Source organism: Xyrauchen texanus, chromosome 32, assembly GCF_025860055.1.
Source record: "Xyrauchen texanus isolate HMW12.3.18 chromosome 32, RBS_HiC_50CHRs, whole genome shotgun sequence".
Taxonomy (NCBI): Eukaryota; Metazoa; Chordata; class Actinopteri; order Cypriniformes; family Catostomidae; genus Xyrauchen; species Xyrauchen texanus.
Genome location: NC_068307.1, coordinates 23,099,630 through 23,243,808, shown reverse-complemented (window position 1 = coordinate 23,243,808; position 144,179 = coordinate 23,099,630). Strand labels below are relative to the sequence as shown.

At 38.8% G+C, this 144,179-nt stretch overlaps 3 protein-coding genes and 1 pseudogene across 3 annotated transcripts; 1 reads left to right on the top strand and 3 right to left on the bottom strand.

Annotated features, from left to right (window-relative positions):
• The first annotated feature begins 2,483 nt into the window (after positions 1-2,483).
• On the top strand, positions 2,484-19,432 carry LOC127626388 (ribosome production factor 1). Its single transcript, XM_052102136.1, has 9 exons — positions 2,484-3,479; positions 3,753-3,809; positions 7,135-7,215; positions 7,291-7,386; positions 7,481-7,634; positions 7,777-7,859; positions 8,549-8,730; positions 17,150-17,276; positions 17,387-19,432. The coding sequence occupies exons 1-9, from the start codon at positions 3,249-3,251 to the stop codon at positions 17,426-17,428; spliced, it is 1,053 nt and encodes a 350-aa protein (XP_051958096.1). The 5' UTR covers positions 2,484-3,248; the 3' UTR covers positions 17,429-19,432.
• A 17,782-nt stretch (positions 19,433-37,214) lies between these two features.
• Positions 37,215-57,744, bottom strand: LOC127626030 (type-1 angiotensin II receptor-associated protein-like). Its single transcript, XM_052101539.1, has 5 exons — positions 57,600-57,744; positions 56,488-56,522; positions 55,526-55,637; positions 54,670-54,883; positions 37,215-40,447 (listed from the first exon to the last, which is right to left on the bottom strand). Exons 1-5 carry the CDS (start codon positions 57,624-57,626, stop codon positions 40,320-40,322), a joined length of 516 nt encoding a protein of 171 aa, XP_051957499.1. The 5' UTR covers positions 57,627-57,744; the 3' UTR covers positions 37,215-40,319.
• A 19,760-nt stretch (positions 57,745-77,504) lies between these two features.
• On the bottom strand, positions 77,505-106,457 carry LOC127626023 (draxin-like). Its single transcript, XM_052101529.1, has 7 exons — positions 106,391-106,457; positions 91,826-92,300; positions 89,310-89,509; positions 82,121-82,241; positions 81,759-81,851; positions 81,562-81,651; positions 77,505-77,821 (listed from the first exon to the last, which is right to left on the bottom strand). The coding sequence occupies exons 2-7, from the start codon at positions 92,280-92,282 to the stop codon at positions 77,709-77,711; spliced, it is 1,074 nt and encodes a 357-aa protein (XP_051957489.1). The 5' UTR covers positions 92,283-92,300; positions 106,391-106,457; the 3' UTR covers positions 77,505-77,708.
• An 8,236-nt stretch (positions 106,458-114,693) lies between these two features.
• On the bottom strand, positions 114,694-119,016 carry LOC127625977 (4'-phosphopantetheine phosphatase-like; annotated as a pseudogene).
• Positions 119,017-144,179: the final 25,163 nt, after the last annotated feature.

Genomic DNA, 144,179 nt, shown 5'->3' with positions numbered 1-144,179 from the left:
AACATTAAGAGAGAATATTAAACATGGCACTAATTCTGGATGTTTTCATTGCTTTCTTGTTAACAGAAGTTGAAATTGTATTTAAATACATCTTCAGTTCTTCTTTGAAAAAGCTACAGTGGGGTTTACTTTTTATATATTTACATTTATGGATATGAAACTTTCCAATATATAAAAGAAGGTTTATACAAAAACATGCATTAATTAGATTCTTGTCTTTAACATAAAATCCAAAAAGAATGTGTCTATATGATAAAGGACAATCAGAGCATCAATATTGTTCCAGAAAGACCGAGTAAAAAGACATTCCCAAAACAAATGATCAACAGTTTCAGAGGAGGCTTCACAAAAAGAGCAGGAAGTATCATTTCTAAATTTCTTTAAAAAGTATTTAACTGGATAAAATCTATGAATAATTTTATAGGATATTTCTTTAACTTTATTAGTTAGAAAGAATTTCTGAGGAAGTGACCAAACATATGACCATTTAATATCATCAAAAAGGTTATTCCAATAAGAAATGGAGGAAGGAATTGAAGTAACAGGGTCCAAAAATAATGACCTAATTTTATAATTGGATTTATGTATTGAAAAACAAATAGAACCAACCACAGTAGATTCAGGGCTAGGGGGAGAAACAGAAGTCACTGTAGCACTATTATTGTTTCTAAACAGCATACAGATTTCCAAAGAGATGGCCTTGAAAACTATATTAAATTCTTTACTAGATACTGGGAATTGGTATCCTGAAACAAAATCGGAATAATTAAATAAATTACCTTCACTATGAAATAGCTGGTTTACTAATATCACCCCATTATTGAACCAGTTTTCAAGAAATAAAGATTTCCTCTTATGAAGAATATTACAGTTGTTCCAAATTAAAAAATTGTGTGGCGAGAAATTATGCTTGTAAATAAGTTTCCAAGCCATAAGCATCTGCTGATGATAATTGGAAAGTTTGACAGGAAGTTTACTAATTGAATAATTGCACATTAAAAGCAAATGTATACCTCCTAATTGAGAAAAAATATATCTTGGAATTATACTCCAAATAGAAGATTGATTGTGAAGGAAACGTTTAAGCCAATTAATTTTTAAGGTATTGTTAAGAGAATCAAAATCAATGAAATTTAAGCCACCTTTATTATAAGAATTCAAAATAACTGATTTTCTAATACTCAAATGGAATACTAATTCCCTTAGTATTTCCATTTCCAATGCCTTACACAGAAACCTGTCAATCAGGGTCAAGGGTGGGATTATGCTATGGGGCGTGTTTGTCTTGGGAAGTGACGTCACTCACAGTCGACGGTCAAGAGGTGATGCCCTGAACAGATGCCGGTTTATCAAATCAAATCAAATCAAATCACTTTATTGTCACACTACTATGTACACAAGTGCAACAGTAGGTGAAATTCTTGTGTGCAGTTCCGAGCAACATAGCAGTCATGACAGTGACGAGACATATACCAATTACAGTAAACAACATACTTACACAAAACAATTTACAAGTCAAATGTACACATACTTACACAATATACAATACAATAAGTAGGAGTATATGAAATATATATCTATGAAGTAGTATATTGAGGAGAATATGTGAGATTATAGATGAATAAAGTGCAGTGCTAATTATTGATCCTGATAGACTGTGAGTGATGTCACTTCCCAAGACAAACATGCCCCATAGCATAATTCCACCCTTGACCCTGATTGACAGGTTTCTGTGTAAGGCATCGGAAATGGAAATACTAAGGGAATTAGTATTCCATTTGAGTGTTGGCTGGCTACATACGCGACGCTGAGAAAGTGAAAAAGCAGACGTGGTAATTGAAATTGCTATTTAAATATGACAGGGCCAAAACTCGTAAGATATGGGAAACACAGTTGCAAACGGACTTTGCTTTTCCATTTGAAATCTGGCAGTCACTGTGCGTTCGCTTAAACGAAAATGCAAACCGTAATGCGCGATTTGCAATTGCGTTTGGAATATGTCACATTTTATGCGTCCACAAATTGAAAACGCAATTGCAAATACAATTTGCAATTCCTTTTGAATAATGTCCGGAATATCATTCCATAGCTGGCTGAAGCAATGACTCTTATTGGGCTGGAGGATGGGGGAGGGGAGGGGAGGTAGTGGTTAGAGCAGTGGTTCTCAACCTTTTTTGAACAAACGCCCCCCTGACCTCTTCATGATCCTCTTAATGCCCCCCAAAAAAAAACAAAAAAAAAACAAAAACACTTCAGAAATACTATTACAGCCAAACAATTGCAACACTGATACCTGAAGCCTGAGTTTTTGTTAAAAAAAAAAACTGAAACAGAAGTTTCTTATTGTATTTAAACTATTTATTGTAAAAGCCTCAAGTTGAGTAATATTGTGTTTGGAAAAAAATGCAAAAACACATGGATTGTTTGAAAGGTATTGCAAATGTATTTAGAAATTCAAACAAATTCAGGCTCACACACACATTTTTTTAAGATGAACCAATCACGTGAACAATAACGTAACTAACCTAAATGGCCAATGAAAAAGCAGCGGTCGTTCGCGCACTCAATTGGGCAATATGTACTAGGCTTCAAATTTGAATAGCCTACAAACGGTCATTTGATTTCAAATGACGAACAAAGACGACAACAGCTCGGCCACCTGAACTGAACCGAAGAAAAAACGACGTCAAAAACAGCCACTTTTTTTAAATTAATTACGGTCATTAGTGTGAGCCCTGAACACTAATTATGCGCCTAATTATGTATTCCGCGTTATGTACAGAAAAAGCCGGTGAAAGCGCGCCTCTATTTTGCGCAGAAAATTCTCCGCCTCTTAAAAGCATGTGTAACTTAGGAAGCGGCTCTCCTGGCATATCCTCCTGGTGAAGTGGCAGCAGTAATCCGAGCAAGACGAAGACATAGGCTAAGGAGAAGAGCTGAAAAGATTTTTGCGCAGGCCGCCTGTTGAGTACCTCTGAGTAACGCCCCCCATTTGTGCCTGAGCGCCCCCCTCTCTGCTGCCTCGTTCACACCGCCCCCCAACACTGTCCAAACGCCCCCTAGGGGGTGGTACCACCCCCGTTGAGAAACGCTGGGTTAGAGTCTCTGGCTCATGATCACAGAGGGTGGCAGTAATGCACGAGTTTTGTTGCGATCTGCCATAAAAAAACGAGGAAGAAGAAGAAGAAGCAGAAGCTGAACCGGAAGTAGATATTTTCACACACGTGAATGAGACAGGAGCAACAGAAATGGATTCTACGGAGCAATCAATTTCAAAAAAAGGAAAGACGAAAAAGCCAAAGCGAAAAGTCAAATCTGACGAAAATCCAGTGGAAGAGATGAATCCAGCAGAGGGTGAAGTAAAAGAGGAGAAGTCCGAACCAGGAGCGTTTTTTCCTCCCACATTCAGCGTGTCTGAGATCAAAAACAAGCAGCGCAGACATGCGATGTTTCTCAAACTGAAGCAGGAGAAAAGAAAGGTGATCGGTTACTTACTGCAGCGCTTTATCTCATATATTTACAAACTTTGTGAAGTGCTACTCTTGGCCGTTTGTTGGGGCACGAGGCGCATGCGCGTTGAAATCGAATTAAATAAGTAGGATCGAATCGACACGCCACGATATACACGGAAAAACGTATTTTAGGCAGATCAAGACCTTTATTAAAGATCTGCAGCACTCTACCAGATTTTATGGATTTTCCCATGGTAACCTATTATATGTTAATAAACAGTCTGTAATATCTCTCCTCAGCAAAAGCTGGAATTGAAAAAGAAAAGGAAGAAGGAGAGAGAAGCTCTTGGCGACAAGGTATGTTTGATGCACTGTATTTCAAATGCTGTGTTTACACCTGGTACCAACATCTGTCTATGGGTCAAGACACATTATTATTTACACTTGGAATTTGCATGCTTTTCCTGTGACCACTTATTTGTTTATTTGAGGAGGATCTGATTTAATGACTGCATACATCACTTACTACATAATTATATTGCTGCATGTTGATAAACTACAGAGTAACAATACACCTAAAGTCGATATGCTTTTCCTCTTAAATGTACCTGAATTTGAAACTTAATTAGATTAATTTGACAGTTGTTCTGGATGCATCAGCATTTACATTACAAATCGTATACGTTTCTAATTCTCAAAAATGTGGTTTTAGTAATCGTATCACAAAGTGTTTTGGACCCCATTTCCACCTGTGTTTACCACTGGGCACTTGTGATCAGATTACATAAACTCACTGATTACTTTGAGGAACTATACTAATATTGGGTAGGGCCTCCTTTTGCTCTCAAACAGCCTAAATTCTTTGTGGCCTGGATTCCACAAGATGTTGAAAATGAGATTCTTGTTCATGTTATTTTATGGCAATTATTGCCATAATTGCATCAGGCAATTTCTACAGATTTGTCAGCTGCACATTCATGCTGTGAATATCCCATTCTACCACATCCCGATGGTGTTCTATTGGATTCAGATCCGGTGACTGGGAAGACCACTGAGGAATGAACACATTGTCATGTTCATGAAACCAGTTTGAGACAACTTTTGCTTTGTGATATTGTGCATTATCATGCTGGAAGTAGCCATTAGAAGATGGGTAATAATTTGTGGTCATGAAGGGATGCACATTGTCAGCAACTATTCTCAAATAGGCTGTTGCATTCAAGCAATGATTTATTGGTATTAACTGGCCTGAAGTGGGCCAAGAAAACATGCCTCATCATATCCTTGCACTACCACAACCAGCCTGGACTGTTGACACAAGGCAGGTTGAATCCATGGATCCAAATACTGACCCTACCATACAGGTGAAACTCGAAAAATTAGAATATCGTGCAAAAGTTCATTAATTTCAGTAATTCAACTTAAACGGTGAAACTAATATATTATATAGACTCATTACAAGCAAAGTAAGATATTTCAATCCTTTATTTGATATAATTTTTATGATTATGGCTTACAGCTTATGAAAACCCCAAATTCAGAATCTCAGAAAATTAGAATATTACATGAAATCAATAAAAAAAAAGGATTTTAAATACAGAAATGTCGGCCCTCTGAAAAGTATAATCATGCATATGTACTCAGTACTTGGTTTGGGCCCCTTTTGCATTAATTACTGCCTCAATGCGGCGTGGCATGGATGCTATCAGCCTGTGGCACTGCTGAGGTATTATGGAAGACCAAGATGCTTCAATAGCGGCCTTCAGCTCTTCTGCATTGTTTGGTCTCATGTCTCTCATCTTTCTCTTGGCAATGCCCCATAGATTCTCTATGGGGTTCAGGTCAGGCAAGTTTGCTGGCCAATCAAGCACAGTAATACCATGGTCATTGAACCAGGTTTTGGTACTTTTGGCAGTGTGGGCAGGTGCCAAGTCCTGCTGGAAAATGAAGTCAGCATCTCCATAAAGCTTGTCTGCTGAAGGAAGCATGAAGTGCTCTAAAATGTCCCGGTAGACAGCTGCGTTGACTCTGGACTTAATAAAGCACAGTGGACCAACACCAGCCGATGACATGGCTCCCCAAACCAACACAGACTGTGGAAACTTCACACTGGACTTCAAGCATCTTGGATTGTGTGCCTCTCCATTCTTCCTCCAGACTCTGGGACCTTGGTTTCCAAATGAGATGCAAAATTTGCTCTCATCAGAAAAGAGGACTTTGGACCACTGAGCAACAGACCAGTTCTTTTTTTCTTTAGCCCAGGTAAGACGCTTCTGACGTTGTTTGTTGTTCAGGAGCGGCTTGACAAGAGGAATACGACATTTGAAGCCTCAGTCCACTCCTTGTGAAGCTCCCCCATACATTTGAATGGCCTTTTCCTGACAATCCTCTCCAGGCTACAGTCATCCCTGCTGCTTGTGCACCTTTTTCTTCCACACTTTTCCCTTCCACTTAACTTTCTATTAATGTGCTTTGATACAGCACTTTGAGAACATCCAACTTCTTTTGCAATTACCTTTTGAGGCTTTCCCTCCTTGTGGAGGGTGTCAATGATGGTTTTCTGCACAACTGTCAGGTCAGCAGTCTTCCCCATGATTGTGAATTCAACTGAACCAGACTGAGAGACCATTTAAAGGCTCAGGAACCCTTTGCAGGTGTTTTGGATTAATTAGCTGATTAGAGTGTGACACTTTGAGCCTACAATACTGAACCTTTTCACAATATTCTAATTTTCTGAGATTCTGAATTTGGGGTTTTCATAAGCTGTAAGCCATAATCATAAAAATTATATCAAATAAAGGCTTGAAATATCTTACTTTGCTTGTAATGAGTCTATATAATATATTAGTTTCACCTTTTAAGTTGAATTACTGAAATTAATGAACTTTTGCACGATATTCCAATTTTTCGAGTTTCACCTATATGTGTACCTCAACAGAGAGATCAGATCAGGCTACATGTTTCAAGACATAGAAAAACCTCAGCTTTCTGCTCTTAGCTGACAAAACTGGAACCTGACTTCCAGTCTTATGCTTTTGTGGTCCATCTGACTCCAGGTTTCACGTGTTGTGAATTCTGAGATTATATTCTGCTCACTACAATTGTACAGAGGGCTTATCTGAGTTACCCTAGCCTTTCTGTCAGCTCAAACCAGTCCAGCCATTCTCTGTTGACCACTCTCATCAATGAGGCATTTCTGTCCACAGAACTGCCACTCACTGGATGTTTTTTGCACCATTCTAAGTAATCTAGTGGATGTTGTATGTGAAAATCCCAAGAGACCAGCAGCTACAGAAATATTCAAGTTAGCCCGTCTGGCACCAGCAATCATGCCACGGTCAAAATGACTGAGATCACATTTTATTTCCCCATTCTGATGGTTGATGTGCACATTAGCTGAAGCTCCTGACCCATATCTGCTTGATTTGTTTGTATTGCACTGCTGCCACATGATTGGTAGATTAGATAATCGCATGAATAATAAGGTGTACAGGAGTTCCTAATAAAGTGTTCTGTGAGTGTAGGGTGATATGTTATGTAAACCAGGTTAAAATGTGTGTTAAAATCTTAACATCTGGCTGACCGTCTGGCTGTTTAAATCAGTGACATTCATTTAGCGTTAGTCTTTTTCTGTTTGTTTTTGCATTGATTAATTGGTGTTTCCATTATGTTTTTTTTTTAGGCTCCACCTAAAGAAGTTCCCAAGACTATAGAAAACCAGAGAATATATGATGAAACTACAGTCAACCCAGAGGATGAGGAGGTGATTAATGAACCCTCTTCCACCCTTTTTCTGTGAACGCTTAAAACTAATCTAGAACTAATTTGTTTTATCCAGGTGGCTTTTGATGAAGGAACTGATGAATTCTCTGCTTACTTTAATCGTTTGACAAATCCCAAAGTACTAATTACCACTTCAGACAGGCCAAGAGGAGTGAGTTTACTGAGATTTTGCTTTATATCAATCGAGCAATGCATGTATACTTCAAGTATCATGTGTTTATTGTATTGTATTGTGTGTGTTTCAGAGAACTGTGAGGTTTTGTGAGCAGCTGGCGACAGTAATCCCACATGCGCATGTGTACTATAGAAGAGGTCTGGCATTGAAGAGAGTCATTCCTCAGTGTATATCACGAGGCTTTACTTACTTAATGGTGATCAATGAGGATAGAAAGGTGCCAAGTATCCTTTACTCAGACTTAACTATGTAATCTAGTACTATATTTATATAATATCTATGAGATTTTATTGTCCTATCACCTGCTTAACGAGTTGAAATGTTCACAGAATCTTGTAGGATTTTCTTTCACTTAAAGTGTCACAGATGGTTTGGTTCTCTGTCACCTTCCTGATGGACCAACTGCACATTTTAAAGTCAGTAGTGTTCGGCTTCGCAAAGAGATGAAGGTTAGTGAAATGTTCCTACAGAAAAGTTAAATATAATTTTTCCTCTGTCCTTAAGCAAGGTTGGGCAATACTTAATATAAGTATTGGCTCCATTCCAATTCATTTGTTGGACTTTGAATTGTAATGACAGGAAGATAAATTAATTCAAAGAAATTCAATGAAGTTGCAGCAGTGGAATTTCATTAGTCCCAACACAGGGTGTTTGAACAATATAAATGATTGCATTTTTCAGTTTGAAAAATAATATTTTTTTATTCAATGATATAGTTTACCTGTGTCCAACACATTGTTTTCAGATACGTTTTATGGCTTGGAGCGTGGTCTTCCGACATGTTCCGTAATGAAAGTTAATTTATTGAATACAATGAAATATATCTGAGTTAAACACAAATTTCTGTAGGTGGCATTTTAAATATTATTAATATCATCTAAGGCTTCTAAAAATGCCCCATATGTTGCGTGTATGATAACATGCTTATTAGTAATTCATACTGAAAAATACAATGACATGTTTTAAATACAGTTACTTTTGTGTACTGTCAATTAATCTATTTAATTGTGGAATTAAAATTTTACATCCTTAAATTCGAATTAAACTTATGCATCCTGTTTGCTACCTTGATTCTTAAGAAAGCACAACCCTTAACTTTGTAATTTTTTTATTTATTTTTATTTTTTGTATTATTTAGAGAAGAGGTAAGGACCCTACAGAACACGTTCCAGAAGTCATCCTCAATAATTTCACTACTAGACTCGGTCACACCATCGGCCGGCTGTTTGCTGCTCTGTTTCCTCATGATCCACAATTTGTTGGCCGTCAGGTCGCCACGTTTCACAATCAGAGAGACTTCATCTTTTTCAGATTTCACAGGTAATCCTTAATTTAATTGTATGCACCCTGTCGCGAAAGTCTGCTGAATCATGAAATCTTATTTGCCAACTGTCAAGTATTGATAAAAAATACTCGCACTGAACTCGCACATTGTTGTCGCAATATGCATTTTTTTATATTGACAGGCTTGTCTCCACTTTTTTTTTTTTGCACTTTCAATTCTAATCCCATATTGCCATTGATATACTGGAATTTTAAGTGAATGTAGAAATGTCATACACATGTAATTTCTTGATTTCCAATGCAGTAGTGTATTATTTGAGTGCTCCAAACAAACTTATTCTTAGGTCTGCAGTGTGGTGCGCTTTTAATGTGTATTGTGAATGCAATACAAAACTCTAGTTTCAATTTTTACTTTTGCATAACCATACAACATTTCGTCATGTTTGGAAATGGTTATTAAAAAGAAAGTATATCAAAAAACTATCTTCCACTACACAAAGAAACTCTGAGGTTTCTTAATCAAAGGTTTAACAGGACTGCCTTAAAATGACTTGAATTCGGGATATTATTATCTAAATATTTGATTATTGCATTAATATGTAATACCATGCCTAATAAGTATTGTATGGAAATATTGTAATATGCATTATTATTATTATTTAGGTTGATTGGGTTCAAAAGAACACTTTGAATGTAAATAAAGAGTTTCCAAAAAGGTAATCCAAGTTCATTCTGAATAAATAACTTTTTAGTGTGCGTCTATATATATATATATATATATTATATATATACACTCACCTAAAGGATTATTAGGAACACCTGTTCAATTTCTCATTAATGCAATTATCTAATCAACCAATCACATGGCAGTTGCTTCAATGAATTTAGGGGTGTGGTCCTGGTCAAGACAATCTCCTGAACTCCAAACTGAATGTCAGAATGGGAAAGAAAGGTGATTTAAGCAATTTTGAGCGTGGCATGGTTGTTGGTGCCAGACGGGCCGGTCTGAGTATTTCACAATCTGCTCAGTTACTGGGATTTTCACGCACAACCATTTCTAGGGTTTACAAAGAATGGTGTGAAAAGGAAAAACATCCAGTATGCGGCAGTCCTGTTGGCGAAAATGCCTTGTTGATGCTAGAGGTCAGAGGAGAATGGGCCGACTGATTCAAGCTGATAGAAGAGCAACTTTGCCTGAAATAACCACTCGTTACAACCGAGGTATGCAGCAAAGCATTTGTGAAGCCACAACACGCACAACCTTGAGGCGGATGGGCTACAACAGCAGAAGACCCCACCGGGTACCACTCATCTCCACTACAAATAGGAAAAAGAGGCTACAATTTGCAAGAGCTCACCAAAATTGGACAGTTGAAGACTGGAAAAATGTTGCCTGGTCTGATGAGTCTCGATTTCTGTTGAGACATTCAGATGGTAGAGTCAGAATTTGGCATAAACAGAATGAGAACATGGATCCATCATGCCTTGTTACCACTGTGCAGGCTGGTGGTGGTGGTGTAATGGTGTGGGGGATGTTTTCTTGGCACACTTTAGGCCCCTTAGTGCCAATTGGGCATCGTTTAAATGCCACGGCCTACCTGAGCATTGTTTCTGACCATGTCCATCCCTTTATGGCTACTTCCAGCAGGAAAATGCACCATGTCACAAAGCTTGAATCATTTCAAATTGGTTTCTTGAACATGACAATGAGTTCACTGTACTAAAATGGCCCCCACAGTCACCAGATCTCAACCCAATAGAGCATCTTTGGGATGTGGTGGAACGGGAGCTTCGTGCCCTGGATGTGCATCCCACAAATCTCCATCAACTGCAAGATGGTATCCTATCAATATGGGCCAACATTTCTAAAGAATGCTTTCAGCACCTTGTTGAATCAATGCCACGTAGAATTAAGGCAGTTCTGAAGGCGAAAGGGGGTCAAACACAGTATTAGTATGGTGTTCCTAATAATCCTTTAGGTGAGTGTGTGTGTGTGTGTATATATATAGATACAGTTGAAGTTTTCCTACACCTTGGCCAAATACATTTAAACTACATTTTTCACAATTCCTGACATTTAATCGTAGAATACATTCCCTGTCTCAGGTCAGTTAGGATTGCTACTTTCTTTTAAGAATGTGAAATGTCAGAATATTAGTAGAGAGAATTATTTCTTTCAGCTTTTATTTCTTTCATCACATTCCCAGTGGGCCAGACGTTTACATACAGTTTGTTAGAATTTGGTAGCATTGCCTTTAAATAGTTTAACTTGGGTCAAACATTTTGGGTAGCCTTCCACGAGCTTCTCACAAAATGTTGCTGGAATTTTGGCCCATTCATCCAGACAGAACTGGTGTAACGGCTTTAGGTTTGAAGGCCTCCTTGCTCGCATACGCCACTCTGCCCACACATTTTCTATCAGATTGATGTCAGGGCTTTGTGTTGGCCACTCAAATACCTTGTCTTTGTTGTCCTTAAGCCTTTGGAGGTATGCTTAGGGTCATTGTCCATTTAGAAGACCCATTTGAGATGTGGTTTAACTTTCTGGCTGAATTCTTAAGATGTTGCTTCAATATATCCTCTTGATACCATCGATTTTGTGAAGTGCACCAGTCCCTTATGCAGCAAAGCACCCCACAACATGATGCTGCCACCCCCATGCTTCACAGTTGGGATGGTGTTCTTCTCACCCTTTTTCCACCAAACATAAAGTTTTTGTTTCATCAGACCAAAGGACATTTCTGTAGAAAGTAAGATCTTTGTCCCATTGTGCACTTGCAAACTGTAGTTTGGCTTTTTATGGAGCCATACTACAGTTTGAGCAGCCTTTCAGATTTATGTTGTCGTTTTACTGTGGATATAGATACTTGTCTACCTGTTTCCTCCAGCATCTTCACAAGGTCCTTTGCTGTTGTTCTGGGATTGATTTGCACTTTTCGCAACAAACGACATTCATCTCTAGGAAACAGAGTCTATATTTAGTATTTATTTAATATATAATAAAATATTGTCGACAAAAATTCAATTGTTGAATAGTCTTTTGGTCTCATTTAACGTAACATGAGATCACATTAAACTCTAATGATTATGCAGGAGAGCAGCACTGCAGTTTGCACCTGACTGAGGAGAGGAAGAATTACACAGCTCACATTTCATATACACTCTAAACTTTCCAACAGCTTCAGGTTATGTAGATCGCAAAGTATGAGGGCATTATAATGCAAAAATACTAAATAAGTAAATACAGAAGCACTCTTCTTTTGGAATATGTGGAGCTGGAGCTGCTGCTCTGTTGAAGCAAAACTTATGTGTCGAGCAACTTTAAAGGAAACACCCCGGTGTTACATCTTTAATGCAGTTATATTTAATGTGTTATAGCTTTATTAAAGTTAAAATAATACGGAAGCAGATAATGTAAATAACTACAAACTCCGACACTGCCATTACTCTGTGCAGTTAGTACCTCTTCTATGAGTTGCATGAATGTCCCAATCTAAGGGGAAGAGATTAAAAAACTGCAGGGATGCTCATCCCTCGAGTGTGCACGCTTAATGCTGCTAGATTATAACGTGATGGCTCACAACTTAATTAATCATAATATATGTCACTGTGCATTTGTTGTCTTGACGAAAATTGGCAATACTCAGCTTTATTAAGAAGAGTTATACAATTATACATTTAAAACTGAAGTATTACTTGCTTTGATGATAAAGAAACACTTATTTAAATATTTAGAATGAATTAATTTTGGACTTATAGTGCTTTTCTGGCACTACACTCAAAGCACTTTAAAATGGAGAACTCAATTCCCTCAACCAGCAGTTACATTTTACAGTTATATTTTAATAGGATTATCAAGTGTTTTATCTACTATTAATGTTTGTATTGTACTACACTTTAAAATGTAAGAGGTGAAACTCGTGATATGGCTGATACGAGTTCAATGGAAGACTTTATTTTTGGTATATTATATTGTACAGCCTCAGTTAATAATGCAAGTGAGCAGTAATACTACAATAGGATGTTTATATGCACACAATAACACCGTAAACTAAAAACATAATGCAAGGATTCAATAATGATGGGGATAAAATGTACTTTATTAAACATGAAAATAATATGCATAAAAATGCAATATAACAGTTACAATTCAAGTCATGAAGGCATAAATATTAGTAAACATGTCACATTAACTTTCGCCCGACAATGTAGATGCATCATGATTGGGTTAACACACGAGTAATGTTCGATTCATACAAGCATGACATGCAATATATGCTTCAACAACTCTACCAGACAACATTTCCAAGCATTATAGCTTGTAAATAACTTCGCCAAACAGATAAACATCCATCCAGATTGTTGCGATGCTGTTCTGAAACCAAAACACGTGACTGCTGGTGGTACTTTCTTATGTTCACGGACCTGACGTAATGACGCGAGGATGTATGACATAAGCCAGGGATTTTGTGCCAAATACAACCTGACAGCTCAAAATACAAATGATTGTTATGGGTTTACTGTATCGGGGTAAAGTAAGAACTTAACTCAAAGACATGAAACTCAAAAACGTCATCACTAGTAACACAGGCTGTCCAATGTTCAAAACATTGCATTGTGCATTCATATCTTTTAAGAAACATTGCATTTGCAGAATCATTGGTTCAAATAACAAATTTATCATGAAATACCATAGGAACTTCAATTTAGATCACCAACACACAAGATACCGGTAGTTTCACTATGTAGTTGTTCGTGCAATCATTACATATTGTAGTACAAAATGTTTTGTTACGGTACTACACGTAAATACATCACTGTAAAAGGACAAGTAGAGAGAATACAACAGACACAGTGAGATCATTAAACAAAATCAAAAATGTATTGAAGAAATACAATCAAATCACAACATAGGTATCATGAAATCAAAGCAAAAAGAATTAACAACAAAAAATAATTTTTGGTGAATTTTTCGCAACGGGCAGCTTGAAACTGAACATACTCCGTCCTTAGTTGCTTCACTCTGTCTGCATTTTTTTTCAAAGAGCACACTGTATAGCTGTTTTAGAGACACCTGGTGCCTTTTCAGCATGTGTTCAATAGTCTGAACTTATGCCTTCCACATTGTTGGACATGTCTTCATTGCGCCTTGCATGGCAGCTCTGCCGCCATTGGTGCACGAATGTGTGTGTGAATGGGTGATTGGGACACAGTGTAAAGCGCTTTGGTAACCTCTGAGGTTAGAAAAAAGCGCTATATAAGTGCAGACCATTTACCATTTACCAATATGTGCTGCCAAATGTCTGTAAGGCGAATATCATTTCTGACCCAAACCAAATTGACAACAGCTCACTCTTTTTGGTCAGTCAGAATTTTGCCTCTGCCTCCCCTATTTGACCTAGTCTGTATTCTGCAGGGGAAATTACAGTAACAACACATTTAGTCACATCACCTACTCTGTGGTACACATTGGCATGCAGTATACAATCATTTGACAATTGAAAGTAGCCTAATGTTTAGTACATGCTTTAGACTTAACAGTTCTCATTGTGGAAATTTCTGATGATTGAGGCCACGGTTGATCTTCTGAGGTTTGGTTGAATCATTGTAGCTGCCTCTGTCATTGTATTGCCATGATTTACGACATGGTCTACAACTATTGCTCTGATTTCAATGGACACTCTTTGCTGTTGCTGCTGCTGTCTTGGTCTGTGGCCTTGTCCTCTACCACATTCCCCAAACAAAGCCCATGGCCACCTCTCTGGTGAGGCCTAAGCCCTCATGTATTACGAGGCCCACGACCACCTCTCAGTAGGGGTACTTGTCCCCTGCCATTCCTTTGACCACCACATCTTCCTTGTCTTCCTCCCACTGCTTGACCTCTAGTGTGACCTGGATCACCTGCCAGCTCCATGTTACAGTATCACTATGTTGTTGTAGGTGGATACCACTCAGTTCACTATATACTCGTACCACAATGTGAAATCAATCATCAGTAATGAGTTGGTAGTATTGGAAAAGCAATTACAAGGGCCTGCGTACATACAGTAATGTCAAATCTGAAAACCTGGTCTGGGAAAGTGGTGCATGGGACCATAGAAACAGTGTCTGATAAAGAATGATGATGAAATATTACATCCATTGATAATGTAGTCCAATTGGTTCATGTTCCACGGTAATTGGTGTCACTGGATCTCATTATCCTGAAACTTTCATGATCTAAACATGGAATATTGTTCATCAGTTTCCATAAAACTATGCTTTGAGTAATACAACAGTTACTTGTCTTTTTGAACATTTGTATCTATTGATAGTTAGATCATTGTAAAGAAATGAATAGACTGTCATCTCAGATGCAATGTATGAATTGCTTTTTGAAATGGTAATACTTTGATGTTACGTTGTCATTTTGAACAGTTGATTTTAGTTCAGTGAACAAATTATCTTCGGTTTGTGTATTGTATCAATTGGAAAAAGTGTTAGTTTTGAGAAATGTGCATTTTGATAATCGGTTGCGAGTTTTGTGTCAAGTTTTGAAAAATTACATCAGAGGTTCTGAAATTAGTGCTAAAGTGATAAAAAAAAAAAATTGTAACAAATGTTTTAAATAGTGCAGCTTTAATAAAATACAAATATTGTAAGTTTTATTTAATTTTGTTAAACATTACACAATTCTGTTATGAATTTGAAATGCATAACTCTTAATAATAGGCTAAAATATTTTTTCAAAGGTACAACCCCAATTCTGAAAAGGTTGTGACAGTATGAAAAACGCTAATAAAAACTAAACAAAAAGATTCATAAATTATAATCACCCTTTGCTATATTGAAAGACTACAATTACACATTATATGATGTTTTTCCTTTTGAATATCATAGTTTTTTTTATATGTACAGTAATTTCAAATCAGATGATTGCAGTATGCTCCAAAAAAGTTGAGACGGGCAATTTAAGACTAATAACAATTTGACAAATTGAAATAAGTCGATGTGTAACAGGGCATGTTAAACAGGTAAAGCAATTGTGTCATAATACTCTATACTGTTGAAGGAGAATCCAAAAACAGCCTAGTCCTTCAAGAACAAGGATCGTTCAAGTCTTATCAATTTGCCAACAGATGCTTTAGCAAATAATCCAGCACCTTTGAGAACAATGATCCACCCCCCCCACCAAAAAAAAAAAAAACTAATTGGAAGGATTTGGGGCATTTCACCCTCTCCAGTGCACAATATAGTTTAAAAGATTCAAGGAATCTGGTCAAATCTTGGTGCGTAAAGGGCAAGATGAAAACAGTTTCTGAATGCGCGTGATCTCTGATCCCTCAGACATCACTGTCTTAAAAAACATTAATCTGTAATGGATATCATGAACATGAGCTCGGGATAACTTTAGTTAACCTTTGTTAGTCAACACCACTCGCCACTGCATCCACAGATGGCAGATAAGACTTTACTATGTAAAGCAGAAGCCATACATCAACACTGTCCAGAAGTGCTACCAGCTTTTCTGAGCTTGGTCTCATTTTAGATGGAAAGTAGAACAGTGGAAAGTTTGTTTTTTGGTCTGAAGAGTCCACATTTCAAAAAGTTTTTGAAAAACAAAGCTGTCGTGTTAGATGGGCCAAAGAGGAAAAGGGCCATACAAGCTGTTATCAGCATCAGGCCCAAAAGCCAATGTCTGTATGTTCCAGGAGTGTGTCAGTGCCAATGGTATGGGTAACTCACACATCTGTGAGGGCACCATTAATGCCGACAGATATTTAAAAATACTGCAATCCAGCAGTCTTTTCTAGGGACATTCCTGCATTTTCCACCAGGAAACCACATACTGCCCGTATTTCTAGTGCATGGCTGTGTGAGAGTGCAGGTGCAAGGTTGGCCTGCTTGAAGTCCTGACCATCTCCAATTGAGAATGTGTGGCGCATTATGAAGAACACCACACGGAAACAAAGACCCTGTACAATTGTGCATCTAATGACCTACTAAACTTGTGTCTTCAGTGCCCAAATGCTTAAGTGTTATTAGAAGAAAATATGTTTCACAGTGGTAAGCACTTGACTGTCCCAACTTTTTTGGAGCGTGTTGCGATCATCTGATTTGAAATAGCATATAAATAAATAATACAATTCACAGGGTAAAACATCATATAAAGTTTAGTTGTAGTGCTTTCAATAAAGCAAAGGGTGAATATAATTTACAAATCACTCATTTTTGTTTTTATTAGCATTTTTCATACTGTCCCAACTTTTTCAGAATTGGGTTTGTAGAACTGGGGCTACTTACATTTTGTACTACAGTGAATAAAATATTTTTGTTATTGTCCTGCTTGAAGAAAAGTAACTTACTTTCAAGCAAGCAACTCTTAATTTGATCAATATGGTTTAACACTGAAATGTACAGATGAAGAACTGCTATTTCTACAGGACACAATCAACTAATTTTGTGCATCACACAGGTATATCTTCAAGAATGAAAAGAGAGTAGGAATACAGGAGCTAGGACCCCGCTTCAGTCTTAAACTTCGCTCCTTACAGAATGGAACCTTTGACTCCAAATTTGGGGAATATGAATGGGTTCACAAGGTTAGTCCTAACTCTAAAATCTGCCTTATGGATATCATTGACCGTTTCAGTGTGTCAGTAATTTAAATGTGTCAGTCACACTTTATCAACTGTTGCTTGATATCTTTCAGCGCCATGAGATGGACTCCAGCAGAAGAAAATTCCATCTTTAAGAGACGAACTGGAAAAATAGGATAACCGCTCTTTAACGTCTCATAAACATCTAATAATAACTTTGCCATTTAATGGAATGAGTGTTAAAGTGTTACAAACTTTGAATTTGCTGTTTTTCTTTGAATTTTCTTTTAATACCTCTGTAAAATATGACTGGAGATAGAAATATTTTCCCTCTTTGCTTAAATACATCTTGTAAGCCTTCATTCACATTTTGGGGAAAAGAAACATTTTGAGAGCAGGGCCAGTATGCATAAAATGCTCTTAGTACTATGATTTGACTAATTCTTAGCAAAAGGTGAAACTTGAGCAATACTAGGAGCTTTTTAAAGAAAGAAGTAATGGCACATGTGACACTTAAAGGGATAGTTCACCAAAAAATTGAAATTCTCATCTACATGCACTCATTCCATCCCAGATGTGTATGACTTCCTGCTGCTGAACACAAAGATTTTTAGAAGAATTCTTCAGCTCTGTAGGTCCTCAGAGTGCAAGTGAATGAGTACTAAAATGTTGACACTCCAAAATCACATAAAGGCAGCATAAAAGTAATCCATACAACTCCAGTGGATAAATCTATGGGTGCTTCTCATTTCTTAAATTGTGCATCCTCATTTCCTTTCCTTGCTTCCTTCCTCGCTACCTAGCTCCACCCTCTTAGGAAAGAAAGGAGGACAGAGGAATCAAAGCAAGATGGATTTGTGAAATAGAATGTCCTGCTCGTTCACGTGTCACTTCATAGTGCTGTCTATGTGCAGCTGCATTTCCTCAGAGCGCTTGCCGTTATGTTATTTAAACTTTATTCATAATAAAACCTAATAATTCAAGATGCACTGTTAAAGTATTTGACAATTATGGTTTATTTAAACCGCAAAGGTGAAATATGAATTAAAGCTGTTGTGTCAGATGTGAAGGGGGAGGAGAATGTGTGTGCGTCAGGCGATTTGTCCAAAAAGTCTTCCACATAGGATGCTCGGTGCTTCCTCACTCAAGCATTCTCCAGAAGCTTCCTCACCGTGCATTTAGAGAATTGGTCCGTCCTTAATGATGGAGGACTTTGAACTGTTTCCGTGTCACAGGCTCGAGGACAGAGGAGCGAGGAAACGAGGATGCACAATTTAAGAAATGAGAAGCACCCTATATCTTCAGAAGCAATATGATAGGTGTGGGTTAGAAAGAGATCAATATTTAAGTCCTTTTGGCTATTTGCATCCTTTGTGCATATTGTCACCTACTGGGCAGGGATGATAATTTATAGTAGAGAAGGACTTAAAGCTGAAGGATGTCATTTCTGTGACGCTATGACCACAGAATGGAATTGCAAAAAAAAAAAAAAAACATGTTTATCAAACCTTTTTGAGAAAATGTATCTATTAATGGCTTACTTATAGTTTTCTCTGCATATTAAGCTGGGACTGAAGTATTGTAACAAAGAAAAAGTTACATCAGCTTTAAATATTGATCTGTTTCTCACCCACACCTATCATATCGCTTCTGAAGATATAGGTTTAACTACTGGAGTCATATGGATTACTATTATGTGGCCTTTATGTGCTTTTTGGAGCTTCCAAATTTTGGAACCCAGTCACTTGCATTGTATATAGTCCATGAACTAAAATGTGGTACCAAACTAAAATATTCTACTAAAATTCTTTGTGTTCAGCAGAAGAAAGTCATACACATCGAGGACGGCATGAGGGTGAGTAAATGATGAGCTACTTGATGAGCTGTCCCTTTAAGTGTCCCTAAGGAATACAGTCATGCCACCCAGCAACCACTGTATCGTCCAATAGTGGGCCTGTGATAACCAATTATAATTGGTTAATCAATAATTTCTTTGTTCATATTTCTTGCATTTTATTGGAGGAAAAAAACGTTATTTCACACATTTTACCCAGTGCCCAAATTAAAAGTTACAAAAATAGAAATGTATGCTAAACATTGGTACAAAATAAATAAATGTTACACTGTACAATGTTGCATGTAATTTTTTCACATTATAAAATAAAGAATTCTCAATTTTAATGTTCTTAAAATATTACTTGTGTTACATGTACAATTTCAATTATACAGTTAAAAGTATGAAGTATGTAATTTCTGCTACACTAGCCCCACCAAATTTGAATTGTTAAACAGCTTTCTGAATTGGACCCTCATCAATGAACAAATAGCCCTGCCACTAACTAGCACTTTTTGTTGATTAATGTTGTTGGGGCAGGTCAAAAAGTGTCATTTAAAACAAACACAGGAATTTGTAAAGTGCCACAGAGACCCTGTATTCAGCAAATATTTGACCAAAGCCAAGATCTTTGTCAAAATGTTTGCAATCCTTTTCTCCTTTGCAATGCCTTTTGCGCTTCATTTGGTTGACATGCATGTGTGCACTCTCTCCATAGAGTAGGCCTATTTTAAGTATAAAAACTCACTTGCTGTTAGTTAAGTTGTTTTAAGAAATGGAAATGCAGTGGGCCTGGGTAGCTCAGGGAGTAAATTCGCTGACTACCATCCCTGGAGTCGGAGTTCGAATCCAGGGAGTGCTGAGTGACTCCAGCCAGGTCTCCTAAGCAACCAAATGGTCCTGGTTGCTAGGTAGGGTAGTCACATGGGGTAACCTCCTTGTGGTCACTATAATGTGGTTCTCGCTCTCAATGGGGAGCATGGTGAGGATGCCGCAGAGAATAGCCTGAAGCCTCCATATGCACTACATCTCCGAGGTACTGCGCTCAACAAGCCACGTGATAAGATGCTCGGATTGACTCTCTCAGATGTCGAGGCAACTAAGATTTTTCCTCCGCCACCCGGGTTGAAGCGAGTCACTATGCCACCAGGAGGACTTAGAGCGCTTTGGGCATTCCAAATTGGGGATAAAAAAAAAAAAAATGTCTTTGAGTTAATTATATTTACAGATAAGAATTAATAAGTACAATATAACTTATGGGCTAAGGATAAACAGCTCTAAAGCAAATAAATAGCGGAAGCACCTAACACCCAAGGCCAGATTTACGATTGGGCCGGGGGCCTCCGACCTGTAGGGGGCCTCCAAGACCCCACTAACTGTGTGGCCTCATAATTGTATTTTTTTTTAATAAAATTAATGATTTTGTGTGTATGTGTGTTAACAATAATTTATTTGCACACAAAAAGTATCATGATCAGTTTTTTGCCTTTTTCGGCTGTGTCTGATGATGACAATGAGTCAGCTTACCGCGGAAACTGTTGATAGCGGCAAGACCGGCGGTAGAAGATAGCGTGAAAAAAATAATTGAGGTAATTGAAAAAACAAATAACATGGATAAAAAATGGTGGATCAGTGGAGCCACAAAACGGAAAGGGAGAAGGATATCAGAGAGGATTTAATTGGAGAAATATTCCAACTATCTCCACTTTTTCAAAAGTCGGCTCCTGTTCAAGTGCCGCTTGAGACTAAACCGAAGCAGGCGCTTTGGAAGCCGCTGAAGGCGGCAGAGACCCGGCGGTGAAGGGTAGGTTAACGTACATTACCAGTTTGACAGCCTCAAAATGTAGGTCTATCTATTACTTTCCCCTTATTAAAAACCCTGATTATTATAGATGCCCGGATCGGCGCCGAAGCCTTCCGAATCTGCGTGCACCGACCCACCCAAATAAATATTTGTTCTGATTTAGTCCAGCACCCGCATTTCACCACCCCTCTGTCCCCATATGATAAGTTGCTTTTTTTAATCATGTAACGTTGTTGTAGTAATGTTGACTTCATTTTTATGACCAGATATGCGGTCTAGGCTTAGCAAAGCATGTGGGAGTCATTCTCTAGTTCAGGGTACTTTCACGTAATATTTCAAATAATATTTTAAAAGTAGCCTATATCTTTCGTCTTTTTCCGTCAGTTCACTGCAGAGAAGATCGTTGATCATCTGTTTCTCCGTGAAGGGGAGAGACAGTGAGACAGAGAAAAAGAGGTGCTCAACAATCAGCTGTTTTCTACGGAAGACCTGTACCGCAATGTAAAAAAAAATAAATAATTGTAAAAAAAAAAAAAATGCTATTATTTCGAGATTAAAGTCGAAGCTTTTCGAGATTAAAGTCGAAGCTTTTCGAGATTAAAGTCGAAATGTTTCGAGAATAAAGTCGTAACATATATTCTGAATATTCTCTTTCCGAAGTATGCTCAAAGCTTTCGATTCTTTGATTATGATTGCTTGAACCGTATAAGAAACTCCGGTTAAAAGCAAATTCATCAGTAGCATTTCTTCGAAGAAAGATTTGCATCTGCTCCATAGCAACGTTTTCAGTCCCACGGATTCTTCTAGGACAACCATCTCTATTTTTTACTGTCTCAATGAAATATGTTGCAATGACTTTCGGGTCATTATTGGTGAAATACACTTTCAACCACATCACATTACGTGAGAATCCATCAACACATCCATTAATGCAGAGGCCGTACGGTTTAAGCTTGTCATACGAGTCAACGTGCCACATAAAGTAAAAAGCTACTATTATGTTTAGATCCATGTCAGAAGCAGTTTGACTTCACTAAGAATATATGTTACGACTTTATTCTCGAAACATTTCGACTTTAATCTCGAAAAGCTTCGACTTTAATCTCGAAACATTTCGACTTTAATCTCGAAATAATAGCATTTTTTTTTTTTTTTTACAATGTTTTTTTTTTTTACATTGCGGTACAGGTCTTCCGTAGTTTTCCGAAGTCAGCTCTTTAGATAAAATTGTGGTCACTGTGGGAAGCTAATTCGATTTTGACAGGCTGTACAGACATGACTATAGTTATTCTTAGTTATGTTATTATGCTGTATTTTCATAGATTTTAATCTGATTATTGCAATAAATTCTATTGATTTTGTTCTGTGATATTTTCAATTTTGTCTTTTTTTTTTTTTTATAGATATTTATAGATCTCATTTGCTGTCACAGTTAACATCACAAGAAATGGAGTTGGAGAAAGTGGTTTTGTTTTAAACTAAAGAAAAACCCACAGCTTCCTTTTACTGTTTCTAAAAATTAAGATGCTGTGTGAGTTTTGGCCACGAGTTCTGGGAGGGGGGCCCTCTAAGATTTTGTGCCCAGGGGCCTCTGCTTTCTAAATACGTGCCTGCTAACACCCACATTAAAAATAAAGTACTTGTATGCTTTGGACATCTTTGCTCGTATTTCTTTCTGCTGAAGCTCTGTACCATTTTTCAAATGTGTTTTTTTTTTATTTTTCTTCTTCATAGAAATGTTTTTTACTACTTTACTTCACTGACTGAGTGTAGATATCCTACGAATCGTTATGAAATTTGCAACACATCTTGGTCCATTATTCACAAAGATTTTTATATTATCACCAGGAGTTATCCAAAGATTTCCTAGCTAAGAGTTTCTGCTTTAAAACCTATTTACAAAAAGTATCTAGGAGTAAAGGCGGAGGTCGTTGCTATGGAACGCACTTTCTTAAAGGGATAGTTCACACAAAAATAAAAATTCTCTAATTTACTCACCCTCATGTCACTCCAGATGTGTATGATTTTCTTTCTTCTGTTCTGCACAAACAAAGATATTTAGAAGATAGTATTCTGTAGGTTGTAAAAGAATGGTGGCCAGACCTTTGAAGCTCCAAAAATCACACAAAGGGAGCATTTAATTTATCCATATGACTCAAGTGGTTTAATCTGTGGGGGTGGATTGAATCCCCTTTGTTTTGCCTATATTCATTTATCATCCTCATTTACAATAAACTATGTATTTAATGATTCTGTGTCTTATTGTAATCAATTAACTTTATCCTTACTGTGCATGTAATTTGTATGTTGTCTGAGAAGTGACTGAGGGTCTGGTTAATACCAGGAATGCCTTAACACTGATTTTTCATTTAGCCTGGCTCCCAGATTATATGCATTTTTATTGTACTGCATTTTTTAAGATTTAGTTACAGTTCTGTTTCACTATGTTTTCCAAGTTTCCTTGCAGGCACTGCATTTCAGATAGGTCTGGGTGTCATGTAGTCTTGTTGAAATAAGATATGACCTGTTTGTTTTCACTAAATCATCTTTTCATTCATGAGAATGTGATTATGTATTTGTTAATAAAGTGCTTCATAGCCCTTCAACATTCACAGATATGGACAACACAAGAGGCCCCACAACTTATCAAGTATTAGAATTAGTTATGGTTATGAGAAATGTTATGTCTTAAATTTCTGTTGTCAGGCAGTTGGGTGAGTACCATGATTTTGAAATAGTTTATGTAATCTTCCTGTTTGAACCAAACAGAATGTTAGAAAATCTGTGATTTAAACTGATTTTGCAAATGCCTAAATCTTAGCATTTCTGTGTTTAGGTGAGTTCGCTCACTGAACTCATATGTAACCTGTATTTCTGATTGTTGCATTGGCATTGAGGATAATGAAAAACACTTTGTCTTCAGTAAACTCAATTGATTGAAATCCATGTCTTCAGAAGAGAAATAATAGGTGTCAAATGGTAGACTACAACAGGTGGGTAAAATGTATTATATTATATATAATTACATGTAAATATGTAGTTATTTGTAAAATAGTTTTTGCATGAGAAGTTGTCTATATGTGTATTTTATTTACTTGAATAAGTCAATTTTAAATATGCCCCATTATTTTCCGTACAGGAACATGGGAGGAGTGGATCTTTCCGATGCCATAATTGGGGATTATTCAATTCTCCACAAGACCAGCAAGTGGCACAGGTCTCTGTTCTACCATTTCTTGGACATTGCAGTGGTGAATGCCTTCATACTGCACCAACAGATGGCCACACTATACAACCAGAAGCCACTGAGTCTGAGGGAATTCCAGGAGACTCTGGTTCAGGAGCTTGCAGATTGGATGCCTCGAAATCAGATTCCGGCTTCTGCTCCTTCAAATGCATGTGGACACTCATATCAAGCCTGTCTAAAGCCACAGCACATCACACAAGACAAAAATGCAGAGCGTTTCACCAAAAAACATCCTTAACCTGCCGGGTTGACATGCTTTTATGCTTTCAGGTAAAGTGGGATTGTTTCAATGCCTGGCGTGATGAGAGCGATTTGTAGTTTTGGGCACTTAACAGTTGTAATTAGTTGTATAAATAGATTGTGGTCTGTTTTTTTTTTGTACTGTTCTTATTTTTTTTATTTTATTTCATATGTTTATGTTCAAACAAGTTCAGCTGGTAGAGCATTTGTTGAAAGTGTTTGCCTAATGCATAAATGCAATGTAAAAGTGTTAATACAATGTTTTAAAATGAACACATTTCATAGTAAATATGTTTTTGGAGATATCAATCTCACATTTTATACACAACTTTAAATTGTTGTTGTTGTTGTTTTTTTTTGGGTGACCAGGCACAGGTTTCATATACATTTTCTTTACAAAACACATAATTTAGTGCAGTACATTTTCATTGCAATAAATTTATGCTTCTATAACTTTGTATTCTTTTCACATATTTTACTGCTTTCACTTCAGCTGTATTCCCTATACACACATGACTGTGTGGCAACACATAGCTCCAATGCCATCATTACGTTTGCTGACGATACGACGGTTGTAGCGTCTGATCACTGACAATGATGAAACAGCCTACAGAGAGGAGGTGCACACTCTGACACACTGGTGTCAGGAGCACAACCTCTCCCTCAACGTCAGTAAAACCAAGGAGCTTGTAGTGGACTTCAGGAAGAAAGACGGAGAACACAGCCCCATTACCATTAATGGAGCACTGGTAGAGAGAGTCAGCAGTTTCAAGTTCCTCGGTGTCCACATCACTGAGGAACTCACATTGTCAATCCACACTGAGGCCGTTGTGAAGAAGGCTCACCAGCACCTCTTCTTCCTGAGACGGCTGAGGAAGTTTGGAATGAACCACAAACATCCTCACACGGTTCTACACCAGCACTGTAGAGAGCATCCTGACTGGCTACATCACGGCCTGGTATGGCAATAGCACTGCCCACAACCGCAAAGACCTGCAAAGGGTGGTGCGAACTGCCAGAAACATCATAGGAGGTGAGCAAAAAAAGCTTGGAGGAACATCAGAGACTCCAGCCACCCGAGTCATGGTCTGTTCTCTCTGCTACCATCAGGCAGGCGGTATTGCAGCATCAGGATCCGCACCAGCCAACTACATGATAGCTTCTTCCCCCAAGCAGTCAGACTGTTGCACACTTGATCTATCAGGATAAATAATTAGCACTGCACTTTATTAATCTATAATCTCACACTGGACTGTCAACATATTCTCCTCAATACAACTACTTATATATACTGTTTACTTATTGTATTGTATATTGTGTATTGTGTATTCTATATTTTTTGTATTGTTTACTGTACATTGTATATTATATTGTGTTTTGTAAGTATGTGTACATTTTATATGTAAATTGTGTTGTGTAATTATGTTGTTTATTGTAATTGGTATATGTCTTGTCACTGTCATGACTGCTAGATTGCTCGTAACTGCACACAAGAATTTCACCTACTGTTGCACTTGTGTATATGGTAGGGTTGCCACCTATGTCTGATAAAAAACCTGGACAAATCAATGACCCGGCCACCGATTTGCTCACAAGTGAAAATGTCCATTAGACTCAGAAGACACAATTGGTCGTTGTGCAGTAAGATTGTGCATAGTCGTGAATATTTTAAACATCTCAAGTATTCTCACTTATCTTAACTTATAGCTTACCTGGTTGCTTAGATACTGGTGCTTGTGCTTGCTTTTGCTTTGCTAAAGAAATAAGTAGAGGGATGACATTAGATTTGCATTTACCATACCTTAGCCACATCTATAGCCACTTTTATTTAGTATGTCTCAATCAGACATTGGAATAACAAAATCATACATAAATGGGCCTTAGCTTACCTAGTCTTCCATCTATACTTGGCGTTTCCCTTTGCTGCAGCTATCAGTGGTTTCTGTTCTTCAATGAATGTCTTGAATTCAGTGCATGACAATTTGAAATTCAATCTGACCTGAAGCTCAGACTTCACCATTGCAACTAACAGTCTGTTTCTTTTATCGGACCAAACATCCTCCATATGACTGAACACTCTTTCTGCATAGGCATAACTGACTGGTATGGAAAAACAAAAGCAACTACTTTCAACAGCTCAGTGGATTCAGTTGCCTTGCTAAAAAATTATTTGTTTTAGCATGGTCATCCAAAGCAGTTTTGCCTTCATGTTTAACCAGAATTTTAACTGAGCATACGGAGCAGGTAGCATAAAGTGGGTCGCCTGGTGTTGGCTTTAGCCATGTGGAGTAATTGTCATTTTTCAACCAGTCATTATTAAAGTATGTCGAACGTTTCATTTTCTTTTTACTGGCCTGTCCGTCTTTGTGAACACACTGTCATCTTCGTCTTCCGTCTCGCCACCCATGTTAACGCTAACGAACGACGTTGACGTACAATCTTCTTCACACTGCTTCTCAAATTGCCGCCTGTAGTAACTGGCTAGCTGCCAAGAAGACAGACGCGCTAGATGACGTAGCCTACGTCACGTCACACGTCCCAGAGCCAATGATAGCGGATTCTACACACAAGAGACACGGACCACTCTGTGCACAACGCATAGGCTATTTCAAGTGGAGAGAAAATAGATAGTTGAATATACATATTCACGTAGCCTTTCGAAAACCGGGACATTTAGTGTCCCGGGAGAGTGGATAAATTTCCCGGGACAAGTTATTAAAAAGAAGGACAATCCCGGTAAAACCGGGACAGGTGGCAACACTAGTATATGGTCGTGTGACAATAAAGTGATTTGATTTGAACTCCTAAATGTCTTCTTTCAGAGACCATATGTAGGCCTTTAGGTCAAAGCATTCATGAGTTACAACTCTTTTAAAAAAAGTTGAATCACAAAATGGAGCTTGGATGTTATCTAGTGGCCAGTTTGGGTACTGAATCAAAAATACCATCGCTAACTATTTTTTCGAGATATCGATCTAACATTTTACACACGACTTGGGTAGACATATGGCTTTGAAATCGTAGCATTTTTAGGGTGGCCAGGTACAGTATTTGTAATTTATAAGATTTATTTATAAAAAATAAAACGTTTAAAGCAATAAAATGTAATCAAACTAAACTTAAACTTCTATAACTTGTTTTAATTTGGCTTTTGTTAGTACATTCACTAACAAAAGTTAGTGAATTCGGCTTGACCCAAGGAATCAGAGAGAAAAATAATTCTGTTTTTTTTAGCCCTTACCCAGATAGCACATGTACATCTCAGAGTTGTCTGCTTTAGATAATTCCATCTGGAAAGCATTGCATTCTAATTACCATCTGCTAAAAATTCTGATTTACAAACATTCTTAATCATAAACATCTCAAAGACAGCTGAATGTCTAATTGACATCCGAGAGTAAACATCTTATTGAAGATTGCAAATGAGCAATTGCAAGATGTGTGCTCTCAGGGTACAGTTCTAAAGTTTTGGGCCGAAAAGTGTGTGCAACTTTGAACAGTTGGTGGCGCTAGAGGTTTTGAGTTAGAGAGCCAAATTTGGGTCAGTTACCTCTATCAGTGTGCAAAATGTCATACCTGTCCAATGTACGGATCTATGAGCGGACTCAGACTTCAAGAGCGGAAGAAGAGTTATAATAAGAACTCAACCAAACCAATGTTTATCCTGGGTCTCACTTAAAATGTTACCTTTTGTAACTCATTCTTATAGATAAAGTAAAATATATTGGTAGGAAATAATATTGACTTAGCATAGTCATGTGTTAAATGATTATATTACCTACAGAGTATTTGGGGCGAGACTAGGAGAAAATATCAGCAGAGAACTGAGGAGAGAGAGGATCTTCAGAAGCTGAGAGAGACTGTGGAGTCTCAAAGTTGAGATTTGAGATGAGACAGTTTCATTCAGTCCCACCGAAGCCCACTGTTGCTAAGGCTGTGTTAGGTGTAGAGCTGCTTGTAATGTGTGTGAAACAGCACTCTGCACAGGGAGCAGTGGAGAACAGTCAGAGGATCTTTACTGAGATGATGCGCTCCATTAAAAGAAGTCCCTCTGAGGTGGAACAGCTGATCAGAGCTCAGGAAAAGGCTTCAGAGAGTCAAGATGAAGGACTCTTGGAGCAACTGGAGCAGGAGATGCTGAGCTGGAGCAGCATTTACACAAAGACGATCACATTTATTTCCTGGAGGTAACAAAGGTATGGATATAAGACAGTGGTTCTAGGAAGGCCAGTAGAGGGAGTTCTTTCCTAATTTGACTGCAACTTTCACCTAATTGTTATTTATAGATTTGGAGCTCTAAAAAACTAAATCCCAAAAGTCCTTGAATTGGAAGTATTATAAACAGAGGTTTTTGTGGTTGGCTAAAATGTGTGTATTGTGTTTTGAGTTTAAATTTCAGAAAACTTGTATTTAATTTTTTGGCCCGCAGTAGCTAGGATCGACCCTAGGATAGGCTAAGCGGATATAGCAAATGGATGGATCCTTTCATTCGTTTTTTTGTGTCTTGTTTTTTACAATTTGCCATTTTTTTTTTTCTTTCTAGGGTATTCAGTCTCTGTTATACAGGTTATACAGGCACTTGACATGAATGGAAGTTTATATGGAGACATGGAAATTCTGCATCACGCTCTCAGTAAAGTAAGAAGCAGATTTTATTATCATCTCTTTAATACAACACAGCAACAAGTGAATTATTTATTCTTTTACTATAAATGCTGATGTTAGAAAATTATCTGACATTAGAATATTATTCTGCAGTACAAACTGTGGTTGTGTGATCGTTTATAAGCCCATATCAATAAACTCTGGTATTATATTTCTAGTTATTTACTTTACAGTCAATGACAGCGGAACTTGTGTGAAATCACATGTGTAGGTCTCTGCAGAACAATAATTTGTGTTCCCTTACGACTCAGTACACTTGACATTGCGTCACTAAGCTGCCGCTATGGGGAGTGTCCTTTTATACAACCTAGTTTAAACCTTTCTACAATAACGGCAATTGTAAAATTGGCTATGGTGTTTAAGCCCTGCCCTTTTAGGTGTGAAGCTGTCCAGTATAAAACCGGGCGAGCAAACACCATTCCTCAGAATTTTCTTCCTTCAAGACAGCGATTAATTTCTCGTCTAGAATCTTCAAGGCAACGAGAAGACTCTCCGCTCCCCTGCAGTGTTCTGGCGAACATTTACTCCGCTTGACGCTTCTTTGGTGAACAGGCCGCTTCAGCATCCTGATTTCCCACAGCTCCTCGGCAGGATTTTTGTATCCTTATAAGCTATGTGATATTGTGTTTGTGTATATATATCACAAAGTATAGTCAGGACATTACTGATGTAAAACAGCACCATCAATATTAAAAAAAAGTCCTTTTTGGTCAAATGTAGACAGGCACCATTTCCAGCAGCCATCACTCCAACACCTTATTCTTGAATAAACATGCTAAATTGCTAATTTGGTAGTAAAAAATCACTTGCCATTATGTCAAACACAATTGAAAGCTATTTGGTTCGTTAAATGAAGCTTAACATTGTCAGATTAACAGAGTTGACACAGTATGCAATATACTGGCATTTCTTATGGCAAAAAAAGAAACAGCTCAAACTTAGCCTTTTTGTTGCATAAATGGGCACTAAGTCACAATTTACACACTACTAAATATTTGAGCGTTGCACCATTAAACTTACATAGGACATAACCCTATGTATGAAATAAATATTTACGGCAGCCTTAGCCCAAGAATTACGAATGGATGGAATGTAATGGCAGCCAGATTAGAGTACATCGATGAGAATATCATTGATAATGAAGATAATGAACCGCAAATTTGTCTATGAGTTTTACAAGATAGACATCATCCTTTAGATATTTATGATGATGTGGACATATGCGCATTTGCTGTTTAAAAGAGAGGGAATAATGCAGATAACTGATTTGATATCGACTGATATCCAACATGAAACAGACCGAAATGGTGCACTCTCTCCAAGCCTCCAGGTGTGCGCTGCTTTACTTTATTTTGCCACTGGATCAATGCAAAATGTAATAGGTGACAGCATACACATTTTTTGGTCCTCCATGTGTAGGCTATGAAAGATATTTTAAATTAAATGTGTAATGTATTAATATAACTTTTTAGATTGTACGTATTTGTTTTGACAGTTCACGCAAGGCAGCAGCTTCAAATAATGCGCGCGGTTCCTGTTTACAAATTTGAAGGCTGCTGATTGGATTACAAAAAAAAAAAAAACGTAATTCTGTGCAATTACACATCACTTTATGGAGAGCTTATGACGTACTAGATAAGAACAGGTGGTGCAACCGAATTAAGCACTGACTTAGTTACAAACTAACTAGTAACTTTACGTCCTAACTTACGTGAGAACTTAAGCACAGCTGGTGCAACCCTACCCAGATGTACAACTAAACAAGAGGATAGTACATCAGAGTCTCTAGTTTGAGAAATAGATGCCTCACATGTCTTCAGCTGACAGCTTCATTGAATTCTACCTGCTAAACACCAGTTTCTTGTACAACAGTAAAGAGAAGACTCAGGGGTGCAGGCCTTATGGAAAGAATTGCAAAGAAAAAAACACTTTTGAAACAGAAAACACAAAAAGAATAAGTTAGAGTGGGCAAAGAAACAGACATTGGACAACAGATAATTGGAAAAGAGAGTTATGGATCTTAAACCCATTGAGCAATTTGTGGGATCAGCTGACTGTAAGGTGCGTGAGAAGTGCTCGACAAGACAGCCACACCTATGGCAAGTGCTACAGGAAGTGTGGGGTAAAATGTCACCTGAGTATCTGGACAAACTGACATCCAAGGATCTGCAAGCTGTCATTGTTATAAACAAATAGTCTATAACAATAGGCTACTGCATATATGTATATATACTGTATATGCACTGCCTGGCCAAATAAAAAGTCATAGTTTAGATTTAAATAAGCAGCCAAGAGCCTATAATTGGATTATTATTGCAGTGATGAATATGTTTCAGCTGGTAACAATTATTTTAACCCTAACTGATATAGTGTGTAGCTTCTCATTTCTTAAACAACCATGTCGGAAGACGTATCCCGTGGTCATGGAAAATATGTTATTGTGTATCAGAAGGGGCACATTATTGGCCTACATCAAGGAAAGAAAAAAACTAAAGAGATTTCTGAAATCACTAGAATTGGGTTTAGAACTGTCCAACGCATTATTAAAATCCGGAAGGATAGTGGTGAACCATCAGCTTCATGGAAAAAATGTGTTTGGACAAGAAATCTTGAATGATCGTGATCAGAGATCACTAAAATGCTTGTTGAAATCACATCATAAAAAAAAAATCAACAATGGAACTCGCAGCTATGTTTAATAGTGAAAGTAAGAGCGTTTCCACATGCACAATATGACGAGAACTTAAAGGATTGGGAATAAACAGCTGTGTGGTCATAAGAAAGCCACTTGTTAGTGAGGCTAATTGGGAAAAAAACTACTTCAATTTGCTAGGGAGCATAAAGATTGGACTGTGGAGCAATGGAAAAAGGTCATGATGAGTCCAGATTTACCTTATTCCAAAGTGATGGGCATGTCAGTGTAAGCAATGGCGGCTCTGGTTACTTGGTGCCCTAGGTGAGATCCGACGTGGTACCCCCTTAACTTTCCAACTCCCCCCACACAAAAGAGAAAAAAATATATGGATTTTACAATGTTTACAACTTTTTTTTTTTTTACAGAACTATGCTTTTACACAAAATACAAGAAAGGGTTAGTTCACCCAAAAATGTAAATTTCATCATCATTTACTCACCCCCATGACATCCCAGATAAGTATGATATTCTTTCCTCTGCTTAACACAAATGAAAATGCAAGTAAAGGCTGGTTAGAAGCCTTTGAAGCTACAAAAATCACATAAAGGCAGCATAAAAGTAGTCTACAAGACTCCAGTGGTTAAATCAATGTCTTCAGAAGTGATTTTATAAGTGTGGGTGACAAAAATATAAATATTTAAGTTTATAAACATATAAGTACATTTTTTACTCTATTGCTCCACTTTCACATCTTAAGTCCTGTTGACTCATCCTGTTTAGTTTCACTTTCAGATCTGAAAGTGTAAGTGGAGATTTAGAGAATAAAGGTATTATCGAACTATTTCTCACCCACACCTATCATATCACTTCTAAAGGCATAGATTTAGCCATTTATGGATTCAATGTCTTATGGATAAATTTTATGCTGCCTTTATGTGCTTTCTGGAGCTTCAAGGTTCTGACCAACATTCACTTGCATTGTATGGGCCTACAGAGCTTCTTCTAAAAATCCTTAAAAGAAAGAAAGCCATATTCCTGGAATGGCATGAGGGTGAGATAATGATGAGAGAATTAAAATGTTTGGTATAACTAAAAAATGAATATAGAAATGAAGTAACTATATATATATATATATATATATATATATATATATACAATATATACATACAGTACTGTGCAAAAGTCATAGGCACATAAGATGTTTCACAAAAGCATTCATCTTAAGATGGTTATTTATATCTTCAGCTTTAGTGTGTCAATAGAATATATAAATGTTAGACTCTCAAACATTACTTTTGCAAATAGAAAAGATTAGAACAGATGTCATGGCCCCACAAAGCTCCCCACTGATTATCGTGTCAGTCTGAGATTACATATAGAGACAGAAGAAATTGAGACTAATAGATAGATAGAAAAACTGTGGCAAATTCTACAAGAAACTTGGCACATCCTATCTGCTAACAACCACGAAATACTGTTTCCAGGAGTACCTAGGAGAATTGTAGAAGTTTTAAAGGCAAAGGTAGTCACACCAAATATTGATTTAGCTTTTTTAAGTTTACTGGATTTTGTATGACATTAAGTGATAAATGAAAACCATTTATGCATTTATATTTGTAGATATCCTCACTATGCAACATTTTTCACAAGTGCCTAAAACTTTTGCACAGTACTATATATATATATATATATATATATATATATATATATATATATATATACACTCACCTAAAGGATTATTAGGAACACCTGTTCAATTTCTCATTAATGCAATTATCTAATCAACCAATCACATGGCAGTTGCTTCAATGAATTTAGGGGTGTGGTCCTGGTCAAGACAATCTCCTGAACTCCAAACTGAATGTCAGAATGGGAAAGAAAGGTGATTTAAGCAATTTTGAGCGTGGCATGGTTGTTGGTGCCAGACGGGCTGGACTGAGTATTTCACAATCTGCTCAGTTACTGGGATTTTCACGCACAACCATTTCTAGGGTTTACAAAGAATGGTGTGAAAAGGGAAAAACATCCAGTATGCGGAAGTCCTGTAGGCGAAAATGCCTTGTTGATGCTAGAGGTCAGAGGAGAATGGGCCGACTGATTCAAGCTGATAGAAGAGCAACTTTGCCTGAAATAACCACTTGTTACAACCGAGGTATGCAGCAAAGCATTTGTGAAGCCACAACACACACAACCTTGAGGCGGATGGGCTACAGCAGCAGAAGACCCCACCGGGTACCACTCATCTCCACTACAAATAGGAAAAAGAGGCTACAATTTGCAAGAGCTCACCAAAATTGGACAGTTGAAGACAGGAAAAATGTTGCCTGGTCTGATGAGTATCGATTTCTGCTGAGACATTCAGATGGTAGAGTCAGAATTTGGCGTAAACAGAATGAGAACATGGATCCATCATGCCTTGTTACCACTGTGCAGGCTGGTGGTGGTGGTGTAATGGTGTGGGGGATTTTTTCTTGGCACACTTTAGGCCCCTTAGTGCCAATTGGGCATCGTTTAAATGCCACGGCCTACCTGAGCATTGTTTCTGACCATGTCCATCCCTTTATGGCCACCATGTACCCATCCTCTGATGGCTACTTCCAGCAGGATAATGCACCATGTCACAAAGCTCGAATAATTTCAAATTGGTTTCTTGAACATGACAATGAGTTCACTGTACTAAAATGGCCCCCACAGTCACCAGATCTCAACCCAATAGAGCATCTTTGGGATGTGGTGGAACGGAGCTTAGTGCCCTGGATGTGCATCCCACAAATCTCCATCAACTGCAAGATGGTATCCTATCAATATGGGCCAACATTTCTAAAGAATGCTTTCAGCACCTTGTTGAATCAATGCCACGTAGAATTAAGGCAGTTCTGAAGGCGAAAGGGGGTCAAACACAGTATTAGTATGGTGTTCCTAATAATCCTTTAGGTGAGCGTATATATATATATATATATATATATATATATATATATATATTGTGACAAGGAGGAGAGCTGGTCCAGGCCATGACTAAGCATGCCCGGCCCCCAATCGGGCTAATCAGCTGAGGAATAAGTGGAACGAGATGTGGCAGTCCGAGAGAGAGAGAGAGCTACAGGCAGCTGCCCTGTATGCGTGTAACAGGGTTCAATGGAAAGGAGGCAGCAGGAACCAGAAAAAGCATCAAAGTAATGATTTTAATATTCTTTCTTCCCTGACAGCACGGCATATTCCAGGACGACAATGCCAAGTTTCATCAGGCTCAAATTGTGAAAGAGAGGTTCCGGGAGCATGAGGAATAATTTCCACACATGATTTGGCCACCACAGAGTCCTGACCTTAATTAACCCCATTGAAAGTATTTGGGATTTGCTGGAGAAGACTTTATGGAGTGGTTCGACTCTCCTGTCATCAATACAAGATGTTGGCCAAAATATAATGCAATGACGTTGCATAAGGTTGTCGAAACAATGCCACGATGAATGTGCACCATTATCAAATCAAATCCAATGACATTTTTTCCAACTTTTTTTTTTGTGTGGCCAGGCAGTGTATGTATATTTATAATAATAATACCCTGAAATGTTTCACCTTTTGGGCATCATCTTTTGTAGCACAACATTTTTCTATTAGTTTTGTCAGGTGTCAGTTTAATTAATGTGGTCATAATTTATTAGCCTCAAATCAGAGAGCTAGTTATAAATATGCAACAGCATGCAGAAGTAAATGATGATGTCAATAAAATGCTATCCATGTGAACTCACAAAATAAAAAACTAATTATATCGAAAAGTGAATAGGCCTACAGGAGCTCTATGTGGCTTCAAATACTGTATGATAGCACTGTCAGCTGATTGCCAGTTCTGGGCTGTCTCTCACCTCAAACGCCAGCTGGGTTCACAGAGCTCCTCAAGCTCACATGGGCAAATGTTTGCGCACAATTGTGCGGACAAACTCAGCACAAATAGAGACACTGCAATCCACACAGTTTGTTAACACTGTCGCAATCAAATCTGTCTGCTGAATTAAGACAGAATCAACAGAAACGTGACTCTTAAGAAATGAAAACGTTACAAGTGAAGTAGACCAGAAGTGTTGTCACAAAAATGAGTTTCTGTTTAGTGGTTATCTGTTGTAGTAAAGTGTTCATTTTAGGATGAGGATAGGCAATGCAGAAAGATTCCCATTTAGGAACTTTGTCAAGAGTTGAAAAAAAATAAGTGTATTTCATATAATACATTTACAGATACCTTTTGTGTTGTCGACAAATTATGTTGATATGAACTTAATGAGAACGAGAACCTTTCTCATTTGCACAATTCTTCAGTCAGTGGCCTAATGTAAATGGATAAAGTCTGCTATCGCCTATTGGCCGCAACGAGCCCCCTGTTGGATAAATACACACAGCTGTTTGTAAAGATGTTCATTCTACTATTTTCAATTCATTCAGCACCCTCAACTTCCTTATACATGTGAAAGTGACTTACAGTACATGTGTAACGTGTGGAACACGAGTTGTAGCTTTCATTGCGCTTTTCTTATGACAGTTCTTATAATATATGCTAATGACTGCCTTCTCATATATCTATGAGACTGCAAAATGCATTTATTAAATCTTGAGGTGTATGAATGAGGATAACTCATTATGTTTCTATTTTTTCTTTCATAAGGGAGAACAGATATTTGAAAAGAATTGATTCTGACTTGTCTACATATGATTATAACTATTGGTTTTAAAAATACAAAAAATAAACGAAATAATCCTGTACCATTTTTAGAGCTTTTCAAAAAGGAACATCTGGTATTTAGTGTGACATAAGTAGTATTTGGCTTGTCATGTGATGCCAATATTTCGCCCCCTAGGAGGCAGCACAGCTCCTGGTAAACTAAAACATCTACTGTATTTTTTAAGCATCTTTCATCATGCAGAACAATTAGTCAGTCATCTAGTAAGTGTTATGAACTGCCTAGCCTGTTTTTATATTGGTATTTTAAACAAATTATTATTAATTATTATGTTTTTTCATCTTATTATTTCTTGATTTATTTCTTGCATGCAAATGAGAACTGAAACAAAGAACAGTCAGAATCATCCTATTTTCCTGTGCAATAATATCAGACAATTAAATCATCAGAATTTGTGATAATGTGCGTTTGTGTAATCAGCGATTAAAATTTATCTTGCAAGTAATCATGTTTTGTAACACAATTAATGATAAAATAAATGTCTTTTTTACATGAAGGACCCCCAAATATGATATTGTGAAAAATAGGGAGTGTGATATTATGAAAATGTTACTTTTAACATTGTTAAAATTATTAAAATATTATCTGAAAAGATGCCTATGAAACTAATATTTAATGAAAACATTATATTTACAGCATGAGCATTGCGATAAAAAAAAAAAAAGCCATGTGCTTAAGCATGGTGGTATATGAGAAATGAAATTGGTTATATAGATAAACAGATGACCAAATGAAGAAAGTATGATGATATAACGTGTAATCAAAGATACAAGCAAATACGCCTAAATACACAATACTAATCTCTGAAATAATTATCACCACCTCATCTCTTACTTGAAACATTATCATCAAGACCACATTAATGATCATTTCTGCCAATGAAATCTACAACATTATTACAGTTATAATTTAAATGAGTAAATGTTTCATGCACTGAGGCATTTTTTTATGACATAATTTGTAATATTGCAAGTAGGTATGAAATAAACAGTGGGAACTAATTTGATGCAATGACAGTATTTGAGGTACTCAACAGAGTGCTTCCACCCACTTAGGAGATGTAAAATAATAATAATAAATTAGATGAAGCAGACAGACCAGAAACAGCAGTGCATGTTGCAGGTTTGGTTGGAACTAAGCACGATTTTACCATATTGCTTCACACATATTGCCTCAATGTTGCGACACAAAGTGAAAGATAGATCTACATAAGGAACTCATCACGCAGTTACCTTTCTCCTTCAGAAACTAAAGACTAATCATTTTACACTGAACGAACTATAACAAGATGACAGGTCAACAAATGGCAGCTCCAGTATTTGTACTTGACATGTAATGTTCTTTGTCGTTCGTCTGAAATCATGAAAGGTCTGGTTTATTTGGTCAATTTGGAGAAACCACTGTTGAATCAAGCTTGTTCTCATAACTGGAAAAGGGAAAACTGAATCACAAGAAAACACATGGTACAATTACACAAGATGACAGAACACTACGGGATTTCATAACAAATCAAGCCATCTCTTAAGCAATCAATGTCATACAGGATGAATACAAATTATTTAATATTTCCAAAAACATTAAATGGTCCAGCATTTCATGTCTGGTACAGTCAGGAACCCAAAGCTTGAATGTTAAACCACAATTTAAAAAAAGAATTGACATGAAGTTAAATTGCACCCAAGTATTTGCACTTTGTGCACTATGACCATCCAGCATTCCAATTAATTAATGTAAACATGATGCATCTGTATTTGGTTATTATAACAAAGTAAACCTAAAACAGTGATATTTGCAATTGGAAGGAATAGACTAACACATCTTACTGTATGTTATCTTTGAGCTTATGTAGCAGACAAAATAACACATTTATTTTTGGGTGAACTCATTTAAGAAAGCACCTGTTTTGTTTGTAACAGTGAATGTGCAAAGTAACCACAGTGCCATAGCACATGCACTACGGCATTGATGAAATAAAATTCATTTAATTTGTTACATTGTTGGTATTGGTATACTGATAATACATCTAATATTGTTTGGCATTTTGAAAAAGTGCTTAGCCTACATTTACATGTTTGTCTAAATGGATTTATCTAATTCCAAAACCCATTTTCTCACTTCTGATTTATAGATTGCAACATCTGATAGGACATCTCAATTCTCAGATGTCAAAGTTCATCATTACCAATTTAGCAAGTAAATAATCCAGTGTGCATGACCATTCTAATAAATTATACTTCAGATATACAGAACAGATTGTATGGCATATGGTTTGACCATATAGGAACTTTTAAATCTTTAAAATATGATGTTGGCGAACTGCAAAATTGCTTAAAGTAGAAAGGTAAATGTTGAAAACTATGACAACATACACTATGTGGCAAAACAAATTTGGACATCCCCTTCTAATTAATGGTTTGGCTAGGCCCCTTAATTCCAGCGAAGACAAATCATTACGCTGCAGTATACAATGACATTCCAGAGTTACTCCCAACTTTGTAGCAACAGTTTGGGGAGAGCCCCTTTCTGTTTTAGCATGGCAATGCCCTTGGACCACATTCCTAATGAAGCAGTCTATAAAAGAAATGGTTTACGGAGTCTGGTGTGGAAGAACTTTACTGGAATGCAAAAAGACTAGACCTGAACCCCAATGAACACCTTTGGGATGAATTGGAATGCTGAAAGTGAGCCAGGCCGTTGAGCTCTTCTGTCTGAATGGGAGCAAATACCAGCAGCCATGTTACAAAATCTAATGGGAAGGCTTCTCAGAAGAGTAGAAGCTGTAAGGGAGAACTAGTACCTAATGCTTATGCATTTGAAGTTAAATATTCAACAAGCACTTTTTTGTTCGGTTTCCACATACTTTTGGCTTTATAGTGTCAAATACAACAAACTGCCTTGGAAAATGAAAAACAGTGTTGGCAAGACACAACTCACCAACAAAGATTAGCAGGAGGCTAAAAAATGACAGTTTCAAGAGATCTTTCTATGAAAAAACTGCACATCATGAATACAACAATCAAGTGAGAGGTCATCTTTTGGAAACAGCTAATATGCAAATCATGCAGATATACACACACTGAGCACATTATTAGGAACACTATGGTCCTAATAGTGTCAGACGTGGTCTTCTGCTGTTGTAGCCCCCATTCACCTCAATATTCTGATGCGCTTCTGCTCACTACAATTGTACAGAATTGTTATCTGAGTTACTGCAGTCTTTCTGTCAGCTCGAACCAGTTTGGCCATTCACTGTTGACTTTTCTCATCAACAAGGTGTTTTCCTCTGCAGAGCTGCTGCTCACTGGATGTTTTTTTGTTTTTGGCACAATTCTGAATAAACTCTAGGGACTATTGGGCATGAAAATCCAAGCAAATCAGCAGTTAGGCCTACAGAAATACTCAAACCAGCCCATCTGGCACCTACAATCACGCCAGAGTCTAAATCATAAAATTTCCCCCTGTATTGATGGTTGATGTGAAAATTAACTGAAGCTCCTAACCCATATCTGCATGATTTTATGCATTCACTGGCAATGTTATGTAATAAGTAGGTGTACAGGTGTTCCTAATAAAGTGCTAAGTGAGAGAATAACCTTCAAGGAGCAAAAATAGGAGTGCTCTTTAGACATCTCAATTATCTGATCTAAATTTCTAAACATGAGAACTCCCGGAGAAACAGATGTGAAGTTGATTTGACCTTTTTGCTCAAAAACTTGAACTATTAATTCATGCTGTTGGATGTGACAGTTATTTTATTTTATTAACGAATGTAGCAATGTATTCTCTAAAAATATCTCCAGGAACTACCAAAGACCTTAATAACATAATAATAATAATTCCCCTGAAAAATAACTAACACATATGGTTTTGGCAGTATATAAAACTACATTTTCAACAGGAACGTGGTCCAGGCTTGCTGTTTTCTGCTTGGACAAATAGGTTGGCAGAGCTGCCAGACGACTGATCTTGCTGGTCAATGGACTGGTAGGCATCTCTGTTTCGAGTTATAGTTGGGAAACCTGAAAGTAAAAGATAAAGTTTGAATGACTAAGCCACTTTAAATTCAGGAAAAGTAAGAGGGCAACTGTTTTCTTACTAAATAATATTCTAGTTCACATTTATAAAATATACAGTTGCCCAAAAATGTATTTGGACAATTAAGCCACTCTTGAATGTCTCCATGTTTCAATTGTCTTTGCATTATATAACAAAATAACATAGAAAGTGGTATTTATTTTAAAGAACGATGGCACAAAAAAATATTAAACTATTAAAGCAAAAAAATATATATTAAAAGTTGTTATTTAGGTTTTAAATGACAAAACATCTCAGTTACTGATTGTGACAGGGCGGAGGGCAGGGCCGAGTCATGATGCTTCACACCCGGCCCCTAATCAGGCTAATCAAGCCTCAGAGAGGGATAAAGGCCGACTAGAAGCTTCAGTGCGAGAGAGAGATTTACGGGCAGCTGTCCAACACCTTTGTGTGTTTGTCTTTTTGTTTAAGTTCCTTATTAAAATATTATTTATATTGTCAAGCTGGTTCTCGCCTCCTCCTTTCCATTAATCCCTTTACACTGGTGCCGAAATCTGGGAAGGAGGAGGGATGCGCCGTAGTGGAATTCTGGCTGCTACCATTCACCCCAAAGGAGCAGCCGTGGCCATCTGCAGGAGGCCTGGAAACGGAGGAAAGGCCTCAGACTACAAGGTGAGGAGGGGCTCCCAACCATCCGCCTGAAGCAGTTACCACTGCCAGGGGCGGGGAGACCCCTACCGTCCACCAAAAATTCGGCGGGCGTTCCGTCCGCCAGGGGCCAGAGGACTGCCTCCGATCCACCCGGGGAGCATGGCTGTCATCCGCTTGAGGGTGGAGGAGTGGCCAAGGATCAAGCTACGGCATATCAGAGAACCAGCAAGAAAGTGCTTTCTTTTCTTCTCACTCTCTCCTCTCACTTTCCCGCTGCCGCAACGCATTGGCCTTTCCCTTCATTTAAATTTCACTTTGGTTTTTAGGGGGTACTGCACTGTTACTGGGTTTAGCCCCTGTGTTTTTAATTATTGTTGTTTCCCTCCCCTTGTCCCCTCCCAGATTCAGGAAGGCGGGGATGACCTGCCGGGAAAGAGGGTGTACATCATGCCTGAGAGAACGAGGGAGGAATGTGACCGGGCGGAGGGTGGGGCTGGGTCGTGATGCTGCACAACCAGCCCCTAATCAGTCTAATCAAGTCTCAGAGAGGGATAAAGGTCGACTGGAAACTGCAGTGTGAGAGATTTATGGGCAGCTGTCCGACACCTTTGTGTGTTTGTCTTTTTGTTTAAGTTCCTTATTAAAATATTATTTATATTGTCATGCCAGTTCTAGCCTCCTTCTTTCCATTAATACCTTTACACAGATGTATCCTTGATTCCCTGAAAAGAGGGAACAAGACACTGTGTCATTACCTGACTCTGTGGGAGCTCCTCCCAGTGGCAGTGACCTTGAAACCCTATACCATCACATCAACTTAATTAGATGGTGATGTTTGGCACTCCACCTCATGCCGAGAGGGCCGAGTTGACACAGCCTCTTGCATGATGTAAGCATGTGGGTATGCTGAAATTAAAGCAAAACCAATGAAGCTTGTGAACAGAATTTTGTTGTAAATAAACCAAGCTACACTTCCAATTGTATTGCAAGTCCTCGCGTGAACATGCCAATGTGCCTACGTCATGCGAGAGGCTTTGTGCACTCTCATGAATGTGCTCTGAAGAGCGGCCAGAAGTAAACAATTACAGTGACAAGGACTTCATTATTGATTTGTTTCACACCCAAAGCAATCGTATCACTTTAAAAGACATTAATTTAACCACTGGAGTTGCATGGGCTAACCGTTTAATACCAGCTCTAAGTCCCAGACCGGTAAAGTAGCAGGGCGAAAGGGTCTGACCAGAGGGTGTTTGCATACTAACAAGCCCTCATATTGGTCATGAGTGGCTGCAATGGCAGTGACGTAAAACTGGAGCATGGATGGAGTGAGTCTAGCATCCAAATGTTCTTGTGGGAAGGACAGAATTGTCTGCAGAGGGCAATGTATTGTGTCTTTACCTTATCTAGGTCCTTCAGCAGATCTGCCTGGTAGGCACGCAACACTGCCATGATGTACAGAGTCACGCCAGCCTGACCTGCCAAAGTGTAGGCCATAGCCAACAAGATTGATGTGAGCCTACATGGCTTGGATGGAGGCACCGGCTTAGATTTCAATGGCAGAGGAGGGGCAAAGATGGACTGCTACTGCCTCTTTGACTGTGGGAGGCCATGTGTAGCTTGGTGAAATCCAGAGATGTGAAGACCGCTGTACCGGAGACATGAGTTCTTGCAGAGTATGGTGAGTGCTACTTTATGTTCTCAACAGCTGGTCATGCAGCTTAAGAAAGAACACTCAGTAAGAAACATTCATCCAGTGGAGAGTGTACAGGCACAACAGGCATGGCCACTCGATCAGATCAGTCTCTGAAGCAGATATGGCATTGTTTTCCACTGCTCAAAAGGAAATAGAAACACCCTGCTCATCAACCTTTTGTGACCAGGTCTCGGCATCAGAAGCCTCCAGCATTATAGCATATATCTTATCGTGCTCGTCACCAAACGTGAGAGTAGAATCTGTTATAGAGCGCAGGTCATCACAGGCGCCCTGAACGGGTGAAAAAGCTGCATATGGAGAATTAGAGGTGCCCAAGACTTGTACAAATGACAAATCATTCTCATACACTCCAAACACTATACTGTATCCTCGTGCTCCTTCTTCATGCCTCTGGAGGTACAAAAGGAGTGAAGCAGGAGGGAGGGGGACCGTCTTCATCTTTCTGAATAAAAGCAAGCTGTGAGCGCATGCATTCACACTGAACACAATCAGACCCCTCAAGCCCTGCTTTTAGCGTGCTCTTGGCCAAAGCATAAAAGACAGTGCTGCCTTTAGTTTGTTTAACATAGTAAGAACAACACAAACTAAACAAACTTGTAACACTTAACAGCATAATAAGTAAACATCTTTGATTAAATTCTGGAAAGAAAAAAAAACAAAAAAAAAACAGTATAGTATTCTTCACATACAGTATAGAACACTCAGGCAAGGACAGCAGTCCTTCTGTAAGCCATAACTCTCCATGGACTGAACTGATGATCAAACACTTGGCTAAGCAATTAACATTCAGGCTGTGCTGCTAACACACTATCTGATGGCATATGTGTTTTACACAAGTAGTGTTAAAGCAATGTGCTGGCCTAATCTTCTGTATTCAGCTTGAAGATTCCCTCATGATGGATTTATTGAACAAATCCCATCGCAGATGAACAGAATACCAATGAAGTGATGGCCACTTACTTTTTCACTGTTCTTTACAATTCAGGCAAAAAGGTAAATGTACTCAATTACACTATACATAAAACCCCAAGGCACAGAAAACTACTTAAGACATAATTCAAGAAAAAGGATACATTTTCTATTCCTTACATTTATTTTTTTGTGATTAACTTTTTTTTTAAAGATTCATATATTAAACAAATAAAAGCAAAAACATATACAAACAGAATCAATACTTATCCCCCTCTATTACCCCAATAACTTCTGATTGGCATCGCCAGCAGGTGGGTGTGTCTTTAAGACCAAGCCTATATAATCAAGAGGGGGTCCAATAAAATCTATGTAAAATCTTACATTGCATAAGGTGAACCCTTGTATCACTAGATGTAGACTTGAATTTTTTAGAATCCTAGTCCACATTCCTTCCTCCAATACCAAGTTCAAATCTTTCTCCCATAATCTCTTGATAGAAGTTAAAGCTTCGATCCCCAGACTCTGAATTAGCAGGGAGTAACACACTGATGACTCGTGTCCTTTTCCAGTATCTGCCACTTTAGGGGGAGTGCAAATAAAGTACTTCACTATGCTATCAAATTGCTTTAAATAAGAGAGGGGGACATATACAGGGAGAGATTGAAGCAGGTAGATGAATTTTGGAATACAATTCATCTTAGTAACATTAACTATCCAAATCATTTTTAAGTAATGAAGCCCACCTACTCACATCACTCAAAACCTTTATTAAAGTGTCGAAATTAACTAACTAAATCACACAAATTAGCTGGGAATAAAATGCCCAAATACTTTCTGCCCTGTTTGGGCCATTGGAAGGTGCCCGGCTTAAAATCTGTTAATGAGCTGTACACTGTCAGAGCCAAGCTTCAGATTTATACCAATTGACTCTGTAACGTGAGAACTTAGAGAAGGAACTAATAATCCTGTGGAGGCAAGGCATAGATCTCATGGGGTCAGAGACGAATAATAAAATATCAAAAGTGTAAAGCAAAAGCTTATGCGCCCCACCTCCCGCCATCACCCCTGGAAAATCATATACATTTCTTGTTGCGGCTGCTAACAGTTCCAGGGTAAGACTGAACATACATGGGGAAAGAGGGCAACCCTGCCAGGTGCCCTTATCCAGAGTAAAATAATCTGAAATTATTCAATTTGTTTGTACCGCCACTACCGGTTGTCTATGAAGTAACTTAATCCATTCAATAAAAGTCATGGTTGGCGGAACCTTTCCATTTTTGAACGATTCCGAATAAACTTCTAACAAAAGTGGAGCCAGTTCTGTAGCATAAGATCTAAAAAATTCAGTGGCAAAACCATCTGGCCCCAGAGCCTTGCCTGTAGGCAGAGCCTTAATTACCTCGTCAAACTCCTCCAATGTTATCTCAGAATCAAGGGAATTGTTTTGCTCAGATTTCAGTTTATGGAGATCTAATGGTTCCAAGTTTCTAAAATCTACATCAATAGACGAAGACGTGGAACTATAAAGATCAAGATAGAATTCTTTAAAAGCATTATTAAAGGTGGGGTATGTGATTTTCTTTTTTGACCATTTTTTCAAAATAACTTGAAATCCTATTCCTAACCCACTTACTGGCTGTAAATTAGAAGCACTGAAATGAAAATTAAGCAATTTAATCATCTGTGGAACGGGCAGGACTCGAAAAACTCCAGCCAATCATTTTCAAGACCATCTAGAATCATTGGACAGAAAATGTGTCAATCAAACGGTGCGTACCATGCCCCCCTCCCCCACCACCCTGGCTGCGTGTCCCATTCGTGCGCATACTCAAAGCTCGTGACCCAGTAACAGGAAGCGATTGTATTTATGTATGGAGAATAGAGATTTTATAGTGCTAGTGGGGTTGTTCCACATTTCTATGAATCCTGTTTTGAATAGAAGACCGCTGTACAGACGCCAGGGCTGGCGATGTTCTTTTTTTTACAGTTATGAGAAAATCAGCTCTACACCTTTCAAGAATGGTATGCGACCCCCTCCTCCTGCTGTGTCAACAATTTGCTCTGAAAAATTGTCTGACAGGTGAATGCACTGTTTGACTAGTGAGTCTAGAACACTGCTAGATCACTGCGCATCTGAGTTTTCGCTCGTGCATGATTGCGCGTCCATGTTTTTCGAATGGGTGGAGTCAGGGCCAGCGTTGGAGGAGAGAAGGTAGGACCTTAGAGTTGTGTATTTTCAAAATCTGCCGGCCGTTTTGCAAATCACATACCCCACCTTTAATATCAGTGTCCGAAATAAAAATTTCCCCACCAGCAGATTTCACAGAGGGAATGGTAGAAAAAGATTCTATCTGCTTTATATATCTAGCTAAAAGCTTCCCTGCTTTGTCCCTGGACTCAAAATATGACTGTCTTACCCTATATAACCAAAACTCCACCTTCTGCGACAAAATAGTATTATAATCGGGTCAATTCTTTGAGGCCATCAGACAACATTCAACGCTTCAGTCCTGTCTCTGTACTTTTAATATTCTCTTCCAACTCCACGAGTTCTTGTGCTTTGGATTTTTTGATGAATGAGGTATACTGTATGATCTGACCCCTAAGAACCACCTTAAGTGCCTCCCAAGTCATGCCCACAGAGGATACGGTGGACCAGTTGGTTTCCATATAAACATTGATTTCAGACTTTAACATTTGTTTGAGATCAGGATTTTGGAAAACGGATACATTAAAGCGCCAACTATATGATTTCTTTTTCTCCATATTTGGCAACACCTCTAAACTCACCAGGGTGTGATCTGAGACTAAGATGTTTCCAATTGAGCAATCCACAACAAATTAAATGAGAAACTTAGATAAATAAAAAAAATATATTCAAGAACAAATCTTATGGACTGATGAAAAAATATGTATAGTCCCTACCAGATGGGTTCAAAAGTCTTCAAATATCTGTAAGACCAAGATTTTTACACATCTGTGAAGTGTCAATGTTGCTCTAGGGGGCTTACACACTTTTGCTTCACTATGATCAAGGACTGAGTCTATCAATAGATTCAAGTCTCCTCCCAATATTATATAATGAGGGGTGCCAGCCACTTGCAACATCCCTTCAAGATCTATAAAATGCCCTGATCATCAACATTAGGTACGTAAATATAAGCGAAAATCAACCTTTGCCCCTGAATTGCAGCTAAAACAATAACAAATCTTCATAATTTATCTTTAATCTGTTTAAGTCTTGCAATCACAAAAACAGGATCTAGGTGCAGCTATTATTATTTATTAAGAATTAAACTAAAATACAAAACAGGATAAACATGGAAACAGGGCAAGTCAGGAAACCAGGAAGCAAACAAACGGAAACAAACAGGACTGAAACCGGGCATGAACTGGGGAGAAACATTAACAACCGACAGAGGGGAACAGATAACAGGGCAATATACACAAGGGATAATTGAGGTAATAGAAGACATGTGAAAACAATGGGGAATAGCTGGAGGTGATCAGAGCAGGGAATTATTGGAAGTGTACTCCAGGGGGAAACACAGGGCAAACAACAGAGAATCGTAACATACCACCCCCCTCCCCCTTATTGGGCAGCTCCTGACACCCAAGGAGGGGGAGGAAAGGCCAAGCTGGTGGCCAGAGGTCCCAGAAGACCAGATCAGATCAGGCAGGTGACCACGGAACTAAGGAAACCAGGGCAGATCAGGGGAATGACCAGGGAAACCAGGGCAGACCAGGAAGACAACCAGGGTACCAAGGAATCCAGGGCAGATCAGGCGGCCGACCATGGGACCAAGGAATCCAGGACAGATCAGGCAGACAACCGGGGGACCAAGGAAACCAGGGCAGATCAGGCGGACGACCAGGGGACCAAGGAAACCAGGGCAGATCAGATAGACGGCCAGGAGACCAAGCAAGCAGAGCAGATCAGGAGGACGGTCAGGAGACCTGGGAGACCAGAGCAGATCAGGTGGACGGCCATGAGGCAGGGATACCAGAGCAGATCAGGCAGACGATCAGGAGACCCAAAAGACCAGAGTAGATCAGGCGGATGGCCAGGAGACGAAGAAGACCACCTCAAGATAGTGACTGGATCAGGAGGCCTGGCTGGTGGCCATACGGCTGAAACAGAGTCAGGAGGCCTGGGTGGTGACCACAGACTAGAGACTGGAGCCATGGAATATGGAGCCATAGGAGACTTGAGGGACAAAGCTATGGAAGATGGAGCCGTGGAAAGTTCGAGGAGCAGGGCCAAGGAAGGCGGACCCGTGGCAGGCTCAAGGGGTGGAGCTGTGGCAGGCGGAGCCGTAGGAGGCTTGAGGATCGAAGCAATAGAAGGTGGAGCTGTGGCAGGCTTGAGGGGAGAAACCGTAGAAGGCGGAGCCATGACAGGCTCAAAGGGTGAAGCCGTAGAAGGCAGAGTTATGGTAGGCTCGAGGCTAAGAGTTTAGGAAGACTGGGAAATGACCTCAGTGATCGTGGGCATGGACTGAGACTCAGGAATGACCTCTGTGGTCCTGAACACTGGTAGAGATTTGGACTTGGATTTGGACAGACTTGACTGGGACATGACGTGGAACAGACTCAGACTTGACTGGGACATGACGTGGAACAGACTCAGACTTGACTGGGACATGACGTGGAACAGACTCAGACTTGACATGCCGTGGAACAGACTCGGATGTGGCTGTAACATGGAATGGAGAAAACTCAGACTTGACTGGGACATGGAGTGGAGCAGACTCAGGCGTGACTGTGACAAGGCATGGAGCAGACTCAGGCATGGCTGTGATATGGCATGGAACAGACTCGGGCATGGCTGTGACATGTTGCGGAGCCGACTGTGACATGGAAGTGACATGGAGCGGATTCAGATGTGGCTGACTCGAAAACTGGGATCGGGATAGATTGAGGAGGATCCGCTGAAGCGAATGTCTCTAATGTCAACTTAATATATTCCTCCCACGCGTAATCTCTGGTAGCCGGCAACTCCCTCCACTGGTGTGCAATGAGGCAGATTGAATACATACACTTCAGGGTTGAATCAGAAAAGTCTGTATATTTGGCAAGGACACAAAACAGACGGGAATATTCAGGGATGGGTACATTTGCTCGGGTCAGCTGAATAAAGGGAGCCACTAGATCCATTTCGTTGGGTCGGTTGTTCTATTGCAATGAAGGATGTCACGAGTGCAGGATCTAGGTGCAGCTATTTTAATAAGAATAAAACTAAAATACAAAACAGGATGAACACGGAAACAGGGCAAGACTGGAAACCAGGAAGCAAAACAAATGAAAACAAACAGGACTTAAACCGGGCATGAACTAGGGAGAAATATTAACAACCGATAAAGGGGAACAGATAAAAGGGCAATATATACACAAGGGATAATTGAGGTAATTGAAGACAGGTGAAAACAATGGGGAACAGCTGGAGGTGATCAGAGCAAGGAATTATGGGAAGTGTAGTCCAGGGGGAAACAGATGACAGAGGCTAAACCCAATTTGAATTGTAGATGTTTACTTATCAATGTAATGACCCCCCTGCTCTTACTTGAGCCAGCACTAAAGAAAACATGTCCACCCAATATCTTACCAAATGTTTCAGCTTCCTGCAGGGAAAGATGCATTTCTTGGAGAAACACAATATCATATTTCTTATGTTTAAGAATAGAAATAACCTTCCTTCTTTTTATGCCCCAACCCATTCACATTCCATGTGGAGAGAGATAATTCACTCATATTAACATTCGACATTTTGACATATAATAGATTGTGTCAAAAATGGAATTATAAAAAGACCACATTCCCCATTAGAGCAACAATCAAACCCTGGATTCCCCCTAAACCAAACAAACAGAAAAAAGAAAAACATGTGCATTAACCCTGTGCAAAAAGGGAACGTACAAAGAATAAGAGAAGACTTACAAGGGAAACCAAAATTCAGTGCAGAAAACAAACACCAAGACAAAATGTAAAAGAAAATAAATCAACCTAAATACACTGCAGCAGGTCAGAGATTACATTTTCTGTTATAGAGGAAGCTGAACAGGAGTGCAGGAAGAACAGGAGGACATTTTCAGTAGCAACGCTAAGTAATGTGCTCTCAGCACTGTCTGTAGTGAAGCGACTGTCCATGGAGGTCTCCAGGTCTGGGGGACAGACACAGAAGGCAGCAGAAGGACAGGAGTCAGACAGCAAGCAGGACATTCAATTAAGAAAGGAAGTAACAAATAAAAGCAAGACGGACAGGAACAAAACAATGAAGAAAGCTGAACAATGAACATGAAAAATAGGCCTGAATCAACTACGAAAACTGAGCACAACAGTAGTTTTCCGGAAGTAAACATCCCATTTATTTTCTTCATAGAGAATTGATTTTTAACAATAATCTATGAACCTGTATAAAACAAAGTTAACAAACCTACCATGTTCTCTGAGGTAGTTAAGAAATTATACATGCTATAAGCCTCAAGTCGGTGTGATTTTAACTTAACATTGTTCACATTTCTGGTAAAGAACTACACTACCCATGATCCTGAAGAGAGATCCACCAATCAAAAAAGTAATTATTGCAGCGACCACCAACTCCTAAATTCTCAACACCCTGAAACTACTTATATATCTTTAAATATCTGAATATTTTGCAATAAACGTAAAATATATTGTTTTAATACTTAGCATTGACTATAAATCAGTAGTTTTATATTCCATTGTATATCGTTTTTCATTAAATTAAACCCAAAGTATACTTTGGTCAGAAGAAAACGCTGAGCGTTTGTATATAGGATGCATGATGCAAAACTCGTCATCAGTAGAGTGCTCAAGCACTGAACACACACAGCCTACAAAGGAGATCACTGGGCTAGAATTGCATTTGAATCGCTGTCTACTGCAATTGTAATGAAAAGCCGGATCTGGTATACTGACTATTTTTTACACAAGAAAGAATGTCATTCAGGTTGTGTCAGTAAACTTTGAATGAATTTTTGGGCAAACTATTCCTGTAATTGGTTTCATTCAAGTAAAAAATATTAAATGACTGAATCAAAATTCAAATAACATTTCAACCAAAAATGTAAATTCTCTCATCATTTACTCACTCTCATGCCATCTTGTGTATGACTTTGATTCTTCTGCTGAACACAAAGATGTAAAATAATTTCTACACTGTAGGTACTCACAATGCAAGTGAACGGGTACCACAATTTTGAAGCTAAAAAAAATAAAATAAATAGAGACAACATAAAAGTAATCCATTAGACTCCAGTGGTTAAATCTATATCTTCAGAAGTGATATAATAGGTTTGTGTGAAAAACAGATCAATATTTAAGTCCTTTTTTACTATAAATTCTCCTCCCCGTCCAGTAGGTGATGATACACAAAAAGAACGAAAAGAAGAAGAATGTGAGAGTGAAAGTGAGGATTGATTGTAAAAAAAATACTTAAACATTGACCGGTTTCACACCCACACTTATTATATCACTTGTGAATACATTGATTTAACCACTGTAGTCTTTTGGATTACTTTTAAACTGCCTTTATATGCTTTTTGGACCTTTAAAATCTTGGTCCCCATTCACTTGCATTGTGAGGACCAACAGAGCTGAAATATTCTTCTAAAATCTTTGTTTGTTTTCAGCAAACATACATCTGGGATGGCATGAGGTGAGTAAATTAATATGATGATATAATTTTCATTTATGGGTAAACTATCCCTTTAATACATTAGGTTACAGGAACTAAAATCATTTTTAAACTCCTAAAGGAAACAACTGCACATTTCATTTTTATAGTGTAGCATATTGAACATTTTTATTTCAAAAGAACAAAATAATAACTGTTTTCATCATATATCCACTTTAAATTAAGAAGTGCAAGCAAAAATACTTCTATAAAAACTTCCTAGAAACACGGCACATTATACTTCAAATTAAGTAGCTCTGCTATTGTCACATGTTAAGTTATAATGTACCACTACAATTTATTCTCCCTACACTTAAGAAATTCTGTGCCTTTTGCGCAATGATAACATTTGGAATAACAGGCCTAGCAAAATGAATCTGAAGCATATAAGCAGTGTTGGGTAAGTTACTCTAAGTAATTATTAACGACGAATTACATCTTCTACAGTGTAATTAGATTACTGTACTAATTACTCTTTCTGAAAAGTAATTGCATAACTTATTACTAATTACTTTCTAAAACCCTTATCAAACTCGACCAGATGAAAAATACAAGGATAGACATGAAACTGTTCTTTTCATTTTTGCAAATAAATCATATAAAATCAAATAAATTATTCATGAACTGGCCAAAGAATTTAAGGGCCTGCATTAAATAAAAACATACATTTTAACATAAGACATTAAATTCGCTATTTCATTCTCTATTGCTTTATATAGAATTGTTCTAGAGTTTATAAAGTATTTAAGCAATTACATCAGAAGTAACTATAATTAAATTACTGAAAATAAGTTTAATCCCTTACTTTTTTTCCAATGAAAAAGTAATTTACAGTAATTCATTACTTGGTAATGCATTTCATCCAACACTGCATATAAGTGAATACAGACTTAATCAAAAGAACAAACATCAGGGATCATAAAGATCTAACAGTGAGAAATCAGTCAGCACTGACCTAATCTGCTCTTGTTTAGTCTCTATTTTTCAAACAACAGAAATCCAGTCCTGCTTTCTGTCTTTTTTCTACTATATCAGGCATGTGTCTTGTGACCATTTCTGAAATTCTATTACCCGCTCCTCTTTCTACTCTTTCTGTCTGCTGTTTTTACTGAAATGCTGTTTTTACTTGTACTCTACAATCCATCTCCAGAGAATTATAATGCTCAAAATAGGCTCAGATAGTGCTCTGAAAAAACCTTGGCAAACAAAGCACTGGGCTCATGCATCACGAAACACTCTGGACTAAAACCGACTGGAAAATCAATCAGTCACCGATAGGCTCGAAACATACTCTGTGCAAACACATGTTGTTGCATTCTGAATTGCAGTGTCATTAGAATTATGCCCACTAATTACTGAGTATTAGCGTAACTGTCTTTCCTACAATCAGTTTTGTCTTTCAAGTTGTCATGGCAGAGCAACTGTTTGAAGAGAATCTTGCAAAGCAAGTTAGTTTGAGTCAAAATGCTTATATCAAGCTACTTAAATAATAACTAGCTGTCAGAATTAACGAGTTAACGTTTGCAATTAAAGAAGTTTAATACATACATTTTTCTTAATCGCAATTAATGCATTTACTATTAATACAGCATAAACACTGGTTGGAAGGGCGGAAACTTTGTAATGTGTCTGCCTAGATCAGCGTTTCTCAAGGGGGCGTTTGGACAGTGTTGGGGGGCGGTGTGAACGAGGCAGCAGAGAGGGGGGCGCTCAGGCACAAATGGGGGGCGTTACTCAGAGGTACTCAACAGGCGGCCTGTGCAAAAATCTTTTCAGCTCTTCTCCTTAGCCTATGTCTTCGTCTTGCTCGGATTACTGCTGCCACTTCACCAGGAGGATATGCCAGGAGAGCCGCTTCCTAAGTTACACATGCTTTTAAGAGGCGGAGAATTTTCTGCGCAAAATAGAGGCGCGCTTTCACCGGCTTTTTATGTACATAACGCGGAATACATAATTAGGCGCATAATTAGTGCTCACACTAATGACCGTAATTAATTTTAAAAAAGTGGCTGTTTTTGACGTCGTTTTTTCTTCGGTTCAGTTCAGGTGGCCGAGCTGTTGTCGTCTTTCTTCGTCATTTGAAATCAAATGACCGTTTGTAGGCTATTCAAATTTGAAGCCTAGTATATATTGCCCAATTGAGTGCGCGAACGACCGCTGCTTTTTCATTGGCAAATTTAGGTTAGTTACTTTATTGTTCACGTGATTGGTTCATCTTAAAAAAATTTGTGTGTGAGCCTGAATTTGTTTGAATTTCTAAATACATTTGCAATACCTTTCAAACAATCCATGTGTTTTTGCATTTTTTTCCAAACACAATATTACTCAACTTGAGGCTTTTACATGTAGTTTAAATACAATAAGAAACTTCTGTTTCAGTTTTTTTTTTTTTTAACAAAAACTCAGGCTTCAGGTATCAGTGTTGCAATTGTTTGGCTGTAATAGTATTTCTGAAGTGTTTTTGTTTTTTTTTTTGTTTTTTTTCGGGGGGGGGCGTTAAGAGGATCATGAAGAGGTCAGGGGGGCGTTTGTTCAAAAAAGTTTGAGAACCACTGGCCTAGATTCATTATAATGATACACACTTCACAACACACACCACAACAGCACTTCCATGTAAGTTATAAAATGATCGAGAAAGGACCTCCTAATGCTATTTGATGTAAAAAAAAAAAACAAGCCCAGATGGGACTTGTGATAGAAATAAAGTATTTTTCAACCTATGTATGGCACATTTGAAATACCACAGAATTATGGAAAATTGTAGCTATCAAAACGCTAGAGAGACATTTTGATTCCAAGCACTTTTTATGTGGAGTTAAAAGCGTCGCTTGACACCAGTATTGACACCCTGATGCGAATCATGAACGCAGCTTCATGATTGCTTTCTCAAAATAGATATCCACAGTCTACCAGCACAATAATATTGTGGAGGATGAGAGTTTTCTGTTATAAATTGTGATTTAGTACAAAACAATTATGTGGTTAACTGCGATTCAAAAATTTTATAATCTGACAGCACTAATAACACCACATCCATTTAAAAAGCACAGACATTTAAAACTACTCTAACCTCTCATGTACTATGGTTTGGTACCACCACAGTAACACAAGTTGGGAGATTATGCATGTTCAAAGGGATGGCACACAAAGCATTTGCATCTGTGCATGCATATTGTGTAAAATATGCTTCTGGTTGTACTCTTTCTCTCTGGGACCTTTGGTCACCCACTCACCAAAGTTGACGTTGTAGTCACCACCCCGCTCATGGTACATCTGGTAGACAAAGAAGCAGGAAACGGGTTTGAGGATCAGGCTCAGGATGGCCATGCCCGCACTAAAGCGGAACGTGTCTCGCATGGTTCTTTCGAACAAGGCTTCAGACGGAGCGTAGTACACCACAAAATGGACAATGTCACTCATGATGGTGATAGCTAATCCAATCAAGAACTAAATGAACACAGGAAAACACAGGAATTATAGATAGGAAAGTGCCTTTTTAGGACCATTAAATTTTTTTTTGCATTGCAACATTTTTGTGACAATTAAACCAATTTAAAGGATTTTATGTAATGCATCTGGACATTTTACTTTTGAGTTTTGTTTTTTTAACTCTCAATGATGATTCTCACTTAGATTCTGTAATAAAGTAATTAAAACCATCCTGTCTGACACAATTTTGTTTTTTTGTTAAAATCAGCATGAATTTAAGGCAAAACACAGAATATTATCCAAATCTGCATACATTTAAATAAGTTAATAAATAATAATGATTAATAATAATAAATTCATCATTTTAATTCAAACATGTTCTGCATTATAGTAATGAGAATGGGGGGAATGTTCTTAATTGTCATGTAAATAATTGAACAATGCAAAAAATTATTGTGCTCCTTGACTTTTTCCCCATTGCATTGGCAGCTGAAATCAAATAATCACTGACCATAGTATACAATGATTATTGAACTCATAGAGGTAAGTGTTACAAATCTATAGTATAGGTTTTTAATTATTCATGTCTTATAGCCTTTGTGCTTTCATGGCCTAAGAATCGTGTGTTTATATAACTTAAAATGATAGATCTTCACCTACCATTAAAATAGCATCTATGGAGTCTCTCTGTGCTATGGCCCAAACTCCCACAGCAAGAATACTCATGTTCCCCCAAACATAAGAGACAGGAAGCCAGGAAGTCAAACATCCCCTTCATACAAACACACATTCACATCTGTTAATACATACTATGTCTTAGTAAAATAAGGCAGACTTAAGAGTCACTGAAGTCATGTGAACACTTAATATTCCTGTCTGAGATAAAAGGATGGATTTTTTTTTAATGGGTCAGAGATGAAAGTGTTCTGCTTTAAGCATTCTTCAGTTAAAGGCTTTTGTTTTAACAATTTAACTTCTAAACAGAGTTGGACATATACACAAATATATATATTGATGATATGATATGATTACACAGCTTCTGGAATACCAGATTCCGATTGCTCAAATGTGCATTCTGCAGTTAAACACTGAGCAGTGAGCACTAAGTTGTATAACTCACCATTGATCCCTTGCAACAAATTTATTCTAATCTTTTTATTTGATTTTTTATACCCTTTTCTGCCCAATTCCCACTACTCGGTAGGTCCTCGTGGTGGCGCAGTTACCTCAATCTGTGTGGCAGAGGACAAGTCTCAATTGCCTCCGCTTATGAGACCCTCAATCCGCATCTTATGGATCCGCGTGGCTTGTTGTGAGCCTGATGGGGGAACGCGAGGGATAAAGGCAGGGACAACAGTTCGAGTGAGAGAGAATTACTGCCAGCTGCCCTGTGTGTGTGTATTTTTATTTTATTAAATAGTATTTATATTGTTAAGCCTGTTCTCGCCTCCTCCTTGCCCATCTAAACCCCCTTACAATTATATTCACATCATTTTAAAGCAAAAATATATTTCCACCTCTGCTGAGCTGAGAACTGGATGAAAAACTTTCACAACTAGTGAAATTCCTCAGATTAGTGGGGAAAAAGTGAAACAAAAATATAAATGAGCCAGAACTCTCACCAGACTGTCAGTAACCAATGAACCAATATGATGGCCTGCAAAGAGAGAGAGAGAGACAGAGACAGACACACACACACACACACACACACCAGATCATGAGAACTCTTTTACACTGTATTTACACTTTGTTGATGTAAATGATTGAAAATACAATTGTTCACAATGTAAACGTATATAACATTGAATTTTAATTGGTATACTGAAATTGTGTAAAAGTATGCTTCTAAAAATCTTCGTTTGTTTTCAGCAGAAGACAGAAAGTCATACATATCTGTGATGGCATGAGGGTGAGTAAATGACGAGAGAATGTTTATTTTGGGTGAACTATCACTTTAACTGATAACAAACAAATACAGAACCGTTGTGAAGGATTACCTTAATGTTCTTCATGTTAAAACATGTAAATTAAATGTTTTTTTTTTAATCTCAGAAATGTTATTTATTTAAGATGACCAAATCAACCTGAATAAGTACATCTTACGTAAACATCATTTAGAAATAAAAAAGTGTGGGAAAAAAAACACGCCTAAACTCACTAATCAGACAGTCAAAGGAAATCGGTTTTGAAAGGTGACGCCCACTGTCGTTGAGTGACGTACAGATAACGGAACTATGACAGTGAACATTTTAAGAAACGAAGCTTTCGCTTAAATTAAAATTTTTTGATTTCTCATAAGCAAAAGCTTTGTGTCTTTTGCAGGGTTACCAAAGATATGGCTAAAATGAAAATGGACGCAAGCTAGTGCTAAACTGAAATTCAAGAGGCCTTAATTGAGTCATTTAGTGATTTAATGGTAAATTTAACCGTTTATTTGGAGTTTTTAACTATTTCATGATGTACTCAATGATTTATATAAATATTTAATTATTTAATTTTGAGTAAATTGGCCCTCCACTTAAAAAAAAAAAAAAGGCTGCCTAAAAACAAACAACAAAAAGTTAATTTTAGAGTTATAAAAGTAATAATGTTCAAATTCGCCTTTAAGAAGAACTTCTCTTCTTCTCTACTAAGTTTGCTCTACTTTTTAATCATCATTGATGGATCTAGTAAAATCGATGTTTAATTCATGCGTGCAACTATTAAACGCAACAAAAACTAAATAATACATTACCTTGAGATTTATGGCTGGTATTTCCATAGTTTGGTGACCTTTGCGATTAAATGTCGCTGTAGATTTTCAGTATTTCACAGGGTAATCATGAAAGATTTGCATCTGTGTAAATGTAACAGGAACTTGTCCGCAGCTCTGAACTGACTACAAACACAAACCATGTGACAGCAGCCTGACATGAGCCATGTGATTACAGCCACAGAGTATTTAGCAGAGATAGGCCACTTCTATTAAAATGAATGGGAGAAATTGGAACGCTCAACCAAGGAGATCTAGCGCCCAACGGTCAACGGTAGGAAGGTTTTAGTTGCTTTGGTACAAGGGGCCAATCACCTTTTAGATACAGACATCACCTGTCAATCAACTCTGGAACGCGCATGCGTATTAGCTACTCAATCCGGGAAAATTGCGTTTTTTAGCGTAATAGGAGGTAAAGTCGTTAGAAATTTATGATTCCATTATTGTTAGATTTTATATCTGATTTGAAATATGTTCTTTGGCTGCAACCTTGACAAACCGTTCTTGAGATGTTGGTCTTTTTCCGTTCAAGTAGATATGAGTTGCACTGGCATGACTGGAAATAGCATCACGAAAGTTTTCCAGAGATGGCAGAGAGACTTTCTACAACTCCCACCCCTACATTTTTCCATCTAAACAGATGTGATCAGGAAAACATAACTGTACGATGTCTATATTTATATATGCATTAATCAGTTGCTTTAATTTCTACAGTCTGCAATAACATCTTTTATTCTGAAAGTTAAAGGGGAGACCGGGCGGGATAGTTGTCACATGGGGAAGTTAACTGTCAGATTTTGAGTTGTATAGTGGTTTTGTATGTTGGTTTTAAATTGGGGAAATTATATACTCCAAACATTATTCCAACATTATCATATTTTTGTTGTTGGGTAAACAAGCAAACATAATACTACCACACTGGCATACATAATAAAGGATTATTCCAGGTTCAATACAAGTTAATATCAATTGACAGCATTTGGGGTATAATGTTGATTACAACAACGACAACAAAATCTACTGTCTTTTAAAAAAATAAAATAAACAGAAATTTAATAAAAGAGGTTATAGTGAGGCACTTACAATGGAACTGAATGAGGCCCATTTTTTATGGTTTAAAGGCAGAAATGTGAAGCTTATAGTTTTACAAAAGCACTTACATCAATTCCTCTGTTAAAACGCAGGTATTGAGTTGTAAAACTGTTTAAAGTTGCACTCAGTAACTTTTTCCTCATTTAAAAAAGTTTAACTCCTAAAGTCATGAATTGCTATTTTTCAATATATGTATAAAATATGTAGAAAATCATGACCTCTCACATTAAAATGAAGACCCAGTCATATCATTAAACTTATAAAGCTGTTTTATTCCACATGGACAGGGTCCGCACATGGGGGCTGCCGGGTTAGAATCACATGACCAGCTGAATACTACTTGCTTAATCTCAGTAACTGTCATGTTATTTGACACTTTCACTCATTGATTAAAGTAATCATGGCTGACTATGAATACTGCATTTCTACAATGGCATCTGAAATTAAAAACTATTGATTTTAAATTATGCTGAATCCAAGCCGCTAGGTGTCAGTGTAAGTTCAAGATGACCCAAAGACAAAAGTTATTGAGTGCACCTTTAAATTGTAATTTTTACAGTAGTTTTAGAGTTTGTTGTGATTACTTTGTCATGGCAACAAAGTTGTAAAAATGGACTTTACACAGAAAAGGCTAGTGACTGATTTCATCACTCTAAAATCACGTTTGCACACATTTTGTTTATGTCTTGTGACTATAATTTTGAAACTGTGAATATTTTATTGTTTACGGATTAATTGGCCCCATTTAATTCTATTGTAAGTGCCTCACTGTAACCCAGATGTTTTTTTACCCTTAAATGCATGTTAATTTTCCCAAACACTCTTACATATTCGGGTCTTTAGAGATCCGGCACTTATATCTATCAAAAATGGATTTGTTGCCAAAAAATGGCAACAAATCAGGACAAATCAAGAACAAGATTCATTATTTTCACACTGAAATTTCATCAAATGCAACTGACTGTCAAACACATATTGAGCTACACATGTGTAATGTATGTGTAAATTATGTGTAGCATATGTGTATCTTATGTGTATTTTCTCAGGCACTTGTTGAGTCTAAATAGATGCACAACATTATTTCAGTAGTACACTCAAATGACAAAAGTCATATCATACATTTCATGTGTTGTACTTGCTATAAGTTTACTTGGATGTTGTCTCTTCATCAAATAGCATTATCAAATGTAAATCAAGTCAATCACTCAAACATCAGTGCCACCTTGAGTAAGAAATAACATGTATATTATGTATGTGTATACGCATATAAAATACTGATAATTCACCATTGTTGATTCATTGTTGCTCAGAAAGTCACCGTGATATTGTATTTATTTGTATGAATATAGTCTCTTGTAATACACAAAGAAATAGATAGCCTGTGATAATAAACTTAATTAGATATGACATAAGGATAAAAATATATACAATTTCTGGAAGTGCAAAAAAAAAAAAAACTACACTCTTACTCCTCGGATTTCTAGAGAACCTATACACTTTTGGTACTTAATCCATTATAAAATGTATTTATTTTTTGCAATTATGGTATTTTTGGTGTCACACTAATTATTATAAGAGATAAAATGAGGAATACTAAAGAGGTTTGGGCACATCTCCAAAAAATGGATGAGATACAAGGGGTAGAACGAGGCTCTAAAGACCAGAAGTATGCATTTAAGGGTTAAAAGAAAAGGAGGTATGAGTCAAAATAATTGTTTGTGGTAATCAACATTGTGCGAGAAATGCTGTTGATTGAGCTAAACTTACATTGAACACATATTAGGCAAGGATCAACTAATAAAGGTATGATCCAAAAAGTTGAATTGTGTTCTCAGGACATACGTAATTTTGATAAATGTGAGGTAATTTGTCAAATGTGTTATTTTAAGTTTTAACCTTATACAATTTATTAATGACTATTTTTGTTAGCCAAGCAATGGTTTAATATTTTTGTGTTACAATTTTCATTTTTGCTGTTTTGTGAATTTTTGCTGTTTCAAATTAGTTTTACTCTTTTCAGATCACATTGTGACAACTTATATCATTTAATGTGACAACATGCCACACTATTGAAAATATTCACTGGAGTAAAAAGTGTGACAGCTGGCCCTGGTCTCCCCTACATGCCATCCCTAAAATACTTTTTATACCGAACACAACCAAGACAAATTCCTTTTTACCTTTGGTCACATTTATTATACCTAAATAAATCAAATATAGCTGGCGCTCATGAATGATTTGTTAAATATCTCAACACACACATGCACACACAAAAGCACATAGACAATAAATAACCAAATAAAACAAATAAAAACAGAATTTGATTGATTGATCATACTTGTCCAATTAGCCAGCTGTGGTCCACAATTTTAATAAAAAACATGACAGTATATTACAAGCTTATGTCACTATTTAAGTTTGACAAATGGTTTGGATTTGCTTAATTAGCTTAGAGGAGCCAAAATGTAGTTGGATGGTTTTCTCACATCTTATGGGAAATTAGTCCCTTTGTTGTTTCAGAGTCGCCTGGCAGAGGGGTACAGCTTCCTGTTTGACCTCTGAACTCTATTAGCCCAAAGGACACTGTTACAATGCCCATGAGAGTTTATAATATGTTATTTATGGTTGAAGAGTAATAGTTTTCTTACTTTATCATGTATACCCAAGTGCAATAGATGTGTATACAATTAGAGTAGCTAAGACAAGTATCTTGGTGTTATGGATTTAAACAAACCCTTATCCCTAGTGTTAGGATTATCTGATCATCCTGCAATGTTTGTTCAACATAAAACATGAGACATGAAATATACTGCAAATCATTGTTTTGTTGAGGAGTGGTGTGCTATTATTTTTCTGAGCAACCAGCTTTACGATTTTAACCTGACAGACGATAAAATGGGTGATACAAAACATACAAACATACAACCTACACAAACCTTCTATATATACACATTGTGGTTGTAAAAAAGGAAGGATGTGCCAGATATATTTAAAAACCTAGTTCTCCTGCATCGTGGTGAAATTTCCCAGTTCTTAAATCACAAAGTGATGTCTCTATACACAATTACACAGATTCTTTCAGTGAATGATATCTACTCTATTCCAATGGCCGCATAGTGTATTCCAGTGGCAGTACAAACTACTCTCTCTGGCTCTTATCTCATGCTTTATGAGCTGGTTTACCGTCGAGGCAGCTCATGTGATGTTTTGTGCAGTGTGTGTCCAGTTGGGATGTGTGTGATCTATCATTCCTATGGCCGCATTCCAAGGCAGAGCCGAGCATGAAAATGTATTAAAAATACATCAGCTCAGCTTTAAAACACAAGAGCATGCTGTGGGGACAGAGTCAAATATGTATGGGAGGGAAGGCAGAACAGTGTGTCTTTTGATTTTCTGCATTGCAACTTTGATTTTAGATTGTTGTTGGTGCAGTACAGCACAGGGTTTTAGAATTTTCAGACCCAGAGACTCCACTCAGACACCAACCCAGATACCCCCGAAATAAAAAGTTAGATTTTCTCAGTAACTCTGTCAAGTTTCTTATAATATTTTTCATTAATAAATGCTGTTCATTAAAAACATTAGATAATGTACATTACTTATAATGAAACTCATAATGTATACAGTGGCCCCAAAAGGTATTACAACAGTTTTGAGTACTTAAATCACACTTTAAAATGTCTGAAGGTCTTTTCAATAGACATAAAATATCAAACCAAATGGCTGCTGCAAACAAAGTTTTATCAGATCTAACATCATGGTTACTAAAGTAACCTCTGTACCCTGATGGAGGGAACGAGACATTGTGTCAATGTAGTGACACTAGGGGTCACTCCTGGGAGCCCCAGACATCTCTGATCTTTGAGAAAAGGCCAATGAAAATTGCCAAGTGGAATTTGCATGCCACTCCCCTGGACATACGGATATATAAGGAGATGGAATGCAACCATTCTTTCAGGTTCCGCACTGAGGAGCCGAGACAAGGTCCCGGCCAATTCAGCGGGTAGTTCAGTGTCTTGTTCCCTCCATCGGGGAATGGAGGTTACGACAGAAAACCGAGATGTGTCCCTTCTGTCACTCACTCGATGTTGTGTCGATGAAGTGACACTAAGGGTCCCTATGGAAAATGCAAGCGGTACACCCGGCCAGCTGGAATACTGCCAGCAACTCGATGCAGTCGCGGACCAGTCCAAGGGCCGGCGGCTGCATGCCTATTGCAAATGGCCCCACGCTTAGAAGTGTCCATCATAACACGATGTGCCTGAAGACCTGGCCTAAGGGAACTTCTGCCCATAGGAATGCAAGGTCGGAGCACCCTCACTGAGACAGAGTCTAACTCCATAGCAAGAAAAGAGATGCTCTGAACCGGGGAGAGCTTGCTCTTTTCCCAGTTGACCTGAAGCCCCAGCCAGCTGAAGTGCCTGAGCACTAGGTCCCTGTGTGTACACAACAGATGACGGGACCAGCCATTCATCGAGATGCAGGTGCCCACTTCCCTTAACGGGGCAAGGGCTGCCTCTGCGACCTTCATGAAGGTGCAAGGTGACAAGGACAGACCAAAGGGGAGGACCATGTACTTTTATACCCGTCCCTCGAAGGTAAACTGCAGGAAGAGTCTGTGTCGAGGTAAAACCGAGACATGGAAGTATGCATGCCAGAGAGAAATGGTGCCCGGGGGTCATGATAACGACGGCCATGGACGCCAACTGTGAGGCCCAGGAAGTAAGGAAAGAACTCTTTTCTTAAAATGCGGGTGAAAAAATCTGTGAAATTATAAGATAAGGTAAACAGGGATCCTCTGCCCAGCCCGCCACCAGGGGAAGGAGTGGTGCTCTTACCAGCTCCTCTGCAGCGGGTCTCCAACTTCCTTGACCCCCCGTCTTGGCGCTTTGAAGCCTCTCTTGGGTTCTTGGTGACCGGCCATGAGACAGGTGGCGTCTGCTTTCTGCGGGTGGTTCCATGCTGAGGCCAGCCTAATGGGGCAGACTGTGGCTGAGCCAGTGTTGCTGCCGCAGGGGGACGTCTTTGGTGATGAGCAGACAGGGTGCAGGACCTTGAGTCGCATGGATGTGTTGTATGGTCACTGTCTGGATTGCTGGGCGAAATCCTCTATTTGTCACTGAACAGGCCAACCTGGGAGGCAAGGGTGTCAGCCTCCCTTGACTCTACCAGTTTGAGCCAAAGGTGGCAGTCCTGGACCACCAGAGTGGATATCGCCTGCCCTAGAGACCAAGTCTATAGGTGTGACCTTCGTCACCTGGAGGGCGAGATCGGTCACCAAGCGCAACTCCTGCATCAATCTCGGGTCAGAACTACCCTCGTGCAGTTCTTTGAGCACCTCGGCTTGGTACACATGCAGGAGAGCCAGGAAGACTGCTGCCCTTAGTTGTCAGTGATGATGTAAGTCTATAGGTCCTGGACGGGAGTCTCCAACAGCTCCGCCATGTGGCAGAGCTCTGCGGGAACAGGTGCATAGCAATTGTGCTAACCACCTGGGGAGTCGCCGAGCACCCCCTGGTAGCCCCACTGCCGAGGGTAGTGAGAGCGGGTGAGCCTGCGTGCCGGGCAGTAAAAGGTGCCTGCCGTGATTGTGTGAGGTCATCATGCACTTCAGGGAAGAAAAGTACAGGGAGGGGCGTGGCCATGAGCAGCGCTCCGGCCCCTGGGACTAATCATCAAGCCGCAAGTGTTCAGGGGGGAGCAGAGGATTCCACTCCAGCCCAACGCTCGCAGCTGCCCAGGCAAGCGTGGCTGTCAGCTGCACATGGCGTCAAACTGAACCAGCTCACTCTCCGATGCTGTAATCAAAAGCTCGTCTGCTTTGTGAGCCGCAAACGAGATCGAGGACTCAACCTGAGACGAGCCGGTGGTCCCATCACAGAACTCACTGGGGCAGATGAGCGTGCTGGGGAATGGGATGTCCGTGGGGGGTTTCCCAGCGGAACGGCTCCCATTGAAATCCCCAAATTGCTCCCAGTGCTAACCGATGTGGCCTCGAACCCGTAGGAAGAAGGACTGCGGCGGGAAGCCACTGGGGGCTTTCCCTGAGGAAATCCGAGATCACAACATTGCCATAATCATGTTCTCGCAGTGAGAACATGACCCGTCCATGAACGCTGTCCCCGCGTGGGCAGCATCCAACACAAGAGACAGTGATAGTGGCAGTGGGAAGCAGAGAGGTAATGAACGCAACCAGGAAATATACACAAATGGAAAAGACATCTTTAAAAAGATGCTCTCCATGAGTGCCACTCTTTTAGAAGGGAAATATACTCTTTTAGAGGAAGAATATACTCTTTTAGGCTGCTGAAGCACTCAGGGGCAAGAGGGGGATGTAAGCCCGTTTATCGGTCCAATGACGGTCTCCAATAATACGGGTGAAGGTCTCTGCGCGTTACAGTCTTTCTTGTACGCAACACAACAATATTAAATGAAATACATTTTCTCTTATGTATTATCTCGTTATTTCATCTGACTCCATAAATGAAAAAGGTTTTTAATGATATCTGAGTATCACTAAAAGTGAGCTGAATGTTTGATTATTCCTTTAACTCTTTAATTATATTTTACCCGCTTAGATTAAGATACTATGTCGCTTTGAGGTCCTCGCTGTTTTCTCTACACCACGGGTCTCACGATCACAAGCGGCCAGTATTGGATCATCAAACAGAGGTAATTGCTATATACCTGAGATCGGTCACGTTCACGTATACACAATCAAAGATACTTCAGTATAGCCCCATGGAATTGCACACACTTGAATGTAACTTAACGTTTTCTTCAGTAGAGGTCACGGCCACTATTACAGATGTAAGTTGACCAACATAACTTCTCTTATAATAGCTTTGGATTGGCCATGCGTGGTTTCCCACGTACACTTATCTGGAGAAACATCAAATTAAAACAGAGGTAAGACACCCAGATTTAGATTGGTCAAGCAGCTTTTGCTGTTCTAAACGGAAATTCCTTTTTGTCTTTGCAAACCAAGTACACTTGAATCGATGCCAAATATTAGTCGTCACTAATCTGACGCAGACTTACGGTAACATACTGAATCGTTTAATCTGTTTGGGAAACACAATGTCAGAGTCAGTCAGAATAAAATCAAATGTTGACAATTTATTGACCAGGTAACATAATCAATTCATCAATTCCAATTAGACATTGATAAGTCAAAGTTAGACATTTTATCAAAACATAAGAAATACGAATTGCAATCACCTGAAATAAACTACAAACAGTAAACTGTTTGGGATCGTCTGATTACAGAGAGCCCTGAGCAATGTGTCAGCCTCTCCTTAAATACCCAGATAATTCAACATGCTTACCAAATGGTGGTGTCTGTCATTATAATTAGATTTTGGTCCCCTGTTGAGGGGGTTCCTGTAGATTAACATACAGGAGGTATGGAGGATCTGGGGAGGGCACACCTTTAAGGGGCACACCACATTTCACATATTTTATAACTTCTTTTAGCTTTTCATTATGGCTGGGAGGATGAGACCAGTTTACCAGGCGCACTGAGAGACTTTAAATGATACCAAACATGTTATAGTTACTTTTTGTACACACTTCACATTGCATAGGTTTTTAGTGAGCTTTAAGTGAGGAGGAGGAGTAAGATGAAGATACTTTAGAAGGGAGGTGTTAGCTGCACAGTATGTTGCATCTCGGATGTTGCTGTTACATCTGCGAGAGAGAGTTCAGATGTTAATTCTCATGAGAGCCTTTTGTTTTCTCGAGGAGTAGCCCAGACTCACTGGGACCCGCTTACAGGGAGAAGCCGCTGTAATGCGCCATAAGTCAAACAGCTTTACTGGACTCAGAGATGAATGGATCGGCAAAGTAATTCAGCTCAGTGAATACAACCACTCGGCTCCGAAGACGAAGTCTGAATGAGTGGTTGCATTCCAGCTCCTTATATACCCGTATGTCCGGGGTAGTAGCATGCAAATTCCACTCGCCAATTTTCATTGGCCTTTTCTGAAATATCAGATATGTCTGGGGATCCCAGGAGTGACACCTACACTACATCGACACGTCAAGTAAATGCAGAAAAATTTTAAAAGAAAACTTTGGGAAAAAAAATACTACTTAGGGCAATGTCCTGGTATTCAGCATCCTTTGGTAGACTTTGGAGGTCCCTGGCAGTCCAAGATACCCTTGCCCGGTTCTACTATCCAGCTGCAAAAAATCTATTTGAACTCTAAATCTCACTTATAGTATATAACTCTATATTCTGTAGGGTGAGAAGGTGAGAAACAACAAAACAGAAACTCTTGAAGGAAGTGCAACAAAGAATACACAGAGGAAAGAAAGCTAAAAAGACAACAAGAAACATTGAAGGAGACAAAGAGAGAGATGGCAAGGTCACGAGCTCTGCAGGCAGAGAGTGTTCCAGTCCCAAGACAGAAACGATGCCACAGACTATTTGTCAGTTCAGAGGACATGTCCTTTGCATTGTAAAGCTCTCAGGGGAAGCTTTACAGAGGAATCAAACAGCGCCCGAGGATCCAGGTTCAATGACAGGCCCAATGCATCTCCAATCTCTTTGCTCTGGTAGTTCCGCCGATAAAGGCTGACTAAAATGGCTTCTTCACACAAAAAGAGCACTATTCACACCAGGGGACATATAATAGTCCAGTGTCTTTTTTTGTGTAGTGAGTGGGTTGATTTTGGGTTGAATGGGCCACACACACTTGTCCATTTGGTGGCACTAAAGCTACGAAAGCTATTTTACCAACTCCCACTAAATACCAAAGGAAGAAGTGTCGAAGCAGTTCAAAATACTATACTAGCATACTACTCTCACTATTTCTGCAGTATATAATATGTACACTGTACACAGTATGCACTTTTTCTAAATGCAAATAATACCCAGATGAACAGTATACAGATGCAGTATAGTATACAACAGTGCACACTGCACAGAACACTAAATCCTCAATGCGGTGCACTTATGCCTCCTACACACTACACAACTTTCAAAGACGTCGGATTGTGGTACCGCTCATATTACACAACTTTTACACAAGTCTTGTCATGGAAGTCGTAGGGTTTTCAAATTACACAAGGAATCTGCGACAGTGGTGAACACATTACAAAATATTTCACTATTGACGAATCGCCGACAATTCTGCCTAGACTCCAAATTACGTTTCATAACAGAGTACACGTGAGAAGTGATAAGAGATGCGAAAACAAATGCAAATGCATACAAATGTTATGCATTTCAGAATATGATGTGTATGTTTTTAATGGCCTTCACATAATGTGTAAAGGCATCATATAGTTTATTGGTTACAATATGAAAATATTGACCTATTTGCTTACCTGACTGTCCAAGAAAATTGGCAATTTCTCTTCAACTCTTCTCTTTGTCCACCCAGTTGTTGCACAGTTCAGATGAAACATCAAATAGGCACTGGTGCTCTTGCCAATGTTCCATACATTTTTCCTCCATTTCTTCGGTCCAATGAGACTTTCTTGCTAATTGATGTTCTGTTGCAGGTACATCAGGACTCCTCCCACTGAAACTTCCCGTGCCCCGTTTCTTTCTCTCTCTCATTGGCTGTAGGTCAACGCTGCAGTTGTATTCAGTCAAAACACATTTCACATTGCGCGATTTGGAATCGCAGACAGGTCCAGATATGTAACATACTAGATATCATGCTGACATCGGCAACGCGTCGGCATTTCTCTCAGATCGCTTCTTTGATATTGTGTTCGTTGCTCACGGGAGCAAGCTCTGATTTGCCTATGATTTCTGGCTTTTTTCGGCGATCTCCACAAAACTGTCGGCGAGTGAAAATCGGGCCTAAAATCGTATAGTGTAAACTTGGCATTAGTCTCAGCCACAGATGGCAAGCCCACAGACCGCCTACAGTCTTTTCTCCATGTAACCATCTGGGTAGTGTTGCACCAGCTGTGTGTAAGTTATCATGTATGTTAGGACGTAAAGTACAAACTAAGGGCTTAGTAACTACTAGTTAGATTGTAACTAAATCAGTGCTTAATTTGGTTGCACTACCTGTTCTTAAGGCAAGACTTAGCTAGTAGGTCATAAGCTCTACATAAAGTAATGCATAGTCGCATAATATGACGTTTACCTTTATTGATCCAATAAGCAGCCTTCAAATTTGTACACAGAAGTATTAAAAAGCCATACATTTCAGTTTTAGAGTTTCGGTTGAGGTTCAAACCTTGTTTGCTCACGTAATTGTCAGCTGTAATAAATTTTTAAAAAAATAAGATACGTGATAAAAGTACATGTGATAAATAGTATATTTGCCCTGTGTAAATAACAATAAATATAATTGTATCTAAAATAAATAAGGGGTGATAAATAAATACTAATACAACAGGCAGGAAAAATAGCCATTTATTAATTTGAATATCTTACAAAATTCATATATGTTGAAACTTGGCACCGGGCGACGCACTCTGAAAATGGCACCGTTAGATTGGTTTCATGCTGAAGAGCTGCTTAAAAGTATAAAACAATTGTGTAAATCCCAACATCATCTATGTCGAAAGGATTGAAGCCTGTCACACAAAACATGAGCTCATTGATAAAATATCAGTCTGAATTTTTATTCCATCCATTACTCCTGGTCGGTGTATTTAGTTTATACGTAGGGTTACGTCCGGCATTTTCCCGGTGGGCCGACGCACTTTGGGGCTGATCAGGGGTGGACTTGCCATCGGGAGAACTGAGCAGGTCGGCCACTAAACGTTCCGAATGGGCCGCGATAAGCAAAAATTTGCCGCCGCGTTATGCAGAACGGACCACAAAACAGCGCCGCAATATGCAGAAAAGGACAGTAAATGCCAGTTGCCATGTAAAACCCAGGGCCGATTTATTTTCCCAGTCCAGCCCTGCGTCCTACCTAAATATAATGGTGCAACGCTCAAATATTTATTAGTGTGTAAATCGTGACTCGTTGCCCATTTATGCCACAACTAGGCTAAGTTGTAACATACATATAGCTGGTGCTTATAGCACACAAAACTGGAAAACTCTTTCTTGATCAACTCAATGGAACTTCCGCAAGTAGATGCACACAAGACGTTTTATCAGTCCACCAGGTTTGTGACATCAAATCTTTTAAAGATATTCAGTGTTTCGTTTGAGGCACGTAGCAGAAAGTGAAGCAGAAATCCAAGAACAAAGCTACTTTTTTTTGCTTTGTTTACTTAGTTATAACTGTGAAATTCTCTATACTGAGGTTTTCTGTGCTGTACTTAGACTCTCTACACATTTTCTTCTACACTCCTGTGTGTTTTCTGTGCAATTGCTCGTGGAAACTGGCGTGCCATTATATAAAATATTTTTTCCCCCATGTAGGTCATTTATTATGGTATGATACATCTCAGATAACCCGTGTGGTGCAGTACTTGCGTGTGAAAGTAAACATGGAGGAAAGCATATTAATTTGAATTTGTTAAGTAAAAACCCTAAACTTTTCTGTAAAAGCTTTTAGAATGTAAAGTAATAAGTAATGTGATTACTTGTAATGAAGTAATCAGTAAAGTTATCGGGTTTCAATATTATAGTATAAGTAATTAGTACTTAGTGGATTACATTTAAAATGCATTTTACTCAACACTGGCCATATGGCATGTGACAATGTCCCATTATTATGTTTGAAATGTTTATCCTTTCAAACTGCATACTGTTTCAAATACTACTTTCAAAAAATAGAAGTCAGAATACAGTGTATAATACATAGTTTTCAGTAAATAGTAAGATAGTATTAAATTCCAAACATAGCTGTTGTCTTTGCCCACCCCCTTTTTTGAGCAAAAAAGTGATGTTATTGTATCTAGTGTGGAATCTGTGAAAGGAAAAACTGTTATGATCGTATTGTCCTTAGAGAAGTTTATTTCTAGCATTTCAGTTAAAAAAGAATTAATGTTTTGTGGAGCTTGAGAAGTCTCAAGTGGAAAACAATGTGACAGAATGTAAATTTAAAGGACTTTACAAAGAATATAGGGAAATTCTACAGCCCTGCTAATGTAAAACTCTATTAAACAAAGGTGTGTCCCACCATAAAATAGCACAGCGATTTCAACTAACAAGTCATCCATCTCTCCCACGCTCTCTTCTGTCCATCTCAATCCCTTTAACCCTTCACAGCTACTCATTTATCAAGTCATTGTTAAAGAGCAAATTTCCTGTTCACAATAACATCTCTCAATAAAGAAAGTTGTTTGGTACTACAATAAATAAAGCATATATTACAAATCAAACCAAACAAATCAACATCTATAAGAATACAATGGTTGTAGTCAATGACAATCAGTAGAAAAAAAAACCTTCCTTTAAGAAACAAAATGTATCTGTACAGTATAGGTCAGTGGTTCTCAACTGGTTTTGCTTCAGGTTTTTTGTTTCATTTGGCCCAGATTTTTCATTGGGCATCAAGTGAAGACTACACAATATGAAAATCGAACAAAAGTACATGAAATTATTAAATGGCTAGTTCACTCAAAAATTTTAAGTCTCTCTTCATTTAAGGTCTGTTCACAGTAGCGATTCCTTGCATAGGTGTTATAGGCAGGTGTCTAGGGCAGCAACACTCTCTAGGGCGGCACGACATGGTAACTGATCGAGCACCCCTTCACAGAGCTCGCAAGATTGCGATGGGTGAAAGGTGCCACAAATCGTGCCACCCTGGACCTGCTCCGAGCTCGCAAGATCACAATGGGAGAGAGGTGCCCCAAATCATGCCATTCCCGCACAGAGCTCGCAAGATCGCGATGGGGGATGGGGCTCCGAGTTGTTCCTGTCAAGCTACTCAGCCAAAGAGGCTCTGAATGGTTAGGAATATAGATGTTCATAATGCATTCTTACATTCTGAACAAACATAAGATAACCATAATCAACAGTATATGTGCACCATGACACAGGATCGAATCAGTGGTCTTGAGAAAATAAGTATCGATCATGTTATTGCTGGGCAGATTTGACAAAGTCATTGATGATTTTGCATCAGTGAAATCTAGGAGGGCATGGTTAAATTTGAAATGAGGAATTATGTGTAATAACACGAGTGGCAATCTGTAAGTATACTGCCATTTTCTTTGTACATGTTAATATCATTTGTCAAATATATATATTTGTACGTATATAGTTACTTCATTTCTAAATTAATTGTCTTGTTATACCCAAAAATTAATGAGGGGTTGGGAAGATAAGGGTGGCGACATGTCAGATCTCGCCTAGGGCACCAAGTAAGCCAGAACTGCCACTGCCTCTTCACACCAAATCCGTGCAAGATGAACCTCTGATGGAAGGTCTATTCACACAGAGTCTGTAAAAATGTGAAATGAAAAACCATTTCACTCCTGAACAGTAGGTGGTGCTATTGCTGTTCTAAACATGTATACCAGTCTCCTCCCCGCACCTTTAGTTGTTAGAGATTAATATAATGAAAGAATTTATTTACATAATTTGGCATAACTGTTTCATTATGTTCTTTCCATGGTGTTGATTCATTTTGAGGAGTATATAATCTGTATTTTTTAATGCGAGTCAGATGAGTGAAGAGCTCTGATGCATAAAAATATGTTCTATTTATATTTGCACATGTTTTTACTACCAATATCTTCCCAACCCAACGTTTTATAATGCCTGGATAATATAACACAAGGTACAGTGATATAAATACATGCAGAATAATGTACATTAAAAATAACAGTTTAGTATAAAATAGGATGCATATATTACAAATTGTTTATAAGAAAATACTGGCTCACTGCCTTTTCTTTATTTAAATTATTGCAATACTTTTTTATATTATGCTTGTAATAACAAATGCACTGTGGTTCTGTAATTCGTTTGTCTAAAACATTGCATGTGACAAATCTTTTAATTTATTTTTACTACGAGCTTAGTCCAAACGAATTGCTGTACCTCGCGCTATTTTTAATGCCATAAGAACAGAACAGGCGCAGTGATATACATATTAAATAATGCACATTAAGACAAAACACCATAAGCAGATTTTCAAAAACAGAATGGGTTTTTGTTTGCAGTACCAAGGGATCATCATCAGAATATAATTTTGTCCAATGCCTGTGTTTGCCAGTTGATTAGCGCCACCAACACACTGGATTGAGCAGCTGCAGCGACTGATATAAAGCTTGTTTCTCATTTGTTAGTCAGTTTCCTTTGGACTGAGTTCACTTAAACTTGCGTGCTAACACATATTGGGAGTGTCCTTCCACATGACCTAGTTGAAACCTCTCTACAATAACGCCAATATTCTAATATGCAACATCTATGGCAAGTGCTACAGGAAGTGTGGGGTGAAATGTCACCTTAGTATCTGGACAAACTGACAGCTAGAATCCAAGGATCTGCAAAGCTGTCATTGCTGCACGTGGAGGATTTTTTTTGATAAGAACTCTTTGAAGTAGTTTTAGAAGTTCTGAATTTGTTTTTAATTTTTCACATTATTAATGTCCTTACAATACAATGTGATCAGTTGAACGCCACTATGGTGAATAAAAGAACCAATTTCTTTGCATAAGAGCAAAATCTGTACATTATACCAAACCTTTGAGTCTCAAGACACTGCGCTTGTGAATTGCCTTCGTTCTGAGGGATGATTCAGCCTCCCGCGCCCTCCCACCCACCTCTTCTTTGATACTCGAGGGGTCACACGAGGAGGCCCTCAATCTCCATGCAACATTTCTATGCCGATAAATTATGTGCGTGATGAGCTCCGGCCCTCTGCAGGAATGCACGGCCTTGTCTTGTTCACTGGTTCTAGGGATGATGACGATGTCATGTCTCTCGCTGCATCAGGCAAGTGGTGAGTGGATGATGCTATCGACCCTCCACCCAGCGAGGGTGAGGTGTGTGTAAGTGCCACTGACAAAGAGATGCTTTGTGTCATTTCAAGGGCGGTAGAAAAGATTGATATCGAGTGGTCTCCTCCAGAGGAACCAGTCTCGCCTTGATGAACGGTTCCAGAAGTCCAGATGCTGTCAAGCACAGCATCCCATAGATCTACCCCGTTCTTCCCTGAAGTTCATAAGGAACTGTCAAAATCCTGGCTCACGACCTATTCAGCTCGCCCGCACAGCGATTACATCCCCTCTAATGTGGATTGCGGGGAAGAAAACTGTTATGGAACTCACACCCTGTTCATCTTTCTAAGCCGTGTCGACTAACATCTGCACTGGCCTGAAGAGCATGCTCAGCGGTGGGCCAAACTGGTTCAGCACTCCACACAATGACTGTGTGGATGAGCAAGTCTACAATCCAGAGATGTTCAAAGAGCTCCACACCACTGCGGTCTCAGTGATGCAAGCCACGAAAGTCACTGCACAGGTCATTGGCAATTCAATGAGCAACCTAGTATCTTCACATCTGGCTGACCCTCACGGAAATGCTTGATACAGGAAAAGACACAAAATTTGATGCTCCGTTGTCTCCAGCCGGCCTTTTCGGAGGTGCTGTGAATAGAATTGCTGAGCGCTATGTCACAACTCAGCAATACTCACAGGCTATGAGACATTTTAGGACAAAACGGAGCAGTACTTCATCACAATCGGCTCGCTCCTGCTCAGTCTCGGTTCAGGGCCCAGCTAAAAACCCCACACCAGCTGCCACAGCGCATGCAAATGTCGCTGCCAAGCCACTGGTAAAGTCACGCAGCCATGGCCCAAATGAAGGCAGCTGCCTCAGTGCAAGCCCTGCGCCGATGGGAAAAACTTCCCCTGCAGCAAAGTGCTCAAGACATACAATACTGTTCCCCTCTTCCCCAATGCTGATTGTCAGGAAAGGAATATTGTTGTTCAAAATGTTGTTTTCTGTGTCTTACATTTATCACATGCAATAAAGTTAGCACATTATGCACAACCACTTCCCAATGGTGAGCTGTGCATTATGTCTTATAATTAATTATAATATATATTATAATAAATGTACGAGATGCTCACACTTTTTCAATAAAAAGCTTTCTCTCTTCAAAGCCTCACATTATGCACAACTGCTTCCCAATGGTGATCGGCACATTATTTCATCTTATGAACATATCAAATTGCCCTCTGTCCCATTATGCAGACAAGTGGCAAGCTTTTATTAGCATTCAGACTGGGTGCTAAAAAAATCGACCGAACATCATTATATGATACAATTTTTCAAGTCGGCCACTCTGTTTCAACAGTGTTCTGTCTTCCACGGAACATAATAGAGGTTTCACATGAATTAATAAGCCTGCTGTCCCACTGCAAGAATGCGTGGCCTCTCGGGTGTGTCAGAACTGGAGCACAATCTGTGGTCCGACTACACGGTATCCTGTTGTTGCGCGCACAAACACACTCCATTCTGGAGAAGGACGGCGGACATCAGCCCGTTCTGAAATGCTTGAATCAAGCACTCGTGACGCGCCCATTCAAAATGTTAACTCAGAAACAGATCTTATCGCGCACATCCATCATTAGGACTGATTTGCGTCAATAGATATGAAGGACACTTACTTAATATCCCAATTGCACCACGTTACAGGTGTCTTTTTAGATTCGCATTTGAGGGAGTTGCATATCAATTTAAAGTTAATTTCAGTCTGTCTCTGTCTCCCTGCACGTTTACGAAATGTACAGATGCAGTACTCGCTCCACAGAAAATTAACGGTATGTGTGTGTTTTGAATTGCCTCAGTGATTGGTTATTACTAGCCAATCAGAGGCACTACTGAGTGAACACAGAGACTTGCTGCTTTGCCATTTGGAAAATCTGGTCTAATGTCAACTGGGCAAAAAGCTAATTTTTCCCCAGCCAGTAAAAGTCCTTTTTAAGAGTTCGTATCGTGCACACCTCATGAACGAGCACATACAGACCATTCTTTAATGTCTGTTTCAATTCAAAATGAAAAAACATTACCACTGAATTAATTTCATTTTCATTCACATCGTGGTAACTTGCCACTGTCTGGCTGCTCTAGCACCATGGATAGGACCAGACTTCTACCAACAGGGTGTTATGCTGGGTCAGCATAATTTTCAGAAATAAAGTGCTGACCACAAACGCATCCAACACAGTTTGTGGCGCGGTGTGTATTGGGCACACTAAATGTGCCAGAACTGACGCATTCAGTCATGAACACCATTTTACAGGCCAGAGCGCCATCCACGAGATGCCTCTATGCACTAAAATGGAAGGTGTTCACTGATTGGTGTCTTTCACATGGCAAAGACCCAGTCAACTTCCCCATACAAGAAATTCTCATACATTCTTCAAAAGTGATTAGATGCAGGGCTCACTCCGACAATGCTCAAAGTTTATGTGGTGACTACATTTGCATATCACGCACCTGAAGCTGGCGCCACTATATACAAACGGGATTTAATCATCATGTCAGTGACTCATGTCAGTCACTGTCCCGTGGGACTGCAGCATCATGTTTCCTCCCTGGAAGGTTATGTTGTGTAATGCAGCGTGATGGGATTCTGTTTCCCATATGCATTAGCATGCAATGTCAAGTGTACTGAGTAATAAGGGAACATCTCTGTTACGTACGTAACCTTGGTTCCCTGAGACGAAGAGAATGAGACATTGCGAATGCTGGCCAAACTACAAGACTCAGAGTTCTTCTGAGGTGCGAGCGATCCGCTCCTTGTCCCTCAGTCAGAAAATTCTAAGGAATGGTGTTTGTGCACCTGCTTTTATAGCAGACAGCTTCGCGCCAAAAAAGGCAGGGCTCAAACACCATAGCCAATATTAGAATATTGCCGTTATTGTAGAGATTTTTCAACTAGGTGGTGTGGAAGGACACTCCCCGTATGCGTTAGCACGCATGTCCATTTGCCTTCATCTCAGGGAATCGAGGTTACATACGTTTTCAGAACACTCTCCATAAAAAAACCTTAGGACTGTCAAAGGACAATCGGACTCGGTAAGAATAACGGCATCGGAATTCATTGCTACCGTACAAAGCCCATTCGGAACGAACATTCGTACCGAAAAATGGGTTTGTGTGAACAGGCCTTTACTCACCCTCTTGCCATCCCAGATGTGTACGACTTTCCTTCTTCTGAAGAACACAAACAAATATATTTAGAAGAATATCTGAGTTCTTTTGGTCCTTATAGTACAAGTGAATGGTGACCAGAACTTTGAAGCTCCAAAAATCACACAAAAGGCCACGTGAAGATAATCCAAGTAATCCAAATAGATATTAAGAAAGCATTTATATATTGATCTGTTTCTCACCTACACCTATCATATCACATCTGAAGATATGGATTAAACCAATGGAGTCACATGGATTACTTTTATGTGGCCTTTATGTGATTTTTGGAGCTTCAAAGGTCTGGTCACCATTCATTTGCATTGAAAAGACCAATAGAGCTTAAATATTATTCTAAAAATTTTTGTTTGTGTTCTGCAGAAGAAAGTAAGTCTGGGATGGCACTAAGGTGAGTGAATGATGAGAGAATTTTCATTTTTGGGTGAACTATCCCTTGAACATTACATAGGTTGAACAGGAAAACCATCAATTTTGTAAATATGTAAACAACAGCAGAAGTGTGATTTACCAGCTTAACGCATATAAGAAACATTGAGCCCCATCATGTACTTGTATAATCCATAGTACCATGTGATAGATGAGTTTGCACCAAAATACTGTGGACTCAACTAAAAATATGGGAAGCGTATTCTTGTCCCATTTAAGCGTAATTATAAGCCTATTTGTTTTGCTATTTAATTTGCATTAGCACAACCCACCAGTTAAGAAACACCAGTATAGGTAACAGTTACACACTGCACATGTAACTTTTGACAAAACAGCATATGTATATTTATAGTGTGAATTGAGTGCCAGCAAACTTTGATGTGCTTTTATCTTTGACCTGATCTCTTGTTCAGGATAGGCTCAGTTCATATTGCAGTCCATGGGAAAATAGGAATGTGGTTGTTTTGTCTTATTATTTTCTTTGTCATCAGTCATTCTCTGTTTCTTTTTTTATCTCTATATAGGATATATCAGATGGTGATGAAGGCTCCTTGGTCACTGTTTGCTCTTTCTGGTTGCACACAGCGCCCGCGTCTTCGGGTCACCCTTCGCTTGCGATGGAACTTGGCGTAACAGCGCAAACCTGAAAGATTTTAAATAGGTTTTAAGAATATATAGATCTATAGAATTTAGACTGCTAGGAAAACCAAACAGTAAACGCTAATGGAAAATGATCATATAGCTTCAGAAGACTTGGAATATATAACACAAGTCGTATGGACTACTTTTTTGATACTTAATGGTTCTTGTTTTTATTTTTATTTTTTTGTAATTTTTACTTTTGAAGCTTGATAAATGGAAGTGGAGCGTAGTTCTAGCGGGAAGACCAGCAGGTGCACATCATCACGTCACTCCTAGCCAATCGCGCGTAAGCCAATGCTTTTTTAAGTCCGCTCACAATCTATCACATTGCTGTTTCGGTGTGCTAACACTGCAATCATCTCAACTTCTGCCAACATCAAACCCTTGGGGAGTAAACAACCAGCAAACCCGGATCTTCACCCATATCTCATTCACTCAGGAGATCTCTCTCAATCGCATTGCACGACCCGGCGCGGAAGGAGCGCGCACCTCGCGAATCCTGCAAAATCATCGGCCCAGGCAGTAGCCGGCTTCCATCAGAAATAAGCTAAGTCATTTTCATATCCATCAAATGCATTCAGATCTAGTCATGGGTCTAGACCTTCCGTTGCCATGCTACCTGTTCATCACAAAGTTGCAACGCTGCCTGTTCATCATAACGCATTCACATCAACATCAAAAGCCAGTATTTCACGTCAACAGCGCATTCAGTCTCATAGTATGGCAGGCAATCGCGTAATCTCATGAGGGCAACTCGGTCAAGGTTCATTCACTTGTCATTCACGGTCTGCATGCCCGAGCATTCCCCATCGGGGAATTAAGATAATTATTCATGCATATCATCATGTACAGTCAACGCTTATCATACGGGCTCTCATTACTTCATTCAGTAAGATTCCCCCATTTTGCGGCCGCCTTCACCCAAATCACGTAACGGGTGCGTTCCAATCCAATTCATCATCCCTATGCCCTACTCACTAGGAAGACCGAGCCCATGATGTGAGCATTCCGAGGGAGCATGACATTACAGTTTCACCTGGTGATGTCGCCCCCTTCCAGAGCACAAACCATGCAAATTACATACCCAACTTAAATGGCTGTATCTACTGGCTCCCCTGGAGTATGGACACAGTTGTAGTATCTTTCGAAAGAATACACAAAAAAAAACACAACACACGTTGTCCCCTTCGGCAAAGATACCTCAAACAACTTTTACCTCTCCGGAGGGTTTTCATACCAAATGTCTTTCAACGAAGGGACTGTACGCAACGTCGACATTATCGTATGGCTCTACACATGTTGTCCCCCTCGGCAAAGATGCCTCAAACAACTTTTCCCTCGCTGGAGGGTTTTCATATCAAATGTCGTTTATCTTTCAACAAAGACACTGCACAGCAATGCCGGCCTAAAGTAAAGATTCTGCTCAACCAGGGGCTCTCGACGGAGTGCCCAAAATCACACTCGAGGACAAAGAGGAAATGCACAGGGATGAAATCAAACTCAAACTCAAAAAAATATATACTGCTTTCCCATCGCAAAGGCTTCACACAACCACGCCAGAGGTATTGCAAATTTCACGTCAAATTCTGACGCTCGCATCTCTTAATTCCTCCTCCAGAGTGAATGCCCAACACAAGACCTGGTTCGTACCAAACTGGATTATCTCTTTTGGGGGTAGTATACTACTTTCTCTCTTTTTGGGGGTAGGCTCCTCGCCCCTGCCTCCTATCTCCGGCAGGACATGACAGTTCCGGGTACAACTACCTCGGACTGCCGGACGGGGCCTACGCCATAGAGAGAGACATCACCTCCCGTTTTACATCTATCAAATAAATGGCATCTCAAACTTCACTCAAGCCTGCGTGTCTTCCCGATAGAAATGGAAGTGGAGCGTAGTTCTAGCGGGAAGACCAGCAGGTGCACATCATCACATCATTAGCTGGGTAACTCCTAGCCAATCGCACGTAAGCCAATGCTTTATAAGTCCGCTCACAATCTATCACATTGCTGTTTCGGTCTGCTAACACTGCAACCTCCACCTCCCCACCACCACCAGTTGAGCCCTGTCCCGCAGGGGGGTAGGCTCCTCGCCCCTGCCTCCTATCTCCGGCAGGACATGACGGTTCCGGGTACAACTACCTCGGACTGCCGGACGGGGCCTACGCCAAAGAGAGAGACATCACCTCCCGTTTTACATCTATCAAATAAATGGCATCTCAAACTTCACTCAAGCCTGAGTGTCTTCCCGATAGAACCCTAGTTCCCATTAACCTTTGTTGAATGGAAAACATTAGTAATGGATCGTTCATGATCGATTTGTTCATTTAGAATGAATCTTTTATATGACTCGGAAGAATGAGAAGTCTTAGAGAGTGATTCGTTCATACTGTCATAGCCGTGTATGGGCAAAATTCTTGATTGTATTTAGTTCATTTGATGCGGGGGCAGCTGAATTGGCTCTGTACAGGAAACTAAATTGATTAGTTCACCTCCCTAGTCTTCGGGTATGAGTCTTTCATTAATTTGACACGTGACAGCCTCATACAGTAGGTACCCATAGGATCTGTACAGGAAACAAAATTGATTAGTTCACCTCCCGACTCGGTGTTCGGGTACAAGTCTTTCATTGACATTCACGTATTGCAAACAGAAGTTACTTAATACCTACCAACTTAATACTTCCAACATGCAGTTACTGATGCTTTATTTTTGCCCTTGAAGTTACACTGTGTTTCTGGTCTCTAGATTTAGCTTTCTTGCAATTCATAACTTTGTGAATATTTCTTTCATGATATTATTTTCCCCATAACATTGAATCTGGTAATAAAGAGTAATGTTTTAAACTTTGTATGACTTTTATCTTCTCATCAGAAAATATCATATACTACAAGAGCAATAAGATAGCCCCATATTATTTACTTTACTTTTATTGAGTTGATTTTGAATAAACTGTCATTTATTTTTCCTTCATGATGCGTCCCCATATTGTATTATTTATGTATTTCTTCTCATGTTCTTGTTGGGAACTCTAGACCCAAATTAAATATGCCTTACAGAATTTCACTTTGATTTTCCTGATAGTTAGCTAAGACTATTTGATTTTAATTTTACACTTGTGTCAACACTTCCTGCATTAAATACATGAAAATAATTCATTGTGACAATTCATACGATATTAAAATGTAATTTATTGCCATACCGACATGTACTGATCATGACATAAACAACTGCAACACATTTACTGTGAGCTGTAAAGAAAATTATGAAAAAAGACCAGTAATTGTCATTCATGAACGAGTGCAGAGCCTAATAGTCGTCACGTGACAAATGAAAAAAAGATCCGAAGACCGACTCGGGAGGTGATCTAATCAATCTATTTCCTGTACAGAGCCCACTCGGCTCTCATGTGACAAATGAATAAAAGACTTGTACCTGAAGACAGACTCAGGAGGTGAACTAATCAATTCTGTTTTCTGTAGAGCCTATGCGGCTGTCACGTGACAAATGAGCGAAATGACTTGAATAAAGATTTGTTAATTTTGCTGAACGAGACTCAAAGATCCAAGTCAGTAAAAAGATCTGATCTTCCCATCACTAGAACACATCAGCTTGGACATACGTCTACATTTTTCTTTTTTTGTGTCATGGAATAAAGAAAGTTAAATGGGTTTGGAATGACATGAGAGATGGTAAATCATGGCAAAAGCTTTAGCACAAGTATGCGACACGTGTAACACCCACCCTCCTCACACATGCAGTCATCGTAACACTTGTTGTTCAAGCCACGGTTGTGAGGTTTGCACTCATGTTCTCTAAGGTCACAGCAGGAACCTGATCAATGAACAATGAGATAAACCACAAACAGATAAGGACTTTCAATATCCTATGCAAATGGTTGTAAGTGAGTAATGTTTAAATGATTATAGGGGTGCACTAACCAGCGAGGCAGTCGAGATGATGGTCACATGGTTCGATGACATCAGCATCGAGTGTTGAGTTCCCATTGCTCTTGTTTTTGCTGCGACGTTTATCTTTGTAGCAAAAATTTATATAGACACAGGCCTCCTATGAAATCTTTTATTCCCAAATCAGTTGTGAGATGGCAAATAATTTATGCTTAAGAGATTCAACAATCTTAAGAGGTTAATTCGATCTTATAATCAAATATTCATTCAGATTTTTTATAACTTGGTGACCAAAAAAAGCTATTGGTCTTAAAATATATTAAAAAAAAGAAAAACTTAGCAGGAAACAAATATGACAGTTTATACATTAAGATCATGAGCATGTGCTTTCATACCTTTTCTTTTGCTGGATGGCCAAGAGTCAACAGGCTTCATATCTTCATAATCGGTCCAGTCGAAGAGTGCCATGTCCAGGGTGGGCAAAACCTCCCCATGGGCTTTCCCTCTGCCTGATTTCTGAAGACAGTTGAAACATGATTAAAAAATGTATAGTGATTCACACCTTAAATAGGTTTATTTTGGAAAAGCCATTCATTACTTTAAATCAAAGTGCTAATTCAATTCAATAATTTGGCAATTTTGCATTAATTTTACATTAGAGCATCAATATTTATGTCTGTTTTTACCATAAATTATCCTCCCTGCCCATTAGGTGGCAATATGCACAAAGAATGCAAATCACATAAAAACTAAAGAAGAAGAATGCGAAAGTGAAAGTGGAGATTGATCGTAAAGAAGAATTTAAAAATGTATCTGTTTCGTACCCACACTTATCATATCGCTTCTGAAGACATTCATTTAACCACTGGATTCCTTTAATGCTGCCTATATGTCCTTCTGGAGCTTCAAAAGTTTATAACCATTTACTTGTTTGTAAATGCATTGCATTGTGAGGACCTACAGAAATGAGATATTATTTGTTTAAATATTTGTTTGTGTCGACTTTATAGACATTACAGTTTTATCGTCTGTTAATGCTGATCTTCTGTAAAGATGCTTTGAAACGATGTGTGTTGTGAAAGGCACTATACAAATAAAATTGACTTGACTTGACTATCAGCAGAAGAAAGAAAATCATACACATCAGGGATGGCATTAGGATAAGGAAATTATGAGAGAATTGTCATTTTTGGGTGAGCTATCCCTTCAAAGACAACATGAAACTATATTCATAAAGTGACATAATTCAGAATAAGGCAGAATATTCTGCTAAACATAATCTTAGCAGGGAAATATATTAACTAAAAAGTTTTGGCTAAATTACTCCAAAAAGTAATTCACAAATTACTAATTACTACTCTAAAATTGAAATTAGATTACTGACTTTACAGATTATTTAATCAAAAAGTAACCATATTTCTAAATACTTTTAAATTACTTCACATAAAAAAAACAACAACAACTCAACAAATTCAAAATAATGTCTGTATTTCCTCCTCGTTCATTGATTCGTTAGGGGGTGCGCTCTGTTCAGCTAACGCAAAAAATGTATAAATCAACGGATGTTTTAAATGTATCCTAGGTATATAATGTTATTTTAAAAATATGTGTACCCCAAGTAATTAACTTACTTGAAAGTCAATTACTGTAATTGTACTATAGTACTTTTTGTACTAATAATGAATCTAAATGTATTAACTACTGTGTAATTAGATTACACCCAACACTGACTAGATATATATATGGGATTATTAATTATGATTAATGGAAACATGGAAATATGATTAATTCAAACATGTTAGGCTATGATATTATCAGGGGCCAAGTTCCAAAGTTCTGTAGTCTAATTCAGGGTTTCTCATTGTCTGCTGGGTACAAATTACCAATTAGAAGGATAGAATGGTACATTTGCAATGTTTTGGGCAACAGTGACCTTTATTGTCGAATCGTGTCAATATCTCCAAATAACTGTAAGAAAGAGGCTGTATTTCTCTGACGTTAATTATTATTTGTCCAATCACTCTACAATGCTCATCAATGCTACAAATTGTTCTCTTTATGTAGCATTGCATGTGCTAGCTCTATGCATTACCGTGCTAGTCTGAATGACCCTTGGTGGGTCATGGATGTCTGGCATTCAAAAAAAGTGGGTCGCAGTGGGCAAAAGTTTGAGAAACCATGGTCTAATTAATTTTCAATTATTGTTCTACTGTTATTTTACTTCTCCTCCAACCACTTTTTTTCTAATCCTCACCAAAATTGGCTCACTGTCCAAGCAGGGGCGGAGCTAGGGGGTGGCCAGGAGTGGCCGTGGCCACCATGGACCGAAGCCTTGCCACCCCATTGACCACTAGGTCTGGGTGATAGGATGATGTATCGGATCTGGGAAGTCACCAAATATATTAAACAGTGGCCAGGGTGTGAAACTAGCACCCACCAAATGCGACAAGGTTGAATCCAGTTCACAAGTTCCTGGTCCAAATGTATTTCATGTACGGATAATTTTGCTCATCCTCCCGCAACAGGTGGGCAACCTGTCTCGGAGTGATACATGACAAGAAATGCTCTAAATCACAAAGACATGCACTTGAAGAAACAAACTTCATTATATTTTTAAGAACAGACAAAAGAAAAGTCGTCAATGCTTGTGTCTGATTCATTGTTTGTTTTGTGCAAAGAGTTTTCACTCTTTTTTTCTCTGTTTCATTCATGTGAAAACTGTTTGCAAGAATAATGTAGTCTATGAAAACGCTGCAAATTATCTCTGATAATTTTGGGAGGTGCTGTGAGTTTAATTCACTTTATTTCCTCGTGGTTGGCATGCATTGCAGATTCCGTGCAGCAAACAGAGCCATTGGAGACGGTAAATGTTTGGATTTGGGGAGGTGGTTAAATACGATTTTTTTGATCACTTTGTTGTTTTATTGAATTGTTTGGTTTAGTTTACAGTGCAATTAGAATTTTGAAATGTCTTTTGTTTATGTTTCATGTTTCAATAAATGAATAAAATATTTAAAGCAAAATCAATAAAGCAAAAAAATTCACCTGATTCGCTGTTTGTTCAGAGGCGTGCAGCACGAGCCTCTCATGTGGAACAAGCGCATGTAAAGAGTTTTCACTCCTTTTTTCTCTGTTTCATTCATCTGAAAACTGTTTGCAAGTTTGCATTATTTCCACACAATTAGCATGCTTTGTGAACGCAACTCTGCAGGTTTAGTAATATATATCTTTGTATTAAATAAGTAAAGACAAATGTGATTACATCATAAAGTTATGCAAGACATGTTCACCTTGAACCTAAAATGTAGTTTTATTTTCTTTAGGCAGCATTAACTGTATTACCAAAACACAATACAAACACAAATTCGATAAGAACACACATTTGGCAGCATTATTTGTGAACACAAGGGAATTTATTAGGCTTATTTATTTGGATTATTATTGTCTTTATATTTATAATTGTCTTTAGTTCTTAATCTGTAGGCTAGTAATTTTCCATTTGTGTTGATGGATGCTTGCATGATGGTAAATGGAGCCATCGCAGATGGTACATTTTTGGATTTGGTGGTTAAACTTGATTTTTTGATCACTTTGTTATTTTATTGCAATTTTAGTTTAGTTTAAAGTGCAATTTGAATTTAGAATTTAGGTTACAATGAATTTACTACAAAATACCATGGTGATACAACGATTACTGTAGTAAAACCATACATTTTTGTAAGGGATGGTTAGGGTTAGGTTTAGTGGTAGGGGTTGGTGTAGGGTGTTTGTGGGACTCTAAATAAACACAATAACACACTGCAGTGATGCCCCTTTTCTGTATGTTAGTATTTAATTAGGGGAGCAAATAGCATCTAACACTATTTTCACAAGGGTGCAAATAGAAACTAACACTATTTGCACTTGTCTACATAGCCATGGTAGTTTTAGAGGCAGAGAAAGATATTTTAAGATGATTACAAATTATTTTATATTCTTTGGCATAAATGGGCACTGATAAATTGTGCAAAAAAAGACCAGGAATGGGAGCGGTAGTGTACCGGTTAGCGCGCTGCACTATGAACCTGGCGACCTGAGTTTGATTCCCGCTCATGGCCAACACCAGTGATGATTATCTGAACTGGTCCCAGGCCTCCCCTAGGATGACTCAGCCTAAAATGAGTACCTGGTGCGGTGTGTCAACATCGCCACTTGGGAGACAAAGGCGGTCGGGTGTGGTGCTGGCCACCCACCCCCTCGTGTACCGTTCCGGCCTTCATAGGTGCTTGCTAACAGCACTTGCCCCTACAGTCTGTTAAGGCTAAAGTGTGTGTGTGTGTGTGTGTGTGTGTGTGTGTGTGTGTGTGTGTGTGAGCGTGTATTTATCACTTTGTGGGGACTAAATGTCCCCATAAGGATAGTAAAACCCGAAATTTTTGACCTTGTGGGGACATTTTGTCGGTCCCCATGAGGAAAACAGCTTATAAATCATACTAAATTATGTTTATTGAAAATGTAAAAATGCAGAAAGTTTTCTGTGAGGGTTAGGTTTAGGGGTAGGGTTAGGTTTATGGGATAGAATATAAAGTCAGTATAGTATAAAAACCATTATGTCTATGGAAAGTCCCCATAAAACATGGAAACACAACATGTGTGTGTGTGTGTGTGTGTGTGTGTGTGTGTGTGTGTGATCCTACAGAGGACATTCATGTCTTTGCCAGCAGAGCAGCGGTGGCACTGACTCAGTCCAAGAAAACAGAATTGAGGATAGTGATCCTCTGGGAGTCAAGTGAGTGATGAAAGAAGAACCTAAGAATAGTGACTAATCACTGCTGTTCAGAGCCTCAGCCATACAGGAGAAAAAAACGTGCACTGTGTGTGCAAGCTACTCAATCATATTTTGGTATTGATTAAAGTGCCATCAAGATTGCATATTCGCTCAATTACTCTCTAGAGTATTTCATTACTTTAAAAAACATATGTAAAATAAAACAATATAGATTCTCTCTGACGATCAAAGAGAATGGCAGTTAGATTAATTGCAAATTGAAGATTTGTTTTTCCAGGGGTGTTACTGATTGAAGCTTAATTAGGACTGTCTGAGTGACTTTGTCAATGTGCTTAGACCCATAACAGTGTTTGAGTAGCAACCAGGGAGTTTGTGGGATAGGCATAAGCTGCTGTGCAAACACCATAACAAACAGTCTGGCCGTTGTGCTTTCAAATCACTTAATAGTCTGTGTAAACATAGTGCTGATTCTCTTATAGTACATATGTCACGGCTCCAGTGATTTTGTCTTTTTGTTTTGTATGTTTTCTTATTTTCTCTCCCTCATGTCTTGCAGGTGCGGCCAGTGTAACGGGAGCCAGCTGGTAGATAGCTGTGCAGTGTGTAAACCTCACTCTCCTGACCTCAAGTGGTGCACTAGCGACTGACGCTAGGGGCTGTAGCCTTTAGCCTCCTTGTTAGCGCACCTGCCTTCCACGCAGGTTCGAGTCCTGATCGGAGCGGGGCGAGTAGGACCGCTACACCAGCATGCATGATCTACGTTTCCATGGGAACATTGATTGTTCCCGGGGAAGCGCTGACAATGCCACTGATAAGCGTGCCGAGCATCACCTGTTCTCCTCTAATTCACTCCCTTCTTAAGCCCACCGTGTTCTCAGTATCTTTGCTAGTTTGTTGTTTGATATTGAGTACTAACCTCACGTTCTCTACCTAGTTGGTTCTGTCTCCTGTATCTGTTAGTGGTTGCCTTTCAGTATTGCTGCATGTCAGCTGGATTTCCACGGAGGATACCTCACCTCAGTCTGCATGTCAGGAGTTAAGTTTGCTCTTCTATGCTGGCAGTTGTTCTACATCTCACTAAGCTTCAACTGAGGATTCTACGAATCTGTTCCTTACGTCCACAACGCATATACTCATCCTACGAACACACTCTTCACGGATTATCCCTAAGACACGCACACCATTGGAGATGCTTCCCGGTGCTGCAGCCGGTGTCAGGATTTTCTACATTCCTCATCCCAGTGACTATTCATTATTACTGTTAATAAATTCTTTGAACTGGTTCTGCTCTTGGGTCTGTTTGTCTCACTATCGTTCGTTACAACATAGATAGTATGTACATGTGTACAGAGACTCCATTCTAACTTTCTTTTGTAAGTAATTTCAGCCTTCGGTGTGTGCTTACACCTAAACAGTCTAAACCAGACACGTTTCCAGCTTTGAGAATTGGGTCTGCCCACACTGAAAGCCATTATGCACAATAAGAGCCAATCAGAACATATTTGATGTATAATACAGAGTTATGTGGAGCATGATTTTAGACCAATGATATTTCACTGTGGATAGGGCTACCCAGCACAGGCGTTAGGACACAATATTAGGTGTGCTATTTTGATTTTCACAATCACAATTTACCCTATTTACTTTCTTAAAACCCAGTTCTGCTCTTATTGTGATTGATTCATCAATTAAGTAATTAATTATGTCATGTGGTTACACTACAATGATTCGTCATTAAAGTGCTTTGTTGTGGGTTCTTGTCTTTTCTTGAAATTGCAATGTGAAAAACACTACACTGCTGTTTTGCAATTTTGTCATCCGAACAATGAACAATATTCCATTAATTATTCCATTGGAATACTCTTGGAATATTTTATCTCTCTCGTCAAATCCCCACTCGCTTGCGTCTCTTTGCTGTTTCTAACCACTGCGGAAAGCGAGATGAATATCATTAAATTTGGAAGAAATGTAGTGAATGTCAAGAAAATAGCAAAGGAGCTCTGATACAGCTTTTAATTGACCCAAAACCAAAGCCTACATCCTAAACACTTTTCTTTGCCTTGCAAGCAGTGGCATTTCCTTTAAATTATGCAAATATAGTTTTTTATTAATATCAGTATACTGGAATATCAGTGCCTCTCAAGAGAATTAAAAGAAAGCAGGCACTGGTATAAAAATATAAGATGGAGGATGGAGGAGAACAGATGGCTGTGAGAAAGAGGAGCAGGAGGATGGGCGAGTGACATCTCACCCCACACTGGAGCTGGTGACAGCTCCCCTCCTCCACCTCCTCCCTTGAGCAGAGGAAGCTGGGTAATTTTACTCGAGTACGATCCAGCCCCAGGCGGCAATCAGTAATAAGCATGGAGCAAAGCACAGGTAAATAAATATGTGTGATAAAGCACCGCACACCACAAGGATGACAAGTATATTTGCTACTGGCTTCAAAAGGCACTTCAGTATCTATATCTGCCATGGTGTGCAGTTTAAATGAAGATGTTCATTTTGGGATCTTACAACAAAATGACAGAACAGAAAAAAACAGAGGCAGTTTAATGTAAGATGACAGCAGTAAACGAGTCATGCAATTGACTGACAACTTCTAGCAATAAAATAAGGGTGGTGAGAGGCAGGTGTGCAACCAAAATCTTTATCTAAATATGAATCCAGGCAAATTTATCTTGTCTTTTTTCCCCAAATAATGCCACATTAGAATATAACATAAGCTGTATACAGTACAGTATATACAAATGGAACTTAACATGAGCAACACAAAAGACCTTCATATTAAAGGACGCTTATTCTTTCCCGGGTACCTGGGGTTTAGTTGAAGCTGGGGCCAGTGTTGGGGGATGCTCGTTGACTGCTGTGGTTGCTAAAATGGGTGAGACAGAGGAGGGAACATCAGTGGGTTGGGCATTGTTATGATTGGGCAGGGAGGTGTAGGAATCATCCTCAAATGTCTTGATGTCCTTTAACAAGGAGCCTAATTGTGATTCAGGGTCATAGAGAACCCCTAGGAGAGAAAGAGAGTGAGAGCATTGAGTTCTATATACAAGTAGGATTTCATATATAGCCTGAGAAACATCTCAAATGGCTACTTAGAAACACGAAAATGCACCCTCTGGTGCTTAAACCCTCTGGGCCATTTGATCATTACAAGGATTTATTAAAGTCAGCATGAAATAAAAATGAATCATATTTAGTTTCTTAATACACATTCCTGGTTTTATAGTGCGATACTTTTCATTATTCCAAGGATTCAAATGTTTGTTAAAGTTGTTTATTAAAATTTTTTATTAAACTTGTTCTGCCTATGAAATGACTTTCCACTAATGTTACCTAGACTGTGTTGCTATTAATTAAAGGAATAGTTTGCCCAAAAATGAAAATTCTCTCATATGACTTTCTTTCTTCTGCGGAACACACACTAAGATGTTTTAAAGGATTATTTGTCTGTTTGTCCATAAAATGTAAGTCAATGTGGTTTGACTTGAACATAGGACATAAAGGCAGCATAAAGGTAATCCATGCGACTCGAGTGGTTTAATCCACCTCTTCTGACGTGATGTGATCGGTTTTGGGTGAGAACAGACCAAATGTAACTCCTTTTTCACTATAAATCTTGACATCTGCAGTCTCCTTGGCACAATCATGATTTGAAGCTCAATCACACGTCCTTGCACTTGACATGCTTGTTTGTGTTCCTCAGAAGAAAGTTATACAAGTTTGAGACAACTTACGTAAGAGTGAGTAAATGGTGAGAGAATTATAATTTTTGGGTGAACTATTCCTTTAATAGTATATGTAGCAGGGTGAGCAAGAGATAAGCACAGTGGGTGTGGGTCAGGCCTCAAAAAGGCATTTATTTGAAATAATGATCAACATAAAATGTTCAAAATGGTGAATTAAAGTGTTCATGAGGATAATTGTTCAGACAAAGGGGGAATCTGGCAACTTTGTAGAGAAATGGGGCTCAGTGCAGGTTGGGGAGTGTCCACAGGGGTTGGTCCAGGTTTTAGGGGCAGGATCCGTTGGTCATATACGCTCCCCTGCTGGGTCCGGGGGCGCAAGGGGCGGAGGCTTCACTTCAATGGCTCAGTTAATCTGAGATCACAGTGCTTGAGGGGAATGGCAGCCCAGCCTACTGGCCCATCGGCCGAAATGCATACTGCAGTCCTCGACGTCACATCTAATTTGCACCAGGGGTCTGGGGTGTGGATCCAGCGGAGCATCTAACTCGTGCAGGCACCCTACTCACTCCATTCCTGGAACTGCAGGACACCAGTGTGTGCACACAAGGAAATAGGAGCCAGCTTCCAGAAACGAGGCACGCTTAACGTTTTAATGGAATGCAGTGATGAGGCTCTATTCACAGTAATGCTACTTCCTCAACCAGGCCCTACGGTTGGAATGGGAATGTAGGGGATACCTCTCCAGGCCAGCTCACCCCCTTGCTTGCACCCAGGCGGGGACAGAGATAACACAGTTTTAACAGGACAACCTTAACCAACCACAGGGTAAATGCTTATTAACTGCCACATACCCTGTTGGCAGTTGAGAGACTGTCCCGCTCCAGGTTTTCCATATAACTGCCGAAAAAGAGGGCAAGTGATGACACTGTCAGTGCCCAACTGCACCATCTCTGCACATATCTGTCCCCACATTCTCCACCACTGTGGTGGGGTGAGCAAGAGACAGACACAGTGGTTGTGGCGTCAGGCCTTGGAGAGGTGTTTATTTGAAATAATAATGAACATAAAATGTTCACAATGGGGAATTTAAGTGTTCATGGGGATACGTGTCAAACATAGGGACGGCCCTCAGAGGCGGGGTGAAGATAACGAGAGGGAGGGGCGGGTCCTTCCGCCACATAAGCAATAGCAAAATAGATATTTAGTAGGGCTGTCAATCGATTAAAAATGTTAATCAAATGAATTACATGTTATGCTGATAAATTAAGTAAATTAATCACATATACTTGCATATATTAATATTAAATAAAGCTACTTTTTAATTATTGGTCTATGTACCCCTGTGCCAGACAGATGCCTCTGGCTGTTGTATAGGTCTCCACATTGCAAAGACCCTGGACTAAATACACATATTTTCTTTCATGGTCCCGTTCTTCAAACATGTTTGATTTTCTCATCCGCTAGCTATCTGAAAATATATGTAAGCTACTATATCTACTGCAATATTTAACCTGTCAATGAGCAGGTCCAATCATTTGGATAGTAAAATCATGTTTATGTCAACTAACCCACAACTAACCCAAATCTAGCTAACTAAGAAATCTAGGTTCAAAGAAGGGGCCCCTGATCTCCAGTACCTTTAGCTCTGCCTTTTTCTCTTCTGCCTCCCTGCTTCCTGTGTTCATCCAGATGCCCGTGACCATGTCCCCTGCCTTTACGTGTGAACTCTCCCTCTGTTGGAGGATTTCCCCGCTGCATTTGAGCAGGAACCCCTGCCCTCACCCGGTCCCCAGGCCCCATCTCCAGCCTTACAGGGCTCAGACCCTCTATACTCTGCCCGTCATCCTCCGGCCAGGACACAGGCCTCCGGGAGAGCAACCCAGCACTATCCCTGTCTTCACGTGACCCATGCCTTCTTCTGTGGTTGCCATGAGGAAGTCCCATCTCAGGATCTTGCATGGCGTCGGTGATGGAGGATGAGGACTGGATTAGACTCCACTTGACATTTGCTGATGGGGTCGCAGAGCCATCTGATATTTGAGACAGTGTGATGAGGAGCAGAGATAAGAGAAAACACGAGCCGGGAGCCTCCATATTCAAACACAGTGCCTCCTGCAGAATAGGGTCAGATCAAATTAGTTGATACAACAAATGATGATGATGATAACAAATGATATCTGGATATACAGACAGAAACTGATTGGATGTAATGATTTGTTTGTTATGACCAATATATCCTGGAAACAATATTTACCTTTTTAAAAATGTATAAAGTTAGCTTAGTTAAAGTTTTATATTAATTCAAACTGAAATATGACAAACCTTCAAAAATAACTTTCGACTGAAAAACTGGATAGAGGTTTAAATAAAGACACCTCAAAAGAGAGCATCATGTTCTACCCACAAATATTTAATATTTAAATAATGGCTTTGCTTTGCTTTGACATGAAAAAAACAAAACAAAAACAAGAGCTCAAAGGCAACCTAAATGTGTTCAGAAAACTTGCCAGACTAAATATCATGTTTGCATCCCTGCTGGGCCAAGAATAAGAGGATCCAAAGGAAGACTCTTTCCTCATGTGGCATTTCAAAGTGGAGCTGATTGGGAGGTTCTCACCATGCAAATCAGTGACATGGGACCTCTCAGTGAATCTTGTCTGTCTTTTTGTCCCTGAAAGCCTGCTCACACTGCCTAAAACTGCAGGCACCTATCCATGCATTTGCACAGTGTGGACATTTTTCACACATTTTTTGGGCAGAGATTATTTGAACTAAGTGCAAATAGCAACAGATTCTATTTACACTATGTGTAAATAATAACAAAACGCATCTTCCTTAGTATGGGGCAAGCATTATTGTGTATATTTAGAGTCCTACAGACATCCGACCCCAACCCCTACCCCTAAATCTAACCCTAACCTTCCCTTACAAAATGTATGGTTTTACTATAGTAACGATAATATCACCATGGTATTTTGTAGTAAAATCCTAGTAACCACAAAATTAAACAACGGTACTATATTAACACCATATTATTGTAGTAACACCATGGTTAATTGCATTAAAACAATGGCTTACTCCAAAAAACGTGGTTACAACAATTTTACTATAGAAAAACCATGGTTAATTTTACCCGGATCAAACCTTTCTCTCAACTCACTGTGACCAAAACACTGTAAGAAAACCAACCTTTATATTCATTTTAATGTATCGTTATAAGTAGTATTAAAGGAAATATTAAGAGTGGAGACAGTAAACAGGATGGGATAAAGTAAGACAAAAGGGGGATTAGAACTTGGGTCGTCTTCACCATTGCAGCAACACTTGGGGATGCAGTTTGTCTTTAAATTCTATTTACCAGACTATTTGCGTACAAATAGTGGCGCTGTGTGGCAGGCGCTATTTACACCTTTTGCAAATAGTCACTCTGTAACTTTTTGTCTAAGATAGTCTGCCTTTATTTTCAATAAATGATCATGTCGTGTTTGTAATGATGGGGTCAGTGGTGTTTTATGTCACATCAGAATGATCGTATTATGAATGTAGTAATTACCAGCTTGACACACAGGATTTTCTTTGAGCCCTCCTTTTGAGTTGAGTTAATTAAAGAATCATGGCAGAAGCTAATTGATATTTACATTTTAATTGTGAATGTTGACTGTACATTTTAGTATGATGATCGATAATCAAATTAATTACATGTCTTACATGTCTTATTGATTTTCAGCATCTCTGGACATATCCGGCATAGTTTAAAACTTTGAAAAACATGCCTTGAGAACATGTCTTGCATTGAGGCAAATGTTGTGCTCCTAATTTTGGTAAGTTTGGTTTGTTGCCTACAACTAGAGTTGCACTTAATGCCCTCTGCTGACTGCTACTAGCGAAAACATAAAGCTGGTACTTCAAACTTGAACTGCACAGATGGTTCCTTGTGAATTTATGCAGGGGGCATGGTTAATTGCATTTAAACAAATAAAATGTATTTTATTTATTTTCATTTTAAAAAAATAAACATTTGGAAATAATGCAAAGAAGCTTCCTGTCTTTGTCAGGAAGTGAAAAGGAGAGCAATATGAATTGCCCAAATTGTGCATTTTTCCCCAACAAAATAACTTGAAAGCACCACATTAAAATGACAATTTCCAAACTCGTAAGTAGAAATTCTCATGCAGAACACAAATAAAGATTTTTTTGAAGTATATCTATGCTCTATAGGTGCATACAAATAAATGTAATCCATAAGACTCAATTGTTTAATCCCTATCTTTTGACATCATTTTATAGGTGTGGGTGAGAAACAGATACATTTTTAACTTTTTTCTATAAATCTTCACCTTTGGCCAGCCACGACCAGTAGGTGGCGATATGCATGAATAATGCAAATTGCCAAAAAACAAAAGATGGTTAAAAAAAAAAGACTGTGGCTTTGAATAACATTGAATATGTTATTTTAATCAAGTCATATTTAAAAAAGTAAAACAATACAGTCAGCATAAAATAAAACATTGCAGGAATAAAATAAACTGGCATCTCTCACTCGCTCAAGCTCTCTCTCCCAGACGTGCTCTCTATCCTGGCTCGTCAGTCCTCCCCGTGGTGGATTATGGGCAATAAACCGTCATCAAGTGTACATCCGATGGGTAAGAATGAGTGAATGAATGTAGGGAATGAGTAGTTCACTCAGAATTTGCACGCTACTACAAAATGGCCGACACCTGAAATAGTACACTATATAGTGGACAGGGCCAATTTGAGACACAGCAAAAAATATTGATCTGTTTATCACCCACACCTATCATAATGGTTCAGAAGATATAGATTTAACCACTGAAGTCTTATGGATTACTTTTATGCTGACTTATGTTCTGGTCACCGTTCACTTACACATTGTGTGGGCCTACATAGTGGAGATATTCTTCTAAAAATCTTTGTTTGTGTTCAGCATAAGTAATAAAGTCAAACACATCTGGGGTGGCATGAGGGTGAGTTAATGATGAGATCATTTTCATTTTTGGGTGGACATGGACTAACCCTTTGAACAGATTTTTCAGAATATTAACCATATATCACATTACTTACCTAATTCACTTGGGTTGTCTGAACAAATTACAATTTAATGTGTACAGCTTCCATGCAGCTTACAAGAGCCCCAAAAATGTTTTGCAAACATTATCAGTGTAGAAAATTGCTTTTGTGTCTGAAGAGAACATTAAGAAGGTAAAACTCAGATTGCAGCTTCATCTCTTACTGTTATTGCCTTTTAAATGGTATTTCAGTGCTGTGATTCAGGTAATGAATCAAGCTGATTGTAATATAGCAGAATTTAACGAGAAGATGGATCTGCTGGTGTTAATGAGGAGAGTTTGATATGTGGTATTATATTGCACACATCTAACTTGAGACTGCAGGGTGGGGGAGATGGGAGGAGTATTCTGGAAAGCTGTTTGAAAACAAAGTTTATTTTTTGTATCTATTTTGTGACAGTGGTGTAGAAATAACACACTTTAGCTTTACTTTAGCAGGGTAAATCTAAAAACCTTTGTTAAGCTTATATTTTTATAAAAGCACTTTTGTATTATTTTGTTTTGTATAAAACCAACATATGTATTATTTTAGCTTTACATTTGTTTGAATCTTTGTTTTTACAGTCGGGTTTACAGTGTTACATTTTAATGGGAAAGAAAGTTGTAAAACTGTTATATAACTTTACAAAGAAAAGATTAGAAAATGATTTTACCAAACTAAAATCACACTGAGTATTTTAAAAATGTATGGACTGGCTTTATTCACTTTCATTGTAAGTGCCTCACAGTTACATATATTGTATTTGAAAAGGAGGTACAAGTTAAAATGTTTTTTTTTGTTTCTGTGGTAATCAACATCATGCCACAATTGCTGTCAATTGAGCTTGAGCTAAACTTGTTTTAAACCCAGTTTATTCCTTTAAAACAAACAGAGCAGATCAATGGTTGTGTTCTTGGGTTTTAGCATTTGATGTGCTTGTGTCAGCATTACCCAGCATTAGTATCAATTAGTGTTTGTATTGAGCAATTGCTCATGCTTTTATGGGCATAGGGCTGTGTTTGCATTGTGTTGATGTCAGCATGAGCATGTTTAGGTCTCTCTGAGACTTTCTCCAATATGGCCAGAGGTAGTCCATCACCCTGGCAACCCGCTCGGCCTATGGTAAATCAATGGGGATGGGGTATTGAACTACAGCAAGGGTGTGGGTCGATAGCTGGACCAGCCTTATCACAGCCACAGACACACAAATGTACCTCATACCCTGCAGAGATTGTTGTATAGGGTTGCTGGCCAGGAAAGTTTATTGCGGGCTATTTAAGAGCCCATCAACAATAGCTAAGTGAAGGAAATTGCATATGTGGCTGGGGAGCAAAACAGCTGCCAGAGGAAATTTGTATTGAGATTGCAGGCACTTCATTTGGGAATACATGCTGACTGCTTTTGGCTGTTGTGGTGAGTTCTACGCACTGTGAGCTTTTTACAACCAGGGAGAGAGTTTGGAGCGGCTGCTTAACTTTAGACTTCACCATACCTGTCAACGCTTCCGTTTTTCCCGGAGTATCCCATATTTCACACCCATCTCCCGCCCCCCCTCCCGTTTTGTTATTTCTCCTCACGTAATTTGTATGGCCCAAACCTTGTTATTTGAATAATCACATCAATATATTATTCCAAGGATGTCCAGTTGCCAGATCTTGTATGAAACCCATCCTACTCACACAATCGACGCATACAAATTTCAACACATTTGTGACATCAACTTGGCAACCTATAACCCAGTTGCGCTGTTGATATCTGCGCAGGTAGTAGACGCGGGAAGTTGAATCAAGCATCATTGGTAGATGGGAGGAGAAGACTTGGGTATACATGTAAATTTAACAACAGCTGGACGGAAGAATTTACTTTTACATCTCGAAGCCATATCACGCCTTTGGCCACGCCCGTGGATGTTTCATTTGTTCCAGTTTTGTCTTATTTTCACTTTTGGTTCAATAAACTGTGTTTAGATCCCACTTCTTGTCTGCCCTTGTCTGCACTCATAACAAATGAAACATCCACGGGGGGGAACTGAAACTAAAACAGGGAGACATCAAAGGAACACGGAATGGATAAACATGGCAGGATAAATATGGCAAGACGAGCAGCAAAGCGAACATCAGGACAGGGAAACATCAAAACAATCAGAACAGCGAACCACAGGGTAATGGAGGAACAGCACGGTTTAAATGCACAGACACGAGGATACAAATGACAAACAGGTGCGAACCATGACATAGTGATGAAGACCGGGAAACTGGTGACGGTGACACGGAAAACACGGGGCAGACAACCAGGGATCGTAACAGTCGCACTGATTTTAATATCGGCCACGGTGGGAAAAATTACGCTACTCGGCACATTAAATCACAATGGCACAATTTGTATGAATTCGCATTCCTCTGCCACTCCCCCTCAGAGGTCTCCTGGATTTTGGTATCAAAATGTTGACAGGTATGGACTTCACAGAATTGCTGGTCTCTATTCAGTGTGAGCACTCCCCTGTAGACTTTGTTAGTATGACAATTGTGTTTTGTTACAAACTCTTATTCACCGCACAAAAAAAAACATAAAAAACTGAAGGAATACCAGTGCTTGCATAGCAGTAAATGAATTACAATTTAGGTAAGTTTTGTTTTAGGCTTTGGTTCTGTGTAAATAAATGGAAGCAACAGACCTGTTTTGTCTTGTTTTCAGTTGTGCATGAGAATCAACACATAAATCAATAAATATACACTCACTGAGCACTTTATTAGGAACACCTGTACACCTTATTCGTGCGATTATCTAATTAGCCAATCGTGTGGCAGCAGTGCAAAGCATAAAACCATGCAGAAATGGGTCTCAGTGATTTCTACCGTGGCATGATTGCTGGTCCCAGGCGGGCTGGTTTGAGTATTTCTGTAACTGCTGATCTCCTGGGATTTTTACGCACAACAGTCTCTAGAGTTTACGCAGAATGGTGCTGTAAAGGGGTTCAATGGGAAGGAGGAGGCGAGAACCGCTTGGCAATATAAATAATATTTTAATGAATAACTTAAACCAAAAGACACAAACACACACGATGGACATGTCCGTAAACTATCACTCTCTCGTTGCACCACCGTCTGCCATCGGCCTTTATCTCTCTCGGAGGCTTAATTAGCCTGATAAGGGACCGGGTGTGTATAATCACAACCCGGCCCGCCCTCCGCCCTACCACAGGTGCCAAAAACTAAAAACATCCAGTGAGTCTTGTTGATGAGACAGGTCAACTGAGAATGGCCAGACTGGTTCGAGCTGACAGAAAGGCTATGGTAACTCAGATAACCACTCTGTACAATCATAGTGAGCAGAATAGCATCTCAGAATGCACAACACGTCGAACCTTGAGGCAGATGGACTTCAACAGCTGAAGACCATGTTGGGCACTTTATTAGGAGTGTTCCTAATAAAGTGTTCAGTGAGTGTATGCAAGGAATACAAGACTGATCACAATTAAGTTTGCAAATACTGTAGGTGTAAGAATGAAAACCAATCACAATTAAATACGTGAATAATGTGATGACGTCATCCCAGTTGGTTCAATTTTTAATTCTGAACATTCAATGTATGTTAATGCAAGATTTTCAAACTTTCATCTTAATTTTCCTAAAAATGATGTGTTTATAAAAAAATAAAAATAGATAGAACACCTAACACCTTGTCCTATTCCGATATCAGTGAGCGTCTTTCAACACCGAACGCAATAATACTGTGTAACGTAGCACAATAGCAGCCAATCAGAATGTATTTGAAGTTTAATGTACTGTTATGAGAAGTTGGATTTTAGACCAATGAGAGTTCACAGTGGACAGGGCTCGATCAAACTGATCGATCGATAGAATGTCCTATCCCTTGTCGTGGCTAATTTGGACAAAACTCAGATTAATATGGAAGAGACAAAAAAATAAAGAAATTGCGAGACCTTTTATTAATGTGTTGCCTTATTGGATTTTGTCTGGTTGGAACACAGTGCAATGTGGCTTAAATGATCTACAAAGTGAGGCCTGAATGGAATCTCTAAATTAAGTAGTACCCACTGACTTGAACCTAAAACCAAAATGTTTGAGTAGTATCAATAGAGTACAGCCTTCCAAAAGTACTGTAATAATTGAAATGGTAAACAGTGTTCCAAGTGTGGGGAATACAACAAGAGAATGTAGCAAGAAAGTTGCTCATACCAAGGTGATGTTAATCCATGCTGATCCAACACAGTCTTCACTGGCGCTGATGCACTGTCATGTGACTAACAGGTGGACTTTTGAAGTGGTGCAAATAGGATAAAATTAAGTCTTAAGATGTTGGGGCTTCCCACCCTGCTGGGCTCGGTAGGACATCACCCACACAGACCACACAAGAATTAAACAGGAGCCACAGGCAACATATACAACATCTGTCATGAGATGGTTCAACCTTGAGTATGCTGAACGTGTGATGACAAGAGAGGCGAGATTTTGAGAGGGGTGGGGAACCTGTATCAATGCATGATTTATAAAGATGGTGGTGCTGTGCAAAATCAATAATACAGCCATTTGCTAAGAAATGTTGCCAATTTTTTCTATATAGGATAGCTGTTAATGGGGCCGACCTTCTAAAAAAAATTTTTTTTATAAATTGACATTAGCCAAGATTAATAAATGCTGGAACATTGTAGTAAACTTGCAGTTTACATGACATCATATTAATTGAGACATTGGTTTATTTGTACTTCTAGAAAAAGGTTGAAAGGCAAACAAAATAAGGTGATAAAATTTTATTTTCACAGCACCTAAAAAACACATATGCCCTTATGCATACATGTACATTTTAACCTAACATCTTTATGTTGGGGAATAAAGCTAATGGACATGTTAATTGTCATCTACTGAGCTATTCCATATACTGCTTCTTTTTTTTCACATTTGCACTTTGCAATGGTTCTATGGAGGTTTTAAAGTTATGACAATTTTCACACCGGGGGCCATTTTCATGATTTTGCATAGGTCCAGCCAGGGCCAGCCCGTGGGGCTGTTAAAGGTGGGGTATGTGATTTGCAAAACGGCTGGCAGTTTTTGAAAATACACAACTCATAAGGTCCTACCTTCTCTCCTCCAACGCTGGCCCTGACTCCACCCATTCGAAAAACATGGACGCGCAATCATGCACGAGCGAAAACTCAGATGCGCGAGAGCGAGCCAGGCTAGCATAGGTTGGAGTTTCTGCATGACGTCACCATTTACCTGCTAAGACCGTCAACATGGCACAACATTCAGCGTTAAGTTGCACCAGATATTATTAACATTCAACAGTCACATAAATCATTAGTATTGTTAGAAAATTGATGTTTTTGAAATGTAAATATATATTGTATAAATATAAAATATATAAAAATATATTGGACGTCCTGGTTGTCACCGAAGTTTATGGCTAAATAGAGGGCTGACCGATATAACGTTATCAGATGAGATTGTTATGCGCATCTCGTCAGTAAAGCACATAACATAAAGTGCATTCATTGATTAGTAAATCGCCATCAGCTGCTTTCAGATGGAGCAGCGTATACTACACAGATCCGTAGTTCACTAACAAGCTGGGCCGTGATAATGAAGGGTAAATTGCCCAGCTTGTCAGTGATGAACTACAGCTCTGTGTAGTAAATGCCGCTCCATCTGAAAGCAGCTGATGACGAACGGGACACGCGCGCCAGGGTGGTGGGGGGGGGGGCATGGTACGACCGTTTGATTGACACATTTTCTGTCCAATGATTCTAGATGGTCTTGAAAATGATCGGCTGGAGTTTTTCTAGTCCTGCCCGTTCCACAGATGATTAAATTGCTTAATTTTCATTTCAGTGCTTCTAATTTACAGCCAGTAAGTGGGTTAGGAATAGGATTTCAAGTTATTTTGAAAAAATGGTCAAAAAAGAAAATCACATACCCCACCTTTAATCATTATGTGATTTCCAGATCTGTAAAATGCCTTGGTCAGAACAAAAGAATAGCTATTCACAGGCTTCTCAGAACATCATTAAAGGTGCTGTAAGTAATTTTTGTTTTCATGGAAAAGCATGCAAAAAAATGTCTTACTACCTTAAAGATATTAATCAAATAAGTGTTCTGAGATATCTCATCAGTCTTTGTTACAGCTGTAGACTTTGTAAACAGCAAACACAAATGTGTCTGCGAACCGCTTTTCACCTGTCAATAATTTTGCTCGTTCACATTTCAAGCACATTATTGAGTCTATGATTCAAAATGTTTGTCAGTTGAGGACGCTATTGTGCCACTTTACCACAGGAACAAAGAATGCTGCTATAACATTGCTTTATAAATGACATTGTCATCAATTTTCCTGGTATATATTTAAATGCACAGTGATATTTTTAAATATAAATGACACACATAAAAACATTTAATATTAAGGAGTGTATGGTGCATTCTGGGAATTTTTGGGGAGTGAACATTTCAGTGTACTGGAACGATTTTGCCATTGAGAAATGGCCAACTTCCTGATCAGTTCCCTGACAACTAAACTATAGCATATTGAGCATAATGAGATGCACTCTATGATATTCTGCTCCATATATATGGCTTGCTCTCCTTCAAGTAAGTAATAATATTGGATTTAAAAAACATTTTTGCTTTTTTTACGAAAAGTAATAGCATGATTTGAGATGTCATTCATGTCCGTAGCACAAGTGATACAGGACGAGTCATGCACGGAAGTTTAAAACATGCCTAAGCAAGCACCACTTACTATTGTGTACTATAATTATTGCGTGTCCATGCCATGGAAATATGCACCAAGAACATCTTGAATATGTTCATATTTTAAGATGCACTGACAGAATTTTAGATTTCCTTGTAATTTTCAGCCCCTTTGAAAGAAACAATCAAATAAGTCGAAAACACATTCCAATAACCAAAAATCCTCTGTACTATCAAAGAAGACAAATCACAAAAACATGGCTTTATGCCAGACACATTCATCTGTGATTCAAGATAGATAGCAGCCAAATAACAGAGATCCCCGTGGATTCATGCAGTAGCACTTCTGAAGTAACAGCAGGCAAACTACATTATATTGATATTCAGCAAAGGGTCACAGCATGGACTGAGTTTGTAGCTGAAAATTCAGCAAACATCAACAAGACCCTGACTCAGATAGAGAATGAAAGTAAGACAGCTAGCCGATGGAGTTACAACAATTAGGGTATATGTGAGCACAACCTGGTTTTCAGACACTTCAGATCCTTCTAATGTGTGAATAACTGATAAAAAAAAAGCCTCCACAAATGGCTTAGATGATATTGTGCAGAAGTTTGAAAGGGATGTGGGTAGTATGAACTCAGTGACATCTCAAGGGGAAGGATGGAACCTCCACTGTGAGTTCTTCAACATCTCCTCCTGCTGAGATCTGGGGCTCCGTGAGCCATCTGTTGCACCCCTGCTACCTCCAGAAAGCAGAAGAACAAAAAAGTTTTTCAAAGGGATGAAAGGAAGAAGCCTTTTCACTATCCATACTTCCTCATCTGGAAGATCTAAGGAGGTTACAACTTTGCAAGAGTTTTCTGATGCTGAATGGGGTGATTATAGACCACATACTGCGCACTGAGAACTTTTTCTCACTTATTACAAGCTAACTCTAATTAGTTTCTATTTCGGGAAGCACTTGTAGGTCTACCTTAGTTTGAGTTTGCAAGAATTAATGTTTAATGTTTAGGAACAGGTCATTTTTGGTGTGTGGACCCTTTAATGATGAATTAGAAGCAGTTGGCTGGGCATCAACATGAGGGTCGCTGCCAATGGCAGTGTTGATTTCACACCCAACAATCTGCTAGACTGCGGTGATGGGTTTAACCATTGAGGAGGGGGCGGGACTATCGAGAAAGCTCAAAGATATTGTCTTTATTTTTAAAAACCCAATGAACCGCCTTGCACTCCATTGCCTACATAGGTAGGGTTACTCCGTTTGCCATAAAATGGAACCTCAGTCATAAGTGACCAGTTTTAAATGTTCTATTGTAGTTAAGCAACTCAGTGTGTCATATATGGTTTGAGTATTTCTGTAACAGCTGATCTCCTGGGATTTTCATGCACAACAGTATCTAGAGTTTACTCAGAATGGTGCCAAAAACAAAAGACACCCAGTGATGTTCCATGGACAGAAATGCCTTGTTGACGAAAGAGGTCAACAGAGAATGCCAGCCTGGTACGATCTGACAGAAAAACTGCGGTAACTCAGACAGCCACTCTATGCAATTTTAGTGAGCAGAATAGCATCTCAGAATGCACAAAACGTTGAACCTTGAGTTGGATGGGCTACAACAGCAGAAGACCATGTAGTGTTCCTAATAAAGTGCTCAGTGAGTGTATAACACTGATATTAGGTAAACTGGTTGAATTTCAGTTGGATTAGGCTATTAGACTATTTTTAAAGTCAACAAAGCACAGCTATTGTAACACATTCCCAATTTTATCAGAAATTCCAAAACAATTCATTACTGTCTGATTTTAAATTACCTGCTGTGAGACATTTTCCCTTTTCTTTCTGTCTTTTTTTAGACCAATACTGTTATTTTTAGCACCAAAACAAAAAAGTTATTTATCTTTTGAATATTTGTCATTAACCCTACTGAATGGCTGCACTTAACCCCATATAAAAAATAAAAAAAACACATCTGATCTGTTTCTTGTGGGCATCCTACTATAATCATATAGGGCTTCCTTAACCCTTCCGTGGTCTTGCATTTTAAAAATGGTTCCAAATGGGTCCGACAGATCTGCAAGACCAAGGTTTTAGACCAACTATTCAAGTAGTTGTTCAGACAACCTACCGACAAGTTGATTTTGAAAATATATAGTTTTGCAAATACCTAGACTGAATATGAAAACTAAATATATTCTTCAAAGATAAAACAAAAATCGTGTAATAAGGATATCATAAGTATCATTACAAACTTCAAACAGGAAAGATTATTGCTTTGTCACATAATATATTTTTAATGGGGATGATGGCATCAAATATTGTGCTGTTGGCAGGTCGATATTTGTAAGCACTTTATATGTGACTGAGATCAATCAGAGTATAAAAAACAAAAGCAAAGCTTTGCAAATCACATATTTTTAATCTTGCTCTGGGAATCTGAGATAAGCTCAGCTGAAACATTAGGATTTCACATGCAGCCCTCTAACATTACGAAAATCAAACAAAAGAATGCTTCACAAGATGGAAATAAACCCATTTATACAAATGAGAGCAGCCATCTCTTCAAAAACAGTTTCAGCAATTTCACACCTCACATTGTTCGTTTTGGCAGCTCTAAAAGTGTCAAGGACACAAGCTCGTAACAACAACCTAAGTGTTAAAATTGCCATAAGGAGAACCCATCTGGTGTCAAGAGAGCTGAGGAAGAGATCGGGAAAGATCCTGTCTTCAGTGTGACTTCTTTATGTACAACACATTTGGGGCTCCATCAAATATCACATGTATCACCATCATAACTGGCACCCTGCAAAGTGTCCTCTTATCTTCTAGCCTGTCAGAGACCTCCTCATCCTCACAGCAGGGGAACCTCCTTCATCCTGTCCCAAAAAGCGCACTGATGCACAAGCACACACTCTACAGCAAGACTGCAGCCTTCATAATCACTTTGTGTGAGGTGTGAAGACAATAATAAAAAGGAAACATGGAGAACCATGAACCATAAAAGCAGTCCACACTCAAATGTCTCTCTTGAGTCAAGGCAGTTTCTGTACGAGTTAACTGTTAGAGAAGGACAGACCAGCTGCATCCAGTGTCCCACAAAGACTGATCTCCAGTTAACCAGCAGGAGATCGAGGCAGGAGCACAAACTGCACAAAGGTCTTTATTGATCTGCTTTGGGGTCTCTTAATAGCCAAAGAGACTGGAGGTGTTGTGGGGATGATCTGCATTTCGACACTCAGTTCGATTTTCACAATAAGCCCCAGGCCAGAAACAGCAGAAGGTCATTCGGCTTTTGATGACTTCTTTGATATTTGTTCACCATTGTGTGTGTGTGTGTGTGTGTGGAGGTATATTGTGGATATTGGTCTTGATACCACTGGATGGGCTAATCAATACATGTATCATCTTTGATACATTGCTTTAATTCTTTAGCAGTGTGTCTCTAGCGCACTATGAATTAGCCTGCCAATTAGAACTGCATAGGAAATAATGTTTGGTGGTCCCAAAACTAGAGTTTTGCCTTACCACTCTTGTGGGACAAAAAACATAGCCATTAAAATAACAAACCATGTTTAAATGTCATAGGATTCGATTTGCAAATATGTGAAGTTTTGTCACACGTTTTACTAAGTCTATATATCGAACTGACCAAAGGAACCCATTGATCATTCAAAATCAAGTTAACCTATAATGATATGTGGAGATATCATAGACACCATATTTGGTGTCTATTTGAAATTCACATGTAATTGCATGCTTTCATATTGAGCTGCCCCCTCAAGTCAAGACACAATTATGAGCATGAAGACATGATCAACTGCATGCACAGGACACCCTCTCACACATTTTTCTACCTCCCAGCACATCTCTTGAAAAGTGAGTGAAAATACAAAAAAAATAAAAATAAGCATCTTTAACAGACGCACTTTCACACATTTTTCTACCTCCCAGCACATCTTTGAAGAATGGGGGAAAATATAACAAATAAAATACGTGCCTATAAAATAAATAATGTAATGTAATAAATAAATAAATAACCTGAAAATTGATGCAATTAAAAGTTAAAGTATAAATAAGAGTTGCACCCTCTAAAAGGACTGTGCAGGGGTGTATGCTGCATACAACCATGTCAAAATGCGGATTACAATGGTTTAAAACTGTTATCGTTACTGTAGGGACAACTACGATTTAAAACTATAATTTAGAAAATCATAAAAATGTAAATACATTTTGAAAAGGACAGCAATAAGAAAAGAGAAGACAGATAAAAGTTGTGTTAATTTAATAATAGCTAATAACCTAAGAAAACCCCACGTTTTTAGTGCAAAGAGCTTAACAGTCAGTGTCCGTCAAACGATTTACACATACAATTACAATATAACATATAAGTATAAAACATGTCTGAGCATATTTAACAGCAGAACTCTCACCGTGTTTTGTCCGTTGAGCAGGAGACGCGTGAAGAAGCGGATCTCAGGAGATGCCTGGCAGCCTCGCAGCGCGTGAGGGATGATTGGAGGCTCGAGCGCGTTCCCCATGCGCGCCGCTGTGAGGGCTGATGTCAGTGATGATGAGAGAAGATCTCACATCAAGTTTACCTTACATCTCTTCCTCATAAGAAAAACGAAGAGCGTAGGAAATGTTGAAAATTAGTTAGGGATAAGCAAAGAACGTCTCCAAACACCTCAAACAATAACTATGAAAATAGACAGGGAAAACGATACAATACGACGAAGTGAAGCAGGGATCAGATTAAGCAACATATCTCACAATCAAAGATAGTATCATCGGAAAGAACTTCTTTTTTTTTACTTTATCAACTGTATAAGTTACACTTGAAAACTACCAAATTAGCGGAGGATTAGAAATACACTTTCCAGGACAAAGCAAAACTGAGAAAATTGCAAGTGATCCGCATCCCTCACAAACAAAGAAGGTAACAAAAATGATGTGTTCACCCAAAAAGTAAAAATTCACTCAATATTTACTCGCATGCCATCCCAGATGTATTTGACTTTCTTTCTTCTCCTGAACATAAGCAAAAACATTTTTAGAAGAATATTTCAGCTCTGTAGGTTCTCACATTGCAAGCGAATGGTGGCCAGAACTTTGAAGCTCCAAAAAGCACATAAAGGCAGCATAACATAATTCATAAGGCTCCAGTGGTTAAATCCACGGGTGCATCTCAATCAGCTCCCTAGCTCCCTGTGTTGTGAATCAGTACATTCTGAATACGAATTCGGCACTGGTTAGGGTGTTGATCCACCAAACATTGGGACCATATGTCTCAATAGTAGTAAATATTATATACCAAATGGCAAATATATGATTTATGACCCAACAGGCATTTGACACCTTTGACCTCTGCTTCCTCTTCCTCCCTCCGGCTGTTGTACAGGATATGTTTATGCCATATGTTTGGTCAGGTGTTATGATATTACCATGCTCTAGGCGTCACCACCCCTCCCTATTGTACCATCTGTTTATATAAATGTGTTTAAATGATGCATTTTTAATGGTGTAGAATGCTTAGTGGACAACTGAGGTGACAAAAAAATGCATAGTATAAAAGCATTTTCTTCTCTCAGCTCAAACTCAAAAATAGTGATTGATTAAATAATACAATGTTGTAATCAACAAGATGTTTTCAACAATGACGAAGTAATATTTAACATTGTTGCTTAAATAGGATGAGGGGGCCTGTTCAGAGACTCACAGCATATGGAGACTCGTGCTATTCTGCTAGGCAAATTTGTTGGGAAGGAAATGCTGTTACTTTAAAGCTAATGAACAAATGGTTTAACAAAGATAAAGTCTAACAGTATGTTATGTAATCAAACAGGGTTATGTTACTAAAACACAGTAATGCATTTCATACACAAATAATCTTGCTTTTTTACTTTTTTTTTCTCCCCTTTTCTCCCCAATTTGGAATGCCCAATTCCCAATGCGTTCTAAGTCCTCGTGGTGGCGTAGTGACTCGCCTTAATCCGGGTATTGGAGGACGAATCTCAGTTGCCTCTGTGTCTGACACAGTCAATCTACACATCTTATCACTTGGCTCGTTGAGCATGTTACTGCGGAGACATGTGGAGACGTCACGATATTCTCTGTAGCATCCATGCACAACTCACCACGCACCCCACCGAGAGCAAGAACCACATTATAGCGACCACGAGGAGGTTACCCCATGTGATTCTACCCACCCTAGCAACCGGGTCAATTTGGTTGCTTATGAGACCAGGCTGGACTCGAACTCACGTCTCCAGGGGTGTTAGTCAGCGTCTTTACTCACTGAGCTACCCAGGTCCCCCGCATTTTTACTTTTAACAAACACATCACTAACATTAAAGATGATAAACAAAAAGGTTTAACATAAAATGTGTTTAACATTTTTATTTCTACAAACACAGTTGAATAAAATATAATACATTACATTTAAAATGTATCTTTAGCACAAAGAATCTAACATTTTTCTGATCAAAGTCCTTTCTCAAGGGCTTTCAAGCAATAATGGAATATTTCGGGCATGCAGAGCTCTGGTGTGGGAGGGGTTTCAAATTAGGCACATACCTCCCATTCACACCCACAACCAGACCAAACTGGGTCTTGTGTGATCCTGTTCTGGAAAACAAGATCCAATAAGTTTCCTGGTCTTTTACGATTTCCTTTCACTGAAAATAATTTTTAACTGTATTTGAGACGTGCATGTCTTTAATAAGCTGGTGGAAAATTTGCATCAGTAAGAGAAGCACAATAACAGATTTGCAACATCTTTAAAAATAGACTAAAATAGGCCTCTAAAGTAGAAAGTATTTTCACGTTATTTTGTCGAATAATCAAATATCTCCAAAGAAAACTTTATGTGAAACGGTCACTGCGTCTAGTGGAGCTCATTTGTTTGCAGAATAAAATCTCCTTTGAAGTCTATGATGGTTCACATGGTGGCACAATTAAATTTATGAATAAAAGGAAGCTAACAGTATTTAGAAAAGTTTTTATTTCAAAGTTACTTTATCTGAAAGTTTGAACTTATCCACAATTTTGAACAAAACGTGTGTTATTGTGAAACAATTGAGTCACTGAAATGGTAACCATATGAAAGATTACCCCATTACCACTTCATAAAACTAGAACAATAGCTAAAATTAGAATAATAATAACAATAAAGTCACATGCATAGGCTCTACTGTGTATGTTACCTATATTGTAAATGTACTGACTGTATTTATTTCAAGAAAACAACCACTTCTACTAATAAATGATTAAATAACATGTTTACAGTACTGCATTTACTCACAAAGTTCTTCTATTGCCACAAATAGATTTTTGTTTATTGTGGAGTCACTCTCAGTTGTAAATAGTTGTTTGTTTAAATGTTGTTGTTTTTAAAGAGTTGTTTAGTTTACAAAGCTGCCAGTTTTGACACATACACATTTTAAAGGTAAGTATAATTATAACATCAAATTCACAGCGATTAGTCTTTCTTATGTGTAAAGTTGTTAAGCCGTACAGGCACGTTAACTTTGACGTACGTTGGCTGAACCACAATAAACGTTTCACCAACCCCGGAATAAAATAATTTGCCATAGTACCAGATGATTTTTCATTTATTAGTCAACAAACATCAGGTCAACTGCTTCATAGTATTGTCTATCTATCTTAGCACAAGTGTAAAATCGAAATATTTCAATATTATTTACATCTCAATACAGTTCTGGGGTTTATTAATATGTTGCATATGATTCAAAATGTTAAAATATAGAAACTTCATGGTTAAGGTTTTTTCTATGATGTGTTTATCTCTTATTTTTGCTATAGTGTGGGCATAATATCTCGTCTTTTACATTTGTCATCAGTGTTTACACATAAATCTGGATACAGGCCCTACAATTCAGAATGAAATGACAGAAAGCTTAGTCAGATGTTAAATCAATTTGATTCACTATATAACCACATCTTGATGTTATTTTTCTTTTCAGAAAGTTCACTTTCCCTAAGTTCTACAATCACTTAATGTGGTGCCGATCTGCAAGAAAATGGCAGTGGTATGTACATTACATTAAACCACAAAACAAAATTTACTTTGAAACATCTAAATCATAATGACATGTAGCTAGATACAAATAGTGTTTCAGTACAGTGTTTGTTTGTGCTTGTGTATAGTTAGTAAAGCGTTTGTTTGGTGTGTGTTGATAACCTGTTACAACCATTACACACAATAGGACGCATTTAACAGATACTTGTAAAACAACAAGTCTTGAGGCTCTTCAGGGTAAAACATTTGTTGAATTACATCCATCATGAGATGTTTAAACAGTCTAGTTGTCAAAACTGTTGGTTTATACAAGCCATGAATTTCAAAATATTTCTTTAGTATTTAAAAAAACTGCATAAACTATTATAAATAATGCAATAGAAGAGTGATGTAAACTTATTGATAAAATTTTAAGATATTATATATGATCCTTATTCAAAACACTTGCTTAGGCATACTAAAATGAAATGTAGTTTGTGGCTATGATTTGGCATGTGAAAATATGACCAACCATTTCATATCAGACTATATTCATATCACGTGTACTTGCATATTGTTTATGTCATGTGCCTCACTTCCATTGTAGGTGCCTCACTGTAACCTCGATTTTTGCTTGTTTTTTTCTTTAAGAAAAGGAGGGCCGAGTCGAAATACATTTTTGTGGTACTCAACATTATGCCACAAATGCTGTCGATTGAGTTTAGCTTGTATTGAACCCAGAACATTCGTTCAAAATCTGTACATTATTCCAAACTTTCAGCCACCAGTGTGTATGCATATATATATATATATATATATATATATATATATATATATATATATATATATATATATAAAATAGAGATAACACAAGTTACTGAAGGTAAATGTGATCTAGGACTTTTGCAATATGGAATTGTATATACTGCAAATCTAATTCTAAATTCTAAATGCCGTCAACCCTGACCAAGGACTCTGATAATTACCTGGGTTATGAAATTGATAGCTGGGCTTCCAGCCAGTGGGGATGAGGTCAACCTGTTTAGAGCTGAAAGACCACTTTGACCAAGTTGGTGCAGCTGGTTTTCAAGCTCAAGCATTATACAAAACACAGCTTAAACTAGCTGACCAGCTTATTCACATTCAGATGACATGACATGATCTGATCCACAGCTCAACATTTTTCTGTGTCTTTTTTTAAAAACGAGTTACTTTGAAAAAAGATTGACAGTCCAAGTAAACAGACCACACTGCAGACCAAGTTTCCATCCAATTTGATAGCAAATCCTTTCTTAATGAAATCTCACAGATGCCTTTCAATTTACTTGATGCCTCTGGCAGTAATTCATGTTAAATCAGTATGTGTGGAAATAACATTCTTAATAAGGTGTGTGTCGAACTAAACAATTTACCTTAAAGCATCACATTTCATCCAGCCAATAATTAAATAAAAACATCTGAAATGGTATGAAGAAGAAATGGGAATGATGTGCTGGAGCACAGAGTGTAAAGGACCCGTTGCTCGCTGCTTTGCAAAATCAGCAGCTCCCATCACAAAGAATACCCTACCCTTTGTGCCCAGTACTAAACCAAAATAACAATAACAGCTTTTCCAAACACTGCAACTGGCATATCAAAAACAGAATATATGCCTGTAGAATTTAAACACCTTTTTCTGGCCTAATTGCTTAAGCCCTTCTACCACCTTTCATATAGACTGCTTCTGATTCAATCAATTCCCAATGGATAAAATCAAGTCCCACCCATTTTTTTCTCAATTGAATATACCGTTTAACTTGGGAATATGTCTAAAAGTAAAATGGTGTTGCAAATGTTGTTTCATGTTGACTGAAATGTTTTATTTTTGCAATAGCAAAGCAAATACAGAAAAACAGAGACCCAAGTTGAGTGAAGACATTGTAAGTATATTTAACATTGGATTACATGTGATTGTCAGGGGAGCATATTTTTTCTAAAATACTGAGCATCTTACAGTTTATGTGTCAAGATATCCCTGAAAATACTTTGCATTGACTTTTACTAACGAATGTGTAATAATTAAACATTGAAAGTAGTTCACCCAAAGGGATATTTTACCCAAAAAGCTAAAAGATTTTTAAGTCCTTTTTTATAGGTCCATACAATGCATGTGAATGGTGAGCAGACCTTTGAAGTGGTTATAAAAATACCCATCTGGTACCAACAATCACCATCAAGTCATATTTATTCCCACATTCTGATGGTCGATGTGAACATTAACTCCTGACCCGTATCAGCATGATTTTCTGAATTGCACAGCTGCCACACGACTATTATAAAATGTATATGTGGTATATGCGGTATAAATAAGATATGTGTACTAGGGATTTAATATTTTTTGTCTGAAAGTTCTGTAATAAAGGCAGCATAAAAGTGATAAATACAACTCCAGTGATTAATTACATATCTTTGGAAGCGATATCATAAGTGTGGGTGAGAAACAGATCAATATTTAAGTCCTTTTTTGCTATGAATTCTCCTCCCAGCCAAGAAGTTATCAATATGAATTAAGAACGTAAATGCTAAAAACAATAGAAGAATTTTAAAGGCAGAATAAAAGTAACCCATAAGACCCCAGTGGTTAAATCCATGTCTTCAGAAGCTATATGTGTGTGGGTTTAAAGTCCTTATTTTTTCAAAAAAATCTCCAACTTTGACCAGCCCCGACAAATAGATGGTGTTATGCACAAAGAAGGCGAATGGCCAAAAACAAAAGAAGAAAGTGGAAGTGAAGATTTATGGTCAAAAAACACTTAAATCTCGACCTGTTTCTCACCTACACCAATCATATCGGTTCATAAGATAAAGATTTAACCACTGGCTTATGGATTACTTTTATGCAGCCTTTATGCAATTTTTGGAAATTCAAAGTTCTGGTCACCATTCACTTGCATTGTATGGACCAACAGAGCTCAGATACAGTATTCTTCTAAAAATCTGAAGAAATCATACACATCTGGGATAGCATGAGGTTAAGTAAATGATGATAGAATTTGTATTTTTGAGTGAACTATCCCTTTAACTGATTTTAGGCAGAAAACACTCTCAATCGCTGTCTCTCTCTCTCCCAGAAATAAAAAGAGCTGTGATCGTGAGGCAATGAAATGCATTGTTGATTATAAAGAGAAAGTGAGCTGCGCTTGAGTTGAGGACAAGTGTATTACATTATAATGCTGAAATATCTAAAGCAGGCACTGCACAATGTGTTGTCTCACTTCTCCTATAGCATGAAACCTGAAGAATTGAGGAGAAAATAAAATTCTAAAAAGTCTATCTAGCATCTACCTAATCAAAATAGATATTTGTATGGGACTTATTAGAGAACAACACTGACATCTAGTGTTAATGGATGCACAACCCTTTAAGATACTTTTGTCTGTCTTTGTCCGTGTGTGGGGACAGAATACGTAAATTCTGTAAAGCAGTTTTTCCAAAGGCCAAGTATACTATTGCACAAGGATCTAGTGTTATTAACTTCAATTGGGTTGCCTGTGTTTCCTAAAAGCTCGAGGCACATATACATATTTAGCTTTTTGTCTCCACAGTGGGAATACATCGACAAAGCCCAATTAATCAAAAGAATATTGGGTAACACTTTAGAATACTGTATCTTACTTAATGCATAACTAATAAGGAATTACTGCAGAACTAATAGGTAATTCTTCATTAGCACTTAAGTCACTACTATTAACTACTAAGGAAGATGTGTTAACTAATCAGTATGTAATAGCATTTTATAGTTGTGTTAAGTAACAATTAACTAATCAATAACTATTGAATTCAGTCATGCCTCCTGATGAACTACTTTTAATTATCTACTAATTCAGCTTCAGGAGAAATAACTATTGAGTAACTACTAATGAACAGTCGATTAATTACAATTACAATAATATCATTACAATTAGCCATTACAATATTCAGGTTGTGGCTCTTTCTTCTTCCTTATATCTAATGTTATTATTACTATGGAAATGCAATACGCATTTCGTGGAATTACTACACCCAAATTGAGTCATTACAGCGAATTTAAGTAAGATACAGTATTCTAAAGTGTTACTGAATATTGTTATGGGAACAGAGGTGCTAGCCATTAAAATACAATGCTATCTGAATGAGATACGTATGAGTGTGGCAGTATCAAATGCACTGATCAATTAGAGAAATGCTGCTTTCCTTTGAAACCAGTTTGCTAGTCAAACAACATTTTCAGATTTAAAAAGACTTCTAAAACAGTCTACAATGCCAGAATATGTCAGTGTTGGTAAATGGTAAATCTAACATGAAAGGTTCTCATTACACAAGCTAAAAATGTTCATAAACGTCATAGTCAATACAATCAATTCTGAATCCAATGAAGTGTCCATCAGCAACAGAATCTGGCCTGAGAACAATCAAATTCAATCTCATTACAAGAAAAAGCCCCTACAGCTGTCATCCAATTGTTATACGGGAGGCCACGGCAGACGCGCACATTTAATTTCAGAGCAGGCACGCATGATTGCCCCTTTATTATTACATTTTGAATAAAACAAACAAAAAAAAAGACCAAAAGGAAAATTTCCCTCCACCCTCACTCAAATACAATCATCATGTCAATCTTACATGGAATCTAAGAAAGCACAGAGCAACCTAACATGACAGCTCTCAGCATTTACCTCTAAAAAAATATTTATTTCCCTAATGTTGCCCTTGGGATTTAGAAGGGACTTCATATTTAAAGACTACACTGAAGATCTTGCCTCCAAGATGCTTGGCCAAACAGGAGTTCTTGATGACAGCCAGTTTAAGGCTCTCACAGCTTAGCATGACATAGTAGTTTGTATGGATGGCCCGGCCCATACCTTCAATGATCACCAGATCTGTGCCACGCTCCCTGACAACTGTGGCCAGGACTTTGTCGAGGAGACTGGAGAATTAAGAACGAAAGGAACAGGACAGGGATTAAAGAAGAGGGAACTCTTTGAATGCACATTACTTTCTGTTTTACACTTGAATATCCGTTTTATTCTAACATAGCAGGAAAAACACTTTGTACCTAAAGTCTAAACAAGGAGAGCTAGAACCATTCTGCACCAAAGCAAGCCTGTCCTCTTTGAGTGCAGCCCTGCAAAATAGAAAATGCAAATAAATAAGATCAATCTTTTACTGCATGTTATCTCAGTGTGATGACAGGGAGTGAGCACTTACTGAATGACAGGGTCCATGGCTATTCTTTCCGTTAGGATCTGCAGCTCACCACTTGTGACATCATTCAGTGCAGGGCCCGAGTTGCTGGCAAGCACGACCTGAAAGTCAACATACTTCCATAAATAAATTAAACCTAACGATCACATCGATAGACTCAACCATTAGAATTTCTTTTTGAGATGTATTGTTGTAGTGTACATAAAATATTCAATCCCAAGTACACATGTTTTATATTATTTATAATACATATAAATTTGAAACCACATATCAAATATTATTTTATAGATATGTACCATTACACACACACACACACACACACACACACACACACACACACACACACACACCACTATAGGAACATCTGTACACATAATTATTCATGCGATTATCTAATCAGCCAATAGTGTGGTGGCAGTGTAAGGCATAAAATCATGCAGATACGGGTCAGGAGCTTCAGTTAATGTTCACATCAACCATCAGAATGGGGAAAAAATGGGCTGGTTTGAATATTTCTGTAACTGCTGATCTCCTGGGATTTTCACATAAAACGCTCTATAGGGTTTACTCTGAATGGTGCCAAAAACAAAAAACATCCAGTGAGGGGCAGTTCTGCAAATTGAAATGCCTTGTTGATAAGAGAGTTTAACAGAAAATAGCCAAACTGGTTCGAACTGACAAAGACTACAGTAACTCAGATAACCGCTCTGTACATATGTGGTGAGAAGAATACCTTTTTTGTTTTGGCAGCACAAGGGGAACCTACACAATATTAGGCAGGTGGTTTTAATGTTGTAGCTGATCGGTGAATATATATTAATGAGCTGCATGTTCAAGTTGCCAGAAAGAAGCTTTTACTGCACCAATGCCACAAAAAAGGATGGTTACAATATGCCCGAAAACACATTGACACGCCTCACAGCTTCTGGCGCACTGGAGTGACGAGACCAACGCACTTTGGGGCCGATCAGGTACGGACTGGCCATCGGGAGAACAGAACAGGCCGATGGGTCGGCTGCGAATCGTGCCGAATGGGCAGCGATAAGCAAAAATGAGCCACCGCGTTATGCAGAATTAACCACAAAACGGCATTGTAATATGCGTAAAAGAACAACGACAAATACTGGCAGACAATTTGCATTCTTCTGCACAAAAGCTGCGCATGGGACACTCTTGGACTTTCCAGCACGACAATGATCCTAAGCATAAGGCCAAGTTGACACTCCAGTGGTTACAGCAGAAAAAGGTGAAGGTTCTGGAGTGGCCATCACAGTCTCCTGACCTTAATATATCTTGGGGGAGATCTCAAACGTGCGATTCATGCAAGACGACCAAAGACATTACATGACCTGGAGGCATTTTGCCAAGACGAATGGGCAGCTATGCCACCTGCAAGAATCTGGGGGCCTCATAGACAACTATTACAAAAGACTGCACGCTGCCATTTATGCTAAAGTGAGCAATACAATAAGAACTAATGGTATTCAGACTTTTGAACAAGGGTCATAGATTTTTTTTTTCCTTTGTTGCCATGTTTTGTTTTATGTTTTATGATTGTGCCATTCTGTTATAACCTACATTTGAATAGGAATATGGAGTGATGGTGGCGTAGTTAGCTAAAGCACATAACTGGTAATCATAACTGTAAAGTTGCTTTGGATAAAAGCTTCTGCCAAATGCATAAATGTAAAATTAATCCCATAAGAAATAAAATAAATATGTTTTCTTTAAAAATGGTACAAATATTACCAATTCTCCAAGGGTATGAAAACTTTTGAGCACAACTGTTTATATATAAACTCAGCAAATTTTTCCATGCTTGTTCAATGAACCATAAACAATTAATGAACAAGCACCTGTGAAACGGTCATTAAGAAACTAACAGTTTACAGATGGTAGGCAATTAAAGTCACAGATATAAAAACTTAGGACACTAAAGAGACCTTTCTACTGACTCTGAAAAACACCAAAAGAAAGATTCCCAGGGTCTATACAAATCAATATGGCATTTGAGAGTACTGTTGAAGTCATTGTGAATCTAATATCTTACCTTTAATCTCTCAATCCACTGGTTGTAGGCATCTACAAGCCACGGCCGCTCTGGAAATATAAAATGCCCATTACAAATATGAAAATATAATTTTTTTGAGGGAGGTACACTGGAACTCAACATTTGATTTCCTTTATGAATGCAAAACCCTTTGTTAATTGATATTTTTCTGTGCAAGGAATATTATGAGCATACCTTGCAGTTGTTGTTTTGTTTGTTCAAACAAAGTGTTCCGCACAAGCCCTCAAAAGTGAAGCCAAAACGTCTCGATCGCCCCCGGTGACTGGTCCTAGTGTAGGTCATAGACCCCGCCTCCCCATGTTATTCAACGGGACGTGAGACCAACTAAACAATTAAATTACACTTCACATATCTTTTTTCCAAAGATAGTTTCTGTCATTTACTGTAGTTTCTATCACGTTGATGTAATTTCAAGTGTTTGTTTTCAAAATATGTTTGTTTTTAGTTAGTTATTTGATGCTATAAAAACGGTGCTGTGACATCATGATTGACAGCTGTGATTGACAGGTTCTCTGAGCGAAGTAGTCACTGAAGCACCAACTGACTTTTTTTCGGGATCTTCGGAGGACTGAGGAGATTGGAACTTTAAATTAAATATCTAAATTTCTATAATTAATTATTTCACACAGTCAAAAGTGCATGGGCGTGTGCTTGCGATTGATTCAGCGAGAGTGAGGGTGGGGCCTTGATTTCGCGACATTACTTCCTGCTCACTACTGCGCAGGTCTGGTCCCGAAATTGCAACTGCGCAGACTCAAGTCCAAAGATGTCAGCGCCATATCGGGACACTGGTGGCTTCAGTTCTCACTAATGGAAAAGAGTGAAGGGGCATCGTCCATCTTTTTTTACAGTCTATGGTTCAAACCCAAATTCTGGATCTGATTCAAGCATACTAAAAAACAAGTAAAAGTATGGATATACTTGCAGGTGTTAAAAAAATTCAAATGCTTCCCCACATAAACCACAAATCTGTTTGTCTCTTTCAAATTTTTGTAGCATACTCACTCTGAAACGGCTTTGGCTCCCCAGTCAAAAACATTGCCAGCCAAAAGGCCTTTGACCAGATTCTTTGCTCCCAGCTCAGCTCCTCTACTGACTTCACCACCTTCAGATAGTATTTCAGTGCCATGTCATTCTCCTTCTGCTTTATCTGCAGGCAAATAATCAGACAAAATGTATCCTCCATATTCCACTAACAATAGGTCAAGACACTTAACCTGAATGATGGTTTAGCCAATGGAACAGAGACAGACTATAGGCGCACAGAGATAAAGATTGAAACATTGTTTTGTTTTTTAGAGTCAAAGGATTGAGATTATTTAATGTAAACCTTGGGGTCAGGAAAGTTGAACTCATTTAAACAGTGTTCTCTTGTGTCTAAAAGACTTCGGATGGTGAGGGATCCATAAGCACTAGAGATGAGAGGAGAGGCAAGCTATATTAGACGACAGAAACTCAACTTCCCACTGAACTAGACCGTAAGTGTTAAATATTTTATCTCTACAAAGATCTTGCTGAAATATTAAGGCACAGATATCAGGCAAGGAGAAGAATGGATCTGTGATAAACTGTGAAAGATGCTCATGGTGCTCTTACAAAGGCTGGTGCCGGAGAGTTTGGAGTTTGTGACGGTATTTCTGCCTAAACTTTTCCGCCCTCTCGGCAGCCTCAGGCAGGTCTCTATGGCTAGCCAAAGTATGCTTTACCACCTGTACAAAGAGCAAGCTGAAGTTATTCATGACCATGTGGATCCAGGTTTGTCTGTAGAGAGCTTTGTTGGCAAAAGAGTTAGTCTCTTAACTGTTTCAATACATACCTTAATGTAGTAGGGTTTATAGCTCAGAAATACAATAAAGCAGGTAAAAGTGGTTTTAGTTGCCCTGATGTTCTCTCGAATTGGTCAGGTACGATAGGGCTAGATAATAATTTTCCTGCATTAACTCTTCACTGTGTATTTTCAAATAAAAAGTTTCTCACTGTCATTATTAAAGGAATAGTTATACCCAAAAAAGAAAATTCTTTAATCATTAACTCATGCCATCCCAGGTGTGTATGACTTTCTTTCTTCGGCAGAACACAAAGAAGATTTTTATAAAAATGTCTCAGCACTGTAGGTCCTCACAGTGCAAGTGAATGCTGATCAGACTTTTCAAGCTACAAACATCACAATGTCAGCATAAAAGTTATCCATATGATTCCAGTGATTTAATATATGTCTTCTGAAGTGATGCAAACACTTTGGTGAGAAACAGATCAACATTTAAATCCTTTTTTTTACTATAACTCTCCTCTTTCACTTTCAAAATGTGAAAGTTCAGATTTATAGTAAAAAAAAAAAGAACATTGATCAGTTTCTCACCAATACCTATCATAACGCTTCTGAAGATATGGATTTAACCACTGAAGTCATGTGGGTTACTTTTCTGCTGCCTTTGTGATTATTGAAGCTTGCAAGGTCTGGCCACCATTCACTTGCATTGTATGGCCCTACAGAGCTGAGATATTCTTCAAAAAACCTTCTTTGTGTTCAGCAGAAGAAAGTAAGTAATATGCATCTGGGATGGCATGAGACTGAATAAATGATGATTGAAAATTGAAAAGTGACTTTTGATTTTTGGGTAAACTATCCCTTTAAGGTGTAAAGTCTATGAACATACAGAGATGGCATTGTCATATGGTGCTGTTTAGTTACCTTCCAATCCTTGGAATCAGGGCTGTACAGAATGCCAGTTTTGCTCGAATTTGCAATTTAAAAATGATAAAATGTGAATATCAAATGTAATTATTTTTCATCAAATTAATCACACTAAATTCACGTTAAATCAATAGTTCTAATTATAATTGTAATAAAAATATGTAATATCAAATTGTGTTACACATATTTAGGTTTAATAAACACCTACATGATTATTTATTGCACTCCTTTATGTTTTAGTTGCTGTACTTAACATTAAGACAAAAAGGTTTTAAAGAGATATAAATTTGTTCAATGCTAAAGGTTAATCTCAGCCTTCTGGAGTATGCATAATGCAGAAAAAATGGCAAGAGCTGGTAGAAAATGCATTCTGATTGACTGGCTACTAGGCAATCTTTGTAGCTCTTGTAAGGTAACGAAGTTTTGTTTAGAAGTTTTTAGGCTGCTGTAGTGAGCACCTCAGAGGAAGAACTAATCCAAAATATTTTGAGTAGATTTACCAAAGTCCATGGCATTGAATATTTGAAAGAAGCAGATTGTGTGATTAAAGCTGCCCTATGTAAGATATTTTTGTTCAAAATTAACAAATTGCCATTATTGATTAAGTGCATAAACAATCAGTGCTCAAAATAATGTCCTTACCTTACCCCGGTTCATTTTGGTAAGCCTATAAAATAAATTGCAGGCTTCCCTGGCTTATGTCGTTCCTTTTTCCATAAACACGGGAAAATACCGGGGGCATACCATACCACAGTAAATAATAATAACAAACAATTATAATTTTGACTACTTTTCTGTTTGCTAATACACTTTAATTTTAAGCGTCCAGCCCTGCTTGGTATTGATGGATTCAAATGATAACACATTTCTCCAATAAGACAAAAATGTCCTGAGATTTGAAAGTGGCACTTTCTGAACTATCAAGCGCCCCCTTGAGGAAGACAACTTTGTGTCTCATAACTTTTGCCTCCCAATGGTATGGACAGGTATAAAATGCTGAGAAAGTAATTTTACAATCAACGAGATGAATGTTTATAAAGCCTCTTTAATCATTGAGGGCAGTGCTATGGCCAAGCTTTGGTAAAGTCGAAGTAGTTTAAGAAATAAAAAAAAGCCCATTTATAAGAAGTTGGTAGTTTATGTAAATGTACTGTTTGCGATACATAACTGTGGAGGTTGGGGCGTGGCTGAGCGCCATCCTGTGGAGAGTGAGGCGGGACATGAGCGGTGAATGATTTCCATCTGTGCGTAACACCTGTTTTGTGTTCCAGTGAGGAGTGACTGGTGAAGGAGAGGAGACAGTGGCAGAGGGGGAGAAAACTGTTTGTGTGCTGTTTGTGTGTTGGCCGTTGCTGTTAGACTTAAGGCTGCCTGATTTGTTTACCTCTTTTTGGTTCAGTGATATCCTTATTGGTATCCAGTACCGCTGTTAAGCAGACGTTTTGTTTAAAGGGTTAGTTCACCCAAGTAAAGCCCTCCTAGGTGTAGATGACTTACTTCTTTCAGCCAAACACAATCGGAGTTATGTTAAAAAAATATCCTGGCTCTTTCAAGCTTTATGATGGGAGTGTATGGTACCTTAGATTTTGAAGCCCAAAAAAGTGCATCCATCCATCAAAAAAGTAATCCATACGGCTCCAGGGGGGTTAATAAAGGTCTTCAGAAGCGAAGCGTTTTTGTAAGAAAAATACATTTATAACTTCATAAACTATAAATCACTGGCTTCCGGTAACGGCCGCCCGCACGTCCACAAGAGAGTCGAGTTCCGGCGTATAATGTAGGCATAGTGTAAGCTCCGGTGAGAAGTGACGAACATGGAAGAGTGCATTGTTTACATCAAAGGAAAATAAGTTAGTTTAGTATTAGTCTTAAAATGATGTGCGTCTAATCGTCCATTCATGGCAGCAAACACTCTCAGCCTCAGTTGCCATTATCTCGTATTTCCTGCATGAGCACCACCACGTCTCCCGTATTCTCAAACAAATAGTGCTGGGCAAAAAACTCAATCTCCTCTTCTCTTATATTGAAATCCTCTGCCAATTTTCTTTAAAAATTCTTATTGTTGTCTTCTAATTCATGACCGGCATTTTGTTTTGCTCTATCCTCTGCGCTTCCGTGTTTGTCACTTCTCACTGGAGCTTACGCTACGCCTATGTCATAACCCGGAACTCGACTCTCTTGTGAACACGTGGACGGCAGTTACCGGAAGCCAGTGATTATAAAGTAAAAAATATGGATATTTTTCTTACAAAAACACATCACTTCACTTCAGAAGGCCTTTATTAACCCCCTGGAGCCGTATTACTTTTTTGATGAGTGGATGCACTTTTTTGGGCTTCAAAATCTAAGGTACCATTCATTCACGATTTTAAAGCTTGGAAGAGCCAGGATACTTTCTATTATAACTCCGATTGTGTTTGGCTGAAAGAAGAAAGACATAGACACCTAAGATGGCTTGAAGGTGAGTAAATTATGGGATCATTTTCATTTTGGGGTGAACTAACCCTTTAAATAAACAATCTACCCAGTGTTGGAAACGCTGTCTCCCGCTTCCGCATTCATTGAATCAAAGATCTTGTTACAATTACAAGATAATAGAAATAAAGACAATTTCTGTCTAACGTTAGGCTAAGTTATGCAGTAAATGTATCCTGTAGTAAACATGCTTTATATATGCATGCAAAATTTGCTGCTTGTCAGGACTATTTGGATGTAGGCTCAGTTATATTATGCAAGTATAATTAATCAGATTGACCTACTCACACACAACACCATGGTTAGTATTAACTAATGTCAGGGACATCATTTTATGTTCCATTGCAATACAAGAGTTTGGACAAGCACTTTACTATTGCCTACTGGTGGAATCCCCAAACTGCAAATGCACGGACTAAGTTTAGTATTTGTGCTGAGAATAGACATGGTTCTCAGACAGCAATAACTTATTTCTCACATAAACAGCAAGTTAAGCCTTGCGCCACTTCATTTGCATGGACCTCCCAAGTTTCTACACCCACTGTTTTATGTACATATGACCAAAAATAGTACAAATAGTCCTTGTTGTGTGTTGCTCAGACAGGAAAATTGGATAAAACATAGCACAAGGTCATAGCAGATAGCCCTGCGCTTAACACAGGTATAAAAATTGGGCCCACAGAATAAGAAAAAGCGCCTCGTGCCCTCACCCATTGACATAATCAATTTAAATACAATGACAAATTACACAACTATTGATTTAAAGTTGTTGATTTAAGCATAGAAACATTATGTTATGTTTATTACAAAATATTTATTTTATACAAAGTTGTTTAAGATTGTAGGGAGACCAACTTGGAGTTGGCAGTCGCTGCAAACTCTTTCAGTGTGCTTTGTTTGCTGCAATTCTCTAATTAGAGAATCTCTGCAGAATCATGGGTAGTGTAGTTCTTCACCAGAAATTCCACTATTAAAGTGTTTCCACTATTCAGAGTTAAAATACTTTCTTACATCCCAGCTTAATATGCAGAGACATCTAGAAGTAAGCCATCCATATGTACATTTTCTTGAAAACTGTCAAATCACTGGCACTATAAAAATTCCTCTGTTTGTGTCATGTTCTCTGTTGTCTTTTGTTTTTGTGCTGTTATTTTGAAGTTTAGTTCCTGTTTCCTGTTTGGTTTTTGTAGTCCTTTGTAGTTTCATTTTATGATTGGTTTTCCCCTGATTAGTTCTCATTCCCTGATTATTTCCCCAGGTGTTCCTTATTCCCTTGTTTGTTCCTTTGTGTATATAAGCCCTTTTAGTTTCCTTGTTTCCTTGTTAGTTCTTGCATGTTTTTGATGCTCTGTGCCAGGTCTCCCCTGTTTGCTTGTTTCTGAGTTTTTCTTTATGTTTTTGAATAAACTGCTGCGTCTAGATCCTCATTCTCCGCCTGCTTTGTCACAGTTTGTTTGAGCAAACACTGACTTGACCAATGGCATGAGTTAAGGGCAGGACTATCTGCTTATTTGATCAACGACAGATGGGAGGGTGAGTTCAGAAATCGTTTTTTAAAGCAAGGTTTAATTTTGCAGTTACGTTTGGTGATGCAGAAATAACACATTTCAGCTTTAAACATGATAAAAAATAAATACATTTAATGACATGGACAGATGGCTTTAACAGAAGCTTATACAATTGATTAACAAGATCAGAGCTCACGGTAGGTCTGTCTTTAAAGTTTTAATAGTTAGTATTAAAAAATAAATTCCCCTATGGAAAAAATTATGGGATTTTACTTCCGGAACCAGACTGTTCTGCTCTAATCGTGGTTGCATACATCTAACACTGCAACAACTGTTAAACATCAGTTAGTTCAAGACCAAAACTAAATCAGTTGCACACTTTCTGCACTAAACAAAAACATGTGTATTATACAACACATCCATTAATATCCATGGCAATACATGGACACATTTATACAAAATATAACCTTCTGTATTTCAGGAAATACTGATACCAGTTATGACAAAATAGAAAGAGGATGAGCAATTTTTGAAAGCAATCAAAGAGCATGCAGAGAAAACCACAAGAAAAGCCTTGATGGAAAAATACTTACTGGAAACTGAGGGAAAAGGTTAAGGAACAGAGGAAAGGGATGGATGGATGGAAAACAGAAAAAGAGATTAAATGAGAACATTAAGGAGAACTCAAAAGGGTAATGAAGGATAAGTAACTGCTATCTCATTTCAATTGATCAGAGTCATGAACACAGGGATCCAATACCAACAAGAATGTCTCTTATATGGGCACACTACTTCAACTACAGTTGACTAGTCAACTATAACTAATGTAGTAAACACGGTCAGCCTGAAGCTGACTAGTTGCTTTCACGTATTTAAAAAACGCATCTGTTATAAATACAGTGCATCACTTTTTCCACATTTTGTTATGTTACAGCCTTATTCCAAAATGGATTAATATAATAATTTTCCTCCAAATTCTACAAACAATACCCCATAATGACAATGTGAAAGAAGTCTGTTTGAAATCTTTTCAAATGTATTAAAAAATAAAAATAAAAATAAATTTAAAAAAATCACTTATACATAAGTATTTGCAGCCTTTGACATGACACTCAAAATTGAGCTCAGGTCCATCCTGTTTCCACTGATCATCCTTGAGATTTTTATACAACTTGATTGGAGTCCACCTGTAGTAAATTCAGTTGATTGGACATGATTTGGAAAGGCACACACCTGTCTATATAAGGTCCCACAGATAACAGTGCATGTCAGAGCACAAACCAAGCCATGAAGTCCAAGAAAGTGTCTGTGGACCTCCGAGACAGGAATGTATCGAGGCACAGATCTGGGGAAGGGTACAGAAAAATGTCTGCAGCCTTGAAGGTCAGAATGAGCACAGTGGCCTCCATCATCCATAAATGGAAGAAGTTTGGAACAACCAGGACTCTTCCTAGAGATCGTCGCCCATCCAAACTGAGCTGATCGGAGGAGAAGGGCCTTAGTCAGGGAGGTGATCAAGAACCTGATGGTCACTCTGACAGAGCTCCAGCGTTTCTCTGTGGAGAGAGGAGCACCTTCCAGAAGAACAACCATCTCTGCAGCATTCCACTAATCAGGCCTGTATGGTAGAGTGGCCAGACGGAAGCCACTCCTCAGTAAAAGGCACATGGCAGCCTGTCTAGAGTTTGCCAAAAGGCACCTGAAGGACTCTCAGAGCATGATGAAACAAATATGGAATGGCAATTGTCATGTCTGGAGGAAACCAGGCACCGCTCATCATCTGGCCAATACTATCCCTACAGTGAAACATGGTGGTGGCAGCATCATGCTGTGGGGATGTTTTTCAGCAGCAGAAACTGGAAGACTAATCAGGATCAAGGGAAAGATGAATGCAGCAATGTACAGAGACATCCTTGATGAAAACCTGCTCCAGAGCGCTCTTGACCTCAGACTGGGGCGAAGGTTTATCTTCCAACAGGACAACGACCCTAAACACACAGCCAAGATAACAAAGGAGTGGCTACGGGACAACTCTGTGAATGTTCTTGAGTGGCCCAGCCAGAGCCCAGACTTGAACCTGATTGAACATCTCTGGAGAGATCTGAAAATGGCTGTGCACCGGCGCTCCCCATCCAACCTGATGGAGCTTGAGAGGTCCTGCAAAGAATAATGGGAGAAACTGCCCAAAAATAGGTTTGCCAAGCTTATAGAATCATACACAAAAAGACTTGAGGCTGTAATTGGTGCCAAAGGTGCTTCAACAAAGTATTGAGCAAAGGCTGTGAATACTTATGTACATGTGTGTGTTTTTTTAAACAATTTGCAAAAATTTCAAACAAACTTCTTTCACATTGTCATTATGGGATATTGTTTGTAGAATTGAGGAAAATAAATAATTGAATCCATTATGGAATAAGTAACATAACAAAATGTGGAAAAAGTTCCACTACGGGCCTGTTGCACAGGGTTCAGTTCTGGAGATACACTCATGAGACCAGAGCTTCCAGCATAGTTCTCTTCCCAGCTGTACAGGTTAGGGTCTACACAAAGAAACATCAGCAGAACATGTTGTGTCCACTGTAGCAAATACTAAACGTACTGGCTTTGAATGTCATAAGAAATTTGCTACATGGATGATTGTGTATCAGACAATAACTTACAGTCCTCTTCTGCCCCTTTCAAAAAGGCCCCAATAGCACCAAGATAGCCTTCATGTCTTAGAAACAAAGCCTGCACCAATCAAAATTACCACACTTACAGCAACATGTTATCAGATTACCAGTTTCATCTTTACAAAATAAGCAAATGTTGTACTACACGACTACTTACCATTATATATACACTCACTGAGCACTTTATTAGAAACACTATACAAATAACGTGTAGGGCCTCCCTTTTCTCTCAAAACAGCCATAATTCTACATATCATGTATTCCACAAGATGTTGTAAATATTCCTTTGAGATTCTGGTCCATGTTGACATGATTGTATCATGCAATTTCTACAGATTTGTCAGCTGCACATTCATGCTACGAATCTCCCATTCAACAACATCCTAAAGGTGTTCTATTGGATTCGGATCCAGTGACTGGGAAGGCCACTGAAGAACAGTGAACTCATTGTCATGAGACCAGTTTGAGATGACTTTTGCTTTGTGACATGGTGCATTATCATGCTGCAAGTAGCCATTAAAAAATGGGTAAATTGTGGCCTTGAAGGGATGCACATGGTCAGTAGCAATATTCAAATAGGCTGTGGTATTCAAGTGATGATTGATTGGTGTTAACAGGTCCGAAGTGTGCAAGAAAACATTCCTCAACACTATTACACTACTGCCACCAGCCTGGACTGTTGACACAAGGCAGGTTGGGTCCATGCATTCATTCTGTTGGTGCCAAATTCTGACCGAAAGTTGAGGCTGCTGTGGGTACAGGCTCACCAACACCGGACAGTTGAAGACTGGAAAAGCATAGCCTGGTCTGATGAATCTCGATTTCTGCTGAGGCACACAGATGGTAGTGTAAAAAGAGTGGTTATCTGAGTCACCGTATCCTTTCTGTCAGCTCAAACCATACTGGTTATTCTCTACTGACCTCTCTCATCAACAAGTAATTTCCATTTGCAGAAATGCCACTCATAGGATGTTTTGTGTTTTTAACACCATGCTGAGTAAACTCTAGAGAATGTTGTGCGTGAAAATCCAAGGAGATCAACAACTACAGAAATACTCAAACCAGCCATAGACGAAAATATGCCACGGACGAAATCAGAGATCACGTTTCACACATTCTAATGGTAGATGTGAACATTAACTGAAGTTCATGACCCACATCTGCATGATTTTATGCATTGCACTTCAACCTCACGATTGGCTGGTTAGATAATTGCATTAATATGTATGTTTACAAGTGCTCCTTATAAAGTACTCAGTGAGTGTATATCTACAGTACACACACACACACACACACACACACACAAACAGTTTATACATATTTAAATATTATTTGTTAGTATATTTGGATTGGTGCTAAAATGATTTATGTGAAAATCAAGACTATGGGAGTGATACCATAGACAAACTAGCACAGCTGGCTCATTCTATAATTTAGGGTACATTCAATGTCCATAGATGATAATTATATATTTTCATTTATTTTCATATAAATATTCTTCAGAATTATCCCATTTTATCCATTAAGGGAAAGCATGTTATCACACAAATATATTGTGCACGTCATGTTATATTTTGTTGAAATTGCCATAATGTTTCTTAATTGACAGTATTTGCATTGTCTGTTTTTAAAGTTAGTGGGTCTTCCAAGTTCAAAAATAATGAATATAAAAATGTTAATGTCAGAATTGTCTATATTTTATACATTTTTAGATTCTAAACACTTAGAATCTAAAATATCATTTTTTTAATTGAGTTTAAATTTAAATGTCCACAAAAGTTGTGTCAACTATGTTATTAAACAAACCCCCCCACAGCTAAAAAATGGTGTACCCCAAAACCAGGTGACGAGCATCATGTGATTTAAATTTCCTCTGTGAGGGACATGAAAACATAACAGTGAGTGAGCTTTCATTTTTACTATAATAGCATAATTTCAAGGAGTATATTAATTGACCGTCAACTAGGTTGTGAACATTGTTTTGGGTTGCAATATATTTATGATTTTTACTAAAATATGTATAAAACTTTGAGGTTAACCTGATAAGAAAAATGGCTTGTGGTTTGGCCAGGCAAGGCATACCATTGATATTATGAGTCAAAATGTGAGGATTGTCAACTATGTTACCATTAAACATATTACCCTCTAGGGCCAATTCTTGGGTAACTGTTGATGTGACCCTACTGTGTCCACTGATGTCCACTCATTATAATTAATTATTGTCCATAGATCAGTTTTTTTGTCATAATTTAAGTTTCTAAGTGTCAGAGGACACATAAGGTGTCTGTGCCCTTGTGCATGTATGTGCATGCATGCGAAGCATGATGATTAGGGATTAAGGGACATTTAATTGAGTTTACAAAATGAACTAGATATCGTGCCTTTGAAAGTTAAAACAAAGATCTTATGTAAAAAAAAACAATTTATGTATTTATTTATTTTTTTTACAAAATACAAAGCAGGATATTGCTTTTTTCAAGAATTTTACTTTCACTGTCAACTATGTTACACCTGATTTATTTTTTTTACATTTCAAACAAGAGTGCTGCTTCTAATATCCCTCAAGGTATATTTTACATCCACAAAGGTTAGAGTATGCATAACATCTCTTAAAACTACCAAAATTATATTTAAGGCAGATTTATTTTAAATTGTTTTTGACTGTTACTAGTTACCGTGCTGAAAATATCCACAAAACATGCAAAAACATCCAATTCTTAAAATTATTTTAAAAGAATTACTGCACATATGCCAGAATAGACAAAAGAACCCTTAATTATGTTACTTGAAGTGTAGCATTGTCACATTCCTGTGTTGTCTGCCTCGTGTTTTCTGTTTCACATGCCACTTTTCACGTTCCATGTCACGTTTTCCTTGTTGTCTGCCCCCTGTCTGTGTAATAAAACTACATTTCCCATGGTTCCCGGCCCTCATCACCACTGCCACAGCGTTATTGTCTGCACCTGAATATGGTTTGTTATCTTCCTGTGTTGCTGTATTTAACCCTGTTTGTTTCTCCATTCCCCTGTCGGTCTTTAATGTTTGTGGATGCTTGTTTCCGTGCTCTCCGTCATTGTTTCTCCTACCTGTTTAACCCATCGAATGTCTTCCGTGTTGTTTTGCTTTATTTTCCCCATCGCGGGTATTTCCTTTGTTCCTGTTTTGTCTGTTTCTATTTTTTGGTTCAATAAAGACCACTGCAACTAGATCCTCGCCCCTCGTCTGCCTTCACCTACATTCGTGACAGAAAGACCGACCAATAATGGATCTAGCAGCGGTTTTCACCGAACTGGCCCGGGCAAATTTTACCGTCCGCGAGTACTCACGACTCTTCTCAACTGTCGCCATCCACACCGGGTTCGACGACGCCTCCCTGAAGACCATCTACCGGGTCGGGTTACCATCATCCCAGTGTAGGGAGGCGCCGGAGGGCACACGTGGAGGAGTACGTGAGTCTCGTTCTGAGGAAACTCGCGGCCGAGGAACCACCCCTCTTGATTCTGGCTTTCGAGCCTGAGCCCATGCCTACCCTGATCGATGAGCCAGCGCTGCCAAATTTGTCCGTGAGGAGGAGGAGGAGGAGGAGAAGAAAAGCTTCCGCTCTCCAGCTCACACCGGCCACGATCAGCGAGCCAGCGCCCACGCCTGCCACGGTCAGCGAGCCAGCGCCCATAGCCTCGCCCGTCCCTGAGCCAGCGCCCGTAGCCTCGCCCGTCCCTGAGCCAGCGCCCGTAGCCTCGACCGTCCCTGAGCCAGCGCCCGTAGCCTCGACCGTCCCTGAGCCAGCGCCCGTAGCCTCGACCATCCCTGAGCCAGCACCAGTAGCTCTCAAGTCCCTCGAGTCTTCCAGGGCTCCGCCTCTCCAGTCTCTCGAGTCTCCCAGGGCTCCGCCTCTCGAGCCTCCCAGGGCTCCGCCTCTCGAGCCTCCCAGGGCTCCGCCTCCCAAGTCTCTCGAGCCTTCCAGGGCTCCGCCTCCCAAGTCTCTCGAGCCTTCCAGGGCTCCGCCTCCCAAGTCTCTCGAGTCTTCCAGGGCTCCTCCTCCCGAGCCTCCCAGGGCTCCGCCTCTCATGTCTCTTGAGCCTCCCAGGGCTCCGCCCCTCAAGTCTCTCGAGCCTTCCAGGGCTCCGCCTCTCAAGTCTCTTGAGCCTCCCAGGGCTCCGCCCCTCAAGTCTCTTGAGCCTTCCAGGGCTCCGCCCCTCAAGTCTCTCGAGCCTTCCAGGGCTCCGCCTCTCAAGTCTCTTGAGCCTCCCAGGGCTCCGCCTCTCAAGTCTCGAGCCTCCCAGGGCTCCGCCCCTCAAGTCTCTCGAGCCTTCCAGGGCTTCGCCTCTCAAGTCTCTCGAGCCTCCAAGGGCTCTGCCTCTCGAGCCTTCCAGGGCTCCGCCTCTCAAGCATCTCGAGCCTTCTAGGGGTCCGCCCCTCAAGTCACTCGTGCCTCCCAGGGCTCCGCCCCTCAAGTCTCTCGAGCCTTCCAGGGCTCCGCCTCCCAAGTCTCTCGAGTCTCCCAGGGCTCCGCCTCTTGAGCCTCCCAGGGCTCCGCCTCTCGAGCCTCCCAGGGCTCTGCCTCCCAAGTCTCTCGAGCCTTCCAGGGCTCCGCCTCCCAAGTCTCTCGAGCCTTCCAGGGCTCCGCCTCCCAAGTCTCTCGAGCCTTCCAGGGCTCCGCCTCCCAAGTCTCTCGAGTCTTCCAGGGCTCCTCCTCCCGAGCCTCCCAGGGCTCCGCCTCTCATGTCTCTTGAGCCTCCCAGGGCTCCGCCCCTCAAGTCTCTCGAGCCTTCCAGGGCTCCGCCTCTCAAGTCTCTCGAGCCTTCCAGGGCTCCGCCTCTCAAGTCTCTTGAGCCTCCCAGGGCTCCGCCTCTCAAGTCTCGAGCCTCCCAGGGCTCCGCCCCTCAAGTCTCTCGAGCCTCCAAGGGCTCTGCCTCTCGAGCCTTCCAGGGCTCTGCCTCTCAAGCATCTCGAGCCTTCTAGGGGTCCGCCCCTCAAGTCTCTCGAGCCTTCCAGGGCTCCGCCTCCCAAGTCTCTCGAGTCTTCCAGGGCTCCTCCTCCCGAGCCTCCCAGGGCTCCGCCTCTCAATTCTCTCAAGCCTCCCAGGGCTCCGCCCCTCAAGTCTCTCGAGCCTTCTAGGGCTCCGCCTCCCAAGTCTCTCGAGTCTTCCAGGGCTCCTCCTCCCGAGCCTCCCAGGGCTTCGCCTCTCAAGTCTCTCGAGCCTTCCAGGGCTCCGCCTCTCAAGCATCTCGAGCCTTCTAGGGCTCCGCCCCTCAAGTCACTCGAGCCTTCCAGAACTCCGCCTCTCGAGCCTTCCAGGGCTTCGCCTCTCAAGTTTCTCGAGCCTTTCAGAGCTCCGCCTCCCGAGCCTCCTACGGCTCCGCCCCCAGAGCCTCCTGAGCCTCCTACGGCTCCGCCTCCTGAGCCTCCTAAAACTCTGCCCCCAGAAACTCCAGAGCCTACCAGGTCTACGTCTCTGAAACCTCCTACGGCTCCGCCCCCAGAGACTCCCGAGCCTCCTATGGCTCCGCCTCGCGAGCCTCCTAAAACTCTGCCCCCAGAAACTCCAGAGCCTACCAGGTCTTCGCCTCTGAAACCTCCCACGGTGCCAACTCCCTCGGCTCCGCCTCCAGAGCCTTCCAGGACTCCGCCTCCTAGGCCTTCCTCGGCTCTGCCTCCTGGGCCTCCGGGCCCTCCCTCAGCTCCGCCTCCTGAGCCTCCAGAGCCTCCCTCAGCTTCGTCTACAGAGCCCCTCTCAGCTCCGCCTCCGGGACCTGTCCCTGTCCTGAGGCCACCTCCCAGGCCTCCTGGACCTGTCCCTGTCCAGTGGCCGCCTCCCAGGCCTCCTAGACTTGTCCCTGTCTTATGGCCGCCTCCCAGGCCTCCTGAACCTATCCCTGTCCTGTGGCCACCTCCCGGGCCTCCTGGACCTGTCCCTGCCCCTTGGACTGCACTCTTGCCCTTGTGCCTCCGTGGACTGCCTGATTGCCCCTTGTGCCTCCTTGGTCTGTCTCTGTGTCCCTTATGCCCCCTTTGGTCTGTCTGTTCTCCCCCTCGTCTAGCCCCCCTCTCCTTGAACTTTTGCTTTTTTTTTTTTTTTTTGTTGTTGTATAGGACCGTCTGGAATCCGGTCCTTTTGAGGGGGGATTATGTCACGTTCCTGTGTTGTCTGCCCCGTGTTTTCTGTTTCACATGCCACTTTTCTCGTTCCATGTCACGTTTTCCTTGTTGTCCGCCCCGTGTTTCACTGTCTGTGTAATAGAACTAAATTTCACATGGTTCCCGGCCCTCATCACCACTGCCCCAGCGTTATTGTCTGCACCTGAATATCGTTTGTTATCTTCCTGTGTCGCAGTATTTAACCCCGTTTGTTTCTCCATTCCCCTGTCGGTCTTTAATGTTTGTGGATGCTTGTTTCCGTGCTCTCCGTCATTGTTTCTCCTACCTGTTTAACCCATCGAATGTCTTCCGTGTTGTTTTGCTTTATTTTCCCCATCGCGGGTATTTCCTTTGTTCCTGTTTTGTCTGTTTCTATTTTTTGGTTCAATAAAGACCACTGCAACTAGATCCTTGCCCCTCGTCTGCCTTCACCTACATTCGTGACAAGCATTTAATCAGTGTATGTAATGGCATGCAGACAAACGAATTAATTGCTCAGTTTTTTGTGATTCATTGCAATTTATCATGGTACATTAAAACAAACATTAAAATATAATCATAAATATACTTTATATTTAGTTAAAAAAACATTTAAGAAATTGGTTAGTCATTTACTTTCATTATTTTAATATAAACATGTTAAAATGTACATTTAATTTTTGCGGATGAAGTTCATTAGACATTTATAAACTTTAATACAAGTATACACTTTTTCCAAAAGTTTGGAATAATGTACAGACTTTGTTGTTTCAGAAGGAAATTGGTACTTTATTGACATTACTGATGTAAAAAACAGCACCATCACTATTTGAAAAAAGTCAAATCAAATTTCCAGCAGCCATCACTCCAAAACCTAATCCTTGAGTAATCATCCAAAATTACTAATTTTGCACATCAAAATCACTTGCCATTATATCAAACACAGCTGAAAGCTATTTGGTTTGTTAAATGATGCTTAACATTGTCTTTGTGTTTGTTTTTGAGTTGCCACAGTAAGCAATAGACTGGCATGTCTTAAGGTCAATATTAGGTCAAAATTGGCACAAAAAAAAGGGAAAAAGCTTTCTCTAAAAAGTAAATCATTGTTTTGAGGAATGAAGGCTTGAAATTGCCAAAAAACTGAAGATTTCATACAAAGGTGTACACTACAGCTGTGGCCAAAAGTATTGGCAGTGACATCAATTTTGTGTTTCACAAAGTTTTCTGCTTCAGTTGTTGTGGTGTTGATTCACATTGTTTCTAGATTATTGTGCAGAGTGATCAGATGCATTTTAAATAATTGCAAAAAGCTTCATTGGCCAAATTTTTATAACTTTATTACAAAAACCCAAATTTCACTGTTTTTTGGCCCTGGCACAAAATGACCAGCTAACATCATTTCACTAATCTAACCAGCAGCACCTGGGAAAGTGTGAACAATACTAGTCAGGTAAAATCACTCTATCATGCTGGTTAGATTATAAGAGCAGACTGATTGCTATAAAAGGAGGGAATAAGTGCTTCCATTCATTGTGTTCTTGTTCGCAATGTTTACCTCTAAAGAAAGACGTGCAGCCGTCATCGCTTTGTATCAAAATGGCCTCACATGTAAGGAAATTGCTGCAAAGAATATTGCACCTGAAAGAACCATTTACCGGATCATCAAGAACTTCAAGGAGAGAGGTTCAACTGCAGGGAAGAAGGCTTCAGGATGTCCCAGAGTGTCCAGAAAGCACCAGGACAGTGTGCTCCTGAGGAGTCAGCTACGGAATCGTGTAGGAGCTTGCTCAATATTGGCAGCAGGTTGGTGTGAGTGCATCTGTACCCACAGTGAGGTGAAGACTTTTGAACAATGGCCTGGTGTCAAGAAGGGCAGCAAAGAAGCCACTTCACTCCAAGGAAAACATAAAGGGCAGACTGAAATTCTTCAGGAAGTACAAGGATTGGACAGAAGAAGACTGGTGCAAAGTTATTTTCTCTGATGAAGCCCCCTTCCGACTGTTTGGGACATCTGGAAAATCGATAGTCCGGAGAAGAAAAGGTGAACGCTACCATGAGACCTGTGTTGTACCAACAGTGAAGCATCCTGAGACCATCCATGTGTGGGGTTGCTTTTCATCCAAGGGAGTGGGCTCTCTCCCAATTCTGCCCAAAAACGCTGCCATGAATAAAGAATGGTATCAAAACGGCCTGCAAGAGCAACTACTCCCAACGATCCAGGAGCAATTTGGTGATCATCCGTGTATTTTCCAGCATGATGGAGCACCATTTTATAATGAAGTGGCTCGGAGACAATTACATTGAAATTTTGGATCCGTGGCCAGGCAACTCCCCGGATCTTAATCCCATAGAGAACCTGTGGTCAATCCTCAAAATGCGAGTGGACAAGCAGAAGCCCAAAAATTGTGATCAACTCCGAGCACTAATAAGTCAAGAATGGATCGCCATTAGTCAGGATTTGGCCCAGAAGCTGATATCCAACATGCCAGAGTGAATTGCAGAGGTTATGAATGTCACCAATACTTTTGGCCACAGCTGTACAGTCTTCAAAGACAAAGGCCAACTGGCTCTAACAAGGACAGAAAGAGATGTGGAAGGCCAGATGTACAACTAAACAAGAGGATAAGTACATCATAGTCTCTAGTTTGAGAAATAGATGCCTCCCATGTCCTCGGCTGACAGCTTCATTGAATTCTACCTGCTCAACACCAGTTTCATGTACAACAGTAAAGAGAAGACTCTGGGGTGCAGGCCTTATGGGAAGAATTGCAAAGAAAAAGCCACTTTTGAAACAGAAAAAGAAAAAGAAAAGGTAAGAGTGGGCAAAGAAACACAGACATTGGACAACAGATAATTGGAAAAGAGTGTTATGGACCTTATCCCAGTTGAGCTTTTGTGGGATCAGCTAGACTGTAAGGTGCGTGAAAAGTGCCCGACAAGATGGCCACATCTATGGCAAGTGCTACAAGAAGTGTGGGGTGAAATGTCACCTGAGTATCTGGACAAACTGACAGCTAGAAGGCCAAGGATCTGCAACGCTGTCATTGCTGCACGTGGAGAACTCTTTGAAGTAAATTTAAAAAAGAATTCAAATTTTAATAGTAATTTTTCTTGTTATTAATGTCCTGACTATACTTTGTGATCTGCTGAATGCCACTTTGGTGAATAAAAGTACAAATTACTTTACATAAATCTGTACATTATTCTAAACTTTTGGCCGCCAGTGTATGTTTACATGCCATAAAATCAGTGGACATGCTTTAATTAAAAGTTAGGCAAAATCTTTGCCGTTTTCCATTGGGCTTTTTTAATAATAGCATCAAATAGGCAGATTCAATTTAGATCAAGCTTTATTGGCAAGATAAACTTAAGTGTACATTGCCAATGCATTATTAGACACTTTACATACAGATACAAAGAAAAGTTGAAGTTCAATTTGCTAAAGTTTAAAATCTCAAAACTATTATTTTCTCTATCATGCACACGCTGGGTCTCTCTCGCACGTTTTTGACACTGGTTCAGATGACAGCGATTGGGCATTTACAAGCAATGTGAAGAGATACAGCAGCTTGCCCGAATCTCTACCACACCTGGCTCACCACTTGCGGGTGAAGTCTGTTCAGTAAATCCACTACCGTGTTTATTATACCTGGGAAATCCGTTGCGTGGAATAAATAAGCATGCACTGCTTCACACAATTGGTTTATGTGCTAGGATGTGCAGTTGAGTCGAGCGTGTACATACTAGAAATTATTCATGCCTATTATAGCCACAGGAAGTCTGGTAAACATTAGTGAATTTTCAGGGAGTAAAACAAAATTGGATACTGCATTAACTGCGTAAATAGTTTTTTGTTTTTTTTACACGTTAAATAGACAACTTTTAACAGCAGGAATTAATGCGTTAAAGGTCAGAGCCTTAATTATTAATAAAGAAACATGATTGTATGCCTATGACATACATTGTGTTTAAAATGAGGTTTAAATAATAAATTACATGCTTTAAGTTACAATATAAATTGCATATAGGTTTGCATGTTAATAAAAAAACTATTATATGTATATTAATAACAACAGTTTGTCCAGTCTAGAAGCAGCAGGACAATTTAAATCACCAAATTACAAATGATAATAAAGTTCTGCATTACATACATATTATAACATGCTACTGCATATGGAATAAAAATTAAAGTTACGCACCGAGGTAAACAATTCTCAAGTGCATTAAACGGCACAAGCGATCTGTCAACACCAGAAGTGGCAACTGGGCCATATTTAACTACATGATTATGATCTTCATTGAAGCGTTTATTATACAATGCTATCGTGCTTTAGACAGTTTGGGTCATGACTATTTCCACTGCAGAGATTTATCATACTGTAACATTCTGTCTCTTATGGAGGATCGTTGTGCTACAATGTGCATCTAACTGATCGATAATGAAATTTGATGTTGATCATTTTCATTATGGATTATATCAACGAGTTGTTGCAGCCCTACAACAATCAATTATACAGTTTAGCGATTATTATACAAACTTGACTGCAGAATGCTGCGACTGACCAATCAGAATTAAGTATTTCAGAGGGCCATGTAATAATTATTGTTATACCAGTGTTTATGAAGGGATTAAGGAGAAGGTTTTTGAGACCTTGGTGAATAAGTTGATGCTATAGGTGATGGTGTGCATGGTGACGGGGTGTCCCCGAATAAAGAATCCTCAAAAATACACTCTAGTTAGGTTATGTAGTTTGGCGTAAAGGCAGGCCAGTTGTCCGATGTCATTGCTTATCATGTGGAGTAGACTCTTTGCCATGTCTTCTTTGGAGAACTCTGGGCAATATATAACAAAATTTATCGAAGCAAGATTTATCTTTGAAAACTGCCATATAAACTATTCATTTGGATCCATATAGCTAAATGGCGTATAACAATGCTGCTATGTTGTATGACACATCTCACCAGCCAGACACAAAAAAAAGCTTCCTCCCTTGTTTCTTAGATTTTCAAAAGCAACAATGAAGATCTTAACTGGATGGTAAATGTCCATCACACATGCCTTTGTGAAACCAAAGACCTTTTGATTAATTTCACACTAATACCAACACTACCAATTGGGTGAAGGGTAATTTGACTCTTCCTAATTATGTAATAATAATAATAATTATTATTATTATTATTACTATTTTGTTATAAAGTTACATCAGAGATTGTTTTGGCTCCAATAAATTAATTCCATCAAAGACAAAGTCTCCTGCAGACTATATTGAACAAATATACCAGTCATCAATCAGCTTTATTCCTATTATTAACATTATTACGTCGATGCGCACTGCCCCATTGTCCATATCTATAGTATTAGTGTTAATATGTTTCATATGTATTGAATGAACTGTCAGATTAGCAGCACGCGATAATTTGTTCTGTTCTATTTATTTTGTTCTTATTTATGTATTTATCACTCGTTTCTATTAATACTAGGGGGTTGATAGATATTGTTAAAAGGAAAGCTTTATTTTTGTTTGCAAAACAGCTTAAAACTGATTTAGTTTTTTTTTCAAGAGTCACACTCTGTAGCTGATGACGCAAAATTCTGGAGGTCACAGTGGAATAACGATTTGTGGTTTGCTCATCTGAGAGATCTGCAGGGGTAGCAACGTTAAAGAACACTTTTTCTGGAAATGTTTTTGAGGCATTTTCAGACCCTTTTGGTAATTTTTCTTGGACTAATTTAGTTTTTATATTGGTTAATATTTATGGATACAACCTTAATACGGAGAATGACAAACTTTTTGAGTCTTTAGAAGATAGAATTTCATTCTGGTTTCAGAAGAACCCACAGGCATTCTTGCTGGTGGGTGGTGATTTTAATGTTACTTTAAATGACGTGGTTGACAGATGGTCTCCTAAGCAGTTGGGTTCATCCAGTAATAAGTTGAAAACCTTTATGCAAAAATACAATCTGATTAATATTTGGAGGGAGATGCACCCTAGTAAGAATATATATACATGGAGCAATAAATATGGCACGAGGCAGTCTTGCATAGACTTTTGGTCGATATTTGGTAGATATTGGGAACTTCTAAAATATGAAGTTGGTAAACATCTAAGGTCCTATTGTGGTTTGCATTCTAAACTCAATAGAATTTCAGAGGAGTTAGTTGTGTCTGAAATCACCTATCTTTCTGTGGTGTCTCCTGACAGGCTCTCACCTGAGGAGAGATTGCAATTGATTGGTCTACGTTATAAATTAGATGAGATTTATGCACGTAAAGCATAAGGGGCCTTTGTCAGATCAAGAGTTAAGTGGCTAGAAAAAGGTGAACACAATTCACCACCTGTGTGTAAATGGTCATATTACTGATGATTATCAAACTATTTCTCACTTCTGTCATAACTTTTTTGTTAATCTTTATAAATCCAACTATTGTGCTGATTCTGCCATTTACTTTTTAGATTCCTTAGAAAGTGTAAATTCAATTAGTGCTATAGAAAAATATTTTTGTGATCAGGATATACTCTTAGAAGAGGTAGCTGATGCTATAAAACATCTCAAATGTAACAAGTCACCAGGCAATGATGGCATTACAGCAGAATTCTATAAACAATTCTCAGATATTATTGCCCCTTTTCTTTTGAAAGTATTTATTGAATGCATTCAAAACCACAAACTTCCTCCCAGTATGACTCAAGGAATTATTTCTCTCATTCCTAAACAGAACAAAGATTTGCTTTTTATTGACAATTGGCACCCAATACGTTTATTAAATAATGATTATAAGATTTTGGCTCACATACTTTCCAAAAGAATTAAAAATGTTCTCGATTCTAAAATAGATGAGGCTCAATCTGGTTTCATAAATGATAGACATATTTCAAATAATATTCGTCTAGTTTTAGATGTTTTAGATTATTCTAGCCTAGTTTCTGATGATGGTTTTCTTCTTTTTTTAGATTTGTATAAAGCTTTCGACACTTTGGAGCATACATTTATTTTTCAGTGTCTTGAAAAGTTTGGATTTGGAGATGTCTTCTGTAGTGCCATAAAAACTTTATACATGAATGGCAGTAGTTCTGTTTTCCTAAAACATGGTGCAACCCACCGTTTAGAAATTTCAAGGGGAATTAGGCAGGGCTGGCCCATTTCATCTTACCTTCTTCTTTCCTTCTTGCTGCTCAGCTTCTTTGTACTCCCATAAAAACTAGCAATCTGAAAGGAGTAGCTATTGCTGAAGGAGAGGTGATCATCAGTCAGCTTGCTGATGACACCACCCTCTTTCTTAGGGATGCTATGCAGATCCCTTTGGCAGTAAATTTGAGTTTTTCTCCAAAGCCTCGGGCCTGCATTTAAATATTCAAAAATGTGAGCTTTTGGCCATAAAAAATTGCAATGACCCCTTTATTCATAATATTTTTGTGAAAGAAAAGGTTTGTTATTTAGGAGTTCATATAGTGAAGGACCAAAAAGAAAGATGTATTTTTAATTTTCAACCCCTTTCGGATAAAATTCAGAAGATATTTAACCAGTGGCAACAAAGAGATCTCTCTTTGTGAGGTAGGGTGCTTCTTACAAAGGGTGAAGGCCTCTCAAGGCTTATTTATACTGCTCAATCTGTTCATTTGGAGCCAAAGTTGGGTAAAGTTATTATACTCTTTAATTTTCTGTGGAAAAATTCTATTCATTATATTAGAAAATCAGTTGTAATAAACATTAATGAAAAGGGTGGTCTTAATTTTTTGGATTTTAGCACATTAAATTATACCTTTAAAATGAATTGGTTGAAACAGTTTAGAAAGAACCCAGGGTTTTTATGGAACTTTATTCCCAATTATATTTTTTCTCAGTTTGGTGGCCTAGATTTCCTTTTGTTATGTAACTACAAAATTGAAAAATTACCTGCAACATTATCTGCTTTTCATAAACAGGCACTTTTGGCTTGGTCTTTGATATTCAACCACAATTTTTCACCCCATAAATATTTTATTTGGAATAACTGTAATATTTTATACAAGAATAAATCTATATTTTTTCAGAATTGGTTTGCTAAAAATATTTTTGTTAGTCAGTCCATTAATCAATTTTCAAGGGTTGTTGTTTTCATATAAGGAATTTTTAGATAATTTTCAGTTTCCTGTTTCTCCCAAATAATTTGCAAAATGGGTTCAATCCCATCAGGTGTTCTTGTTTTATTGAGAGATGCTAAATCTCTACTTCCAGTCTCTTTTAGTTTGGTTAATAACCCTGTTGGTAAATTGTGTTTTGCTTCATCCTACAAAAATAATAATCGATCAGTCTTCATTATTCCATTATGTAGCTCATCTTTTTTGGTTTTGTCCTTTTACTAAAATGTTCTGGCAAGATGTTTTAGGATTTATTAGGAAATACATTCTTAATGAATGTGTGTTGTATTGGAAGGCTGTGGTACTAGGCTTTTTTGATTATTATCAATCTAAAAAAGTAAATTTTTATGTAATTAATCTGATCTTGTTACTCGCCAAGTTCCACATTCATAAATCTAAATATCTAAATGCTAACCCTCTCTTTCTTGTTTTTATGAAAGAACTTGAAAAATACCTAATTTCAATTAAATTGTCTGAGAACAGAAAAGCCTTAAAAACATTATCTGCTTGCAATACTTTTCCTTTTTTCAGTGTCATGTAATTCTCATAATTTGTTAATATGTACAATTTATATTATGTGCACCCCAGCTTTTAGTTTTTTTTTTTTTCTTTTCTTTTATATATATATTTTTTTATGTATTTTGTTATTGACTGTTACTTTTTTACTGTACTGTTTTGAGCATCAATAAAAAAATAAAATAAAAAAAAAAAAAAAACCTTGGCGTCCTCCATGTTGCGGAAGATTTCATCCGGGGGGAGTGTAATGCTTTTATACTGTGTGATCCCACGTCCGCTGCCACTATAGACAGCGCCATCTTACTGTGATTGTTTAGTTAACTGCGACGCGACGTGAAAAACACCTCGTAGTAGAGCGAGGAAGGGAATTTTTTCTAAATAAAAGTCACCTCCGAGAATAAAATAGAATTAATAGCGTCAGGAAATATAATAGAATAACGTGGAGTGGAGTTGGGTAATGTAATGCAATTAAGGAATATTACACGAGCATGAGTGCTGTGGCTCCAAGTAAGATTTATCTCAGGGCCCCCATATGCCTAGAAACGGTCCCGGCCGTGCTGGTACATTGAACAACAGCACTATTGCCAGTGTGATATTGATTTTGAACTACAGTTCAATGAATGAGTAAAAAGTAAGGAAACACCAAAAAAAAACTATCTTGTGTGACGAACTACTTTCTTAAGCCATTTATTCAGCATCTTGTTTAGAAATAGAATCAGCCAAATCTGTGCCCAAGCTTCCACTCCTAACCAGGGGCGTGTTTAGGGGGAGGCTGGGGGAGGCAGTGCCTCCCCTAGGATAAGCTCTGCCTCCCCTGAGAATTTGAGAAATAATCTGTCCATCTGATCAGAGGCGGCGGCAGCCGATTTTGCCGGGGCTTCAGCCCCGAATGTTTTGAGTGTAGCCCCGAATGTATTTTGAATAGTTGACTGACAAATATGAAACCGGACAAAAGCCTATGTAAACCCCCAAACTCATAAGTTGCCTTATTTCATTGTGCTTTGGCTTTGCACATACTGCATACAGCCTGTAAAAATAGACATAGGCATAATCTAGCCTATAGAATAAGTTCCTTTGCTGTCGGTAGCCTACGGGCGACTCCGTATCTTCCTCTCTGTTGAATATGCAGCAGGTAGAGGAGGAGCTTGCACAGTCGTTGACATCAACTAACGTTACTTAGTGGCGAGTTAACGGCAATTAGCAGGAAAGACAGCAAAAAGTGTGTAGCAAAGATGAGCAACAGACTGAGGAGCAGCAGCTGTGCCAGAATCAGGCATGGAAACCGGTAACAGTTAATAAGTCACTTTACTTAGAGAAAGTTAAAAGTGAAACATTGTTTATCCCAATGATCCTAATGAAAGGATTTTGACAGATGAATTATTCTCATAGAGATGATGAGAATTATATACAGTTCGATACCATGGTGTGTCAATGAACTTAGACTAAAGTCATTCATGTATTGCTTTAACTTAGGATCTTATACATCATTTTGACTATTTATGTCAAAAAATATAAATTATTTATACTCGATATTTTTTTTTACCTCACTTTACTCACTATAATATAACTCTTTTGTGATGACTTTATGTTAATGTACATGAAAATTCAAGAGTCATGATAGATCTTAGGGCAATCCCACTGATCTGCTCTTCCCAATACATTTTCTTCAGTGGTATTGGTCCACAATTTGACATATGTAACACTTGATGAATTAGTTGTTTGAAGCTGATTTACAATAAGTTATGTGCTGTATCTGTTCTTTTGCATCACAGATGATTCAGGGAGGAGAGAGGATGTTGAGGATAGTACTAGAGTGGAAGATTTAGGAACTGTAGAAACAGGCCCAGCCAGAGAAAAACTCAAAGAATACCCTCTCACCAGCTTTGGACTACAGGGAAGTGGTTGCTAGTGTGAAAATAAAATTGTCTGGGCTAAGCCCCGGATGTCCTTCAATGCTGGAAACGCCTCTGCATCTGATGATAAATTACAATTTAAAAGTGGATTGTTTTGTGCATATTTTTCCATCGCTAGCAGATGAGTGAGGTCTGACACAACAAAAATCCAGTTTAAGCCCTATAGTCTAATAGGGGCCCTGTGCCTATCTCTGGGTTTCTAGCTTAGAAATAGATATGCACTAAAACAGATTGTGTGTAGTATAGCTTAATTTTGCGCCGATTTTTTTCAATTGTTTATGTTGCCCCCCCAAACAAGCCAAATGCCCCCCCCCCAAACATGATATCCTGGTAAGCCCTCTGCTCCTAACTTGAAAGTGTATCTTTAGAACTAGTAATGACAGCCTCTGTTTCTAAGAACTTATTGATGTAACAAGGATGTGTGTGAGAAACAGCAAAAGAGAGATAGCGAATCTATATTTTTCAGATGTTGGACCCCAGTTGAGAGACGTTCAATGCAGACATTCTGGCAACAAACATAAATCACCCATAACACATAAAAGAAGATTATTTGTCGCCACCTACTGACATAAATATGTAATGTCACTGGGATGAATAAAAATATCAAGCTCTCTGCAATGCTCTCATATATAATGTAAACTAATGTAGTGTAATTTAATTGAATGAAATGAAATGGAATGGAATATAATAGAATACACAAGAACAAAGAATCCTGCATTTTCTTCTTATTCAACATTTTCTTTTAACCTAATATTTTTCTTTAAAATTTTTTGCCCACAAGAAATTTAGCATTATTGATGCCAGTTTCCAGGATAAAAGTTCTGCATTTGAGATGAGAAATTGAAATTTTTTGTGACAATAAGATGACAGCATTGTACATAATTAATGAGG

Bases quoted from the DNA above. Each gene is read 5' to 3' on its own strand.
- LOC127626023 (XM_052101529.1), bottom strand. From the start codon at position 92,282: ATGGAGGCTCCCGGCTCGTGTTTTCTCTTATCTCTGCTCCTCATCACA. The intron at 82,242-89,309 runs GTACCCGGGAAA...AACTGTCTTCAG, and splicing joins CAGCTTCAACTAAACCCCAG to AAATCAGGCAGAGGGAAAGC. The intron at 77,822-81,561 runs GTGGGTGTTACA...AAAATCTTTCAG, and splicing joins TGACTGCATGTGTGAGGAGG to GTTTGCGCTGTTACGCCAAG.
- LOC127626030 (XM_052101539.1), bottom strand. From the start codon at position 57,626: ATGGAAATACCAGCCATAAATCTCAAG. The intron at 56,523-57,599 runs GTAATGTATTAT...CTCTCTTTGCAG, and splicing joins TACCAGCCATAAATCTCAAG to GCCATCATATTGGTTCATTG. The intron at 55,638-56,487 runs GTGAGAGTTCTG...GTTTGTATGAAG, and splicing joins CATTGGTTACTGACAGTCTG to GGGATGTTTGACTTCCTGGC.
- LOC127626388 (XM_052102136.1), top strand. From the start codon at position 3,249: ATGGATTCTACGGAGCAATCAATTTCAAAAAAAGGAAAGACGAAAAAG. The intron at 7,387-7,480 runs GTGAGTTTACTG...TGTGTGTTTCAG, and splicing joins CTTCAGACAGGCCAAGAGGA to AGAACTGTGAGGTTTTGTGA. The intron at 7,635-7,776 runs GTATCCTTTACT...AAAGTGTCACAG, and splicing joins TGAGGATAGAAAGGTGCCAA to ATGGTTTGGTTCTCTGTCAC.